At 38.1% G+C, this 106,426-nt stretch overlaps 3 pseudogenes; all 3 read right to left on the bottom strand.

Moving 5' to 3' along the window:
- Window positions 1-16,204: 16,204 nt before the first annotated feature.
- On the bottom strand, window positions 16,205-34,054 carry LOC102408678 (annotated as a pseudogene).
- Window positions 34,055-34,705: 651 nt separating this feature from the next.
- LOC112586115 lies at window positions 34,706-70,017 on the bottom strand (annotated as a pseudogene).
- A 2,868-nt stretch (window positions 70,018-72,885) lies between these two features.
- LOC102408338 lies at window positions 72,886-98,403 on the bottom strand (annotated as a pseudogene).
- Between the last annotated feature and the right edge of the window lie 8,023 nt (window positions 98,404-106,426).

Here is a 106,426-nt window from a genome sequence, read left to right as displayed (position 1 = left end):
GAGCCAATGCTTGCTGCCAAGTTTTCACATCCCCTGTATTGTATCCTTGAATGTGTATTAATTAATATAGTTGGTATGTAGAAAAAAAGTAGTGGCCTTGGTGTTAGTAACTTTAGACCCTTAAGGTAATAAATTCTTTCCTTTGTTGTAAACCCATTACACATCCGCCCTATAGGAATGTAATTTTATCTTCGAAAGATGGCGCCAAACCTTAAAATAATTACTCTTAGAGAAAATAAGTCTTACGGTTGATAAGTCTTTGTCAAGAGTCATAAAATGTTAATAGGCCTTCTGGCCAGAAGATGATGTAAATCACCTAAACCATTTGTATACGATAAATTTGCAGGAAAGAAACCCTGGTTTTTGATAAAGATCAAAGACTGCTGACTTTGCATCCCCTATTATCCTCTATGTGTAACTTAGGGTATATAAACCCCTGTTGAAAATAAAGCTACGGGCCTTGCTCACCAACGCTTGGTTTCCCCATGTCATTCTTCTCCTTAACTTCCAGCTGAGTCTCCATCTGGAGCGCGGATATCCTCTGTGACCATTTATTTGCCTGGGCTTCTAAGACCCACTCGAGAAGGTGTCTAAGGTGGGGCACCTTCCGCTATTCGAGAGGGCGCCTGCAGCTTCCGTGGTCAGAGCTAACCTGGTGTCACAGGTTATATTGATTTTCCGCGTAAATCAAGCTACTCAGCTTCTTTTCTCCACTGAATTTTCCTACTGAGCTATCCTCATTCTATTACTCTTTATATCTCTAATTAACATTGAATAGGTCACCTACGCCATCTCTCCTCCGAATATCCTGCATCAGCCGGGGCTGACCCCGGCAGTTTTCCCTACTTTCTTCAATTTCACTCTGAATTTGGCAATAAGGAGTTCATGATCTGAGCCACAGTCAGCTCCAACTCTTGTTTTTTTTCTGACTGTATAGAGCATCTCCATCTTTGGCGGCAAACAATATAATCAATCTGATTTTGTGTTGACCATCTTGTGATGTCCATGTGTAGAGTCTTCTCTTGTCTTGTGGGAAGAGGGTGTTTGCTATGACAAATGCGTTCTCTTGGCAAAACTCTATTAGCCTTTGCTGTGCTTCATTCCGTATTCCAAGCCCAAATTTGCCTGTTACTCCAGGTGTTTCTTAACTTCCTACTTTTGCATTCCAGTCCTCTATAATGAAAAGGACATCTTTTTTGGGTGTTAGTTCTAAAAGGTCTTGTAGGTCTTCATAGAACCGTTCAGCTTCTTCAGCGTTACTGGTTGGGACTAGACTTGGATTACTGTGATATTGAATGGTTTGCCTTGGAAACGAACAGAGATCATTCTGTTGTTTTTGAGATTGCATCCAAGTACTACATTTCCAACTCTTTTGTTGACCGTGATTGCTGCGCCATTTCTTCTAAGGGATTCCTGCCTGCGTAGTAGATATAATGGTCATCTGAGTTAAATTCACACATTCTAGTCCATTTTAGTTCGCTGATTCCTAGAATGTTGACGTTCACTCTTGCCATCTCCTGTTTGACCATTTCCAATTTGCCTTGACTCATGGACCTAACATTCCAGGTTCCTATGCAATATTGCTCTTTACAGCATCAGACATTGCTTCTATCACCAGTCACATCCACAGCTGGGTATTCTTTTTGCTTTGGCTCCATCCCTTCATTCTTTCTGGAGTTATTTCTCTACTGATCTCCAGTAGCATATTTGGCACCTACCAACCTGGGGAGTTCATTTTTCAGCATCGTATCATTTTGCCTTTTCATAGTGTTCATGGGGTTCCTAAGGCAAGAATACTGAAGTGGTTCTCCATTTCCATCTCCAGTGGACTACATTCTGTCAGACCTCTCCACCATGACCTGCCCATCTTGGGTGGCCCCACACGGCATGGGTTAGTTTCATTGAGTTAGACAAGGCTGTGGTGCGTGTGATTAGATTGACTAGTTTTCTGTGATTATGGTTTCAGTGTGTCTGCACTCTGATGCCCTCTCGCAGCACCTACCGTCTTACTTGGGTTTCTCTTACCTTGGACGTGGGGTATCTCTTCATTCTTCTGCCGCGTGGTCCATCGCAGCCGGATCCAGGGTCTGGCTGGAAGGAGCTACTCCATGTTCAACGTCAGGAGGGGTGGTGGTGAGGCGATACCCCTCGTCCAAGGTAGGTCTTCATAGAGCCATTCAATTTCAGCTTCTTCGGCATTACTGGTTGGGACATAGACTTGGATTACCATGATATTGAATTGTTTGCCTTGGAAACAAACAGAGATCATTCCGTCATTTTTGATATTGCATCTAAGTACTGCATTTCGGACTCTTTTGTTGACCATGATGGTTCCTTCATTTCTTCTAAGGGATTCCTGCCCACAGTAGTAGATATAATGGTCATCTGAGTTAAATTCACCCATTCCAGTCTATTTTAGTTCACTAATTCCTAGAATGTCAGTGTTCACTCTTGCCATCTCTTGTTTGACCACTTCCAATTTCCCTTGATTCATGGACCTAATATTCCAGGTTCCTATGCAATATTGCTCTTTGTAACAGTGGACTTTACTTTCATCACCAGTCCCTTCCACAACTGGGTGTTGTTTTTGCTTTGGCACCTTCCCTTCATTCTTTCTGGAGTATTTCTCCACTGATCTCCAGTAGCATATTGGGCACTTACTGACCTGGGGAGTTCATCTTTCTGTGCCCTATCTGTTTGCCTTTTCATAGTGTTCCTGGGGTTGTCAAGGCAAGAGTACTGAAGTGGTTTGCGATTTCCTTCTCCAGTGGACCATATTTGGCAGCTTCTGGTTACCAGCATATTACTCTCTGCTTTTACATTTTGACTATTTTAGATTGCACATATAAGTGATATCATGTGGAATATATCTTTCTCTGTCTTTTCAAAAAGATGTACAGAAATGAGAATCTCTAACTAGACTAACCAGGAAAAAATTACAATCTTGTTGTACTTGAAAACCAATTTTATTCAATTAATAATTAGGCACAGGTGGCTAGCTCACATTAGGTTTAGATAGTATCTAATAGTAAAAAAATTAATAGTAATAACAACAGTTAGTATTTCTTCTAGATCCTTGAATATGTGCCCATCACTATTCGGACGTTTCAAATGTACTAAAGAAATTTTCCCCACAACAACAATGGGAGGTTGGTTCTATGATTTTCAGAGTGAGTTGTTATACCTCTGTGAACACTGTAGTCTAGTTTTCCATCATTGTTGGTTATATCTCGTGAAAACCTGCTAAATGGTGTCCCTTTCTGCTCTTGGCCCTTTGCAATCCAACCCAGTGACTACATCCTGTGATTTAAAAAAAAAAAAAAATGTGATTCTATCTCTTCCTTTCTTAACTCTTTTAACTCTCACCCAATTCTTCTATTAGATCTTTCAAATTCCTCATGATGACCTCTCTTCAACTCATCTCTTCAACATCATCTGCCTCTTACTCAGCCACTTTCCATTTAGACTAAGCTTGAACTTCTTGGAAACTGTCATTACTATTCTACCTGCTTTTCTTTCATGTTTTCCTCCACCCCTACCCGATCCCTTTTACTTATCCCTGAACATCCTTCAGATTTCACCTGACTTATCAGTGCTTCAGAGATAATTTCCATAATTCCTACTGGATATTTCAATAGCATGTGTGAAAGTGAAAGTGTTAGTCGATCAGTGGTGTCCCACTCTTTGCGACCTCATGGACTTCAGCCTGCTAGACTCCTTAGTCCGTGGGATTCTGCAGGCAAGAATACTGGAGTGGGTTGCCATTCCATTCAGGTTCTTTACCATCTGAGCCACCAGGGTAGGAGTTTCCTTATTATGATACCGAGCATGAAATTTTCATGACTTTCTTGTATTCTGGCTTTCCAGGTAGAGTGCCAAGTGGCACAAGCTGGCTTTACGCCATTTCTTTATATTAGCACTTACTTCTGGAATATGCTAATCATTGAACGATTATTCTTTTAATGAATGTCTGATGTTTTATTATGTGTTGAATAATGAAGTCTTTCATTTTTTTCATATATTCTCAAAGTTTCCCAGGTATCCCATTTGATTCTGTAATGATAATTAAATTCAGACACTTGAGTTGGTATAGGAATTTCTTCGAGTTTCTAATTGGCTGGTAATTTTATCAAGCTTCTCGCATCCAACTCACTCTCATCAAACATTCTAAATTAAGAATTCAGAATTATTTCTATTGAAAATGCAAAGTAAACAAAGCAAAACCGGAATACCTTAGGCAGACATTTGGCAGGTTTGCAGGAGAGGCCTCCAACAAATTCAAAATTTGGTAGCACTGGGAGAGGAAATTCTAAATCCCAGTAGGTTTGAATGAGCCGTATTTCAGCTTTCCAATCATTGTCTCATGTTGTAGTGGGTCTTCCCACTCCTTTTGAAAGGAGAACAAAAACAAATCTGAGAGGAAGTGACAATATTGTCAAATGCATATATTAGGTAATTTTTGGAAAAGAGCTTGGAGTGTTTTAGCCAAAAATGTTTGGAAGTGTCTGTTTTTTGATAAAGCAAACATATATGTGCATGTATAATATATGATATGCACGTGCCTGGCAAGTTGCTTCTGTCATGTCTGATTCTTTATGACCCTGTGGACCATAGCCAGACAGGCTCCTCTAGGATTTTCCAGGCAAGAATACTGGAGTGGATTGCCATTGTCTCCACCAGAGGATTTTATGGACACAGGGGAGCCAGCGGGTGGTGGTGGTGGCAGGGGCTTGTGGGGTGGGATGGGCAAAGGACTATCTATTTTTTGCCCTCAGTTTTTAAAGATAGCTTTGTTTGACATAATATTTTTGGCTGACGGTTTTGCCTTTCAACACTTTGAATATATCATCTCACTGCCATGGAGCATCCACAGGTTCTGATGAGATATAAGTAGTATCTTATTGGAGTTTACTAGTATGGCTGTATTATCTTCTATTAGTGCTTTAAGCAATGGCACCCCACTCCAGTACTCTTGCCTGGAAAATCCCATGGACGGAGGAGCCTGGTAGGCTGCAGTCCATGGGGTCGCTAAGAGTCGGGCATGACTGAGCGACTTCATTTTCACTTTTCACTTTCATGCATTGGAGAAGGAAATGGCAGCCCACTGCAGTATTCTTGCCTGGAGAATCCCACGGACTGAGGAACATAGTGGGCTGCTGTCTATGGGGTCGCACAGAGTCGGATACGACTGAAGTGACTTAGCAGCAGCAGTGCTTTAAGATTTTCTATCTTTAGCTTTCAATATTTCACTAGTGTCTGTGTATGACTCTCCCATGTTTATTCTACCTGGAATTGATGGAAACCCTGGGATATGTATACTGATATCATTCATCATATTTAGGATGTTTTCTGCCATTATGTTTTGAATATTTTGTTTTGCCTATCTTTCTTACAGCACTCCTATTTTGTGTATGTTAGTGTGTTGGATTATGTCCCACAATTTGCTGCCCTTGTGTTCATTTCTCTTTATTCTTTTTTATCTCTGTTCTTTTGATTGTATTATCTTATTGATCTATATTGAATTTGCTGGCTTTTTCATCATGGCTTCAACTTGACTACTGACTCCCTCTAGTGAATTTTTTTTCCAGTATTGTAATTTTCAACTCTAAAATTTTCATTTGATACTTTTGAAAACAAGATTTCTATCCCCTACTTTGTATCTCTTACTTTCTTGGGCTCCAAAATCACTGTGGGTAGTGACTGCAGCCACGAAATTAAAAGAAGATTGCTCCTTGGAAGAAAAGCTATGACAAACCTAGACAGCACATTCAAAAGCAGAGACATTGCTTTGTTGACAAAGGTCCATATAGTCAAAGCTATGGTTTTTCCAGTAGTCATGTATGGATATGAGAGTTGGATGATGAAGAAGAAGGAAGGCTGAGTATCTAAGAATTGATGCTTTTCAACTGTGAGAAGGCTCTTTAGAGTAATTTGGACAGCAAGGAGATCGAACCAGGTAATCCTAAAGGGAAATCAACCCTGAATATTCATTGGAAGGACTGATGCTGAAGCTGAAGCTCCAATACTTTGGCCACCTGATGTGAAAAGCTGACTCATTGGAAAAGACCTTGTTGCTGAAAAAGATTGAGGGGAGGAGGAGTAGTGGGTGATAGAAGATGAGATGGTTGAATGGCATCACCGCCTTGATGGACATGAGTTTGAGCAAACTCTGGGAGATAGTGAAGAACAGGAAGCCTGGCATGCTGCAGTTCATGGGGTCACAAAGAGTCAGACACGACTGAATGACTGAAAAACAACAATCTCTGACTTATAGATTCAATTGAATGGGACATTAATTTATACTTCTCTTTACATCTTAAGAATGGCTTACTGAAGGTGGGTTGCATGCTTTTAGGAATCAGAGTCCTCCATTTTGGTGTAATATAAGGATTCACAAAGGTCTCATGGTCATTTGTTTGTGTGCCTCTTATGTTGCTTCAGTCATGCCTGACTCTTTGTGACCCCATGGACTGTAGCCTGCCAGGCTCCTCTGTCCATTGGATTCTCCAGGCAAGAATACTGGAGAGGGTTGAATGCCCTTACTGCATGGGATCTTCCCAACCTAGGGACTGAATGCACATCTCTCATGTCTTCTGAATTAGCAGTCCGGTTCTTTACCACTAGTGCCACATGGGAAGCCCGCAATTGTTTATACACACACACACACACACACACATTAATGTATATATTTAGTTTATCATTTCACTTATTTGAATGGTTTCCCATTCTCATAGTTCCCTTTAGGTCATTGAATACAATTTACAATAGCTAATTTGAAGTTTTTCCCTGTTTGAACAATTAGTCTATCTCATAGTCAGTTTGTATTGCATTTTTTCCCCCATATGGAGGTCACATTTCCATTTTTATTTATATGTATGGTGAAATTTTTGTTAAACTGTAATATTTAGATAATAAAGTATAGCACGTCTGAATACTGATCCTCTCCAGGTCCATGTATTTTTACTGCTATTTGTTCAGTAACTGAAGGGACTATTTTAGTGAAGTCTTTTTCTTCTACTATGTTAAAGCTATGATATGACTACTTGGAGAGTGCAGCCTTGGGCATACTCACATTCCCTGGGCTGACAGCGGTTATAGTGGGACACTCCTTTTGACTATCTCTTTTTTTTAACTGTTAGCCCTCACCAGTTGTTGTGTGATTGTGCTATAGTTTTGGATAATATCTTGGAAGTATAAATTTCTCCAGCATCTGACCCCCAAAAGTTCAGATTTTTTTGCAGGGATGCTTTGGAAGTCAGCGTCTGACTTCAGAAAGGGTCTTCTCAACTGTGTCTTTCATTGGTTTTCTAGGGTTTCTGGTATCTTCCCAGTGGTTTAGCTTGTATTTGTTGGCTGTGACCGGCTCTGTAAGCGCAGGCGGCTGCGACTGGCTAAGCGGGGCCGAGAGGAACTACCCCACGTCCGAGGTCAGGGGCAGAAGCTGGTAGGACCACATGTCCGAAGGGCAGCCGCCAAGAGGAGTTACTCCACGTCTGAGGTGAGGGGCAGCAGCTGAGAGTGCCAGGCTGCGATGGCGCAGGAACGGAGGAGAGGAGCTACCCCACGTCTGAGGTCCGGGGGTGGCGGTGGGGGCGGGGCCGGGGGCAGGGTGGGCAGGAGGTGTTATACCACCACGCCCCAAGCCCGAGGCTAGGGGCAGCGACCGGGAGGACCAACCCCACATTCAAGGAGCTGTGGCTGCGAGGGCGCAGGAGGGCCCAGAGGAGCTATCCCACATTGAAGGTCAGGAAGGGCGGTGGTTAGGAGATACCCCTCATCCAAGGTAAGGAGCAGTGGCTGCGCTTTGCTGGAGCAGCCGTGAAGAGATACCCCACGCCCAAGGTAAGAAAAACCCAAGTAAGATGGTTGGTGTTGCAAGAGGGCATCAGAGGCCAGACACACTGAAACTGTACTCACAGAAAACTAGTCAATCTAATCACACTAGGACCACAGCCTTGTCTAACTCTATGAGACTAAGCCATGCCCTTGGGACACCCAAGATGGGAGGGTCATGGTGGAGAGATCTGACAGAATGTGGTCCACTGGAGAACAGAATGGCAAACGACTTCAGTATTCTTGCCTTGAGAACACCATGAACAGTATAAAAAGACAAAATGATAGGATACTGCAAGAGGAACTCCCCAGGTCAGTAGGTGCCCAATATGCTACTGGAGATCAGTGGAGAAATAACTCCAGAAAGAATGAAGGCATGGCCCAAAGCAACAACAATACCCAGCTCTGGATGTGACTGGTGATAGAAGCAAGGGCCAATGCTGTAAAGAGCAATATTGCATAGGAACCTGGAATGTCAGGTCCATGAATCAAGGCAAACTGGAAGTGGTCAAACAAGAGATGGCAAGAGTGAATGTCGACATTCTAGGAATCAGCAAACTGAAATGGACTGGAATGGGTGAATTTAACTCAGATGAACATTATATCTACAACTGCGGGCAGGAATCCCTCAGAAGAAATGGAGTGGCCATCATGGTCAACAAAAGAGTCTGAAATGCAGTACTTGGATGCAATCTCAAAAACGACAGAATGATCTCTGTTTGTTTCCAAGGCAAACCATTCAATATCACAGTAATCCAAGTCTATGCCCCAACCAGTAACACTGAAGAAGCTGAAGTTAAACGGTTCTATGAAGACCTACAAGACCTTTTAGAACTAACACCCAAAAAAGATGTCCTTTTCATTATAGGGGACTGGAATGCAAAAGTAGGAAGTCAAGAAACACCTGGAGTAACAGGCAAATTTGGCCTTGGAATACGGGATGAAGCAGGGCAAAGACTAATAGAGTTTTGCCAAGAAAATGCACTGGTCATAACAAACAGCCTCTTCCAACAACACAAGAGAAGACTCTATACATGGACATCACCAGATGGTCAACACCGAAATCAGATTGATTATATTCTTTGCAGCCAAAGATGGAGAAGCTCTATACAGTCAGCAAAAACAAGACCAGGAGCTGACTGTGGCTCAGATCATGAACTCCTTATTGCCAAATTCAGACTTAAATTGAAGAAAGTAGGGAAAACCACTAGATCATTCAGTGATGAGCTAAATCAAATCCCTTATGATTATACAGTGGAAGTAAGAAATAGATTTAAGGGCCTAGATCTGATAGATAGAGTGCCTGATGAACTATGGAATGAGGTTTGTGACATTGTACAGGAGACAGGGATCAAGACCATCCCCATGGAAAAGAAATGCAAAAATGCAAAATGGCTGTCTTAGGAGGCCTTACAAATAGCTGTGAAAAGAAGAGAAACAAAGAGCAAAGGAGAAAAGGAAAGATATAAGCATCTGAATGCAGAGTTCCAAAGAATAGCAAGAAGAGATAAGAAAGCCTTCTTCAGTGATCAATGCAAAGAAATAGAGGAAAACAACAGAATGGGAAAGACTAGAGATCTCTTCAAGAAAATTAGAGATACCAAGGGAACATTTCATGCAAAGATGGGCTGTATAAAGGATGGAAATAGTGTGGACCTAACAGAAGCAGAAGATATTAAGAAGAGATGGCAAGAATACACAGAAGAACTGTACAAAAAGATGTTCACGGCCCAGATAATCATGATGGAGTGATCACTGACCTAGAGCCAGACATCCTGGAATGTGAAGTCAGGTGAGGCCTTAGAAAGCATCACTACCAAAAAAGCTAGTGGAGGTGATGGAATTCCAGTTGATCTATTTCAAATCCTGAAAAATGATGCTGTGAAAGTGCTGCACACAATATGCCAGCAAATTTGGAAAAGTCAGCAGTGGCCACAGGACTGGAAAAGGTCAGTTTTCATCCCAATCCCAAAGGAAGGCAATACCAAAGAATGCTCAAACTACCCCACAATTGCACTCATCTCACATGCTAGTAAAGTAATGCTCAAAATTCTCCAAGCCAGGCTTCAGCAATATGTGAACTGTGAAATTCCTGATGTTCAAGCTGGTTTTAGAAAAGGCAGAGGAACCAGAGATCAAATTGCCAACATCCGCTGGATCATGGTAAAAGCAAGAGAGTTCCAGAAAAACATCTATTTCTGCTTTATTGACTATGCCAAAGCCTTTGACTGTGTGGATCACAAAAAACTGTGGAAAATTCTGAAAGAGATAGGAATACCAGAACACCTGATCTGCCTCTTGAGAAATCTGTATGCAGGTCAGGAAGCAACAGTTAGAACTGGACATGGAACAACAGACTGGTTCCAAATAGAAAAAGGATTACATCAAGGCTGTATATTGTCACCCTGCTTATTTAACTTATATGCAGAGTATATCATGAGAAACGCTGGGCTGGAAGAAACACAAGCTGGAATCAAGATTTCCCGGAGAAATATCAATAGCCTCAGATATGCAGATGACACCACCCTTCTGGCAGAAAGTGAAGAGGAACTCAAAAGCCTCTTGATGAAAGTGAAAGTGGAGAGTGAAAAAGTTGGCTTAAAGCTCAACATTCAGACAACTACGATCATGGCATCCGGTCCCACCACTTCATGGGAAATAGATGGGGACACAGTGGAAACAGTGTCAGACTTCATTTTTCTGAGCTCCAAAATCACTGCAGATGGTGACTGCAGCCATGAAATTAAAAGACACTTACTCTTTAGAAGGAAAGTTATGACCAATCTAGATAGCATATTCAAAAGCAGAGACATTACTATGCCAACAAAGGTTCGTCTAGTCAAGGCTATGGTTTTTCCTGTGGTCATGTGTGGATGTGAGAGTTGGACTGTGAAGAAGGCTGAGCACCGAAGAATTGATGCTTTTGAACTGTGTTGTTGGAGAAGACTCTTGAGTCCCTTGGACTGCAAGGAGATCCAACCAGTCCATTCTGAAGGAGATCAGCCCTAGATTTCTTTGGAAGGAATGATGCTGAAGCTGAAACTCCAGTACTTTGGCCATCTAATGCGAAGAGTTGACACATTGGAAAAGACTCTGATGCTGGGAGGGATTGGGGGCAGGAGAGAAAGGGGACGACAGAGGATGAGATGGCTGAATGGCATCGCCGACTCGATGGACATGAGTCTCAGTGAACTCCAGGAGTTGGTGATGGACAGGGAGGCCTGGCGTGCTGCGATTCATGGGGTTGCAAAGACTCAGACACAACTGAGCGACTGATCTGATCTGATCTGATACTCAGTATATTGTACCTAAATAGAATCTTTGCGTTTTGAGTGTGGCTGAGTGGAAGAAGGGAGAACCTTGTTGCCCACTTTTGCCTGGAACTTATCCTCTGTAACACACAGCTGAGGTGTGTGTGTGTGTGTGTGTGTGTGTGTGTGTGTGGAATGCAAGTGGTTTGACCCTTATAAGAAAATACTATAGCACTCAAAAGGAACTGTGAGGAGTGAGAGCTCTGTTCTTCCTGACCCTACTTAGAGTGGAATCTATTTTTCCGATTAAAGACAGTGAGAGAGGGAGCAATTTGATGTTTAAATGGCACAGGATTTTGGTGGCTTTACTGTTGTGATGTTTTTCTGGAATAAATGTGTCTTTACCTTCTAGACACTTTAAATAGCTGTTTTATAACACAATTTCCACTAGTTATTCTTGTTTCATGTAAGAGCTGGTCCATGGAATATGTCATGCTGCCATTTAAGAAGAGGGACGTTCAAGGTGTTGTGAAATTTCTCTACATTCTGCTTCTTTAATATATTCAGTGGAATGTAGATGTCAATTTGCTAGGGCTGAGGAATGAGTGAATGGGAAGTAACTATCTAATGGGTACATAGTTGCTTTTTGGAGATGAAAAGATTCTGGATGTAGCTAGAGGTGATAGTTGTACATCATGTAATTCATTGACTGAATTATACAATTTATAATGGTTAAAAAGGTGAATTTTGTGTTATATAAATTTAGCCTCACTGGTAGAATAACAAATGTGTTCCACCAGGATTTGGCTCAGAGGCCATGGTTTAATAGCCCCTGGTTTGTAATGTAAACCTATCTATCTACCATGTCTCTATGTATCTCTAAGTGTAGTTTTACAACTTTGTCTGAGTTTTAGGTAAATAGCATCATGATTCAAGATTTTTTTGTAGATTATACTCATAATCATTTCTTACAACATATTGGGTATAATTCTCTGTGCTAGTCAATAGATTTTTATTGCTTATTTTATGTTTAATTGTTTATATTTGTAACACTATACTCCTAATTTGTTTTTCCCCTTCTCCAGTTTGGTAACCATAAATTTATTGTCTATGTCTGTGAATCTGATTCTGTTTTATATATAGATACATTTGTATTACTTTTTAGATTTCACATATAAGTGGTATAGTATTTTTATGAATGACATATTTCACCATGAATAATAGTCTCTAGGTTCATCCATGTTGCTACAAATGGCAAAATTTTATTCTTTCTATGGGTGAGTAATAGTCCTTTGATATACATCCCACATCTTAAGACAATTATCTGTTGTTGGGCACTTAGTTGGCTTCCATGTTTTGGCTATTGTAAATAGTGCTGCTATGAATATTGTGATTCATGTAGTAGTTTTTCAGTGACTTAAATCCACACTGTCTGTGTTCAGAGTGCAATCTCTTAACCATTAAGGTATGGTGACTCCCTTTTCTGGGTTACAGTTACTTTCAAAATGTAACATTAACAGTTTCCCATTATTAAGATATATCATCACTATGATATAATGATAAAAGCATGATTATTGTTTAGGTTATGTATTAGTGTAAAAAACTGCCCTTAGAAGAGCAATATTTATTTTATTTTTATCTCTCACAGTTCTGAGTGTTGGTGGGGCTCATTCAGGTTGTTCTTGTAATAGATTTCTCAGGTGGTTCCAGTCTTATGGTGACTGGGGCTATAAGCATGAGGACCTCTGGTGATTGCTTTTAAAAGGCTCAAATTCCTGGAGGGCTGGAACTACTGGGACTTCTTAGGCATGTGTATGTATCTTTCCACAAATGGTCACTTTTCATGGAAACTTTGAGTGTGTTACAGACCTCCATGGTGAGTAGGCAGACGGAGAGATGAAATGGAGATAGTGAGGTAGATAGATAGACAGATAGAGACATAGACAGGCTGAACGACCGAGACAGAGAGGCAGAGAGAGATTTGTGTTGTGTTCTGTAACTGAGCCTTGGAGGCTAGGCTGAAACATTTGTGAGACAGCATCTAGATTTACTAAAGTTCAAGAGAGAGGGAATTACTTGATGGGAGAGCTGGCAGAATATTTGTAGCCATGTCTCAAAAACACCATAATTATAAGTAAAGATGTAATCCAGCAGAGGTCCCTTAACTATTGTAAAATTCATATAATATTGAATTAAAACCACAGTAAAATCAGTAGACTATGTGAGTTAAGATTTTAATAAATGATTGGAATTATAAATATAAGGTGTTCTAAAAAAAAGAAAGAGTCCTTGTTTGACATATTGGATAGTATGCCAAATTTCCGGTAGCTTTCTTTTTTTTTTAATTTTATTTTACTTTTGGCCCCAGCATGTGGGATGGGGATCTTAATTCCCAGACCAGGGATTGAACATGTGCTTCCTGCAGTGGAAGCTGGAGTCTTAACCATTGGACCACCAGTGTAAGTACATGCTTAGTCACTCAGTTGTGTCCAAGCAGGCTTGTCTGTTAATGGGATTTCCCAGGCAAGAATATTGGAGTGGACTGTGATTTTTCCTCCAGGAGATCTCCCCAACTGAGGGATCGAACCTAGGTCTCCTGCATCTCCTGCATTGGCTGGCAAATTCTTTACCACTGAGCCGCCTGGGGAGCCCCTTAGACCAACAGGGAAGTCCTCAATTCAAGGATTCTGAGTGAAACTAACACACTGATAACATGATATGAAAATCTTATGATGTAATATCTTAAGATAATAAGAACTAATATTTTGAATCTATATGTTTATTTCACTAATTATTTAAAATCACATAATTAATAAATGAAAAGATTATTGTGAAAGGTCAAGTAATGAAGAAGTATATAGAATAAAAATTTAAATTGTCTTCATTGGAAATTCAGTGTATTCTAAAGATCATTTCATCTGTGGTCTATGCATTTACATATATTTACATAAAATATGTTTAATTTTATTTCAAAGACGAGTTTCATGCTTTTTTTTTTAGAATTTCTGGAACGTTTTATTTGTTTAGTAATGTGACATGGAGTATATTTAACAATATTGCGCATAATTTAACTGTTTTCTTTCATGGCTGTATAACTCATACCTATGTTGTAGGTAAGTGTGTTCACAAATTGATAGCCATTTAAGTGCTAGTGGGAATATTCAATATGCAATTATGAACATGTGCAACTCTTTCTTCATGATAACTAGATGATGAGTTGCAATATAAAAGTGTGCATAAATTTTATTTCAATGGTATTTCCAAATTATACTCCCTCAAAATTAGTCCTACCAGATTATTTGTTCTACAAATTATTTGTAGGAATATTACTTTTGACAATTTCAATGTCTCAGATTTTCCATGTCACCTTTTATATGTCATTCGCTATTTTGCCTCTGTGAATTTCCTGTTCATACTTTTCATTTATTTTCATATTAGACTGCTCGACTTTTCATTGGAGATTTTTAGTCTTTCTTATTGCACAGTGACTACCAACGCTTTGTCTATTACAAGTGCTGCCGTATTGATTTGAGGAAAATTTTGTAAGCCTATATGCTTGATTTAAAAACATTTTCTACTATGGAAACACATGGTTCTACTTTCTCACTTTTCTGCTAGTTCTATTTTTCTTTAAATATGTGTCAATTATCTAGGTGGGTTCTATGCGAAATTCTTGGTAAATTTTCCTATAATTCCCCAAACATCAATGTTTCATTTTTTAAATAAATTATCCCTAAGGCTGATGAATGTTCTGTTATTTGTTGTGGATGGTGGTCCCCTTGACCAATAAGACAAGATTCATTCCCTCACCTGGACATTTTGCTTATAAACTGCTTTTCTGATGTACAGTTTTCATCAGTACCTTCAGATTGTTTTCATTTGATTCACCAATATTTTACAAAATTTACGTGATTTTTGTATTGTGCTCATTGTTTCTGATTATTTCAGTCATAGTGGACCTAGGTTTAAAGAAAATATGTCTATAATATTTTCTGTCATGATAAAGGATTGAATGTTTACATGGAAGCGTGTATGGGAGGGACGACACAATAGCTTCCTGAGGAAAGAGACAAAAGAATGATAAATGCTGAACTAAAGTGTGGTTATGATATAATATAATATGAAAGTGAAAGTTGCTCAGTCATATCCAGCTCTTTGGGACCCCATGGACTGTAGCCTACCAGGCTTCTCGCCCATGGAATTCTCTAGGCCAGAGTACTGGAGTGGGTAGCTATTCCCTTCTCCAGGGGATCTTCCCAACCTGGTATCAAACCCAGGTCTCCCACATTGCAGGCAGATTCTTTACAGTCTGAGCCACCAGGGAAGCCTAAGAATACTGGAGTGGGTAGCCTATCCCTTCTCCAGGGGAATCTTCCCAACCCAGGAATCAAACTGGAGTCTCCTGCATTGCAGGCGGTTTCTTTCCCAGCTGAGCTACCAGGGAAGCCCATATTATAATATAATAGTAAATAATTCAGTCTGTGTTCAACAAACCCATTGAATTTTTCATCATATCTGCAAGTAGCTAAGTGGTGCTGTGTCCTGAATTGTAAAAATATACATAGATTTAGATATGTATATAGATATAGATATAGACAAGATCATAGATATATTCAGGTAGCTTTGGCAAGAATGAAAATTCAAAAACCCCTTTTAAATTTAGAGTTCAACCTGAATATAGAGTTCAGGTTATAATTTTCTTAACATACAGTTGAGAACTTATATCCATTAGCAAAGGCTGATTATGGGAGTGAAAATAATAGGTGAATAAAAGGTGGATGACAAAAAGAGAATTAGGTCATGAAATTAAAGGTTTTTGCAAATATCTCAATTTTATAAAAGGAAGCATGTAGCAGTTGCTATACTTCTAATTCCACAAACACTCCAAAAGCAAATCAGTTTAACTGGACAAAGGCAAGTGTCTTGCCATGGCTTTAGGTAAGAAGGGATGTTGAGGTGGGATGCACAGTAAAAATGAAGAACTATTAGTGGTCTCACAAATAAAATTAAAGGGTGAATCTTTCAAAAGAATTCCAGTTATTGAACAGTTTCTATAGCAAGGAAAAGCTATAAAATTCTGTACAAAAATGAAGGTAAAATTCTGAATATCTACAAAGTAATATGGATACTATGAATAGACTTTTATTGTTCTTGTTTCTACACCCAATATGTGAAAAACAGTTAAATTCAATCATATCTTTTTAGTATACTTTTGCATTAAAACAATAAATTTCAGTACATACCCACATAGTTTTACGGAGGAGTTCTACTTATGAGGCAGAACTGCTAGAGCAGCAGTACCCAACCTTTTAGGCCCCAGGAACCAGTTTCGTGGAAGACAATTTTTCCATGGACTGGGGTAGGAAGCAATGGGTTTGGGATGATTCAAGCACATCACATTTATTGCTCACTTTATTTCTATTATTGCATCAGCTCCACCTCAGATCATCAGCCATTAGATCTCAGAGGTTGGGGACACCTGCGCTGAGGTCTCAGATACAGCTAGTCTCTTTTCTCCTTCTTTCCTAATTTAGCAAACTTCAAGAAACAAAATAGACAACATTTTATGATGACAAATATGGTAGTTGCCACACAGGCCAGTAGGAACCCAATGACATCCAGAGAGTGGTACTGGAACCAGGTGAGGTCATGGATAGCTGGCCGCAAGTGCTTGGCTCCTTTGTGGCGCATGACAAACTCGATCCAGAAGACTGCTCTGTCCAAGGGCTTCATAGGCTGATCATGTTGAATGGCTGATAATCTCATCACATTCTCTTTGTAGCTGAAGGAAAATCAAACAGTTATCACTTATGGAATGAGCTATAATAGATAAATATGTGAAATTTTCTTGCAGATGGTAACAGAGTGCAACAAAGGGTCGAAGAAAAACAGATAATTTTCTCCGAGGTGATTATTGAGATATTAGCTTATGAGCTAGGATTTCTTAAGTGCATAGCGTTTCAAGCTACAAAGAAAAGAAAGAAAATGGGAGAGAACAAGATTGTGTATTCTAAAGAATGGAATGAGCTGTCCCAAAGGGAAAGAAAAGAAAAGAAATTCATGATATGTTTGTCCAAAGTTTGAATTATCTCATAAAGAATTGTTAATAGACCTGATAGATGTATTTCAAAATGTTATAATCTAGATATAGAAGGTAAATCAGTGATGAGGTTTGGAGACATGTCCAGACAAGGCTGATCTTACATTAGTGAAGTGGTGGTTGAAAGTGTGGAAGTAGATTGACTCAGTTTGATTCCTGACTCTTACTTTGTTGGCTGCTTTTTTATTTTTTCTGTTCTTCAGATTTATTTTTTTAATTAATTTTATCAACATTTTAAAACATTTTTATTTTTTAAACTTTTAATTTTACTTTGGAGGGCTCAATCATGATAGAATCTGTTTCTCAGTTTTTCATTGCACTATAAAATGTCTAGGAATAGTACCATATCTAATTATTTTGAGAATATTGTATTGATTCTTAGAGGCATTCCTAGCATGCAGTAGGCACTCAGTAAATGTTTACTAGTTTTGTTATTCTGGTTCTTGTTCTAAAATTCTGGAGAAGGCTCAGCATTTCACTCTCAGGCATTACAGACACACTTGTTTCTACTGCAGAAATGATGGCAGACTAACAGACAAGAAAGAAGAATAAAGAGATATAGCACATGAACTTTAAATCACAAAGTGCTATAACATGGCAATGTAGTAATAACAATGGAAGTAACTTTTCTCCCTTTACTGTCAAAAACACAGGAGGAGCACTGGGGTTTTGCAAAGACTGCAGTAATTCTGGAAATATATTTTTATAGACTACAATAAAGAAATTACTTAATATGTGTAAAGTAACACTGTTTTACTAAATACAACATGTAGCATATCATGAACATTCAGTATATCTTCATTTTTGACACTAACATTACATTATTAAAAATTAAAAAGACATATAAATATACTAGAGATATGTACATTTACATGAAAACAGCAAATGAAAGATTTGTTTCTTTAAAAAAAAAAGAGTGCTTTTTATGCTGCTCACTTAGGACAATAGCTGTGCTAAAATTAAATTTAAATAACACTGCTTATAAAACACAAAATGCTTTTTGCTGCTATTACCGACACATTCTCAAAATGTTTTCTTTACGAAGTCATTATGATAAAAAAGGGGGAATATATACATCATATTTGTGATATTAATATAATTGTGTCATTGAAATTCATGTATATCCTGAAGTGATTTGGAAATAAAGTATTTCCATTTTCAGAAAATGTGGCTTTTAAATAGGAATATCCCAACATAACTATCTATTCCAAATAAGACAAAAATGAGCACAAATAAAAGAACTCTGAATATACTTACATTTATAAGCTGTATCTACATAGTTGTAATTGAGTAAATTAGAAAATTCTAGTTGTTTACCATTTATCAATGATGGGATCAAAATATTATTGAAGACTAGCAGATACAGAAAAAAATCTATTGGTTACCAGATTTGGGGGAGTAGAAACACAGGTCGGAGAGTAGGAGGCAAAATTACTGGGAATAATATAAGCTCAAGGAGGTGTTGTACAACACTGGAAATTTAGTCACTATTTGGTAATTACTTTAAATGGAAAATAACCTTTAAAAATTGTGTAACATTTTTTAAAAAAGGAATATCCCAACATATGGGATTCCCTGATGGCTCAGATGTAAAGAATCTGCCTGCAATGCAGAGACCTGGTTTGATCCCTGGATCAGCAAGATCCTCTGGAGAAGAGAATGGCTACCTATTTCCATGTTCTTGCCTGGAAAATTCCATGGACCGAGGAGTGATGGGATACAGTCTATGGGGTCCCAAAGAGTCGAACACAACTGAGAAACCAACACTTTCACTTTTTCATATCAACATACTCCTCCCAAGTCAATTATGTTTAGATTTATAATTCTTCCAAACAAGACAAAATGACCACAGTAAAAAAAAAACCCAAGAATGCACCCACATTTATAAATAGTATATACATAGTTGAAACTGGGTAATTAGAAAGTTATAGCTGTTTATCATTTATCAGAGATGGAGTCAAAATATTAGCATAGAAAAGTTGGAAAATATTAAATGTAACGAATTTGAAATGGATGATGTCATGATGGTTTAGTGAAAGTAAACCATCTTTTAAGAGTTTAAAATATTTGAGAAGTTCACATGCTGAAAGAAAGTGGGCAGATGAGTATCCATAGCATTCATGGTTCCCTACAATAACTTTGTTCTCAATGCTTCTTAATCCTTCTATTACCATTTCAGTGGTTCTTCTCATTCTAATGATTAAGTTTTCAACATTTCTCCACTATCTTTAAAACACTGACAAACTTTTTCCATAAAACCATGAAAAAATCTTAATGTGACATTCACAACCCATTATTTTTGTCTGTTTTCAAAACATTGAGCAAATCATACACCTTTTGTGCTTATGTGAAGACTCATCACTGCCTCCCTGGCCTTCAGATGAGAACTTCTCTAGAAAGATTAGCTGGTAAAGAAAAAAAAAAAGAAAAAAAATTATATATACTCACGAAGGATTATTAATGACTTCCTTCAAGGCGTTGAGCAAATCTCTTGTTGACATTGTTTCCAAGTCCAATCTGACAGCCGTTCCCTTGGATTTCATTCGAGCGATGTTATCAGCTTGATCAGCAAACAAAGGAGTGCCCACCATAGGGATCCCGTGATAGATGGCCTCATAAACGCCATTGCTTCCACCGTGAGTTATAAAGGCTTTGGTTTTTGGATGGCCTAGGATTGAGTGATTTTCAGTAAGATTATTAATTATAACTCAGAATAAAATGAGAAATGGGTATTATAAGGCAGTGGATGGAGGAGTATCTTTTAGATAACAGATTATTATGCATATGAAAGTGCTTTTAACTTGCTTTCAGAACTCAGAGAAGAAACGGCTATGTCTGCTGAAGGGGTAAATGAAGACTTTGTGAAAAAAGTGCTGAGTCACTTGAACGTCACAAATGAATCCCGAATCAGCAGGGGAACAACTTGAAAGAGCATTCTGGGTAAAAGAAACCACATGTGCAAAAAAAGAGGAGGACATGCCAGAATTTATTCACCTAAAGATATAGTGAAGTCATTTAGTTTGATAGGAATGGTGTCAGGGGAAAAGAAAGATAATGGTAGTGGCACTGGAACCAGAGGAAGGAAAAGCTAAATTTTACCATGAAGTGTGTTATTGCTTCACAAAAATTATTGTGCCTTTTTTTTTTTTTTTTTTTTTTACAGAAAATTGAGAGTCATTGGTGGGAGAAGGCAATGGCAACCCACTCCAGTGCTCTTGACTGGAAAATCCCATGGACAGAGGAGCCTGGTAGGCTGCAGTCCATGGGTTCCATAAGAGTCAGACAAGACTGAGCAACTTCACTTTCACTTTTCACTTTCATGCATTGGAGAAGGAAATGGCAACCCACTCCAGTATTCTTGCCTGGAGAATCCCAGGGACGGCAGAGCCTGGTGGGCTGCCATCTATGGGGTCGCACAGAGTAGGACACGACTGAAGCGACTTAGCAGCAGCAGCAGCCCCAGCAGTGAGTCATTGGCAATGGCACAAGAGTTCTTATTTTTAGTAGCATTTAACATACCTCTACAGAATGGAAATGATAAGTATAACGAAAGAATTCAGAGACAGAACAACAATCCAGGAAGTTATTGAAAATTTCACTGTGAGATGTAATTACAGCTAAAGTAAAGATTCTGGCTGTAAGGGATGTGACTACGTAGAATAAACTGACAACTTTTATATGTTCTCCTTTTTTTCTCATAGCAAAGACAATTATAATAGACTAGTAAAGTTTTCTTTTCAGTGTTTCAATAATTGCTTTCTAAGTGTGTTTCCTGTTGAAGCACTCTCACTCTGCTCAGCTGTTACTCATATTTTCATTATTTGTTCTGACAAGTCTCACCAAGAAGGTCATTCTGGGGAAGCCATTTATACAACCGGGTGTTGGGTCCTAAGGTATCTGGTTTTTTGCCATCATATCTCCATAGCACCTGTTAAAAGCAAAGGAAATACCTTATTCTATGAGTTGAACTTCCAAGTTATACTAATAATTTCTAAATTGACCTAAGATACATATAATTACATGTCTTCCATATGACACGTAAGGAAATGAAGGCATATTAAGTAATGGTAACTAGTAATAGAAAGACATACATAGGAATACCTACATATGATGTATTAATTATGTACACATGATGGCAGAGACAGGTGAGATTTTCAATGACCAATTCAAATATTAAAAAAAAACAAAAAACTGTTTTGTTGTTGCTTTTCAGTCACTAAGTTGTGTTCAACTCTTTGCATCCCATGGACTGCAGCATGCTAGGCTTCCCTGTCCTTCACTATCTCTCAGAAGTTGCTCATGTTCATATCCATTGATTCAGTGTTGCTATCCAACCAACTCATCCTCTGTCTCTCCCTTTTCCTCCTGTCCTTAATCTTTCTCAGCATCAAGGTCTTTTTCAATGAGTCATCTCTTTGCATCAGGTGGCCAAGGTATTGGAGCTTCAGCTTCAGCATCAGTCCTTCCAATGAATATTCAAGGTTAATTAACTTAGGATTGACTGGTTTGATCCTGTAGTCCAGGGGACTCTCAAGAGTCTTCTCCAGAACCACAATTCAAAAGCATCAGTTCTTTGGCAATCAGCCTTCTTTATGGTCCAACTCTCACATCCATACACGACTACTGAAAAACCATAGCTTTGACTATATGGACTTTTCCGGGCAAGTGCTGTCTTTGCTTTTTAATACACTGTCTAAGTTTGTGATAGCTTTTCTTCCATGGATAATTGGTTTTGTTTCCAATACAACAAGCCAGTGGCAGATTACACATAACCTACACATTCATTTGCTTTCTTTATATGCTAGTGCTCATTTTCAAACTCAGTATTCAGTGATTTATTTATTTTTGACTTATAAAAGAGTTTATGTATATCAAGTAGTTAAAATGGGAAGTTATTTTATTAAATTTTACACATTTTGATTATAGAGAGGAAAAAGTATGCAGTCAATCACTTAAGAGAAATATTTTGGCTTATTTATAATTTATTAATCCCCTTCATAGATCAGAGCCTTGTCATGGTAAAGGGGCTTGTGTAACTCAATGAAGCTATGAGCCATGCTCTGCAGGGCTACCCAAGGGCAGATGGGTCATAGTGGAGTGTTCTGACAAGCTGTGGTCCACTGGAGGAGGGAATGGACAACCACTCCAGTATCTTTGCCGTGAGAACCACATGAACAGTATGAAAAGGCAAACATATATGACACTGGAAGATGAGTTCTCCAGGTCAGAATGTGCCCAATATCCTGCTGAGGAATAGTGGAGGGCAATTATTAATAGTTCCAAAAAGAGTGAAGTGATTGGGCCAATGAAGAAATGATGCTCAGTTGTGGATGTGTCTGGTGGTGAAAGTATGATGCTGTAAAGAACATAAGATCCTGGAATGTTAGGCCAATTAAATCAAGGTAATTGGACATGGTCAAGCAGGCGATGGCAAGAGTGAATATCAACATCTTAAGAATCCATGAACTAAAATGGACAAGTTCAATGAATTTAATTCAGATGACCATTATACCTATTACTGTGGTTACGAATTCCTTAGAAGAAATGGAGTAGCTCTCACAGTCAACAAAGAGTTCTGAAATGCAGTGCTTGGGTGCAATCTCAAAAACAACAGAATGATCTTGGTTCATTTCCAAGGCAAACCATTCAACATCACAGTAATCCAGGTCTATGCCCCAGCCACTAATGATGAAGAATGATTCAGCAAGACCCACAAGCCCTTCTAGAATTAACACTAAAAAAAAAAAAAAAATAAATAATGAAGAAGAAGAAGTCTTTTCATCATAGGGATTGGAATGTAAAAGTAAGAAGTCAAGAGATATCTAGGGTAACAGGCAAGTTTGGCCTTGTAGTACTAAAAGAAACAGGCAAAGGCTAACAGACTTTAGTCAAAAGAACACACTGGTCATAGTAAACATCCTTTTCCAACAACTGATGACTCTATACATGGACATCACCAGACGGTCAATACCGAAATCAGATTGATTATATTCTTTACAGCCGAGGATGGAGATGCTCTATACAGTCAGCAAAACAAGACCTGAAGTAGACTGTGGCTCAGATCATGAGCACCTGAGTGCAAAATTCAGATTTGAATTGAAGAGAGACTTAAATTGAAAGCGGGGAAAACTGCTAGGCCATTCAGGTATGACAGAAATCAAATCCCATATAATTACACAGTGGAGGTGATGAATAGATTCAAGGGATTATATCTGATATACAGAGTGCCTGAAGAACTGTGGATAGAGGTGTGTAACATTGTACAGGAGGCAGCGATCAAAACAGTCCCAAAGAAAAGGAAATGCCAGAAGGCAAAGTGGTTATCTGAAGATGCTTTATAAATAGTGGAGAAAAGAAGGGGAGTGAAGGCCAAGGGAGAAAGGGAAAGAAAGATATACTTAACTGAATGCAGAATTCCAGAGGATAGATAGGAGAGATAAGAAGGCCTTCTTAAGTGAACAATGCAAAGAAATAGGGAAATCAATAGGATGTGAAAGACTAGAGATCTCTTCAAGTAAATTAGAGATTCCATGGGATAATTTCATGCAAAGATGGGCAGAATAAAGGACAGAAATGGTATGGACCTACCAGAAGCAGAAGATATTAAGAAGAGGTGGCAAGAATACACAGAAGCACTATACAAAAGAGGTCTTAGTAACCTGGAAAACTATGATGGTGTGGTCACTCATAGAGCCACACATCTTGGAGCGTGAAAAAATGGGACCTTAGGAAATATTACTATGAAGAAAGCTAGTGGAATTTTAGCTGAGGCATTTCAAATCCTAAAAGATGATACTGTTAAAGTGCTGCACCCAATATGCCAGTGAATTTGGAAGACACAGCAGTGGCCACAGGACTGGAAAAGGTCAGTTTTCATTCCAAACCCAAAGATGGGTAATGCCAAAGAATGTTCAAACTACTGTAAAATTATGTTCTTTTCACATGCTAGCAAGGTAATACTCAAAAATCATTTAGCTCGGCCAGAGCAGTACATGAACCAGGAACTTCCAGATGTGCTATCTGGGTTTAGAAAAGGCAGAGGAACCAGAGATCAAATTGCCATCATTCATTAGATCATAGAAAAAGCAAAAGAATTCCAGAAAAAATATCTATTTCTGCTTCATTGACTATGCTAACCTATATGCGGGTCAGGAAGCAACAGTTAGAACTGGACATGGAAAAACAGGCTGGTTCCAAATAGGTAAAGGAGTACATCAAAGCTGTATACTATCACCATGCTTATTTAACTTATATACAGAGTACATCAGGAGAAGCACTACGCTGGAAGAAGCCCAAGCTGGAATCAAGATACTGGGAGATGCAGATGACACCACTCTTATGGCAGAAACTGAAGAGAAACTAAAAAGTCTCTTGATGAAAGTGAAAGTGGAGAGTGAAAAAGTAGTCTTAAAGCTCAATGTTCAGAATACGAAGATCATGGCATCTGGTTCCATCACTTCCTGGGAAATAGATGAGGAAACAGTGGAAACAATATCAGACTTTATTTTTTGGGGCTCCTAAATCACTGCAGATGGTGACTGCAGCCATGAAATTAAAAGACGCTTAGCCCTTGGAAGGAAAGTTATGACCAACCTAGATAGCATATTCAAAAGCAGAGATTACTTTGCCAACAAAGTTTCCTCTAGTCAAGGCTATGGTTTTTCCAGTGGTCATGTATGGATGTGAGAGTTGCACTGTGAAGAAAGCTAAGCACCGAAGAATTGATGCTTTTGAACTGTGGTGTTGGAGAAGGCTCTTGAGAGTCCCTTGGACTGCAAGGAGATCCAACCAGTCCATTCTAAAGGAAATCAGCCCTGGGATTTCTTTGGAAGGAATGATGCTAAAGCTGAAACTCCAGTACTTTGGCCACTTCACGCGAAGAGTTGACTTACTGGAAAAGACCCTAGTGCTGGGAAGGATTGGGGGCAGGAGGAGAAGGGGACGACAGAGGATGAGACAGCTGGATGGCATCACTGACTTGAGGAACGTGAGCTTTAGTGAACTCCGGGAATTGGTGATGGACAGGGAGGCCTGGCATGCTGCAATTCATGGGTTGCAAATAGTGGGATATGACTGAGTGACTGAACTGAATTGAAAGAGACTCTTGATGAGGGTGAAAAATGAAAGTGAAAAAGCTGTCTTAAAATCAACATTCAAAGCAATAAGTTCATGGCATCTGGTCCCATCACTTCATGGCAAATATATGGGGAAAATGTGGAAGCTGTGACATATTTTATCTTCTTGGGCTCCAAAATCATTGTGGATGGTGACTTCAGCCATGAAATGAAGAGACACTTGCTTCTTGGAAGAAAAGCTATGACAAATCTAGATAGAGTATTAAAAGCAGAGACATCACTCTGCCAATAGAGGTCCACATAGTCAAAGCTATATTTTTTTCTAGTAATCATGTATGGATATGTGCATTGGACAGTAAAGAATGTTAGGTAAGATAAAATAAGGTGAAGTCACTCAGTCCAACGGTTTGTATCTGACTCTTTGCGGCCCCATGGACTGGGGCTTACCAGGCTTCTGTATCCTTGGGATTTTCCAGGCAAGAGTACTAGAGTGGGTTGTGATTTCCTGCACCAGAGGATCTTCCCGACCCAGGGATCGAACCCAGGTCTCTTGCATTGTAGGCATACGCTTTACCATCTGAGCCACCTGGGAAGTCCTTAAAGAAGGTTAAGCGCTGAAGAGTTGATGCTTTTGAATTGTGGTGCTGGAGAAGATTCTTGAGACTCCCTTGGACTGCAAGGACATCAAACCAGTCAATCCTATGGAAAACAATCTTGACTATTCATTGGAAGTACTGATGCTGAAGTTCCAATACTCTGGCCTGATAACTCATTGGAAAGACCCTGATCTGGGAAAGGTTGAAGGCAAAAGGAGAAGGGCTGGCAGAGGATGACATGGTAAGATAGCATCAATAAATCGATGGACATGAATCTGGGCAAACCCTGGGTAATAAGATGGGCAGGGGAGCCTAGCATGCTGTAGTCCACGGGATTGCAATGATTCAGACGACTTAATGACTAAACAACAACAGCATTATTTTTTAATAATAAGTTAATCAGTGCTGCTGAAGAAGTATGTTCTCTTAAATTACAAATTATTAAGCCCTACTTCCAAAAACAATGAAAAGTGGAATTGTTTGACTTGAATCAATGTTGCATGACTACATTTATTGTTAAAATTTAACTCCCGAGAGCATCTATCTGTGTGTTGTGTCCTCAGAAGTCCTCCAAAGAAAAGGAACAAGTGACAAAGCAGAATTTACTGGTTAATCTTCTTGCCCATGCTACCATTGTATTAATAACACTAAAATTCACACTGTGTCTCTTAAATATCATTCTTTTTGATGACTATGTTGAGTAATTAAAATTATTATGGATCAAAGGCATTCCCTGTACTGCCATAGCACCTGCCGTGTATATTTTGGTTTATATATACATATATATATATATGTTATATATGAGATAAATTGCTGCTATCATATTATTTACCTTTCTGATAGAAAATGTCTAAGATCAGATCTTTACAGAGTTTAACAGACTTATTAAAGAGTTGTCCATGATTAAGTTATTGTATCTACCTTTTGTGGAATTTGAGCGAAGGCTGATGCAATCACCTTGGCTCTGTCTTCTGACATGTTACTGACCATTGACCCCAAAGAAAACACCACAATACCATTTTCTCCAGAGCTCTGCACAAACTCTTCCATTTCCTGTGAAAAAAGAATGTGCCCATCACAAAAGAGCAGCAGCATAGCATACATTATTGAAGGGATTGCTACAAGCAACTAAAGAGAGAAAATCAGAAATTGTCTTGAGATATCAGAGTAGTGATTTCTTACAAAAATATTGTGGTAAGATACACATGGCATAAAATTTACTCCTTAATTGTTCCTAAGTATATAGTATAGTAATGTTAAGTATACTCACATTGTGCAACCAATCTCCAGAACTTTTTCATCTGACAAAATTGGAAGTCTATGATCATTAAGAAACTCTACTTTCCTCTTTCTCTAGCCTTTGGCAAATTTCATTCTACTCTGTTTCTACAAATGAGATTAGTCTGGATACTTCTTATAAGTTGAATTGCACAGTATTTGTCTTTTTTTCTGACTAGTTATTTTCACTTAATGTAAGGTTCATTCATGTTGTGACATGTCAGAATTTCCTTTTAAAGGTGAGTAATATTCCACGGTTTTTATACATGACATTTTGTTGATTGCTTCCTCTGTTGATGGACATTTGGGTTGCTTCAACCTCTTGGCTCCTGTGAATAGAGCTTTCATACATATGTTGTACAGATATCTCATTGGGATCCTAATTTTAATTATTTTGGAAATAAACCCAGAAAAGGAATTGCTGAGCTATATGTGTAGACAGGTTTTATATTAGAAGGTGCACATTATTCTTTTCACATACTGTACAGTTAGCTAATAGAGTGATTTCCATCCCTCACCCACCCCACTCCCCCAATTCTCTTGAACATATTAACTTCACATCTTGGACTTTGGTCAGTTGTGCTAATAAATTTTCAACCTAAAAATCATTAAAGAAATTTTTTTGAGGGACTTTATATTATTTTTTATAATGATGATTTTTTTTTAGAAAACATTTTCATCCTTGAGATCCTGGGAAAAGAAAAGGTGATATGAAGTCAATTTCTTCCATTATATATATTTGTGCAATGTGTCTCTGTATAAGCAGGAAATAAGATATAGCCAGTACTCAGTACAAGGAGATACTATTAAACTATATTATCCTCAGACTCTTCGTTAATCTTGATGCTAATTACTAACATAGATTCTTGGAAGGAAGTTACTTGCCCGATTCAACTCCCTTTGGTTCTTTGTTATTATAATTATGCTAAATCATTTATTTATTCCAGACAGGCTTTTTGAGAATTATTTAGGTTATTAATTAATATTTCATTTCCTGACTATGAGCACTATGAAAAAAAACTATGATCTGAATCACTTTATGTCATTCGTTCAGCTCTGTAATCCTATTCTTCACCTTAAACTTTGTCATAATTTCCAAACTCTGTCTAAATTACTAACTACTGACTCGAGGAGTCAAGTATTATAGTTTTGAAGTTGTATGAATTAGTTCTGTGAGTTCTATTTATAATCCAAAGTTACACTTGTATAGTTGCTTATCTGAGCGACCATATGACTGTGTTTCTTTACATATGATGCCTTTGTCCTGAACTTGCATAATTAATGTCACAGATGGATGTGCTATGTCTAACTGTGGTGAAGAACCTTCAGCATGACTTCAGTGAGTCCCCCTGGGAGCACCTGCTCCACAGAGGGAAAAGTTCCCAGGGCTTTCTGCAAAACAGGTCTGGTCAGCTTTTGAGTAATTCACTTCTAACTAAATAAAGCTCCTGGTGAACCTGTATTTGCCTGGAATTGTTTCTGAATTATTTTGCTTTGTGGTCCTTGATCCTTTCTGATTAAAAAAAAGGTTACTTTCTATACTAGAATAATTCCAAATTTTAAATGGCAACCCACCCCAATATTCCTGCCTGGGAAATCCCATCGACAGAGGAGACTGGCTGGCTATAGTTCACAGGGTCACAAAGAGTCAGACATGACTGAACATGTATGCATAGTTACTACTCTATACCTTAGGTCTCTAGTATTTATTTACTAAGAAATGCAAATTTGTATCCTTAAACAACATTTCCCCTGTTCTTCCACCTCTCAGTCCTGGCAACCACCATATTCAGTTCAGTTCAGTCGTGTCCGACTCTTTGAGACCCCATGAATCGCAGCATACCAGGCCTCCCTGTCCATCACCAACTCCCGGAGTTCACTCAGACTCACGTCCATTGAGTCAGTGATGCCATCCAGCCATCTCATCCTCTGTCGTCCCCTTCTCCTCCCGCCCCCAATCCCTCTCAGCATCAGAGTCTTTTCCAATGAGTCAACTCTTCGCATGAGGTGGCCAAAGTACTGGAGTTTCAGCTTTAGTATCATTCCTTCCAAAGAAACCCCAGGGCTGATCTCCTTCAGAATGGACTGGTTGGATCTCCTTGCAGTCCAAGGGACTCTCAAGAGTCTTCTTCAACACCATAGTTCAAAAGCATCAATTCTTCGACGCTCAGCTTTCTTCGCAGTCCAACTCTCACATCCATACACGACCACAGGAAATCCCATAGCCTTGACTAGACGTAACTTTGTTGGCAAAATAATGTCTCTGCTTTTGAATATGCTATCTAGGTTGGTCATAACTTTCCTTCCAAGGGCTAAGCGTCTTTTAATTTCATGGCTGCAGTCACCATCTGCAGTGATTTTGGAGCCCCCCAAAATAAAGTCTGACACTGTTTCTACTGTTTCCCCATGTATTTCCCATGAAGGGATGGGACCGGATGCCATGATCTTCGTTTTCTGAACGTTGAGCTTTAAGCCAACTTTTTCACTCTTCACTTTCACTTTCATCAAGAGGCTTTTTAGTTCCTCCTCACTTTCTGCCATAAGAGTGGTATCATCTGCATATCTCAGGTTATTGATATTTCTTCCGGCAATCTTGATTCCAGCTTGTGCTTCTTCCAGCCCAGCGTTTCTCATGATGTACTCTGCATATAAGTTAAATAAGCAGGGTGACAATATACAGCCTTGATGTACTCCTTTTCTTATTTGGAACCAGTCTGTTGTTCCATGTCCAGTTCTAACTGTTGCTTCCTGACCTGTATACAGGTTTCTCAAGAGGCAGGTCAGGTGGTCTGGTATACCCCAAAAGCCAAAAGAATCACATCTTGAAATTTCATATTTACCACAAAGTTTCAGTATTTCAAATAATAGTGTACTGGCCCCCAAATAGACACAAAGACCATGGAACAGCATACAGGGTTCAACTAATATTCAACAAGGGAGCAAGGGAGACTAGAACACCAATTGTGGAAATGTTAGTCACTTATTTCTTTTCTGAGAAAACTGGATAAACATATGAAAAAAACAAAAAAGCAAAAAACAAGACCTCTATCTTATACCACTCACAAAAACAACTCAAAATGAGTCAATGACTTAAACATAAGACCAGATACCATAACATCCCTAAAAGAAAATATAAGGATGAAACCCCTTGGCACTGGTCTTGAAAATGATGTTTTTTTATATGACATCAAGACCACAAGAAAAGGAAAAAAATCACAAGTGGGACTACAACAAGCTTAAAAACTTCTGCACAGCAAAAGAAACAATTGACAAAATGAAAATGCGATCTACAGAATGGAAGAAAAGTTTTGTAACCACATATTGAATGTGGGGTTAAGATCCAGAATATATGCACAACTCATACAACAAAATTCAATTAAAGAATGGGCAGATGAACAAAATAGACACTTTACAAAGAAGATTTCCAGATGGTCACCAGGTATAGGAAAAGATACTCAACATCAGTAATCATCAGGGAAATGTATTTCAAAATCACAATCAGATATTACCTCACCCCTATTAGAAAGTCTATAACCAAGAAGAGAAAAGTGTTGTGAGAATGTGGAGAAAAGCGAATGCTTGTACACTCTCAGTGGGAATGTAAATTGGTTTAGCCCTTATGGAACATAAATTGAAGTTTCCTAAAACAATTAAAGATAGATCTATTGTATGATCCAGCAATTCTACTTCTGGGTATACAGTCAAAGGAAATAAAAACAGGATATTGAAGAGGTATATGTGCTCCATGTTGACTGCAGCATTATTCACAATTAGCTAAGGGAAAAAAACTTATGTGCCCACCAATGGATGAATTATTTAAAGATGTTTCATAGATACACACAGATACGAACACACACACACACAAACAGACACACGTGCTCAGAATGAAATGTCATTCACCCACAAGAAGGAAGGAAATCCTGCCATTTTCGACAATGTGGGTGGACCTTGAAGACATTATGCTAAAATGTGTGCTGTCATTTTAATCTTTATCCTATCATCAAATAATACACTATGATATATATCCTGAAAATTGTAATTCTAGCTTATGCTTTTTTAATCTTCAAGAAAACTGTGATCTTATTATATTTGTTATTTTCTAAGTAAATATTTTTTTGTATCTGATTTAGTATAATTTAGCATTGTTTGGGCTTTCCTAGCGGCTCAGATGATAAAAAATCTGCCTGGAGTGCAGGAAACCAGGATTTGATCCCTGGGTCAGGAAGATCCTCTGGAGAAGGAAATGGCAACCTGCTCCAGTATTCACACTTGGAGAATCCCATGGACAGAGGAGCCTGGCAGTCTACAGTCCATGTGATTGCAAGAGTCGGACGCAACTTAGAGACTAAACCACCGCCGTCATCTTTTTCTTTCTTAATCTTTTCAATATTCTTCCCAATGCCCCTACTAGATGTTTCAAATCTTTATAATTATCTGTTTCCAACTTACCTCTACAGCATCATCTTCTTCTTTATTCAGCGTTTTCCTATCTAGACTAAACTTGGACTTTGGGCAACTGTCATTACTACTACACCTAACTTTCTTTTATAAACTTCTTCCAACTGAGCTATGAGGGAAGCCCGTATCTTCTTCCACCCCTGCCCTATTCCTCTGTTTATTCCTGAGCATCCTTCAGATCTCATAATTATCTGGATCAGAGGTACTTTATATGATTCATGCTGAGTATTTCTTTAGCACTCTGGTCTTTCCATATTATAACATTTTTTACAACCTGATTGTGTTCTGCCATTTAGGAGGACTGTCAGGTGGTAGAAACTGTGCCTACACCATTTGCCTATATTAGCACTCACTTCTGGAATATGCTATATACAAAGTTATCCTATAATAATGATAATACAATTATAATGTAACTGATTATAGTGAGATAAGATGGTTGGATGGCATCACTAGGTGATAATATCACTATTATTCATATAAAATATATATTTTTATGTAAAAATATGTGCCCTTTAATGAATGATGCTTCTCTATGTGTTGAATAATGACATTGTAATTTAATTGATATATTTTCAAAGTATCCCATGTACTCTAGTTTATTCTGTAATGATAATGAAATTCAGATAATTGTGTTGATATAGAAATACATCACTTTCTAGGTGGAAGGTCACTTTATCCAGGTTTCCATATCTGACTACCTGTAATCAAACATTCTAAATAAAGAATACAGAATGTTTCTATCGAAAACACAAAGTCCACAAAGAACAACAAGGAGGAGTAGGTGACCTTAGGCAGGGGCTTGGCAGGTTTGCAGTGGAGCCCTCCAACAAATTCAACATTTGGTAGTCATGGACGAGGAAATGAAAAATCCCAGTAGGTTCGAATGAGCCACATTTCAGCTTTCCCCATTGTCTCTGATAAGGTAGTAGGTCTTCCTGAAAGTAAAAAGAAAACCAACAACAAATGTTTAATCAAATGAGACTATTGTCATGTGTGTATATTAGATAATTTTTGTAAAGGAACTTGGGATGTTGTGGCCAAGATGTTTGAATGTGTCTGTTGCTTGATAAATATATACCATAGCATAGTACAGGATAATAAAGTATATCTGGAATACATCTGTTTCTACATAAGCAGAAACAATTTCTAAAAGCTAACTGGATACTTATACTACAAATATGTGTATAACTCTCAATGTACATGTTTTCATTTGTCAAGACAGTTTATGAGATTCGTAATGACTTTACGTTAAACAAAGAAGCTTTGTAAGTTGTCACTTGCAGATGTCCTGGGTACTTCAGTCTGTGGTAAATGACTTCCTGGTACCTGATACTAGTAATGGGCTTTACCCTACCCTATAATTTAAGTGTTTGCATAATATTTATTAGATTGAGAGTCTTTTCATATTTTTATTTCACTGTTTCACTTACTTGAGATAAATTTTTGTGAATTTATATTTAGAAAAACTCAACTTCCAAGGCAATAGGAAAAATAGGACTTAATGCTACCAACTAAAAAAAAAAACATGACTTACCTAGTAGTTTGGTTGCTAAGTGGTAACTGACACTTTTCAACTCTGTGGACTGTAGCCCAACAGGCTTCTCTGTCCATGGGATTTCACAGGCAAAAACACTGGAATGGAATGCCATTTCCTTTTCCAAGGGATCTTCCTGACCAAAGGATAAAACCTGTGTCTCCTGCATTGGCAGGTAGATTCTTTACAACTGAGCTATCAGGAAGCCCAACTTACCTAGTACTTCACTGTAAAACTGATTCCACTTCTTCTCCTTGTACGTTGGGAAGAAAAGCTCAAAATAAAGTGTATATAACATATTTTTGATCCTCTCCATGAATGTCATGCGATCACTTAATTCTGCAAACATAACAGGTACATAAGATGGTGGGAATGGAAGTCTTCCACTTTTCTTCTCAATTATGTGGCCAGGTGAGGTGTAATGACTGTACACGAATGGTATTTTGAGTAATTCAGCCAGCAATTCACCACAGGGTCCAACAGCATCTGCAATAAGGATATCAAACCTTGATTCCTGCAGTTTTGTCATTAATTTCTTGTTGGAAACAGCGTCTTTACACATACTTAAAGCAGTTTCAAAAAATTCCCAAAATAAACTTTTCAGTGTTGAAAGATAGGACCAAAAGGAATCTTTCGCCACATACGTCAGTTCCTCAAGAAGATGTTCTATAAAATTCTCATAATCACTTGTTGTTAAAGATACAGGAAAAGTCTCAAATTTCATGGTAGATGGTTTGCTGGAATTAGGAATAGTGGAAGCTGAAGATATCAGAACAGTCACCTCATGACCCCTCGTGACAAGTTCGTCCAGAATTGTCTTTATATTCAGCCAGTGACTAAATTCCACTGGCCATACCAGCACCTTTCCACAACTCCCACCGCTAAAGTAGCAAGTCAGCTGTAGCAGCAGCAGAAGCGAGCCTTTTCATAGACATCTTGCTCACATGCAGTCCTTTTAAATTAATTACTGTAAACTTTGGCTACTGCTCGGGCTTATATCCAGAAGTAATCAACCAGAAGTTAAAGTATAACTCCTATTCCTTAAAAAAGTAGATTACATGAATAGTCAGCAGATGTGGAAATCAAGTGAAAAGGCAAAGGGCAGAACACTTTGAGATTATACAGCGTGTTTAGTATTGATTTGTCAGTGCTGTCACCCATTTGTACACACACATCAATTATATTCTGGGAGAAAGAAGACTAACTAGTGTAAAACAATAGCAGGTGAGAGGCTCTTGAGTCTGCAGTCGCTTTGACACAGAATTAGAGATAAGGTGACATCAACAAGATGGAGGGTTATGAGGTCACAACAATTGTGTCCCTCACAGAAACAGCAAAAACAATAAATGACCAAGTGCAAACCCATGTAAAGTATTTTGGGAAAGTTCTGGACTAACATTAAAAAGCAGCAGAAATCCTGCAGTTTGCAAGGACTGAAGATGTGTGTTCTGATTTTTTTAGTGTAATGTATTAATACTAAAGATATCAATTAAGTTTGGTCAATTGTATAATTTATGATCACTATTGCCATATTGATTTTTTTGTCTGAACGATCTGCCTACTGATGACAGTGGGGAGTTAAAGCAGAAGGAGACGACAGAGGATGAGATGGTTGGATAGCATCACTGGCTCAATGGACATGAATTTGAGCAAACTCTGGGAGATGGTGAAGGACAGGGAAGCCTGGTGTGCTGTGGTCCATCAGGCAATGTTATCAGGTTGATCAGCAAACATAGGAAAGCCCACCATAGGGATCTCATGGCAGTTGGCCTCTTAAGTGCCGCTGGTTCCACCATGAGTTATAAAACCTTTGGTTTTTGGATGACCTAGCGTTGAGTGACTTTCAGTAAAATTATTAATTATAATTCAGAATAAAATGAGAAATGGGCATTATAAGGCACTGTAAAAATCAATGTTTTAAGATAACAGATGGTTACACACAGGAAACTGCATTTAAATTGCTTTCAGAATACACAGCCAGAAACTCCTGTCTGCTGGAGAGATAAGTGAAGACTTCATGAAAGAAGTGCTTTGTCACTTGGACTTCACAAGTAAATTAAAGATTGGCAGATGAACAACTTAAAGAACACCCTGGGTAGAAGAAACCACATATGCATAAAAAGGGGCATTCAGAAATACATTCTCTAAAAGATTAAGGACGTCATTTAATCTGATAAGGATGGTGTCAAGATCACACAAAGGGTAATGGTAGTGACTGTGGAACCAAAGAAAAGAGAATCTTCATTTTATTAAGAAATATGCTACCTATTCATGGAAATGATTGTGGATTTTATTTCTGTAGAAGATGGAGAGTCACTGGTAATAAATAAGGAGCAGTTATTTATCAGTAGTATTTAGAATACTCCTACACAGGAGAACCAATAGGTGTAAGGCAAGCATTCAGAGGTAGAACAATAACCCATTAAACTATTCACTGTTAGAAACAATTACAGGCAAAATGAAGACATTTTAATTTTGGCCATAAGGGATATGACCATGTATAATACAGTGCCAACTATGATATGTTTTCCTTCTCCCCTCTAGAGTTGGGAGTAAAAACACAGAAGTAAAGTTTTCTTTCTGAATGTCTTAATAATAAACACTTGATAAGTTTATTTCCTATTGAAGTACTATCACTCTGCTCAGCTGTTAATCATGTTTTTAGGATTTGTCTGCCAATATTTACCAAGAAGGTCATTCTGGGGGAATTCAGTTATACAGACGAGTATTGGGTCCTAAGGTGTCTGGCTTTTTGTCATCATGTCTCCATAGACCCTGTTAGGATAACAAAAATACCTTATTCAATGAGTTTAAAGTTATAGCATTAGAATTCAAGAGATTGAAAGGTAACTAGTTAAACGTCTTCCATATGGCATGTAAGGAAGAAAGGATGTGTGATCTTAAGCAACGATAACTACTAATGCTCTGACATCAGTAGGAATACTCACATTTTACATACTTATTACTGTATTCAATCAACTATGGAATATAATCATGACCATTCACACATGATGGCATAGACAAATGATGTTTACATTTATAAAAGAAGACTTTTTTTTTTTTTGTAATTTAAAAGTATTAGTAAGGCTGTTGTAAAAGTTCCAACTTTCTGATAATAAAATTGATTCAGCTGACCACGAACACATTAACAATGAACCACAAAGGAGTGACAGTGGCAATCTGTAGTTTCTATGCCCAGCACAAAAGTAAGGTACGGATTTTGGAATTCCCAATCAATTCTCATACACTGGGTTATAATTTTTAGTGTTTAACCTCTATTTGCTCTGGGAATGTAAAGTAACTCTACTAGCAAAGAAACAGCATAGTTCATTAGGAGAAGATTACAATATCAGAAAACAAATTATAAAAGTAGTTCAAAATATCCAAAGACCCCAGGGGAATTTTATGTATTAGAAAATAAGGTACCACTCTATTTTATGGATAAAGAGGCTGCTGAATCTTTTCCATGCCACTTTCCTTATGCTTGATTCCTTCTTACAGTCCCTCTCCCTCCTCAATCAGGAGGAGCAATGTGACAGGTTAGAAGCAGAGTCCATCAAGGTCCAGACCTTACCATGCACAGAGTTTACTTAAGGGCAGGACCTTGTCTTCTCTTTGATCTTCCTGATTCAGACTTTGTCAGGACCAAGTCACCAGGAAGGCTGATGTTTCTCTGTCTCTAAGTCACTGTGCCTGGATGGGATCTGGAGGTCTCTTGGGGAGCCCTGACCATTCTTTCTCTGAATAGCACAGTGCAAAGCACACTGATAGGGCTACTTTAAAATTTAGGGGAAATGAAAGGGGCCAGGATTATCTGGCAAGTACAGTCTGCATGATGCCTTCCAGAGTCTTATCACTATTGCATAATGCCTTTGTGCTACTGCACTTACTGTTAAAATTTAACTCTTGAGAATATTTGTATGTTTACTGTGTCCTCAAGAGTCCGTCAATGAAAAGGAACAAATGACAAAGCGGAATTTGATCGTTTATCTTCCTGCCCACAATCCCATTATAATATCAAAATTCATACTGGATCTCTTAGATATTTTCCATTTTGATAATGTTAATCCAAAGTATTGTTAATAAAAGATGCTCTAAACTACTGTCAGTCAGTCAGTTCAGTCGCTCAGTCTTGTCCGGCTCTTCGTGACCCCATGAATCGCAGCACACCAGGACTCCCTGTCCATCACCAACAGCTGGAGTTTACTCAAACTCATGTGCATCAAGAAGGTGATGCCATCCCGCCATCTCATCCTCTGTAGTCCCCTTCTCCTCCTGCCCCCAATCCCTCCCAGCATTAAGGTCTTTTCCAATGAGTCATTCGCATGAGGTGGCCAAAATATTGGAGTTTCAGCTTCATCATCAGTCCTTCCAGTGAACACCCAGGACTGGTCTTCTTTAGGATGGACTGGTAGGATGTCCTTGCAGTCCAGGGGACTCTCTGCTGCTGCTGCTGCTGCTGCTTAGTCGAGTCAGTCATGTCTGACTCTGTGTGACCCCATAGATGGCAGCCCAACAGGCTCCTCTGTCCCTGGGATTCTCCAGGCAAGAATACTGGAGTGGGTTGCCATTTCCTTCTGTAATGCATGAAATGAAAAGTGAAAGTGAAGTCGCTCAGTCGTGTCTGACTCTTAGCGAGCCCATGGACTATAGCCTACCAAGGGACTCTAAAGAGTCTTCTAAAACACCACAGTTCAAAAGCATCAATTCTTCGGCACTCAATTTTCTTCACAATCCAACTCTCACATCCATAAATGACCACTGGAAAAACCATAGACTTGACTAATTGGACTTTTGTTGGCAAAGTAATGGCTCTGCTTTTTAATATGCTATCTACATTGGTCATAACTTTCCTTCCAAGGAGTAAGCGTCTTTTACTTTCATTGCTGCAGTCTCCATCTGCAGTGAATTTGGAGCCCCCCAAAATAAAGCCTGACTCTGTTTCCACTGTTTCCCCATCTATTTCCCATGAAGTGTTGGGACCAGATGCCATAATCTTAGTTTTCTGAATGTTGAGCTTTAAGCCAACTTTTTCACTCTCCACTTTCACTTTCATCAAGAGGCTTTTTAGTTCCTCCTCACTTTCTGCCATAAGAGTGGTGTCATCTGCATATCTGAGGTTATTGAGATTTCTCCCGGCAATCCTGATTCCAGCTTGTGCTTCATCCAGCCCAGCGTTTCTCATTATGTACTCTGTATATAAGTTAAATAAGCAGGGTGACAATATACAGCCTGATGTACTCCTTTTCCTATTTGGAACCAGTCTGTTGTTCCATGTCCAGTTCTAACTGTTGCTTCCTGACCTGCATACAGGTTTCTCAAGTGGCAGGTCAGGTGGTCTGGTATTCCCATCTCTTTCAGAATTTTCTGCAGTTTATTGTGATCCACACAGTCAAAGGCTTTGGCATAGTCAATAAAGCAGAAATAGATGTTTTTCTGGAACTCCCTTGCTTTTTCCATCATCTACAGATTTGGCAATTTGATCTCTGTTCCTCTGCCTTTTCTAAATCCAGCTTGAACATCTGGAAGTTCACAGTTCACATTTTGCTGAAACCTGGGTTGGAGAATTTTGAGCATTACTTTACTAGCGTGTGAGATGAGTGCAATTGTGTGGTAGTTTGAGCATTTTTTGGCATTGTCTTTCTTTTGGATTGGAATGCAAACTAACCTTTTCCAGTCCTGTGGCTACTGCTGACTTTTCCAAATTTGCTGGCATATTGAGTGCAGCACTTTCACAGCATCATCTTTCAGGATTTGAAATAGCTCAACTGGAGTTCTATCACCTCCACTAACTTTGTTCATAGTGATGCTTTCTAAGGCCACTTGACTTCAAGTCTGGCTCTAGGTGAGTTTTCACACCAGTGTGGCACTTGTCATATATATTTTGGTTTTTATAAATATCTGTGATAAGTTGAAACTATCATAGTAATTTACCTTTCTTGCAGAAATTGTCTGTAATCACACCTTTTATATTTTTTAAGTGACTCATTAAATATTTTACCACTATTAAATTACTTTACCTTCCTTTTGTGGAATCTGGTCAAGAGCTGATGCAATCATATTGGCCTTTTCTTCTGTTAATAACCATTGACTCCAAAGAAAACACCACAATATTTTTTTCTCCAGAGCTCTGGGCAAACTCTTTCACTTCTGTGGAAAAAAAATTTGCTTCATGTGAGGAAATAAACAAGATGACTCCAGTCAAGCCCTCTTGCCCCATGCTCTCATGCTCTCTCACCCATGTTCTGTAAACAATGAGTTTGTATGGTTATGTAGCAGATGAGATCTGTAACAGATGTAGGACTACATATGCATATCAGGAGGTACTTACTGGTCATGCACTGCTTTGTGCAGTAGCTCTGTAGGAGCTTCACCATGAAAGTCCTGGCTGCTGCTGCACTGGGGCTACATTGGCATGACCCATGGTTATGTTACATGAGGTAATGTTATGGCTAGGTTATGGTTATGTTGTGACTGCTGCTACAGGTGCTGCATAAGCTAGGAGAGAAGCTGTTTTATGGCTGCTGTGCCAGTCAGGAGACAGTGAACCTGTCTGCAGTTACTAGGGCTCCTTGAGTCTCCTTCCAGGCTCTTAGCTTGTGCCTTGCCTCCCCTGGGTTCAGTGAACAGTGTGAGCTATATGAATGGCGAGAAAACTGGCGTTACAAACAAGATCAGCAAGACAGTTCATCACAAAGGAGCAACAGCAGAGATAACATATTGAAAAGATTGCTCCAAACACCTAAAGAGAGAAAGTTGGATGTATTCTGCAATTATTAGAATAGTAGCTTTTTAAAAGATATTGCCATCTTCAGTTCAGTTCAGTTCAGTCGCTCAGTCATGTTCGACTCTTTGCGACCCCATGAATCGCAGCACGCCAGGCCTCCCTGTCCATCACCAACTTCCGGAGTTCACTCAGACTCATGTCCATTGAGTCAGTGATGCCATCCAGCCATCTCATCCTCTGTCATCCCCGTCTCCTCCTGCCCCCAATCCCACCCAGCATCAGTCTTTTCCAATGAGTCAACTCTTTGCATGAGGTGGCCAAAGTCCTGGAGTTTCAGCTTTAGCATCAGTCCTTCCAAAGAAATCCCAGGGCTGATCTCCTTCAGAATGGACTGTTTGGACCTCCTTGCAGTCCAAGGGACTCTCAGGAGTCTTCTCCAACAACACAGTTCAAAGGCATTAATTCTTCCGCACTCAGCCTTCTTCACAGTCCAACTCTCACATCCATACATGACCACAGGAAAAACCATAGCCTTGACTAGACAGACCTTTGTTGGTAAAGTAATGTCTCTGCTTTTGAATATGCTATCTAGGTTGGTCATAACTTTCCTTCCAAGGGCTAAGCGTCTTTTAATTTCATGGCTGCAGTCACCATCTGCAGTGATTTTGGAGCCCAGAAAAATAACGTCTGACACTGTTTCCACTGTTTCCCCATCTATTTGCCATGAAATGATGGGCCAGATGCCATGATCTTCGTTTTCTGAATGTTGAGCTTTAAGCCAAATTTTTCACTCTCCTCTTTCACTTTTATCAAGAGGCTTTTTAGTTCCTCCTCACTTTCTGCCATAAGGGTGGTGTCATCTGCATATCTGAGGTTATTGAGATTTCTCCTGGCAATCTTGATTCCAGCTTGTGCTTCTTCCAGACCAGCATTTCTCATGATGTACTCTGCATATAAGTTAAATAAGCAGGGTGACAATATACAGCCTTGACATACTCCTTTTCCTATTTGGAACCAGTCTGTTGTTCCATGTCCAGTTCTAACTGTTGCTTCCTGACCTGCATACAGATTTCTCAAGAGGCAGGTCAGGTGGTCTGGTATTCCCATCTCTTTCAGAATTTTCCACAGTTTATTGTGATCCACACAGTCAAAGGCTTTCTTAATCATTCCTAAAGGTATGGTTCAGTAGTGTTAAGTGTATTCATATAGTGAAACCAATCACCAGAACTTTTTCATCTGGCAAAAATTGAAGTCTATGTCATTAAGAAACTACATTTTCCTCTTTCCTCAGCCTCTGGCAGCCATCACTCTGCTTTATGTTTCTACAAATTTGACTAGGCTGGATACTCTGGTCTTCTCTAGTACTTGTCTTTCTGGACTAGCTTAATTCATTTAGAGTAAAAATCATCTCTGTTGTGTGGTGTGTCAGAATTTTCTTCTAAAAGCTAAGTAATACTTTATTACTTGTCTAATTCAATGAAACTATGAGCCATACTGTGTAGGACCACCCAAGACAGACGGATCATGGTGGAGAGGTCGGACAAAATGTGGCCCACTGGATAATGGAATGGCAAATCACTTCAGTATTCCTGCCTCGAGAACCCCATGAACAGTATGAAAAGGCAAAAAGATAGGACACTGAAAGATGATCTCTCCAGGTTTGTAGGTGCCCAATATGCTACTGGAGATCAGTGGAGAAATAAATCCAGAAAGGCAGTGATTTGGCAGGTTTGCAGAGGAGGCCTCCAATAAATTCAAAATTTCATAGCACTGAGAGAGGAAATTCTAAATTCCAATAAGTGCCATGATGAGTCATATTTCAGCTTTCCCCATTATCTCAAATGTTGTAGGGGGTCTTCCTGAAAGGAAAAACAAAAACAAATCTTTGATGAAATGACTATCTTTTCACATGCGTATATTAGATAATTTTTGGGAAAAGGCTTGGAATGTTTTGGCAAAAGATGTTTCAAAGTGTCTGTTTTTTGATAAAGCAAATACGTATGTTCATGTATCATATGCAATATGCATGCATGCATGCTAAATCGCTTGTGTCATGTCTGACTCTCTGTGAGCCTGTGGACTAGTCATTCTCTAGACTCCTCTGTCCATGGGATTCTCTAGGCAAGAATACTGGAGTATTAGTAAGGTAGATACTGAAGTTTAGTAAGGCAGATGTATAATTGCTTACAGAAGTCTTAATCCTTCAAATTGTGGTTTATGGCTTCCTGGAATGTTCTATACTAGTAATGGAACACAGAGTTCTACTTTCAATATTCCATAAATTTTTCCATAATATTTATGTTTGCTGAACCCTGTCATGCCCTCCTCCAAGGGATCTTCCTGACCTAAGGATTGAATTCATGTCCCTTAAGTCTCCTTCATTAAGGTTCTTTACCACTAGTACCACCTTGGGAGCCCATAATATATAATATAGTGTAATACAATAAGAAAACTGAGCTACAAGTAGGAACAAACAAGTAGGAACAGTTTCTAAGTGCTACCTAGATACTATTTCTACAAATATCTGTGTAACTCTTCAATATACATGTCTTCATTAATCAAAAATTTTACGAGGTTTCTAGTGACGCTTTCTAAATTAAAAAAGAAGGTTTAGTAAGGTAGATATATAATTTTTTGGAGAAGTCTTAATCCTTCAAATTGTGGTTTATGAGTTCCTGGAGTGTTCTATGCCAGTAACGGAACACAGGGTTCTATTTCCAGTATTCCATAAAAGTTTCCATAATATTTATGAGTTTGCTGAATCATTTTATATTTTAATTTCCTCATTTTACTTAGAGGAGACAAATTCCTGTGACTTTATGTGAATTCACCTTCAAATGAACTAGAAAAAATAAGATTTCATGCTACCAACTAAAAACATGACTTACCTAGTATTTCACTGTAAAACTTACTCCATGTGTTCTCATTAAACATTTGGAACCAAAAATCAAAATAAAGTACATATGTTTTTGACCCTCTCCCTGAATGTCATATGATGACTTAATTCAGACAACATAACAGGTACATAAGATGGTAAGAATGGAAGTTTTCCATTAATTTTTTCATTGAATCACTGGATGAGAAGCAGGGATTGTACAAATAAAAGTACTTTAGGTATCTCAGTGAGCAGCTCACCACAGGATCCAACGGCATCTGCAAGAACAACATCAAACCTGATTCCTGTGTTTTGTCCTCAGTCACTTGTTAGAAACAACATCTTTACAGAGATCCTTAAAAAACATCAAAAAATTCCCAGTATAAACTTCTTACTAACGAAAAATGTGTCCAAAACAAATCTTTTGCCAGATATGTCCACGTGCTGGCCACATGCTTGATAAAATTCTTACAATGTGCTGTGTGCTGTGCTTAGTTACTCAGTCATGTCTCAATCTTTGGGACTCCATAGACTGCAACCTGCCAGTCTCCTCTTGCCAAAGGAAAAGTCTTGTATTTAATAGGAGGTGATTCATTGGGATCAACAAGAATGGAAGTTGGAGGTGTCAGAACAGTCACCTCATGACCCCTCTGGACAAGTTCGTCCAGAACTGTTTTCATATTCATTCAATGACTGTATTCCATTGGCCACACCAGCTCCTTTCCACAACTTGTAGAGCTAAAGTAGCAAGTCATCTGTTGCAGTACCAGAAATGAGAGCCACTTCATAGACATTTTGCTCCTGCAAAATTACTGCATCCCTTCACCAGTGCTCATGCATATATAAAAGGAGAAATCAATCAGGAAGTTAAATTATAATTCCTGATTTATAATATGGGACTTTATATATTTATAATATAATACAACTCAAATAAGTACATTATATTAATTGCCAACAGCAGTGGAAAGCAAGTGAAAGGGCAAAGGGTAAAACACTTCTAGGTTATACAGTGTGTTCAGTATTGTCAGCACTGTCATTGATCTAAAAGTCAACGAGTTTACACATGCAAATCCACTATGTTATGCAAGAGATAAGACTAGCCTGAAAACTGTAGCAAGTGAATGTCTGCAGTCTCCTTCAAGCAGAGTTAAAGAGCTAAGGTGACATCAATAAGATAGATGGGTTACAGTCCGTAGGGTTGCAAAGAGTCAAACATGAGTGAAGCATGCACACACACAGCAAGATAGACAGATTGAAGGTTTCAACACTTGTATTTCCCACAGAGAAATAGCAAAAACTATAAATAGTGAAGTGAAGTCACTCAGTCATGTCCAACAGTGAACAATATGTTGGGAAAGCTCTGGACTATAATGAAAAAGCAACAGAAACCTGGCACGATTGAAAACTGAGAATGGTCATATAGAAAACATGGGGCTGATTTTACCTGCATTACCCCATCCTCCAGTTCAGAGATTCTGGGTCTTTTGGCTAAGATCAAGTGTAGTATTGGGACTTCCTAGGTGGCTCAGTAAAGAATCCACCTGCAGTGTGAGAGACCTGGGTTCAATCTCTGAGTTGCGAAGTTCCCTGGGAGAAGGAAACGGCCAGAATAAGGTTTTCTAGCCTGGAGAATTTCATGGACTGCATAGTACATGGGGTCGCAAACAGTTGGACATGACTGAGCTACTTTCACTTTCAGGTGGCTCAGTGGTATAAAGAACCCACCTGCCAATGCAGGAGATGCAAGAGATATGGGTTCAATCCCTGTTTGGGAAGATCCCCTGGAGTAGAAAATGACAAATCACTCCAGTATTTTTTTTTTTTAAACTTTACAAAATTGTATTAGTTTTGCCAAATATCAAAATGAATCCGCCACAGGTATACATGTGTTCCCCATCCTGAACCCTCCAGTATTTTGACTGGAAAATTCCATGGGCAGAGGAGCCCTGTGGGCTATAGTCCATGGGGTTGCACCAAGTTGGACATGACTGAGCTACTGAGCACACAGAGTTCAGGACAGCTTGGCACCAGCAGAGATTCTGTCAGAGTAAGTTCCCTCCATGGGGAAGAATAGTGTCAGAAAATACCAGCAAGCCTCACTATCATAGGTGTTTACAGCCTTTGTTACTGAGGACTTCCACAGTCTTATCCAGCTCTGAGTTCAGCCACAGAGCTGCCGAGTCTCTGCTGCTGTGTCTTTCCCGAAGCTGGAACTGTCCCTGTGGTGGAACCTGACTCTTGGGGCCCTGTCAGTCCTGTGCCTGGCTTTCTCTGTTTGGGATGCCACAAGCCTTGTGGTCTATGTGAGAGGAGCTGCTGAACTGCACCCTGCCCCCGGGTTCCAAGTCGGTTCTTTTCCTGCTGTAACTGTGGTTGGGCTTCCCGGGCAGCTCAGTTGGTAAAGAATCCACCTTAAAAAAAAAAAAAAAAAAAAAAAAAAAAAGAATCCACCTGCAAAGTGGGAGACGTGGTCAATCCCTGGGTTGGGAAGATCCCCTGGAGAAGGAAATGGCAAACCTTTCCACTATTCTTGCCTTGGAAATCCCATGGGCAGAGGAGCCTGGCAGGCTGTAGTCCATGGGGTCACAAGAGTCGGACACAACAGGGTGACTAAATCACCACCACGTAACCGGGGCCATGCTGCTACAGCTGTAGACCTCATCTTGTACTTGCAGTCATGTCTTTGGCCATTACCCAGGCTGTTCTAAACCCCCTTGTTGGGTTCTAAGTCAGAGTTTGACCGACTGTTACTGGGGCCACACCATTGCTTTTCTGTACCACATCCCCTGGGTCCTGACATTGGCTTTAACATGCCATCGCTGGATCGTGCTGCTTTGAGACTTCCCCTGGCATAAGTTTTGGAATTTTGGTGCACTATCCTCAGCCTGGGCTGCTATGGCATTCAGTCCCCTGGGCCTAAGCCACCTGTCACCTCATGCCCTTTACCACTGCTGCACCTACCCCTTCCCCTTGCAAGTCACTGAAGCAAACCAGCCACACACCTAAGTTCTATTACAAATCTGCACATGCTTGTACCTTAGACTCTGACACCACTGCTCCAGCATGTACTCTTGCACATCAGGGCCAAGGCAGTATAGTAGTTACACATGAACATAATTTCAGGATCTTTGCTTCACTGCCACTCTCAGTGCCACTACATTGTATCTGATGCCAAGAAGGATCTCCTCAGTTACAACTATGTGCCATGGACACAGGTGGAGATCCCCAGCAGTAGGATGCCAGCAGACTTCACTGCCAAGGACCCCAATAGCTCTAGTTACTGCTGCAACCATCAAGAACTATCTCTGTAGCCTTGGTCACTGAAGACCCATGCAGTCTTCACAGATACTGATCTGTGTGATAACCACACAGAGATTATGCAGCCATGCACTCTGAGGAACAGATATGACACCTCATTCATTCATTCATTTCTCTCACAGCCAACTTCAGGTGAAAGTCTTTTCCCGATAAAATGAGTCCAAAAAGGCTAGAAATGTGACAGTTCCCTCTGGGCAGAGACAATTATTGTGTTACCAAAGGAAGACAATAATTTTTTAGTAACTGACCCCCCAAAAATGAAAATCTATGAGTTACCAGGAAATAATTCAAAATAATTATTTTCAGAAAGTTCAGTGAGATTAAAGAGGACACACATAATTCAATGGTGTCAGGAAAAACAATGCCTGAACAAAACAAGTAGCTGATAAGTGAAAAAGAAATTATAAAAGCAATTGAACAGAAATTCTGTAACTGAAAAATAAATAAATGAAATTTAAAATGCAATTGATATTGAAATTCAACAATAGGCTCAATCAAGCACAAGAAAGAATCTTCAAACTTGAAAACAAATGTCTTGATATTATCCAGTTGATAGAGAGAAAGCTACCTGGTAGCGTAGCTGGTAAAGAATCCGCCTGCAATGCAGGAGACCTCGGTTCGATTCCTGGGTCAGGAAGATCCCCTGGAGAAGGGCATGGAGATCCACTCCAGTATTCTTGCCTGGAGAATTCCCATGGACAGAGGAGCCTGTGGGGGCTACAGTCCATGGGGTTGCAAAGAGTCAGACAGGATTGAACAACTAGGCACACACAGAGAGAAAAGAATGAAAAAAATCTCTGTGAATTGTTTCTTAGAAAGTCAAGAAATAAACTCGTGTACCCTATGTTCATCTAACCTATGACAAAGGAGGCAAGAATATACAATGGAGAAAAGACAGTCTCTTCAATAAGTGGTGCTGGAAAAACCAGACAGCTACATATGAAAAAAATGAAATAAGAACACTCTCTCACCATACACAAAAATAAACTCAAAATGAATTAAAAAGATCTAAATGTGAGACTGGACACTTAGACAAAAACAAGCAGAATACTCTTTGGCATAATTTATTCTTTGACATAACACCAACTTCAAAAAACATTCCTGCAAAAGAGTGTGAATTTTGCTGGGTCAGACTGTGTAGCAATTTATGCTCATAAACACCATCTTGAACTGGAACCTGTCTTTCTCCATACTCTGATTTTTTAAGGTATAAATTTAGGCTATTGATTTGAAATATTTATTTTTTAATGTAGATGTTTAGGGTTTAAATGACCCTCTGAACAGTGTATTCTCATAATTTTTGTTTTTCATTTTCTTTCTTAAATTATTTTCTAATTTTTCTTTTGCTTTCATTTGTGATGCTTTTTTTGAATATTATTTAATTTCCATATATTTGTGAATTTCTCAATTTCTTTGTAATTTTTTTTGTTATTGCATTGTGGCCAGAGGCCATTCATCTTGTGATTTGAATTTATAAAATTTATTGAGACTTAAAAAATTCACACTAGTGATAGTGTATCTTGGGAAATATTTATGTGCACTTGAGTAGATTGTGTATTTTACTCTTTTTGGAATGGGGTATTCTATAGATGTCTCTTAAAATCTAATTGGTTTATCGTGTTACGGAATTCTTCTGTTTCGTTTGTTGATCTTCTGCCTAGTTTTCTACCCATTATTAAATGTAAGTGAGTAAAGTGTTCCAGTATTAATGTCGGATTGTTTCTCCTTTAATTTCCACCTGCTTTTGATTCATGTGTTTTGGTCTTGATGTTAGGTACATGTATCTTTATAACTGACATATCTTCACACTGAGAGATTCACACTTTTATAATAAAATGTGTCTTTTCATCTATAGCAACATTTTTGGTTTTAAAGTTTATGTGGCTGATATTAATATAGTCATTCCAGTATTTTTATGGTTGCTGTTCATATGATATATATCTTACTCTATTCTTTTATTTCCACCTATTTGTATCTTTGAATTTATACTGTATCTTTAAGTAACATAGTTGAATATTTTTATTATAACCTTTACTTTATGTCTTTTGATTGAATTTTTAATTTATTTACATTTGGTGTTAATATTGCTACTGTTGGATTTATATCTATCATTTTACTTTTATCTGCATGTCATTTTATTTGCTTAAGTTTTTTTTTTTGATGTCTTTCTTTTGCATCAAATGAATACTTACTAGCACAACATCTCAATTCATTTAATGATTTTAAATTATTTTTGTATTGTTCTATGGTTTATTATATATACATGATAAATTATCAGAATTTTGTTAGTTTTATACTAACTTAATTCCTGTTCAATACAGAAAAAATATTCCTAAAAGCTCTATTCTATTGCAAACTTTTGTGCTGTCATTGTTATACATGCTATATTCATACATGTAATTACATAATAGTGTATGTATTGTATACTAGTATTTACATAATTTTGTCCTTTTTTTAAGGCAAAATGAGGCAAAAATGAGAATAAGTATATATTATTTCAGTGGTTATGATACCTTTTTAGTTACCTATTCTTATTTTCTTTTTGCTTCCATGTATTCATGTTATCATATAGCATCATTCCTTTCTTTAACACAGCTTGTTACCACCACCTACTTTATCTTGCTTTTGACAAATATATTAACTATATGTCATATGTCTAACAATACAACTATGTAGATGACTTACATGCTTATTTTTTGTACTTGTTAAGAGAAGAAAGAGAAAAAATATGTACTTGTACTGTCTTACAAAGTTACTTATCTTTACCAGTGCTCTTTGGTTTATCATGTGGATTAGAACTGCAGGCTGGTTTTACCACCTCAGGCTGAAGAACTTCTCCAGTTTTCCTGTAAGGCAGATTTCCCAGCAATGAAGTCTTTTTTATTTTTTGGCTGGAGGAGAGGAGGGGAAGGCATGAGGGGCAGAAGACTATCTATATTTTGTCCTCATTTTTGAAAGATAGCTTTGTTGACATAGAATTTTTGACTGACAGTTTTGTCTTTCAGCACTTTGAATATGTCATCCCATTGCCATAGAGCTTCCATCCTTTCTGATGAAATATAAGTAATATCTTATTGCAGTTCATTTGTATGGATGTAATATTTTCTCTTGGTGCCTTAAGATTTTCTGCCTTTAGCTTTCAACATTTTACTAGTGTTGATGTATGGCTCTCCTATGTTTATCCTACTTTGAACTGATTGAAATACTGGGCTGTATAGATTAGTATTTGCCATCATATTTAGGATATTTTCCAGCATTATATTTTTGAATATTTTGTTTTACTCATTTTTCTTATGGCACCCCTATTTTGCATATGTTAGTGTGTTTAATTGTATTCCACAATTTGCTATCTTTCTTTTCACTTTTCTATACATTTTTATCTCTGTTCTTTTGATTATATTATCTTACTGCTCTATCTTAACTTGGCTGGCTTTTTCATCCGCTGCTTCAAATCTGCTACTGACTACCTCTGGTGAATTTTTTCAATTATTGTAATTTTCAACTCAAATTTTCATTTGGTACTTTTGAAAAATATGATTTATATCTCTTACTTATAGACTCTGTCGATGGGACATTGTTTTTATACCTTTCTTTACTTCTTTAAGCTTGTTTTACAGAAGATGCATTGTATGTTTTTAGAAATTTATCTATTCCTTCTAAGTTCCCCAGTTTTTTAGAATATAATGATTCATAATATTCTCTTATGATCATTTATATATGTGTATGCATATATTTATACATACATATATATTTAGCTTCTCGTTTTATTTATTTGGCTTTTTTTTTTTTTTTTTTTTTGATAATCCCCTTTGGGTCATTGAACACAGTTTGTGATAGCTAGTATGAAGTTTTTACCTGTTAGAACTATTAGTCCCTCTCAGAGGCAGTTGCTATTGCTTTTTTTCCCCATGTAGGTTACATTTCCCTGTTTCTATGTACTGTGAAATTTTTGTTAAGCTCTGACATTTAGATAATGAGTATAGCAACTCTGGATACTGGTCTTTTCCAGTTCCATTAGTTATTACTATTATTTGTTCAATAACTAAATGGACTATTTTAGTGAAGTCTCTTTCCCCTACAGTGTGAAGCCTCTGTTGGGGGCTATTTGGAGGGTGCAGCCTTGGGCATATTCACATTCCCTGGGCTAACAGTAGTTTTAGTAGGGGCCTCCTTTTGACTGTCTCTTTTCTTACTGTTAACTTTCATCAACTGTTGACTGATTGTGCAATAGGTTATGTTAGTATCTTGGAAGCATAAATTGCTCCAGAATCTGACTTCCAGAAGTTCATTTTCATTTGCAAGGATGTTTTTGGAAGTCAATGTTTGAAGTCTGTTGTGATCTCAGAAGACTCTTCTTAGCTGTGTCTTTCTTTGTTTTTCTCTGATAAACTAGCTTGCCAATGGTTTAGCTTGTATCCGTCATGAAACAATTAGCTTCCTCTTAACTGTTTAACCAACAAATCTTTCATAACTTGTGGTCAGTCATAGGCTTGACCTTCCTTCCCACAGTCTGATTCAAATAAAGTGAGTGTCTTGAGAATAGCTTGGAGCTCTGAGTTTTATGTTTTATGTCCCCCCTCTGGTCAAACTCCCTGAACATTGACTTCAGAACTGGGGATATGCACAGTGGCACACCTCTCTGTGACATCCTTCTTTTAGATGTAAACAGTAGTATCTATTTTTAGTCTGCCTCTTTTGTCCTGGAACCTCCATTATATGAAAGAGCTGGGGAAATGACTATTTGGGATTCAGTATTCTCAATATGTTTTGTCTAAAGGGAACCTTTGCCCTATGAGTCTGGCTGGGTGGAAGATGGGAGAACCTTGTTGACCACACTTGTCTGGAACTTTGCCTCTGTAAGACACAGCTGAGAGGTGTGTGTGTGAGAAATTCAAGTGACTTGACCCTTTAGAAGAAGATACCATAGCAGTCAAAGGAACTGTGAGGAGTGAGAGCTCTGTGTTCTTTCTGAACCTACTTAGAGTGGAATCTATTTTTCTGATTAAGGACAGTGAAAGAGGGAGCAGTTTAAGGTTTAAATGGCATAGGCTTTCAGTTGATTTTACTGTTAGTATACTCTTCTGGAATAAATGTGTCTTTATTTACTGTATCTTCAGGAAAATCTCTAGATGTAGTATTATTATTGGTTCTTTTTTTCAAACTTTAAACTTTTTATTTTGTATTGGGGGTATAGCCATTAACAATGTTGTGGTAGTTTCAGATGAACAGCTAAAGGACTCAGCCATACATATACATGTATCCTTCCTCCCCCAAATCCCCATCCCATCTAGGTTGCCACATAACATTGAGTAGAGTTCCATGTGCTATCCAATAGGTCCTTGTCAGTTATTCACTCTGAATATACCAATGTGTACATGACCTTCCCAAACTCCCTAACTATCTCCTTCCCTCAGCAACCATAAGTTCATTTTCTGTTAGTCTTTTTCTATTTTGTAAGTTCATTTGTATAATTTTTTTTTAGATTGCACATATAAGAGATGCCATATGATATTTCTCCTTCTTGGTCTGACTTACTTCACTCAGTATGACTTTCTCTGTGTCCATTAATGTTGCTGCAAATCACATCATTTTCTTTTTAATGGCTGAGTATATTCCATTGAATATATATACGTCTTTTTTATCTATTCCTCTGTTGATGGACATTTAGGTTGCTTCCATGTCTTGACTATTGTAAACAGTGCTGCAGTGAACATTGGGGGTGCATGCATTTTTTTTGGATCATGTTTTTCTTTGGATATATACCCAGGAGTGGGATTGAAGAGTCATATGGTAAGTCTCTTTTTAGTTCTTTAAGGAATCTCCATACTGTTTTCCATAGTGGCTGTAGTAATTTACATTCCTATCAACAGTGTAGCAGGATTCCCTTCTTTCTATACCCTCTCCAGCATTTGTTATTTGTGAATTTTTTTGATGATAGTGATGAGTGTGAGGTGATATCTCACTGTGGTTTTAATTTGCATTTCTCTAATAACTAGCAATGTTGAGCATCTTTTCATATGCCTGTTGGCCATCTGTATGTCTTCTTTGGAGAAGTGTCTATTCAGATCTTCTGACCATTTTTTTGAGTCAGCTGTTTGTTTTGATGCTTAAGTGAATTTCTAGACACTTTAGTTGTTTTAAAGCATAATTTCACTAGTTATTCTTACTTCATGTAAGAGCTTCTCCATAAAATATGTCATGTTAGCATTTAAGAAATGGGAGATTCAAAGTGTTTTGAAATTTCTCAACATTCTGCTGCCTTAATACGTGCAGAAGGATGTAGATGGCAATTTGCTAGGGCTGAGGAATGAGTGAATGGGAAGTAACTATCTAATGGGTATATAGTTTCTTTTGGGAGATGAAAATACTCTTGATCTAACTAGAGGTGATAGTTGCATATCATGTAAACTTATTAACTGAACTATATAATTTATACTGGTTAAAAGAGCAAATTTTGTGTTATATACATTTAACCTCACCAGTAGAACCACAAATGGCTGCCGCCAAGATATGACCCAGAGGCCATGGTTTAAAAGCCCTTCGGTTTGTAACATAAGTATATCTATCTATCCTCTATCTATCTATCTATTGATCTATCAATCTTTAAGTGTAGTTGATTTACAATCATGCGTTAGTTTTAGGTGTATAATATAACAAATCAGGATTTTTGTAGGTTATATTTCATTATTGTTGTTGTCCAGTCATTAAGTTCAGTGAAGGCAATGGCACCCCATTCCAGTACTCTTGCCTGGAAAATCCCATGGATGGAGGAGCCTGGTAGGCTGCAGTCCATGAGGTCGCTAAGAGTAGGACAGGACTGAGCGACTTCACTTTCACTTTTCACTTTCATGCGTTGGAGAAGGAAATGGCAACCCACTCCAGTGTTCTTGCCTGGAGAATCCCAGGGACGGGGGAGCCTGGTGGGCTTCCATCTCTGGGGTTGCACAGAGTCGGACACGACTGAAGCGACTTAGCAGCAGCAGCAGCAGCAGTCACTAAGTTGTGTCCGCATCTTTGTAACACTGTGAGCTGCAGCACGGTTGGCTTCCCTGTCCTTCCGTATCTTCTGGAATTTGCTCAAACTCACATCCATTGAGTTGGTGATGCCATCCAACAATTTCATCCTCTGTCGTGCCCTTCTCCTGCCCTCAATCTTTTCCAGCATCAGTGTGTGTGTGTGTGCTCAGTCACTCAGTCGCGTCCGACTGTTTGTGACCCCATGGACTATAGCCCACAAAGCTCCTCGTCCATGGAATTTTCTAGGCAAGAATACCAGAGTGGGTTTCCATTTCCTTCTCCTGGCAATCTTCCGGACCCAGGGATCAAATTGGTGTCTCTTGGGTCTCCTGCCTTAGCAGGCGGATTCTTTACCACATTTCTCCCAAAAGGTCCCAGTATCAGGTTGTTTTTTTTTTTTTTTCCCAATGAGTCAGCTCTTGGCATCAAGTGGCTAAAGTATTGGAGCTTCAGCTTCAGGTCCCTGAATATTCAGGGTTGCTTTCATTTAGAATTGACTGATTTGATCTCCTTGCTGTCCAAAAGACTGTCAAGAGTCTTCTCAGCACCACAATTCAAAAGTATCAACTCTTTGCTGCTCAGCCTTCTTATGTGTGGTCCAACTCTCACATCCATACGTGACTACTGGAAAAGCCATAGCTTTGATTACACAAAGCTTTGTCTGCAAAGTGATGTCTCAGATTTTAATACACAGTGTAGGTTTGTCATAGCTTTTTTCCAACAAATAAGCATCTTTTAATTTCATGTCTGCAGTCACCATCCGTATTGATTTTGGAGCTGAAGAAAAGAAACTCTGTCATTGTTTCTACTTCCCCCCTGCCCGCCTTCTATTTGCCATTAAGTGATGGGACCAGATACCATGATCTTAGATTTTTGAATGCTGAGTTTTAAGCCAGCTTTTTCACTCTCCTCTTTCTCTTTCATCAAGATGCTCTTTAGCTTCTCTTTGCCTTCTGCCATTAAAGTGGTATTATTTGCATATCTGAGGTTGTTGATATTTCTAAATATCACCAGCCTCAGATATGCAGATGATCCTGGAAGAAACACTCTAATGGCATAATGTAAAGAGAAACTAAAAAGGCTCTTGATGAAGGTGAAAGAGAAGAGTGGAAAAAGCTGGCTTAAAACTCACCTTTTAAAAAACTAAGATCATGAGATCTGGTTCCATCAATTCATGGAAAATAGGAGAAAAAGAGGAAGCAGTGGCAGGTTTCTTTTCCCCCCTTGGGCTCCAAAACAACTGTGGTATGTTACTATAGCCATGAAATTAAAAGACACTTGCTCCTTGGAAGAAAAGCTATGAGAAACCTAGGAGTGTATTATAAAGCAGAGACATCACTTTGCCAACAAAGGTATGTATAGTCAAAGCTATGATTTTTCCAGTAATCATGTATGGATGTGAGAGTTGGACCATAATGAAGCCTGAGTACCAAAGAATTGATGCTTTTGAATTGTGGTTCTGGAGAAGAGTCTTGAGAGCTCCTTGGACAGCAAGGAGATCAAACCAATCAATCCTATAGGAAATCAACACTGAATATTCATTGGAAGGACTGATGCTGAAGTTCCAATACTTTGGCCTCCTGATTAAAAGAATTGATTCACTGAAAAAGACCCTGACGCTGGGAAAGATTGAGGGCAGGAGAAGAAAGGGGCAACAGAAGATGAGATGGTTGGATAGCATCATTGATGCAATGGACAGGAATTTTAGCAAATTTCAGGAGATAGTAAAGGACAGGAAAGCCTGGCATGTTGCTGTCCACAGTTTGGCAAAGAGTCAAAGACACAACTTGAGGACTAAACAGCAATAAAATATCAAGATAGTTTACTGAAAATAAATGCTCTTTGAAGAGTTTAAAACATCAGAGGAGTTCACACACTGAAAGAAAGAAAAGTGGGAAGATGAGTATCCATAACATTCATGGTTCCCTATTTTAACTGCTCTCAATGCTTCTTAATCCTTCTATTACCATTTCAGTGATTATTCTCTTTCCAATGATTAGACAAAATAGACTTTAAAATAAAGAATATCATAAGAGACAAAGAAAGACACTACATAATGATCAAAGGATCAATCCAGGAAGACATAACAATTATAAATGTCTATGCACTCAACGTAAGAGCACCTCAATACATAAGGCAAACACTAACAGGCATAAGAGGAGAAATCTACAGCAACAGAATAATAGTAGGGGACTTTAACATCTCACTTTCACCAATGGATAGATCATCAAAACAGAGAATCAATAAGGAAACACAAAGCTTAAATGAAACATTAAACCAAATGGACCTAATTGATATCTTCAGGACTTTCCATCCAAATGCAGAAGAATACAGTTTCTTCTCAAGTGCACATGGAGCATTCTCCAGGATAGACCACATCTTGGGCCACAAATCAAGCCTCAGTAAATTTAAGAAAGTTGAAATTGTATCAAGTATCTTCTCTGACCACAATGCTATGAGACTAGATATCAACTACAGGGGGGGAAAAAAAGCAAAAAACACCAACTCGTGGAGATTAAAAAATACATTACTAAATAACAAAGAGGTTACTGAAGAAATAAGAAATCAGAAGATTCCTTGAAGCAAATGGCACACATTTATACAATGTAACACTACTTAGCCATAAAAAGGAATACATTTGAATCTGTTCTAATGAGGTGGATGAAACTAGAGCCCATTATACAGAGTGAAGTAAGTTAGAGAGAGAAATACAAATATCATATACTGACACATATATATGGAATCTGAGAGATGGCACTGATGAATTTATTTTCAGGGCAGCAATGGAGAAACAGACATAGAGAACACACCTATGGAGAAGGTGGGAGGAGAGGAGGGAGAAGGGGAAATATATGGAGAGAGTAACATAGAAACTTAACAATATCCTGTGTAAAACAGATAGCCAATGGGAATTTGCTGTATGACTCAGGGAACTCAAACAGGAGCTCTGTGACAGGCTGAAGGGGAGGGTAGGGAGGGCCATGGGAGAGAGGTCTGGGAGGGAGGGGACATAGGTGTACCTATGGCTGATTCTTGTTGATGTATGACAGAACACCATAAAATTCTGTAAAGCAATTATCCTTCAATTGATTTTTTTTTTTTAAAAGAAGCTCTTCAAGGAAAAAGAACAAGTGACACAGCAGAATACAGTGGTTTATTTTCCTGCCCATGTTACCATTATAATTCCAAAATTCACACTGTTTCTTCAAATATCATTCTTTTTTATTACAATGTTAATCTAAAAGTATTATGGATCAAAGACACTCTTTGTAATGATATAACTAGCCTGTCATTTATATTTGGTTTATATATATATATATATATATATATATATATATATATATATCTGAGATAAGTGGTAACTATTATAATATTTCACCTTTCTGGTAGAAAATGTCTAAAGTCACATCTTTTATAGTTTAACAGACATTAAATAGGTGTCCAGTATTAAGTTACTGTGTGTACCTTTTGTGGAATCTGGGCAAGGGCTGATGCAATCACATTGGCACTTTCTTCTGACATGTTCCTGACCATTGACCCCAAAGAAAACACCACAATACTATCTTCTCCTGAGCTCTGCACAAACTTTTCCATTTCCTATGAAAAATTTTGTTCCATCACAAAAGAGCAGTAGTGTAGCAAACATTATTGAATGAATTTCTACAAGCAACTAAAGAGAGAAAATCAGATGGAATTCTTCAGTAAATCTGTAACTTACCAGCTGAGTCATGTCCAAATCTATAACTCCATTATTAGGATTACTGTATGGATTAGGTGGCTTAAGTAATATAAAGCATTAAAACATCAAATAGCAAGCACCTAATAAATGTCAATTCTTATAATAAAAAAAAAAAAAAAAAAAAGAATCCTGAAGTGGGTATCCATTCCCTTCTTCTGGGGATCTTACAAACCCAGGGATTGAATCTAGGTTTCCCTCATTGCAGGAAGATTCTTCACTGTCTGAGCCACCCAGGAAGCCTCTCTTTCTACTCTAAGTTTCTACAAATGTGACTAGACTGGGTATTTCTTATAAGGTGAATTGTATAGTATTTGTCTTTTTCTGACTGGGTTATTTCACTTAGCATAACATTCATTCATGTTGTGACATGTGTCAGAATTTCCCTTTATGGGTGAATAATATTTCATTGTTTGTGTATATGATATTTAGTTTATTGCTTTATCTGTTGATGTACACTCTTGTTGCTTCAACCTCTTAGCTCCTGTGAATAGAGCTTTTATGTAAGTGGTGTGCAAATATCTCACTGGGGTCCTAGATTCAATTCTTTTGGATACACACCTAGAAGAGGAATTACTAAGCCACATATGTAGACAGGCATTATATTAGAAAATGTGCACTATTCCTACAATGTGCTATATAGCTAGTTTATAGAGTGATTTCCCTCCCTAACCCCTCCAACACCCCCCCCCTCCAATCTCCCCCCTACAAAGCCATGTCTCTTGAACATGCTGCCTTCACACTTTGGACATTGGTTAGTGTGCTAATAAGTATTTAACACTAAAGAAGTTAAAATTTATCGAGGAAACTCCATATTAGAATCCATAATGGCTGTTTTTAACGTAAATCATCCTTGAGTTCCTTGGGAAGGAAATGGGTGATATGAGGTCAATTTCTTCTATTATGTATATTTGTGCAAATGTGTTTGTGTATAAGCAGGAAATGAAATAAAGCCAGTACACAGAGCTGACAAGGAGATACTGTTAAACAATATTATATTCAGGTTCTTCATCAATCATGTTGTTTGTTACTAATATAGATTCTTGGAAAGAAGTTACAATGCAGGATTCAACTCACCTTTAATTCTTTTTTATTATTGTTCTACTAAATCATTTATTTATTTGAGACCCTCCTTTGAGAATTATTTTAATTAGTCATTAATATTTCTTTTCCCTATTAGCACTATGAAAAAATATAATTTTAATCAGTTTATGTCTACCATTCTTATTCCTTATTCTTTACCTTAAAATTTTTAAAAATTTCCAAAACTCTCTGTCTATATTACTAGTCACTGATACTGAGGAGTCTGGTTTTATTGTTTAGAAGTTCTATGAAACAGTCCTATGACTTGCGTTTGTATCCCAGAGGTACACTTGTGTAGTTACTTATTTGAGTGACTGTATTGCTGGATTTGGCTTTCCCTGGTGGCTCAGATGGTAAAGAATCCACCTACAATTCAGGAGACCTGGGTTCGATCCCTGGGTTGGGAAGATCTCCTGGAGGAGGGAAAGGTAACCCACTCTAGTACTCCTGCCTGAAGAATTCCCATGGACAGAGGAGCCTGGTGGGCTAGAGTCCATGGGGTAGCAAAGAGTCTGGACACAACTGAATGACTCAGCACATGGCATTGCTCGGTTTTTTTACATACAGCACCCTTTGTCCTGAAATCCTATAATTGATGTCACAGTAGGATGTGCTATGTGTAACTGCCATGAGGGACAATCATCATCACCTGGGACCCAGGGAACACCTGCCCCACAGTGGGAGAGGTAACCCAGAGCTTTCTGCAGCAGAGATCTGGTCACCTTTTGAGTACTTCACTTCTAACTAAATAAAGCTCCTGGTGAATACTTATTTTCCTGGAACTGTTTTTGAATTATTTTGTCTTGTGATCCTTGATCCTTTCTAGTTTAAAAATATGTTATTTTCTATACAGGAATAATTCCATATTTCTCAAAGTTTTCTATTTAAGATTTAGAGGAGCAAAATTTATTTTCCTGAATATCTGATTAAAACCATGTTGTTGCTGTTGCTGCTGAGTCACTTCAGTCGTGTCCGACTCTGTGCGAACCCATAGACAGCAGCCCACCAGGCTCCTCTGTCCCTGGGATTCTCCAGGCAAGAACACTGGAGTGGGTTGCCATTTCCTTCTCCAGTGCATGAAAGTGAAAAGTGAAAGTGAAATCGCTCAGTCCTGTCCGACTCTTAGTGACCATGTACTCATCTTTTTAAAACTATTTTCTTCTGTTTAATCTCTGGAAAATAATGACCAAATTTGTATATCATAAGATATACACTTTTTGATTTTAATTATTGTGTAAAACTTCTTTGCAAAAATATATTTTAACAAAGAAAAGAAAATAAAACACTTTTTCAAACTTTAACCTTAAAGGCTGTTTTGATGCTGGTGCTGCTGCTGCTGCTGCTAACTCACTTCAGTCGTGTCCAACTCTGTGCGACCCCATAGATGGCAGCCCACCAGGCTCCCCCATCCTTGGGATTCTCCAGGCAAGAACACTGGAGTGGGCTGCCATTTCCTTCTCCAATGTGAGTGTTCTTCAAAAGTATAATTTCATCTGTTGATATCAGTTTTAATATTAATGTCACTGAACTTTCTTAATGCTCACATGATATATCCAGGTAATATTCTATTTCTAGTGATCTGTAGTAGAATTTAAAGTTACTTATCTTCAATGCTTTGTCATATTGCCTTGCTACCCAATGCTACTTCATCTATGCTGTGAAAAATGCATCCGTTTGGGATTATTATAGTACATACTGTCTATACAAATTAATTACTGATGTGGACTGATTCTCTTCATCCTCTGATATCTTTATGAAAAAAATATAAGCTCATGGCAAGAAAATATGCAAAGGTATGAAAATTTATATAAAGGGAAATAATATTTATTAAAGCTCTCCATACAGGGATAGTCTTAGTTTCAAATTATATACTTTTAGAAAAGGATGCAATATATTTATTAAGTTAAGATATATAACATGATGATGGATACATCTATATATTATAATATGATTGCCATTTTAATGATGGTTCAAACCTCTATCATAACATATAATTATAATTTCTACTTTGTGGCCAGATAAGTTAACACATATGTGAGCCTTGAACTTCGAGATGTTCAAGTTGGATTCAGAAAAGGCACAGGAACCAGAGATCAAGTTGTCAACATCCGTTGAATCAAAGGAAAAGCAAGGATATTTCAGAAAAACATCTACTTCTGCTTTATTGATTATGCCAAAGCCTTTGACTGTGTAGATCACAACAAACTGTGGAAAATTCTTAAAGAGATGGGAATACCAGACCACCTTACCTGCCTCTTGAGAAATCTGTATGCAGATAAAGAAGCAACACTTAGAACCGGACATGGAACAATAGACTTGTTCCAAATTGGGAAAGAAGTACATCAAGGCTGTATATTATCACGCTGCTTATTTAATTAATATGCAAAGTACATCATGAGAAATGCTGGGCTGGATGAAGCACAAGCTGGAATCAAGATTGCCAGGAGAAATATCAATAACCTCAGATACACAGATGATACCACCCTTATGGGAGAAAGTGAACTAAAGAGCCTCTTGATGAAAGTGAAAGAGGAGAGTGAAAAAGTTGGCTTAAAACTCAACATTCAAAAAACTAAGATCATGGCATTGGGTCCCATCGTGTCATGGCAACAGATGGGGAAATGATGGAAACAGTGACAGCCTTTATTTTCTTGGGCTCCAAAATCACTGCGGATGGTGACTGCAGCCATGATTAAAAGATACTTGCTCCTTGGAAGGAAAGTTATGACCAACCTAGACAGCATATTAAAAAGCAGAGACATTACTTTGCCAACAAAGGTCCATGTAGTCAAAACTATGGTTTCTCCAGTGGTTATGTATGGATGTGAGAGTTGGATTATAAAGAAAGCTGAGCACTGAAGAATTGATGTTTTTGGACTGTGGTGTTGGAGAAGACTTTTGAGAGTTCCTTGGACTGCAAGGAGATCCAACCTGTCCATCCTAAAGGAAATCAGTTCTGAATATTCTTTGCAAGGGCTGATGTTGAAGCTGAAACTCCAATACTTTGGCCACCCGATGCAAAGAACTGATTCATTGGAAAAGATCCTGATTTGGGAAAGATTGAAGGCAGGAGGAGAAGGGGACAACAGAGAATGAGATGGTTGGATGGCATCACTGACTCAATGGACATAAGTTTGAATAAACTCCAGGGGTTGGTGATGGACAGGAGGCTGGCATGCTGTAGTCCATGGGGTCACAAAGAGTCAGATATGACTGAGTGACTGAACTGAACTAAGCAAGTATGGACTTCTCTGGTGTTCAGTGTTGAAGAATCCACCTGGAGATGTGAGTTTGATCCCTAGGTCAGGGGGATACCCTGGAGAAGGAAATGGTAATCCATTCTAGTATTCTTTCCTGGAAAATCCCATAGGAAGAGAAGTCTGGTGGGCTACAGTCCATGGGGTGGCAAAAGTCATATAAGACTTAGTGACTAAAAAAACAAGCAACAACTAGGTAAGTCATGTTTTTAGTTTATAGCATTAAGTCCTATCTTTCCTAGTACCTAGGAGGGTGAGTTTGTATAAATATAAATTCACAGAAATTTGTTTTAAATAAGTGAAAGAGTGAAATAAAAATATAAAAATATTTTCTTGGGCTCCAAAATCAAGAATCTCAATAGTCTTCAACACCACAGTTCAAAAGCATCAATTCTTCAGAACTCAGCTTTCTTTATAGCCCAACTCTCACATCCATACATGACTACTGGAAAAACCATAGCCTTGACTATCTGGATCTTTGTTGACAAACTAATGTCTCTGTTTTTTAATATGCTGTCTAGTTTGGTCATAACTTTTCTTTCAAGGAGTAAGCATCTTTTAATTTAATGGCTTCAGTAACCATCTGCAGTGATTTTGGAGCCCCAAAAATAAAGGCTGCCACTGTTTCTACAGTTTCCCCATGTATTTGCCATGAAGTGATGGGACTGGATGCCATGATATTAGTTTTATGAATGTTCAGTTTTAAGCCAACTTTTTCACTCTCCTCTTTCACTTTCATCAAGAGGCTCTTTAGTTCTTCATTTTCTGCATAAGGGTGGTGTCATCTGCATATTGGAGGATATTTATATTTCTCCCAGCAATCTTGATTCCAGCTTGTGCTTCATCCAGCTCAGCCTTTCTTATGATGTACTCTGCTGCTGCTGCTGCTAAGTTGCTTCAGTCATGTCTGACTCTGTGTGACCCCAAAGGCAGCAATCCACCAGGCTACTCTGTCCCTGGGATTCTCCAGGCAAGAATACTGGAGTAGGTTGCCATTTCCTTCTCCAATGCATGCATGCATACTAAGTCACATCAGTCATGTCCGACTCTGTGTGACCCTATGGACAACAGCCCACCAGGTTCCTCTGTCCACGGGATTCTCTAGGCAAGAATATGTATGTAAGTTAAATAAGCAGGGTCAAATACAGCTTTGACCTACTCCTTTTCCTATTTGGAACCAATCTGTTGTTCCATGTCCAGTTCTAACTGTTGCTTCCTGACCCGCATACAGATTTCTCAAGAGGCAGGTCAGGTGGTCTGGTATTCTCATCTCTTTCAGAATTTCTCACAGTTTATTGAGATCCACACAGTCAAAGGCTTTGGTATAGTCAATAAAGCAGAAATAGATGTTTTTCTGGAACTCTCTTTCTTTTTTGATGTTCCAGTGAATGTTGGCAATTTGATCTCTGGTTCCTTTCCATTTTCTAAAACCAGCTTGAACACATCAAAGTTCATGGTTCACATATTGCTGAAGCCTAGCATGGAGAATTTTGAGCATTACTCTACTAGCGTGTGAGATGAGTGCAATTGATCATTCTTTGGCATTGCCTTTCTTTGGGAATGGAGTGCAAACTGACCTTTTTCAGTCCTGTGGCCACTGTTGTGTTTTCCAAACTTGCTGGCATATTGAGTGCAGCACTTTCACGACATCATCTTTTAGGGTTTGAAATAGCTCAACCAGAATTCCATCACCTCCACTAGCTTTGTTCATAGTGATGCTTCCTAAGGCCCACTTAAATTCACATTCCAGGATGTCTGGCTCTAGGTCAATGATCACACCATCGTGATTATCTGGGTTATGAAGATCTTTATTTTATTTTATTTTTTTCAGTTCTTCTGTGTATTCTTTCCGCCTCTTCTTAATATCTTCTGCTTCTGTTAGGTCCATACCATTTCTGCCCTTCACTGAGCCCATCTTTGCATGAAATGTTCCCTTGGTATCTCTAATTTTCTTGAAGAGATCTCTAGTGAAGTCCATGTGTAGAGTCTTCTCTTGTGTTTTCGAAAGAGGGTGTTTGCTATGAGCAGTGAATTCTCTTGGCAAAACTCTCTTAGCCTTTGCCCTGCTTCATTCTGTACTCCAAGGCAAAATTTGCCTGTTACTCCAGGTGTTTCTTGACTTCCTACTTTTGCATTCCAGTCCCCTATAATGAAAAGGACATCAATATTTTGGTCATCATTGTGGACATATTGCTCAACTTCCCTCACTTTCTTTGGGGCCAGAAGTGGGACTTTGAACCACCATTCTCAGTCGGTGCATTGCCAGGTACAGCATGCTACTGCAGTATTAAGCCACTGCAGGTCACTTTCACCTTGGCCCTGTACCACTGCTCCAGTATCTTGCCTGGAGAATGCCATGGACAGAGGAGCCTGGTAGGCTATTATTGTCCATGGGGTTGCAAAGAGTTGGGCATGACTGAGTGATTAACACTTTCACTTCACTTTTCACCACTGCTGCATTCCTCCCGCCTCTCAAATATATTATTAAATAACTATATGTCATATGCCTGGAAATGCAACTATATACATATTTTACATGCTTGCTTTTTTTATTTGTTAAGAGAAGAAAGGAAAAGATACATGCACTTCTACTGTTTTATAAATTACTTATGTTTATCACTGCTCTTTGGTCTATCATGGGGATTAGAATTGTAGTCTGGGTTTGCTTTCTTCAGCCATAGGACTTCTCTCAGTTTTTCCTGTAGAGCACATTTCCCAGCAATAAATTATCTTTTGGAGTTAGAGCACACAAGACTATATTTTTCACTCATATTTCAAAAATAGTTTTGCTTGATAATGAATTTTAGGCTGAAAGTTTTGACTCTCAGCAGTTTAAAAGGTCATCCCACTGCCATGGAACATTCCTTATTTCTTATGAGAAATAAGCAATATCTTCGCATTCACTTGTAAAAAGGAATTATTTCTCTTTTAGTTCTTCAAGACTTTTTGCTTTAGCTTTCAACATTTCACTAGTATCTGTGTATGGCTTGCCAATATTTATCCTACTTGGAATTAGTTGGACAATTGGGATGTGTAGTTGGGATTTTGCATCATAATTGGAATGTTTTCACACATTTAAAATAAAATATTTTGCTCTGCACCTTTTCTCTTCTGGCTCTCTCCTTCTGAGTATGTTAGTGTGGTTTATTATGTATCACCATTCTCTAAACTTCTATTCATTATTCTTTTTTTTTTCCATCTGTTCATTTGATTATGTTAACTTATTGATCTATAATATCTTTAAGTTTCCTGGCTTTTTCATCAGCTTCTTAAAATCTACTATTGACTCCCTCTGGTGAATTTTTCATTTCAGATATAGTAATTCTCAACTCCAAACTTTCCATTTGTTACTTTTGTAAAATATGATTTCTATCTTTTATTTATAGGCTCTATTAGATGGAATATTATTATAATACATTGTCATTATACTTTTCTTCTTTAAGTATAGTTGCCTGAAGATAGGTCATGCTTACAAGAATTTATCCATTTCTTCTAAGTTCTCCAGTTTGTAGGAATATCACAGTAGTAACCTATGGTCTATTATATTCTTTATTTTAGTTTCTCATTTTATTTATTTGTGTTCTTTGTCTTTTAGCTAGACCTCAGGAAGGCTCTCCTTAGCTGTTTCTTTCTCTGGTTTTCTTTGATCAACTAGCTTGCCAGTGGTTTAGCCTGTATCTGTCATGAAGCAATCAGCTTCCTCTTAACTGCTTACCAACATATCTTTCATAGTTTGTGAGTAATTATAGGCTTGAACTTCCCACAATTTGATAAAAAAATGAAGTGAGTGCTTTGAGAATGGCTTTTATGTCCTAGGGCTTACTTAATACCTCAATTAGTAAAGAATCCACCTGCAATGCTGGAGACTCCAGTTCGATTCCTGGGTCGGGAAGATCCCCTGGAGAAGGGAACAGCTACCCATTCCAGTGTTCTTGTGCTTCCCTTGTGGTTCAGGTGGTAAAGAATCCATCTTCAATGTGGGAGACTTGGGTTCTAGCCTGGGTTGGGAAGATCCTCTGGAGAAAGGAAAGGGTACCCACTCTAGTATTGTGGCCTGGAGAATTCCATGGACTATATAGTCCCTGGGTTGCAAAGAGTCAGACATGATTGAGCGACTTTCACTTTATGTCCTAAGTCTCCCTATCATGAAACTCTGCACCTTGGCTTCCAGATCTGGGGATAGGGATCAAGGCACACTTCTTTCTCTGTGACATCCCTCTTTTAATTGTAAACAGTAGGGTTTATTTTTAGCTTGCCTTTTTCATCACAGAGCCTGCATCTATGAATGAACTGAGCAAACAACTGCCCTATGACTGGGGTTGTGTGGAAGAAGGGGGAACTTTGTTGGTCATACTTGTCTGGAACTTACCTACTGTAACACACAGCTAGGGTGTGTGTGTGAGAGAGAAATTCAAGTGGCTTGATCCTTCTATGAAGATACAATAACACACAAATAGGAGCTGCAGGTAGTGAGAGCCAAGTGTTCTTTCTGAACCTACTTAGAGTGGAATCTATTTTTCTGCTAATGGATAGTATGAGAGGGAGCAGTTTGGGTTTAAACATCACAGGCTTTCAGCAACTTTACTGTTAGTGTATTTTTCTGGAACAAATGTGTCTTTATTTGCTGCATGTCTTTTTAGGGCATTTTCTAGACACTAAATAGTTGTTTTTAAATATCATTTTCAGTGGTTAATCTTTCTTTGTGTAAGAGCTTGTCCATAGAATATGTCATGTTGCCATTTAAGATGTGGGAGGTTTGGGGTTTCCCTGGTGGCCCAGTGGTAAAGAATCTGCCTGGCAACGTAGGAGACATGAAGTTTGATCCTTGATCCAGGAGGATCCCACATGTCATGGGATGAATTAAGCTGGTGCACCACAACTATTGAGCTTGTGCTCTAGAGCCTGGGAACCACAAATAGTGAGCCCATGCATTGCAACTACTATCCTAGAACCTGTGCTTCCCAACAAGAGAAGCCACATCAACGAGAAACTTGTGCATCGCAACTAGAGAGCAGCCCCCATGCCCTGCAGCTAGAGGAAAGGCTGCGCAGCAACAAAGCCACAGTACAGCCAAAAAAGAGTCACAGGTTCCAGGAGTAAAATTTTCTACCTACCTATCTGTTTCTATCTATCTATGTACCTTGAAGTGTAGTTTATTTATAATTTTGTGTTAGTTTCAGGGGTATAGCTTAATGATTCAGTGTTTCTGTAGGTTATATTCCATTACACATTATTATAAGACATTGGGTATAATTCCCTCTGCTATCCATTAGATTCTTTTGCTTATCAATTTTTGTAATTATTTGTTTACATCTCTTACTCCATACTCTTAATTGGTTGCTCCCTTCCTGCTGTTTGGTAAGCATGATTTTATTTATTGTCTATGTCTGTGAATCTGAGTCTATTTTGTATATAGATTCATTTGTATTATTTTTTAGATTCTACATATAAATGGTGTAGTATTTTTCCTCTGTGTGACATATTTCACTAAGAATAATGCTTTCTAGTTCCATCCATGTTGCTGCAAATTGAAAAATTTTATACTTTCTAAGGGTGAGTAATATTCTTTGTACATATATCCTACATCTTCTTAAGATTGTTATCTGTTGATGGGCACTATTCTATTTACCGGATGACTTATTTTTTCTTCTGTGTCATTTAGTTACCTAGTCATTGTTTATAAATTGCTTTTTATGTCAAATTTAATTCTTTTTCATTGGTTGATCTTTATAATTTCTAACTACATGTTATAATGATCAGTGTTTTTATCTATAACTTTTTCTTAATTTAATTAATACTTTTATTACCTCCTTTTAAAGTTCAGTACCTGGTAGACTGGTGATGGCTCTTTCATCATTTGCTATTTCAAGGGATTTCTCTTGCTCTTTTAATGGGCGTGTTTCTCTTCTTTTTCATTTCACTTAACTTTGCCTTCTCTGAATTTAGGAGAAACAGTTTTGTATTGTGGTCTTGAAAGGGTGTTTTAATGTGTGAGTATCCCTGTGTAGACTGCATGTTTTCAATGTCTTTGGTATGAAGGCTGATTTAGAAATGGATGCCCATCATGCCTTCCTTCAGGGTGTGTGTGCTGGGTGTTATCACCTTGATAGGGGGCATTGTTGCTGCTTAAGTGTCTAAAACCCAGAAGGATGTAGGGTGGGATTCCCTCTCTGCTCCAAGCTGTTGCCACCCTATCACAGGCAGGGTCTATTCACTGTTTGCTGGAGTAGAGGCCCTGAGAGTTAGGCTTGATCAGGCTATTTTCACAGTAATTATTTTCCTTTCACCATGGGTGGAGAGTGCTGAAGGCAGTGAGGTGTGTGTGCTCACAGAGGTCCTATACACCACCTGTGTAGGTATGCTCATGTGCAGCCTAAGCTTGTGTCCTCTCCCTTGTGTGGTTGTCCAGACATAATGTAAGTCTGTCATGTAGAGTAGGTGGGGCCAGAGTACTTGGCCAGCTGGGAGAGGCACTATGGCACACTCATCATGCTGACTTTTGAGACAAGGTCTAAGTGTCAACATTGGTGGTGGTCACCTCTTCCAGACCACACTCAAGGTCTCAAGCATTTCATCATAGCTATGGAGAAACCATAGCTTTGATTATACACAACTTTGTTAGCAAAGTGATGGTTCTGCTTTTCAATACACTGTAGGTTTCTCATAGCTTGCTTTCCAATTAGCAAGCATCTCTTAATTTCATGGCTATAGTCATCATCCAAAAGAAAATAAAGTCTGTCACTCCTTCCCCTTTTTCCCTTCTCTTTGCCATGAACTGATGGCACCAGATGCCGAGATCTTAGGTTTTTTTTTAATGTTGAGTTTCAAGCTACCTTTTTCACTTTCCTCTTTCACCCTCATCAAAAGGTTCTTTAATTCCTCTTCACTTTCTGCCATTAGAGTGGTATCATCTGCATCATTGAAGTTATTGATATTTCTCCCAGCTTGGGATTTATCCAGCCTGGTATTTCACATCTTGTACTCTGCTTATAAGTTAAATAAGCAGGCTGACACCATACAGCTTTGTTATACTTCTTTACCAAATTTTAATCAGTCAGTTGTTCCATGTCTGGTTCTAACTGTTGTTTCTTGACCTGCATGCAGGTTTCTCAGGAGGCAGGTAAGGTGGTCTGTTACTCCCATCTTTTTAATAATTTTACACAGTGTGTTGTGATTCACACAGTCAAAGTCTTTTGCATAGTCAATGAAGCAGAAATTTTTTTTTCTGGAATTCCCTTGCTTTGTCTATTATCCAATGAATGTTGGAAATTTTACCTCTGGTTTCTCTGCCTCTTCAAAACCCAGGTGTACATCTGGAAGTTCCTGGTTCATGTACTGCTGAATCTTAGCTTGAAGGATTTTTTAGCATAACCTTACTAGCATGTGAAATGAGTGCAATTGTGCAGTAGTTTGAACATTCTTTGGCATTGTCTTTCTTTGGGATTGGAATGAAAACTGACATTTTTCAGTGCTGTGGTCACTGTTGAGTTTTCCAAATTTGCTGATGTATTGAGTGCAACATTTTAACAGCATCATCTTTTAGGATTTTTAAGTAACTCAGCTGGAATTCTATCACCTCCACTAGCTTTGTTCACAGTAATGCTTCTTAAGGCCCACTTGACTTCTCACTCTAGGATGTCCAGCTCTAGGTGAGTGACCACACCATTGTGGTTACCTGGATGACTGTGACGTTTTTTGTATAGTCTTCTGTGTAATCTTGCCACTTCTTACTCTCTTCTGCTTCTGTTAGATCCTTTTCTGTTTTTTATCATGCCCATCCTGGCATGAAATATTCCCTTGATATCTCCAATTTTCTTGAAAAGCTTTCTAGTCTTTCCCATTCTATTGTTTTCCTCTATTTCTTTGCATTGTTAGACTAAGAAGGCCTTCTTTTCTCTCCTTGCTGTTCTCTGGCACTCTGCATTCAGTTAGGTTTATCTTTCCCTTTCTTCCTTTCCTTTTGCTTCTCTTGTTTCTTCAACTATTGGTAAAGCCTTCTCAGACAACACCTTGCCTTTTTGAATTTCTTCTTCTTTTTGCTGGCTCTACAGAGCTTATTCATCTTCAGCTGCAAAGAACATAATCAATTTGATTTCAGTATTGACCATCTGGCAATGTCCTTGTGTAGAGTTGTCTCTTGGGTTGTTGGAAAGGGGTGTTTACTATGATCAGCATGTTCTCTTGACAAAACTTTGTTAGCCTTTGCCTGCTTAATTTTCTACTCCAAGTTCAAACTTTTATGTTATTCCAGATTACTTTTTTGACTTTCTACTTTTGCATTCTAATCCCCTATGATAAAAAGGATATCTCTTTTTGGTGTTTGTTCTAGAATTGGTTGTAGGTCTTCATAGAACCAGCCAACTTCAGCTTCTTTGGCATCAGTGTTTGGGGCATAGACTTGGATTATTTGATGTTGAGTAGTTTGCCTTGGAAACAAATTAAAATTATTCTTCATTTTTGAGGTTGCATCCAAGTACTTCACTTTAAACTCTTGTTGATTATGAGGGCTACTCCATTTCTTCTAGGGAGGGATTTTTGCCCACAATAGTAGATATAATGGTCATCTGAATTAAATTCACCGAACCTGTTCATTTTAGCTCACTAATTCAGTCTTTCCATCTTTAGCTTGACCATGTCCCATTTACCTTGATTCATGGACCTAACTTTCTGGGTTCCCTTGCAATATTGTTCTTTAGAGCATCAGACTTTACTTTACCACCAGAAACATCCACAATTGAGTGTTGCTTCTGCTTTGGCCCAGCCACTTCATTCTTTCTGCAGCTGTTAGTTATAGCTCTCGTCTCTTCCCCAGCAGCATATTCGACACCCTCTGACCTGTGGGGCTCATCTTCTAGTCTCACATCTTTTTGCCTTTTCATACTGTTTATGGAATTCTTTTGGCAAGAATACTGGAGTGGGTTGCCATTTCCTCCTCCAGCGGACCTTATTTTGTCAGAACTCTTCACCATGAGCCATACATCTTGGGTGGTCCTGCATGGCACGGCTAATAGCTTCATTTAGTTATGTAAGTCCCTTTGTGGCAACAAGGCTGTGATCCAGGAAAGGGATATTACTTCTATTTTTCTTAAAAAATGTATCAATTATCTGAAGAGATTCTGTAAAAAATTCTACAGTAAATTTTTGTATAATTTTCCAAGTCTCAATGTTTCAATTTATTTTTAATATCAATTATGCCTTAGGCTGAAGAATATCATATAATGTGGATGATGGTCCTCTTGATTAATAAGATAATGCATTTCTGCACCTGCACCACTTTAATCATAAACTGTTTTCCTGGTACACATTTTTCATAAGTGCTCTCAGATTGCTTTCATTTGATTCACTAATTTGTCCTAAAATTTGTAATTTTTGTATTGTGCCCATTGTTTCTGATTAGGTCAGTCATAGTGGGCCTAGGTTTAAAGAAAATGATGTCTATATTATTTCCTGTCATGATAAAGGATTGAATACTTAGGTATAAGTGTTGTGGGAGGGACAAGGCAATAGCACCTTGATGAAAGAGACAAAAGAATGATAAATACTAATCTAAAGTGTGGTTCAAAATATATTATAATGCAATAGTATTTAATTCAATCTGTGTTCAACAAACCCAAGGAATATCACATCATATCTGCAAGCAGCTAAGTGGTGTTGTGTCCAGTTTCGTAAGAATATATATAGATTTAGATATGTATATAGATACAATCTGTAAATATAGTCAGGTTCATTAGGAGAGAATGAAAATTCAATAAGTCCCTTTATATAGTCCCTATATATAGTACAGGCTATATATTTTCTTAATATACACTTGAGAACTTACATTCATTATCAAAGGAGTGAAAATAATAGATGACTAAAAAGTGAATGAGAAAAGAGAATTAGGTCATGAAATTAAAATTTTTTGCAAATATCTCAGTCTTATAATAGGAAATAGGTAGTAGTTGCTGTATTTCTAATTCCACAAACACTGTTCTGGGAAATGAGTTAAATTGGATGAAGTCAAATGTCTTGCCATAACTTTAAGAAGTGATGCTGAGACTGGATGCACAGTGAAAATGAAGAACTGTTAATGACCTCTCAAATAAAATTAAAAGACATATCTTTTTACAGAATTCCAATTATTGAGCAATTTCTATAGCAAGGAGAAACTAAAAATTCTCATCAAAATGAAGTTACGAATTCTGAATATCTACAAAATAATGTGGATGCTATGAGTAGACTTGCTATTGTCCTTGTTTTTACTCTCAATATGTTAAATATAATTACATTTATTAATTTCTTTTTAGTATAACTTTAGAAGCTCAGTGGGTAAAGAATCTGCCTGCAGTGCAGGAGACCCGGGTTCGATACCTGGGTTGGGAAGATCCCCTGGAGAAGGAAATGGCAACCCACTCTGCCGGGAGCCAGCACAGGAGTTCCCAACCATGACAAGGTCATGCGGGAGAGCCCTGATGGGCAAGGCGAGTCAGGCTCGAGAGGCCCCCTGGACCTGCCTGAGCATCTACCCCAAAACCAAAATTTGTCTGTTTTACTATTTCACGACTTTCACCAACTCTTCTGACATTAACGAGGGGCTATCCCTGACCACCTTTCTCTGAAGAAAATCAATTTAGAGCTCTAGTTAATAAGTCTCCTGGGCATAATAGGAGTGTTTCAATTCAAACCCCTCTGATGACTTTCTAGTTTGCCTGACAGGTTTGTTCAGACTCCTGCAGCTATGCATGTGATTGTTCATAGCCTCCCAACCATGAAAGGCACAGGAAGCTTAAGATATTCTAATAATGCAGAGATTCTCAGAGAGTTAAAATTATTAGAATAGAACTAGTAGAGGATTTCTTTGTTGAGCTAATGCTTGCTGCCAAGTTTCCATATCCCTTACCTACTGTGTCCCTGGGAGTGTATTGATTAATATAGTTGGTATATAGAAATGTAAGTAGTAGCTTTAATGTTTGTAACCTTGGACCCTTGAGTTAATTCTTTTCTTGTTATAGCCCACCACACTTTTGCCCTATAGGAATGCAACTTTATCTAATGTTTTTGGAGGGTGGCACCTGACTTCAGAATAATAACCTTTAGAGAAAGATAAGTTTTCTGAAGAAAGGGTCATAAAATGTTAACAAGCCTCCTGGCCAGAAGATGATGTAAATCACCTAAAGCTTTTGCATATGATAAGTTTGCAGAAAGAAAGCCTGGCTTCAATAAGGATCAAGGGCTGCTGACCTTGCATGACTCTACCCCCCACCCCCCATTATCCTCTATGCACAACTTAAGGTATAAAAACTACTTTGGAAAATAAAGTGTGGGCCATGCTCATCAAGCTTGGTCTCCCCATGTTGTTCTTTCTATTTCCTTTTTCTTTTCAGGCTGATTCCCTGGAGCACAAGGGCCCTCTGCATTCACTTTCCTGCCTGGGCTTCTAAGACCCACTCGAGAAGGTGCCTAAGGTAGGGCACCTTCAGCTATTTGAGAGGGCGCCTGCAGCCTATGTGAACAGAGCAAGTCCCGTGCTGGGGCTTTATTGGCTTTCTGCATAAACCAAGGAATATCAGCCTCTTTTCTCTCCTCTATTTTCTTAACTGCAAAATTCTTTCCTTATCTCTTTCTCTATTTCTCTCAGTTGCCAACACTGTCCTCCTGAGGGAATCCCTGGATCCAACCGGGGCTGGACCCCGGTAAGTGGTGCCCGAACCAGGCTCCCAGTAAGAAAGAGATTAAACACAGAGATAACAAATATTTCGTGGGACATATTAGAGCCCATTCCGGCTTGCCTGGCCCTTTACATGAAGGAAATGCTTTGGCAGATGCATTGACTAAAGTAAGGAAAATCTCATGGACACAGGAGCCTGGTGGGCTGCAGTCCATGGGGTTGCCAAGAGTCGGGCATGACTGAGCGACTAACACTTACTTACTTACTTAGAATTAAAGTAATAAATTTCAATATATAAGCTTACAGTTTTATTTTCATTCAATTTTTTGCCAGTGTTTTTCCTTGGCAAGCCGTATTTCTAACTCAAGTAGAAAATCCCTTGAAAATGAAGTTTATATTTTGTCACAAGAGGATGGGAAACATCATAATTTTTGCAACTGGAATAAATTGGAGGAGTGCTATCTATGGGACAAACCTGCTTGAGGTCTCAGAAACAGCTAGTCTTTTTTCCCCTTCTTTCCTTTGCCAGCAAACTTCCGGTAATAAAACAGGCAACACTTTGTGATGACAAATGCACCAGTTGCCACACAGGCCAGCAGAAACCCAATCACGTCCAGAGAGTGGTACTGGAGCCAGGTGAGGTTGTGGACAGCTGGTCGCAGGTGCTTGGCTCCTTTGTGGCGCATGATGAACTCAATCCAGAAGACTGCTAGGTCTAGGGGCTTTACAGGCCGATCATGATGAATGGCTGATAACCTCATCACATTCTCTTTGTAGCTGAAGGAAAATCAAACAGACATCGATATATAGAATGAGCTATAATTGAAAATTTGTGAAATTTTCTTGCAGATGGAAACAAAGAATGCATCACAGACTTAAAGAAAAATAGATAATTTTCCTGTGAGGTGATTCTTGAGATCTTAGTTTAAGAGCTAGGACTTCTTAAATGTATAGCATTTCAAGCTACAAAGGAAAGAAAGAAAATGGGAGGGGTTTGTGCAGTCTAAAGAATGGAATGAATTAAATCCCAAAAGGAAAGAAAACAACAACAACAATCATGGTTTGTTGTTCAAAGTTTCAAGTATCTAGTAAAGACCTGATAGAAATGTGTTAAAGTGCGGTCATAATCCAGAGATAGCAGGAAAGTCTATGATGAGGTTCCAAGACATGTCCAGGCAGGGCTGATCTTACCTTAGTGAAACAGTGTTCCAAAGTGTTGAAGTGGATTGTCTGTGCTTGACTCCTGATTCTGACATTTATCTTGTTGGCTGCTTTTTTATTCTTTTTGGCCCACAGTTTTATTTGCTTTAAGTTTATTAAAATTTTAAAACATTTTTATTTTTATATTGGAGGGGCCATTCATGATATAATCTATTCCTCAGTTTTTAATTTTTCTATGGAATGGATAGGAATAGTACCTTATCTGATTATTTTGAGATAATTTTTTTGAGATATTTTGAGAATATTGTATTGATTCTTAGAGGCATTCCTAGCATGTTGTATAGTTGCAGTAAATATTTGCTAGCATTGTTGTGATTCTTGTTCTAAAAGACTCTGGAGAAGGTTCAACATTTTACTTCCAGGCATTGCAATTACATTCATTTCTACTGTTGAAATGATGATAGACTAATAGACAAGAAAGAAGGGAGAATAAAGAGATATAACTCAAGAACTCTAAATCACAAAGTGTTACAAGATGACACTGTAAGCAATAGCAATGGAGGCAACTTCCCTCCCTTTTCTGTCAAAATAGAGGAGGCGCACTGGGTTTTTGAGAGGACTGCAGTAATCTGGAAACAAATGGTCAGAGTAAAAACCATATTGATTATATTCTTTGCACCCAAAATGGAGAAGTTCTATATGCTCAACCGAAAAAAAAAAAAAAAAAAGAAGAAATACTAGAAGGCAAGGTGGTTGTCTGAGAAGTCTATATAAATAGCTGAGAAAAGAAGAAAAGCAAAAGGCAAGGAAGAAAGGGAAAGATTACCCAACTGAGTGCAGAGTTCCAAAGAATGCAAAGTGCCAGGCCATTTAAGTGAACAAAGAAAAGAATTAGAGGAAAACAATAGAATGGGAAAGACTAGAAATCTCTTTAAGAAAATTGGCAATATCAAGGGAACATTTCATGCAAGGATGGGCAAAATAAAGGATAGAAATGGTAAAGACCTAACAGAAGCAAGAATACACAAAAGAACCATACAAAAAAGGTGTTAATGACCTGGATAACCACAATGGTATAGTCACCTAGAGCTTAAAAATCAGCATTCAAAAAACTAAGATCGTGGAATCCTGTCCCATCACTTCATGGTAAATAGAAGGAGGAAAAGATGAAACAGAGACAGATTTTATTTTCTTAGGCTCCAAAATCACTGGGGATGGTGACTGCAGCCATGAAATTAAAAGATAGTTGTTCTTTGGAAGGAAAGCTATAGCAAACCTAGACAGCGTATTAAAAAGCAGAGACATCACTTTGCTGACAAAGACCCATATAGCCAAAGTACATTTTTTCAAGTACAGATGTGAGAGTTGGACAATGAAGAAAGCAGAGCACTGAAGAATTGATACTTTTGAATTGTGGTGCTGGAGAAGACTCTTGAGAATCACTTGAGGAGACCAAACTTGCAAGGAGATCAAACTTGCAAGGATATCAAACCAGTCAATCCTACAGGAAATCAACCATGAATATTCATTGGAAGGACTGATGCTGAAGCTCTGATACTTTGGCCACATGATGCAAAGAGCCGACTCATTAGAAAAGACCTTGATGCTGGGGAAGATTGACGGCAAAAGGAGGAGCGGGCAGCAGAGGATGGCATGGTTAGATAGCACCACCAACTCAATGGACATGAGTTTGACCAAACTCCAGGAGCTAGTGAAGGACAGGGAACCCTGGCATGCTGCAGTCCATCGGGTCACAAAGAGTTGGCTACAGCTTAGTGACTGAACAACTGCCACAGCAATGGTAACAACAGTATGTTACTAAACACAATAAGTAGCAGATCATGAATATTCAGTATATAGCAGGTAATAAACCATCTTCATTTTTTGACACCAGTTTTGCATTATTAAGTAAAAATCAATAAAGATACTAGAGAGATGTACATTTATATAAAATCAGCAAATGAAAGGTTTATTTCTTTAAAAAATAGAGAAAAATAATGTAATATTTCTGCTGTTTATTTAAACAGTGGAAACAGTGGCTGACTTTATTTTTGGGGGCTTCAAAATCACTGCAGATGGTGATTGCAGCCATTAAATTAAAAGACACTTACTCCTTGGAAGGAAAGTTATTACCAACCTAGACAGCATATTAAAAAGCAGAGACATTACTTTGTCAACAAAGGTCTGTCTAGTCAAAGCTATGGTTTTTCCAATAGCCATGTATGGATGTGAGAGCTGGACCATAAAGAAGGCTGAGTGCCAAAGAATTGATAGTTTTGAACTATGGTGTCAGAGAAGACTCTTGAGAGTCCCTTGGACTGCAAGACGATCCAACCAGTCCATCTGAAAGGAGATTAGTCCTATGTTCATTGGAAGGACTGATGTTGAAGCTGAAACTCCAATACTTTGGCCATCTGATGCAAAAAGCTGACACATTTGAGAAGACCCTGATGCTGGGAAAGATTGAGGGCAGGAGGAGAAGGGGACGACAGAGGATGAGATGGTTGGACGGCATCACCAACTCAGTGGACAGGAGTTTGGGTAAACTCCGGGAGTTTGTGAAGGACAGGAAGGCCTGGCATGCTGCAGTTCATGGGGTTGCAAAGAGTCAGACACGACTGAGTGACTGAACTGAACTGAACTGAATGTAGTATTTTTGCTGTTAATTTAGGACAATAGCTGTGCTAAGATTAAATTTACATAACACTGCTTATAAAACATAGATATACACTGTGCTACTATTACTGACAAATTCTCAAAATGTTTTCTTTATAAAGACATTATGAAGAAAAGGGGAAATATATACATCATATTTGTGATATTAATTTAATTGTTACTGAAATTCATGTATATTCTTTTTTATTTTTTAATTTTATTTTATTTTTAAACTTTACAAAATTGTATTAGTTTTGCCAAATATCAAAAGGAATCTGCCACAGGTATACATCAAATATTTTTGGTTTCATAAATTTGGCTTTTAAATAGTAATATCTCAAAATACCTATTCAAATAAGACAAAGACAAGGACAATGAAAGGAACTCAGATTGTACCTACCTTTGTAAATAGTATCTACATAGCTGTAATTGAATAAATTAGTATGTTCTAGTTGTTTACTATTTATCAGTGATGGAATCAAAATATTATTACAGACTTGCAGACATAGAGGACAATTTGTTGGTTACCATATTTGGGGGGGTAGAAATATATGGGTGGGGGAGTAGGAGGCAAAAACTACTGAGAAGTATATAAGCTCAAGGATGCATTGTACAACACTAGAAATAGAACCAATATTTTCTACTAGTTTTAAATGGAAAGTAATATTTAAAAATTGTGTAAATTTTTAAAAGAGAACTATCCCAACATATCACTTCCAAGTCGATTATGCTTAAATTTTATAATTCTTCCAAACAAGACAAACATGGTAACAATCAAAAAGCCTAAGAATACATCTACATTTATAAATAATATCTTCATAGTTGAAACTGGCTAATTAGAAAGTACTAGCTATTTACCATTTATCAGTGATTGGGTCTGAATATTAGCATAGAAAACTTGGAAGATATTGAATGTAATGGGAATTTCAGATTGATTATATCAAGGTTGTTTACTGAAAATAAATTGTTAGAAGAGGTTAAAACATTTTTGGAATTCACTTGCTGAAAGAAAGTAAAGTGGACATCTATGTTTCCCTACTTTAACTTCATTCTCAAACTTCTTAATTCTTCTATTACCATTTCAGTGATTCTTCTCATTCTAATGATTAGATCTTTCAAAATTTCTCCACTGCCTCTAAACCACTGACAAACCTTTCCCGTAAAACCATGAAAAAATATTAATGTGACACTCATGGACAGAGGAGCCTGGTAGGCTGCAGTCCATGGGGTCGCTAAGAGTCGGACACAACTGAACGACTTCACTTTCACTTTTCACTTTCCTGCATTGGAGGAGGAAATGGCAACCCACTCCAGTGTTCTTGCCTGGAGAATCCCAGGGACGGCGGGGCCTGGTGAGCTGCTGTCTATGGGGTCACACAGAGTCGGACATGACTGAAGTAACTTAGCAGCAGCAGCAGCAGCAGCAGCACAATAGGTTATTGATGGCTGAATTGTGTGAATCTTACTTATGTGAAGGCTAATGAGTCTTCATATGAGAACTTCTCCAGAAAGAGTATCTAGTAAAAAAAAAATATACTCACGAAGGATTATTAATGACTTCCTTCAATGCATTGAGCAAATCTCCTGCTGACATTGTTTCCAAGTCCAATCTGACAGCAGCTCCCTTGGCCTTCATGTGAACAATGTTATGAGGTTGATCAGCAAACAAAGGAAGGCCCACCATAGGGATCCCATGGTAGATGGCCTCATAAATGCCGTTGCTTCCACCATGAGTTACAAACGCTTTGGTTTTTGGATGACCTAACATTGAGTGAATTTCAATAAAATTATTAATTTTAAGTCTTAGAAATAAACTGAGAAAAGTGCATTATAAGGTAAATGAAGGAAACAGTGTCTTCAACAACAGGTTATTACACATATGAAAGTCCTTTTAAATTGCTTTGAGAACTCAGAGAAGTAGTGCTGAGTCACTTGGACTTCACAAATGAATCCAGGATTGGCAGGTGAACAATTTGAAAGAGCATTCTGCGTAAAAGAAACCATATGTGCAAAAAAAGAGGAGGGCATGTCAGAAATTATTCTCTTAAAGATATAGTGGAGTCATTTAGTCTGATTAGGAATGGTGTCAGGGGAAGAGAAGGGTAATGGTAGAGGCACTGGAACCAGAGGAAGGAAAAGTAACCTTTTTTCTTGGAGTGTTTTATCACCTCATAAAAATGATTATGAATTTTTTTTTCTTACAGAAAGTGAAGAGTCACTGGTAATAAAAGGAGAGTTCTTATTTTCAGTAGCATTTAGCATACCCCTACAGAAGGGGTATAAAGATATCTATAAAGATAGATGTAATGATAGAATTCAGAGACAGAACAACAATCCAACAAGTTATTGAAAAGTTCATGGTGAGAAATAATTACAGCTAAAATAAAGGTTCTGGTCATAAGGGATATGACTGTGTATAGTTAAATGCCAATTGTTATGGGTGTGTATGCTCAGTCGCTCAGTCTTCTCCGACTCTTTGTGACCCCATGAACAGAAGCACTCCAGGCTCCTTTGTTCAGGGGATTTTTCAGACAGAAATATTGAAGTGGGTGGCCATTTCCTTCTCCAGAGGATCTTGGGGACCCATGGATAGAACCCACTTCTCCTGTATCTCTTGCACTGGCAGGCAGATTCTTTACCACTGAGCAGATTGGGAAGCCCTGCCAACTGTCCCCATTTCCCCCCTAACATAAGAAATAGAAATGAAGCAGTAGTTTTCTTTTTGAGTGTTTCAATAATTCTCTATATATTTGTTTCCCTTTGAAGTACTATCCCTCTGCTCAGCTGTTATTCATGTTTTCAATATTTTTTTTTCTGCCAAGTCTTACCAAGAAGGTCGTTTTGGGGGATCCACTTATACAGCTGAGTATTGGGTCCTAGGGTGTCTGGTTTCTTGCCATCATATCTCCATAGAACCTGTTAAGGTAAAGGTAATAATTTAAAATTATTATCTATCAAAGACAGTCCCTGCATGGCTATAGTACCTGCCATATATATTCATATATATATATATATATATATGAGATAATTTGGAGCTATCATATTAGTTACCTTTCTGGCAGAAAAATCAGACCTTTTATAAAGTTTAACAGACTCATTAAATAGTTGTCCACTATTAAGTTACTGTGTGTACCTTTTGTGGAATCTGGGCAAGAGCTGATGCAATCACATTGGCTCTTTCTTTTGACATGTTACTGACCTTTGACCCCAGTGAAAACACCACAATGCCATTTTCTCCAGAGCTCTGCACAAACTCTTCCATTTCCTGTGAAAAAAAGAATTTGTTCCATCACAAAAGAGCAGCAGCATAGCAGACATTATTGAAGTGATTGATGCAAGCAACTAAAGGGAGAAAATAGGATATAGTCTGAAGAAACTAGGGTAGTGGCTTCTTAAAAAATATTGTGGAAGGATACACATAACAGAAAATTTACTTTCTTAATCATTCCTAAATGTATAGTATTGTAGTGTAAAGTATATTCACACCATGCAACCAGTCTCCAGAACTTTTTCTGGAGAAAAACTGGAAGTCTATGCTCATTAAGAAACTCAGTTTCCTCTTTCTCTAGCCTCTGGCAAGTTTCATACTACCCTGTGTTTCTACAAATGTAAGAAGTCTGGATACTTCTTATACATTAAATCCTACAGTATTTGTCTTTTTCTGATTGGTTTATTTCACTCAGCATAAGGTTCATTCGTGTTGTGACATGTCAGAATTTCCTTCTAAAGATAAGCAATATTTCATCATTGTGCATATGACATTTTGTTTATTGTTTTGTCTCTTGATGGACACTTGGGTTGCCCAACTTCTTGGGTCCTGCGAATACAGCTTTTACTTACTTGTTGTGCAAATATCTCACCCAGAGGAATTGCTAAGCTGTATAGATAGACAAGTTTTATACTAGAAAGTGTACATTATTCTTACTGCATGCTATATAGCTAGTTTATAGACTGATTCCCTTTCCCTGCACCCCACTATGTTCTTGAATATGCTAACTTCGCATCTTGGACTTTGGTCACATGTGCTAATAAGTATTTAACACTAAAAAATATTTTGAGTAAACTGTATATGATTTTCAGTAATGACTTTTTTTTTTTTTTAAACAGACTTCATCCCTTTGGAGGGAAATGGGTCATATGAGGTCATTTCTTTTATTACGTATAATTGTGCAAAGGTGTTTGCATATAAGCAGGAAATGAGATACAGCCAGTACATAGTAGTGACAAGGAGGTGCTGTTAAACAGTACTATACTCAGCCTCTGCATCAGTTATGTTGTTAATTACTAACAGATTTTTAGAAGCTACACTGCAGGATTTAATTCACCTATAGTTCCTTATTATTCTAGGTCTACTAAATATTTATTTATTCCAGGCAGAGTTTTTGAGAATTATTTTAGGTTCATCATTAGTACTTCATTTCCCTATTAGTACATGAAAAATTTATTATTTGAATTACTTTATGTTTATCATTTACTCAGCTCTGTAATCCTTATCCCTTACCTTCAACTTTGTCATAATTTCCCAAACTCTTTATCTAAATTTCTAATTAGAGACATGGAGGAGTCTGACATTGTATTTTGGAAATTCTGTGAAACAGTTCTGTAAGTCCTATTTATAACCCAGAGATGTACTTGCGTAGTTATTTATTTGAGCCACTATATTTCTGGGTTTGTTTACATATGGCACCCTTTGTCTAAACTATATTGTATAATTGATGTCATGGTAGGATGTGCTATGTCCAACTGTGTTGAAGGACCCTCAGTATCACCTACATTAGTCCCCCCAGGGTGCACCTACCCCACAGTGGGAAGGGTGCCCCAGGGCTTTCTGCAGCAGAGATCAGGTCACCTTTTGAGTAGTTCATTTCAAACTAAATAAAGTTCCTGTTGAATCTGAACTTGCCTGGAATTGTTTCTGAATTATTTTGTCTTGTGATCCTTGACCCTTTTAATTAAAAACTTACTTTCTATACTAGAGTAAGTCTACTGTGATCAATGTTCTCTAGTTTTAAAATGTAGAGGAGCAATTTTTTTTCTAGATATTTGATCAAAATCACATACTCATATTTTCTTAGTTCTTTCTTCTATTTTAGATTCATTATTCTTTTCTATCTGGAAAATAATGACCCAATACTTCCATCATAAAATGTATACTTAATGATACTAATTATTTTGTAAAACTTCTTTGCAAAACTATTTTATAATCTAAAAAAGAAAAGAAGGAATTTTTTAAACTTAACCTTGAAGACTGTATTTGATGAGCTTTTTCAAAAGTATAATTTCACCCTGGTGATATCAGTCTTAATATTAAGACACTGAACTCTCTTAAGATTCTCATAGTATATCCAGGTAATGATTGTATTTCCAGTGAGCTGTATTAGCGTTTAAAGTTACTCATTTTCAATGTTTTGTTTCATTGGCTTGCTACCCAAAATTTTTCATCTATTTTGTGAAAAATGCATCCAATTAGTGTTATTGTAATACATCTTATCTCTACAAATTAATTACCGAAAATGACTGGTTCATCTCATTCTCTGATATCTTAAAAAAAATATGTAAGTTCATGGCAAGAAAATATGCAAAAGTATGAAAAATTATTTAAAAGGGAGTAAGATTTACTAAAACTCTGTATCCAGAGATATTCTTAATTTCAAAGTCATATGTTTTTAGAAAATGTTGAAAATGTATTTGACATATTACATTATGTAAGCTGAGATGTAAAACATGATGATTGATTCATCTATTATTGTAATACGATTGCCATTTTAATGATGGTTCAAATTTTCATCATTATAATTTTTTTTTTTTTGTGGCTGGATAAATTAACATCTGGCCTCTTAGCAAGTATGATGATTATAATAAAATACTGTAGTCTATATTCACTATTTTGTACCTTATATCTCTAAGGCTTATTTACTAAGAAAACTTACAAGTTTGTATCCTTAAACAACATCTCTCCTATTTCCCACCTATCAGGCCCTGGAAGGAGAAGGAAATGGCAACCAGGGACGGGGGAGCCTGGTGGACTGCTGGCTACGGGATCACACAGAGTCGGACACGACTGAAGTGACTTAGCAGCAGCAGCAGCCCCTGGAAACCACCATATTACTCTCTATTATTATGAGTCAGCATTTTTGGATTCCACATATAAGTGATATCACACAATATTTGTCTTTCTCTGTCTTTTCAAAGAAGTAAACAAAATTAAAAACCTTAGCTAGACTTACCAAGAAAAAGAGGACTCAAATAAATACAATTATAAATGAAACAGGATACATTAAAGTTGATACTGCAAAAGTGTATAGGATCCAAAGGGACTACTATGAATAATTATATGCTAATAAACTATATACCTAAGAAGAATGGATAACTTTTTAAAAACACAATCTACCAGAACTGAGTAAGGAAGAAATAGAAAATCTGAATAGCCGTAATGAGTAAAGAAGTCAAGTCAGTAATCACAAACCTACCAACACATAAGATGGTTGGATGGCATCACTGACTCAATGGACATGAGTTTGAGCAAGCTCCAGGAACTGGTGATGGACAGGGAAGCCTGGTGTGCTGCAGTCCATGGGGTCACAAAGAGTCAGACATGACTGAGTGAATGAACTAACAACTAACCAACACATAAAACACCAGGACCAGATGGCTTCACTGAGGAATTCTATAAATCAGTATAGGATAATTAACCTAGTTCTTCAGAAAATCTTAAAAATTAAAAAAGAGTATACAAGGCCAGCATTACCCTTATACCAAATAGATAAGAACAGTACAAAAGTAAAAACTACAGGCCAATGTCCAGATTATAGTATAGGTGCAAAAATTATCAACAAAGTATCAGCAATTAAATTCAGATCAGATCAGTCGCTCAGTCATGTCCGACTCTCTGCGACCCCATGAATCACAGCAGGCCAGGCCTCCCTGTCCATCGCCAACTCCTGGAGTTCACTCAGACTGACGTCCATCGAGTCAGTGATGCCATCCAGCCATCTCATCCTCTGTCGTCCCCTTCTCCTCCTGCCCCCAATCCCTCCCAGCATCAGAGTCTTTTCCAATGAGTCAACTCTTAGCATGAGATGGCCAAAGTACTGGAGTTTCAGCTTTAGTATCATTCCTTCCAAAGAAATCCCAGAACTGATCTCCTTCAGAATGGACTGGTTGGATCTCCTTGCAGTCCAAGGGACTCTCAAGAGTCTTCTCCAGCACCACAGTTCAAAAGCATCAATTCTTTGGTGCTCAGCTTTCTTCACAGTCCAACTCTCACATCCATACATGACCACAGGAAAAACCATAGCCTTGACTAAATGAACCTTTGTTGGCAAAGTAATGTCTCTGCTTTTGAATATGCTATCTAGGTTGGTCATAACTTTCCTTCCACGGAGTAAGCGTCTTTTAATTTCATGGCTGCAGTCACCATCTGTAGTGATTTTGGAGCCCAGAAAAATAAAGTCTGACACTGTTTCCACTGTTTCCCCATCTATTTCCCATGAAGTGGTGGGACCGAGAACACATTAAAAGAATTATATACCAAGACCAAGTGAGAATTATCTCTAACATGTAAGGATGCTTCAGTGTATCCAAATAATAATTGTGATACACTGCATGAATAGATGGAGAAGGCAATGTCAACTCACTTCAGTACTCTTGCCTGGAAAATCCCATGGACAGAGGAGCCTGGTAGGCTTCAGTCCATGGGGTCACAAAGAGTTGGACATGACTGAGCAACTTCACTTTTACTTTTCATTTTCATGCATTGGAGAAGGAAATGGCAACCCACTCCAGTGTTCTTGCCTGGAGAATCCCAGGGATGGCAGAGCCTGGTGGGCTGCCATCCATGGGGTCGCAGAGAGTTGGACACGACTGAAGTGACTTAGCAGCAGCATGAATAGAATGAAATATAAAATAAGTTTATTATCTCAATAGATGTACAAAAAACATTTGATAAGATACGACATTCTCTTATGATAAAACCCCTCAACATAGGGAATAAAGAACATAATTCAATGTAATAAAGTTACATTGTAAAAATGTAATAAAAGAGTTACAATGTAATAAAAGAGATGTATGACAAACCCAGATCTAACATTATACTCAAGAGTGAAAGTTTGAAAGCTTTTTCTCAAAGATCAGGAACAAGATAAGGATGCTAAATGTCATATTGATTCAACATAGTCCTAGCTAGAGCAACTAGGCAAGGCAACGAAATGAAAGGCATTCTAAATAAGAAAGGAAGAAATAAAATTTTCATTTTCTTTGCAGAAGACATTTTTTTGTGTGCAAAAAATCTCATAGATTCAGCTAAAAACCTGAATTAATAAATTCAATAAAACTGCATTAAGGTTATATGCTGATAATATCAACATACAGAAATTAGTTCTGTTTTTATGTACTGACAATGCAACTTCTGAAAAAAGCTATCCCAATCACAACAGCATCAAAAGAAGAAAATAACTAGGAATAAATTTAATGAATGATGTGAAAAATCTATACAGTTATTACAAGCATTTTTTTTAGAAATACAAGAAAACACAGATAAATAGAAAGTTGTCCTGTGTTAATGGATCAGAAGAATTAGTATTGTTAAAATGTTCACATTGCTGCTGCTGCTGCTGCTAAGTTGCTTCAGTCGTGTCCGACTCTGTGCGACCCCATAGACGGCAGCCCACCAGGCTCCGCCGTCCATGGGATTCTCCAGGCAAAAACACTGGAGTGGGTTGCCATTGCCTTCTCCGAAAATGTTCACACTACCTAGAGCCAAAGGCAGTTTCAAAGGCACCTCCCAATTTTAAATTATATTACAAAGCTGCAATATTTCAAATCATATTGTACTGGCAAAAAATAGACACATTGACCAATGGAACAGCATTGAAGATTTAGAATCAAAATCCTGAGAATATAGTCAACCAATATTCAACATGGGAATCAAGAATATCTAATGGGTAAATAACAGTCACTTCTTTATTTTCTGAGGAAACTGAATAAACATAAGCAAAAAAATGAAATGAGGTCCTTATCTTACACCACTCACAAAAATAACTCAAAATGAATCAAAGATTTAAACATAAGACCAGATACTATGACACTCCTACCTACAAGAAAACATAGGCATGAATCTCCCTATGTTTGATTTTGAAAATGATTTTTTGATATGATATCACAATCACAATAAAAGAAAAAAATAAACAAATTGGACTGTGTCAAACTTAAAAGTTTCTTCATAACAAAAGAAACAAACAAGATGAAAATGCAACCTGCAGAATGGAACAAAAATGGTTTTGTAACCACATGTTGAGCAAGGAGGGTAATATCCATAATATATATAGAACTTATACTACAAAATTCAATTAAAGAATGCACAGATTATCAAATTGACATTTTCCAAACAAAATGTCCAAATGACCACCAGATATATGAAAAGATGCTCAATAACACTAATCATCAGGGAAATGTATTTCAAAACCACAATGAGATATTACCTCATACCTGTTAGAAAGTCTGAAACTAAGAAGAGATGTGTTGTGAGAAGGTAGAGAAAAGTGTCCCACTGTCAGTGGGGATGTAAACTGTTTAGCTCTTAGAGAACACAAAATGAAAGTTCCTAAAATAATTAAAAATAGATCTGCTGTATGACCCAGTTATCCCATTTCTGGGTATGCAGCCAAAAAACAAAAATAAAAACAGGATAGCAAAGAGATATATATGCTCCCATGTTTATTGTAGCATTATTCACAATAGCTAAGAAACAACTTATGTGCCCATCAATGGGTAAATCTTAAAAAAGATTTCACGCACACACACTCAGAATGGAATGTTATTCACCCACGAGAAAGAAGGAAATCCTGCCAATTTCAATACATAGACGGACCTTGAAGACGTGATGCTAAAATTTGTGCTTTAATTCTAATCTTTATCTACTTCTATAATGAAATATGAATTATGACATATATCATGAAAATTGTAATTCTAGCTTACATTATTTTTTAACCTTCAGGAAAATTGTGACCTTTTAATATTTCTTATTTTATAGCTGATTTAGTGTAATTAAGCATTTTTATGAAAACATAGATTTATACATACATTCATTTATATTGTTGAAGAAGGTTGTTCATTTTAGCTAGAGCTTTATAACTTACAAAAATATTTTAGTCATCTTGCTCACCTGATTGCCAAACCTTAAATATTCTTTTTTTTAAATTAAAAATTTTAACTTAAATATGTTAAATTAAATTTGCTTTAGTAAACTTTATTACATTTATTGAATTATTTGCATTAACAATTTTTTAATTTAGTAAACTTTTTAAATTTATTTTTTAAAAACTCCATAAGACTTCCCTGGTGGCTCAGTGTTACAAGAATTTGCCTGCAAAGCAGGAGATGCAAGTTTGATCCCTGGGTCTGGAAGGTCCCCTGGAGGAGGAAATGCCAACCCACTCCAGTATTCTTGCTTTGGAAATCTCATGGACAGAGGAGCCTGGTGGGCTACAGTCCACGGGATCGTAAAAGAGTTGGACACGACTTTGCAACTAGACAGCAACAGTGGGGTGTCTACTTTAGCAGCTTTCTGAGTAATATAATCTTGATTAGGAAAATCATCTCAATTTCAGTAAGATTCCTGGCAAACATTGGGCTAGTGATGTAACACTAGTAACAAAATAAGAATAATGAAGATAGTTCATATTTCTTCTGGATCATTAGATGCTACTGACATTTTGGATGTTTCACACGTACTTGCAATTTTTCCCTCAATGACAATATGAGGTTGTTACTATTATAAGATTTAGTGTTGTCCTATCTCTGAATATGTTGCCTGTATCTTGAACAACCTGCTGAATATTCTCCTTTCCCACTCTACCGTTTACAATCCAACCCAATGACTACATCCTGTTTTTTTTTTGAAGGATATGTGACCATATCTCTTTCTTATCCCTTTCAATGTTCTTGCAGGTGCTCCTGCTAGATGTTTCTCATGTTAATAATTATCTGTTTCCAATTCACCTCACCAGCATTATCAGCCTCTTTACTTAGTCTCTTCTTGTTTAGACTGAACTTGTACTTCTTGGGAACTGTCATTATCACTCTACCTGCTTTTCTTTTCTATCTTCTATCCCAGCCGTAGCCCTTCTGTTTATTCATGAACATCTTTCAGATTTTCCTATGATTCATGCTGGATGTTTCTTTAGCACAGTGGTCTTTTCTTTTATAATACTTTTACACACTTTTTATGACTTCCTTGTATTCTGTCTTTCTAGGTGGAGTGTCAGGTGGCAGAAACTGTCTACACCGTTTCTCTATATTAGCTCTCCCCAAATAAGTTATATATATAATTATCCTATAGTAGGATAATTATGCTACTATAATTGTAACTAACATTATGCTAATATTAAAATATGCATTATATATTTACTATATTTTTATACAATAATATAACTATAAATGTCTGATACTTCATTATGTGAGTAGTGAAGTCATAATTTAACATATTCTCAAAGTCTCTAGCATATTCTGTTTATTCTGTGATGTTAATAAATTTCAGATACTTGTGTTGACATAGAAATATATCAGTTTCTAACTGGAAGTTCACTGTATCCGGCTTCTCACATCTGACGCATTGTAATCAAACATTCTAAATAAAGAATGCAGGATGATTCCTATTGAAAACGCAAAGTTAACAAAGAATAACAACAAGGAGTAGGTGACCTTAGGCAGGGATTTGGCAGGTTTGCAGTGGAGCCCTCCAACAAATTCAAAATTTGGTAGCTGTGGGCGAGGAAATGAAAAATCCCAATAGTTTCGAATGAGCCACATTTCAGCTTTCCCCATTGTCTCAACTAATGTAGTGGGCCTTCCTGAAAGTGAAAATAAAAACAAAAACAACAACAAATGTTGGATCAAATGAGAATATTGCTGTGTGTGTATATATATATTATGCTTGGTCATTCAGTCGTGTCTGACTCTTTGTGACTCCATGGACTGCAGCCGTCCAGGCTCCTCTATCCATGGGGATTCTCCAGGCAAGACTACTGGAATGGGTTGCCATGACCTCCTTTAGGGGATCTTCCCAACTCAGGGATGGAACCCAGGTCTCCTGCATCGCAGGTGGATTCTTTACCATCTGAGCCACCAGGGAAGCCCATGTATATACATTTGGTAAGTTTTATAAAGGACCTTGGGGGGAGGAGCCAAGATGGCGGAGGAGTAGGACGGGGAGAACACTTTCTCCCCCACAAATTCATCAAAAGAGCATTTAAACGTCGAGTAAATTCCACAAAACAACTTCTGAATGCCGGCAGAGGACATCAGGCACCCAGAAAAGCAGCCCAACTCTTCGAAAGGAGGTAGGAAAAAATATAAAAGACAAAAAAAGAGACAAAAGAGGGAGGGACGGAGTTCCGTCCCGGGAAGGGAGTCTTAAAAAGAGAGAAGTTTCCAAACACCAGGAAACCCTCTCACTGCCGAATCTGTGCCGAGCTTTGGAAGCACAGAGGGCAACATAAAAGGGAGGGGAAAAAAAATAAACAATTAAAAATCGCGGATTGTGAGCCCTACGGGAACTCCCCCAGCGGAGAAGCAGCGCAGACGCCTGCACACGGCATTAGCAAGCGGGGGCTGGGCAGGGAAGTGCGGCGTGGGCTGTGTCCCTTAGAGTAAGAATCGGGCCGAATGTCCTGAGCGCTATCTGAGCGAAATAATTTGGGCTAGCAAACCAGACTGTGGGATATCTACCACGCGAAAAGCCAGCCCTAACCTAAGACACCGCCAGGCCCGCGCACGGAACAAAGGACTGAATAGAGATAGCCGGCTGCAGACCTTCCCCCTCCGGTGACAGGCAGCCAAAGCGGGAAGGGGGCAATCGCAGCCCCAGAGAGACACTATCTATAAAACTGTAAGCAGGCTTCTTTGCTAACTAAAACTTCTTGGGGGTCTGGACGGTCAACATCTGCCTGAGAAGGTGCGCCGGTTTTACACCCAGATAACCGAGTGGCGGGGAGGCGATAAGTCGCAGCATTGGCGCCCGCCAAACACATCACCTGAGCTTCTCGGATCTGGGAAGAGCACAAAACGCAGGCCCAACCGAGTCTGCGCCTCTGAGGACTACCCTAGTGCCTGAACCTGAGCGGCTTGGACCTGGGAGCTCAGCCCAGGGCCGGCCTCTGATTGTTCCCGGCGGAACAACCTAGAGCCCGAGCAGTGTGGGCAGGGAGGCTACACGCGCCGTGAGCGGGGGCAGACCCAGTGTGGCTGAGGCACTGCGAGTGCACGCCAGTGTTACCTGTTCGCAGCATCCCTCCCTCCCTCCCCACAGCGCGGCTGAACAAGTGAGCCTAAATTAAAAAAAAAAAAAAAAAAAAAATAGTGTCCTCAACCATCCCCTTTGTGTCAGGGCGGGAACCAGACACTGAAGAGACCAGCAAACAGAAGAAGCTATAACAGAGGGAAACGCCTTGGAAGCTACAGGCCATAGATTAAAACCCTGTGGTTAGTACGGATTACATAGGAAGGGGCCTATAGATCTTGAGAAATATAAGTCGGACTAAGGAACTGCCAAAAATGAACTGAACCCACAATACTCACAACAAAACCAGAGAAAGACCTAGATATATTTTTACTATTTTTACGATCAATCTTTCTTTCTTTTTTTTTTTAATTAAAAAAAAATTTTTTAAGTCCTCTATTGTCCTTTAATTTTCACTTTATAACTATTACTTTGCAAAAAAAAAAAAAAAAAAGACCCTATTTTTTTTTCTTCTTCAGCAAACTTCATATATATATTTTATAATTTTTTGACCGTGGTTTTTTTTTTTTTTTTTCTTTTTTCTTTTTCTTCTTTTCTTTAACATTGTATTTTTGAAATTCCAAACTCTACTCTAGATTTTTAATTTTAGCCTTTTGATATATGTTATCAATTTTGTACCTATAGTTTTTTTCATAATTTCTGTGACTTTTTTTTTCCTGTTTCTTTCTCTTCTTCTTTTATATAACATCGTATATCTGCAATTCCAAACTCTACTCAAGATTTTTAATTTATGCTTTTTGGTATTTGATATCAATTTTGTACCTGTATTTTCTTTATAATTTTTGCGACATTGTTTTTGTTGGTTTGTTTGTTTTCTCTCTTTATTTTTCTTCTTCTTCTTCTTTTTTTTTTTTTTAAACGTTGTATTTTTGAAATTCCAAACTCTACTCTAGATTTTTAATTTTTGCTTTTTGGTATTAGTTATCAATTTTGTACCTGTAGTTTCTTTATAATTTTCACGACCTTGTTTGTTTTTCTTTGTTCGTTTTTTCTCTCTTTCTTTTCCTTCTTCTTTTCATTAACATCGCATTTTTGAAATTTCAAACTCTACTCTAGATTTCTAATTTTTGTTTTTATGTATTTGTTACCAATTTTATACCTTTAAGAACCCAATCTTCAGGACCCATTTTTCACTAGTGTATGAGATTACTGGCTTGACTGCTCTCTCTCCCTTTGGACTCTCCATTTTCTCCACCAGGTCACCTGTATCTCCTCCCTAACCCCTCTCTACTCTACCCAACTCTGTGAATTTCTGTGTGTTCCAGACGGTGGAGAACACTTAAGGAACTGATTACTGGCTGGATCTGTCTCCCTCCTTTTCATTTCCCCCTTTTATCCTTCTGGCCACCTCTGTCTCCTGCCTCCTTCTTCTCTTCCCTGTATAACTCCGTGAACATCTCTGAGCGGTCCAGTTGTGGAGTGCACATAAGGAAGTGACTACTGGCTAGCCCACTCTCTCCACTATTGATTCCACCTCATCTCATTTGGGTCACCTCTAACTCCCTCCTCCCTCTTCTCTTCTCCATGTAACGCTGTGAACCTCTCTGAGTGACCCTCACAGTAGAGAAACTTTTCATCTTTAACGTAGATGTTTTATCAGTGGTGCTGTATAGAAGGAGAAGTTTTGAAACTACTGTAAAATTAAGACCAATAACTGGAAGTAGGAGGCTTAAGTCCAAACCCTGACTCCAGGGAACTCCTGACTCCAAGGAACATTAATTGACAGGAGCTCATCAAACGCCTCCATACCGACACTGAAACCAAGCACCACACAAGGGCCAACAAGTTCCAGGGAAAGACATACCAAGCAAATTCTCCAGCAACAAAGGAACACAGCCCTGAGCTTCAAGATACAGGCTGCCCAAAGTCACCCCAAAACCATAGACATCTCATAACTCATTACTGGACATTTCATTACACTCCAGAGAGAAGAAATACAGCTCCATCCACCAGAACATCGACACAAGCTTCCCTAACCAGGAAACCTTGACAAGCCACCTGTACAAACCCACACACAGCGAGGAAACGCCACAATAAAGAGAACTCCACAAACTGCCAGAATACAGAAAGGACACCCCAAACTCAGCAATTTAAACAAGATGAAGAGACAGAGGAATAGCCAGCAGATAAAGGAACAGGATAAATGCCCACCAAACCAAACAAAAGAGGAAGAGATAGGGAATCTACCTGATAAAGAATTCCGAATAATGATAGTGAAATTGATCCAAAATCTTGAAATTAAAATGGAATCACAGATAAATAGCCTGGAGGCAAGGATTGAGAAGATGCAAGAAAGGTTTAACAAGGACTTAGAAGAAATAAAAAAGAGTCAATATATAATGAATAATGCAGTAAGTGAAATTAAAAACACTCTGGAGGCAACAAATAGTAGAATAACAGAGGCAGAAGACAGGATTAGTGAATTAGAAGATAGAATGGTAGAAATAAATGAATCAGAGAGGATAAAAGAAAAACGAATTAAAAGAAATGAGGACAATCTCAGAGACCTCCAGGACAATATTAAATGCTACAACATTCGAATCATAGGGGTCCCAGAAGAAGAAGACAAAAAGAAAGACCATGAGAAAATACTTGAGGAGATAATAGTTGAAAACTTCCCTAAAATGGGGAAGGAAATAATCACCCAAGTCCAAGAAACCCAGAGAGTCCCAAACAGGATAAACCCAAGGCGAAACACCCCAAGACACATAGTAATCAAATTAACAAAGATCAAACACAAAGAACAAATATTAAAAGCAGCAAGGGAAAAACAACAAATAACACACAAGGGAATTCCCATAAGGATAACAGCTGATCTTTCAATAGAAACTCTTCAAGCCAGGAGGGAATGGCAAGACATACTTAAAATGATGAAAGAAAATAACCTACAGCCCAGATTATTGTACCCAGCAAGGATCTCATTCAAGTATGAAGGAGAAATCAAAAGCTTTTCAGACAAGCAAAAGCTGAGAGAATTCTGCACCACCAAACCAGCTCTCCAACAAATACTAAAGGATATTCTCTAGACAGGAAACACAAAAATAGTGTATAAATTCGAACCCAAAACAATAAAGTAAATGGCAACGGGGTCATACTTATCAGTAATTACCTTAAACGTAAATGGGTTGAATGCCCCAACCAAAAGACAAAGACTGGCTGAATGGATACAAAAACAAGACCCCTGCATATGTTGTCTACAAGAGACCCACCTCAAAACAGGGGACACATACAGACTGAAAGTGAAGGGCTGGAAAAAGATTTTCCATGCGAATAGGGACCAAAAGAAAGCAGGAGTAGCAATACTCATATCAGATAAAATAGACTTTAAAACAAAGACTGTGAAAAGAGACAAAGATGGTCACTACATAATGATCAAAGGATCAATCCAAGAAGAAGATATAACAATTATAAATATATATGCACCCAACACGGGAGCACCGCAGTATGTAAGACAAATGCTAACAAGTATGAAAGAAGAAATTAACAATAACACAATAATAGTGGGAGACTTTAATACCCCACTCACACCTATGGATAGATCAACTAAACAGAAAATTAACAAGGAAACACAAACTTTAAATGATACAATAGACCAGTTAGACCTAATTGATATCTATAGGACATTTCATCCCAAAACAATGAATTTCACCTTCTTCTCAAGCGCACATGGAACCTTCTCCAGGATAGATCACATCCTGGGCCATAAAGCTAGCCTTGGTAAATTCAAAAAAATAGAAATCATTCCAAGCATCTTTTCTGACCACAATGCAGTAAGATTAGATCTCAATTACAGGAGAAAAACTATTAAAAAATCCAACATATGGAGGCTGAACAACACGCTGCTGAATAACCAACAAATCACAGAAGAAATCAAAAAAGAAATCAAAATTTGCATAGAAACGAATGAAAATGAAAACACAACAACCCAAAACCTGTGGGACACGGTAAAAGCAGTCCTAAGGGGAAAGTTCATAGCAATACAGGCACACCTCAAGAAACAAGAAAAAAGTCAAATAAATAACCTAACTCTACACCTAAAGCAACTAGAAAAGGGAGAAATGAAGAACCCCAGGGTTAGTAGAAGGAAAGAAATCTTAAAAATTAGAGCAGAAATAAATGCAAAAGAAACAAAAGAGACCATAGCAAAAATCAACAAACCAAAAGCTGGTTCTTTGAGAGGATAAATAAAATTGACAAACCATTAGCCAGACTCATCAAGAAACAAAGGGAGAAAAATCAAATCAATAAAATTAGAAATGAAAATGGAGAGATCACAACAGACAACACAGAAATACAAGGATCATAAGAGACTACTATCAACAGTTATATGCCAATAAAATGGACAACGAGGAAGAAATGGACAAATTCTTAGAAAAGTACAACTTTCCAAAACTCGATCAGGAAGAAATAGAAAATCTTAACAGACCCATCACAAGCACGGAAATTGAAATTGTAATAAAATATCTTCCAGCAAACAAAAGCCCAGGTCCAGACGGCTTCACAGCTGAATTCTACCAAAAATTTAGAGAAGAGCTAACACCTATCCTGCTCAAACTCTTCCAGAAAATTGCAGAGGAAGGTAAACTTCCAAACTCATTCTATGAGGCCACCATCACCCTAATACCAAAACCTGACAAAGATCCCACAAAAAAAGAAAACTACAGGCCAATATCACTGATGAACATAGATGCAAAAATCCTTAACAAAATTCTAGCAATCAGAATCCAACAACACATTAAAAAGATCATACACCATGACCAAGTGGGCTTTATCCCAGGGATGCAAGGATTCTTCAATATCCGCAAATCAATCAGCGTAATACACCACATTAACAAATTGAAAAATAAAAACCATATGATTATCTCAATAGATGCAGAGAAAGCCTTTGACAAAATTCAACATCCATTTATGATCAAAACTCTCCAGAAAGCAGGAATAGAAGGAACATACCTCAACATAATCAAAGCTATATATGACAAACCCACAGCAAACATTATCCTCAATGGTGAAAAATTGAAAGCATTTCCTCTAAAGTCAGGAACAAGACAAGGGTGCCCACTTTCACCATTACTATTCAACATAGTTTTGGAAGTTTTGGCCACAGCAATCAGAACAGAAAAAGAAATAAAAGGAATCCAAATTGGAAAAGAAGAAGTAAAACTCTCACTGTTTGCAGATGACATGATCCTCTACATAGAAAACCCTAAAGACTCCACCAGAAAATTACTAGAACTAATCAATGACTATAGTAAAGTTGCAGGATATAAAATCAACACACAGAAATCCCTTGCATTCCTATACACTAATAATGAGAAAACAGAAAGAGAAATTAAGGAAACAATTCCATTCACCATTGCAACGGAAAGAATAAAATATTTAGGAATATATCTACCTAAAGAATCTAAAGACCTATATATAGAAAACTATAAAACACTGGTGAAAGAAATCAAAGAGGACACTAACAGATGGAGAAATATACCATGTTCATGGATTGGAAGAATCAATGTAGTGAAAATGAGTATACTACCCAAAGCAATCTATAGATTCAATGCAATCCCTATCAAGCTACCAACAGCATTCTTCACAGAGCTAGAACAAATAATTTCACAATTTGTATGGAAAAACAAAAAACCTCGAATAGCCAAAGCGATCTTGAGAAAGAAGAATGGAACTGGAGGAATCAACCTACCTGACTTCAGGCTCTACTACAAAGCCACAGTTATCACGACAGTATGGTACTGGCACAAAGACAGAAATATAGATCAATGGAACAAAATAGAAAGCTCAGAGATAAATCCACGCACATATGGACACCTTATCTTCGACAAAGGAGGCAAGAATATACAATGGATTAAAGACAATCTCTTTAACAAGTGGTGCTGGGAACTCTGGTCAACCACTTGTAAAAGAATGAAACTAGAACACTTTCTAACACCATACACAAAAATAAACTCAAAATGGATTAAAGATCTAAACGTAAGACCGGAAACTATAAAACTCCTAGAGGAGAACATAGGCAAAACACTCTCTGACATACATCACAGCAGGATCCTCTATGACCCACCTCCCAGAATATTGGAAATAAAAGCAAAAATAAACAAATGGGACCTAATTAACCTCAAAGGCTTCTGCACATCAAAGGAAACTATTAGCAAGGTGAAAGACAGCCTTCAGAATGGGAGAAGATAATAGCAAATGAAGCAACTGACAAGCAACTAATCTCGAGAATATACAAGCAACTCCTACAGCTCAACTCCAGAAAAATAAATGACCCAGTCAAAAAATGGGCCAAAGAACTAAATAGACATTTCTCCAAAGAAGACATACAGATGGCTAACAAACACATGAAAAGATGCTCAACATCACTCATTATCAGAGAAATGCAAATCAAAACCACTATGAGGTACCATTTCACACCAGTCAGAATGGCTGCGATCCAAAAGTCTACAAGTAATAAATGCTGGAGAGGGTGTGGAGAAAAGGGAACCCTCTTACACTGTTGGTGGGAATGCAAACTAGTACAGCCACTATGGAGAACAGTGTGGAGATTCCTTAAAAAACTGGAAATAGACATGCCTTATGATCCAGCAATCCCACTGCTGGGCATACACACTGAGGAAACCAGAAGGGAAAGAGACACGAGTACCCCAATGTTCATCGCAGCACTGTTTATAATAGCCAGGACATGGAAGCAGCCTAGATGTCCATCAGCAGATGAATGGATAAGAAAGCAGTGGTACATATACACAATGGAGTATTATTCAGCCATTAAAAAGAATACATTTGAAGCAGTTCTAATGAGGTGGATGAAACTGGAGCCTATTATACAGAGTGAAGTAAGCCAGAAAGAAAAACACCAATACAGTATACTAACGCATATATATGGAATTTAGAAAGATGGTAACAATAACCCTGTGTACGAGACAGCAAAAGAGACACTGATGTATAGAACAGTCTTATGGACTCTGTGGGAGAGGGAGAGGGTGGGAAGATTTGGGAGAATGGCATTGAAACATGTAAAATATCATGTATGAAACGAGTTGCCAGTCCAGGTTCGATGCACGATACTGGATGCTTGGGGCTGGTGCACTGGGATGACCCAGAGGGATGGAATGGGGAGGGAGGAGGGAGGAGGGTTCCGGATGGGGAACACATGTATACCTGTGGCGGATTCATTTTGATATTTGGCAAATCTAATACAGTTATGTTAAGTTTAAAAATAAAATAAAATTAAAAAAAAAAAATAAAGGACCTTGGGATGATGTGACCAAATATGTTTCAGTGTAACTGTTCTTTGACAAATATACAACATTAGATAGGATAATATGATATAATATAACACTATTTGGAAACTGAACTTCACAAGTAGAAACAATTTCTAAATGCTACCTAGATACTTGAGCTACAAATATGTGTTTAATTCTCAGTGTACATGTCTTCATTTGCCAAGACATTTTATGAGATTTTTAGTGACTTACATTTTTAAGTTAAAAAGAAAGACATTTGTAAGTTGATAGATAGTCACTTGCAAAAGTTCTACGTGCTTCAAATTGTGGTTAATGACTTCCTGGTATTCAGTACTAGTAAAGGACTACAAGGTTGTACCTCACCCTATAATTTAAGTGTTTTCATTTCATGATATTTATAAGATTGATGGGTATTTTATATTTTTATTTGAATGTTTCACTTATTTGAGACAAATTTCAGTGAATTTATATTTATATAAACACACTCCAAGGCTCTATAAAGATAGGACTTAATGCTACCAACTAAACACATGACTTACCTAGTACTTCACTGTAAAACTGATTCCAGTTCTTCTCATTGTATGCCTGGAACCAGAAGTCAAAATACAGTACATATATCATATTTTTGACCCTCTCCATGAATGTCATGTGATCACTTAATTCTGAATACATAACAGGTACATAGGATGGTGGGAATGGAAGCCTTCCACTCTTCTTTTCAACTGAAGATCCAGGTGTGGAGTAGAGACTGTACATGAATGGTATTTTAAGTATCTCAGCCAGCAGCTCACCACAGGGTCCAATAGCATCTGCAAAAATAACATTGAACCTTTCTTCATGCAGGTTTGTCATAAGTTTCTTATTTGAAACAACTTCTTTACATGTCTTCATTAACATATCAGAATATTCCCAAAATAAACTTTGCACTGTTGAAAGATGGTTCCAAAAGGAGTCTCACCGCATGCATCCATGTCTCAATACAAAGTTTGACAAAATTCTCATTTTCTTCTTTAGTTAAAGATAGAGGGAAAGTCTCCAATTTGAGAGAAGATGGTTTTTTGGGATCAATGAAAGTGGTAACTGAAGGTGTCAAAACAGTCACCTCATGACCCCTTGTCACAAGTTCATCCAGAATTGTCTTCATATTCATCCAATGACTATATTCCATTGGCCACACCAGTACCTTTCCACAACTTCCAGAATTAAAGTAGCAAGTCAGTTGTAGCAGCAGCAGAAGTGAGAGCCGTTGCATAGACATCTTGTGCATATGCAGTACTTTAAGCAATTACTGAAGACTTTTTCTATTGCTCAGGCTTATATCCAGAAGACATCAATCAGAAGCTAAATTATAACTCCTATGCGTAAAGTAAATAGATTACACATATAGTCAGCAGATGTGGAAATCAGGTGAAAGGGAAAAGTATAGAACACTTCGAGATTATAGTGTGTTTATTACTGTTTTGTCACCGCCGTCACCAATCTAAAAGTCGATGAACTTTTACACACAAATCAATTATATTATGTAAGAAAGAAGATTAGTGTAAATCACTGCAAATGAGAGGCTCTTGTGTCTGCTGTTTCCTTGACACAGAATTAGAGAAAGGTGACATCAACAAGATGCATGGTTAGGAGGTCCCAACGCTTATATCTTTCACGAAAATAGCAAAACCAATAAATGAACAACTACTTTGGGAAATTGTTTGGAAATTACTTTGGGAAATTTCTGGACTACAATGAAGAAGCAGCAGAAACCCTGCATATTGCAAAGTCTGAGGATCACCATGTAGAAAAGTGTGAGAAAGAGTTTACCTCTCCCACCCCTTCCTGTAGCTCAGAGGAGCTTGGCACTGGCAGACATCCCCTCAGAGGGATTTCAGCCCAAGGGGAAAAATAGTGCAGGGGAACTCCAGCAACCTCATCATCATGACCTTTGCAGTCTTGCTCTTGAGCACTTCCACAGTGTGCACCTACACTGATTCAAGACAGAGCTGCCCAGGGTCCCTGCTGTTGTGTCCTTCCTGAGGCTGAAATTTTGCTGTGGTGAGACCTGATCTTGGGGTCAAGGTGTTTCCCCATCACTCTGTACCCTGCTTTCCCTGATTGAGGTGTCACAGTGCCTTACCTTCTGTGCAACTGGAGTTTCTGATCTGCGCCTTGCTCCCTGGTTTGTCTTATAACAACTGTGGTCATGCTGCTGTTTATTTGGGTCTCACCCTGTTAATCCTAGTCTTGGTTTTGAGTGGCCATTACCTAGGCTGAGCTGCTGCTCTTTCACACACCATTCCTGGGTCCTGAGTCATGGCTTTAGCCTACCATTGCTGGGGCAACAGTGCAGACACTCTGTGCCTCACCATGGGTCCTAGTCAGGGTTCTGATCCACAATTACCATGTTCACACCACTGCTTCTCTGTAACCCAGCCATGGGTTCCAAGCGGTAGCTCTGATAGGTCATTACTAGGAACATACTGCTGATGGTCTCTGACTTCCTCTGTGGCCAGAAGTCGAACTTTGACTCATCATCCCCAGGCTGTGTATCCCAGGTACAGCACCTCCCCTGGGCCTAAGCCACTGCACAACCCTGTCATCTCAGGGCCTTTACCTCTGCTGCATTCCCCTTACCTCTAAAATATATTAACAATGTGTCATATGTCTAGAAATACAACTATATACATGTTTTACATGCCTGCTTTTTATATTTGTTAAGAAAGAAAAGGAGAATATAAATGCACTTGTGTGTGTGTTTGTGTGTGTGTTAATTTGCTTCTGTAGTGTCCAACTCATTGTGGCCCTATGGACTGTAGTCTGCCAGGCACTTCTGTCCATGGGATTCTTTAGGCAAGAATACTGAGTAGATTGCTGTGCCCTTCTCTAGGGGACTCTTTTTGATCTAGGGATCAAACTCATGTCTCTTATGTCTCCTCCGTTGGCAGCTGGGTTCTTTATCACTAGCGCCATCTGGGAAGCCTATATGCACTTATACTGTCTTATATAATTTCTTACCTTTATCAGTGCTCTGTGGTTTACCATGGTGATTAGAATTGTAGCCTGGGTTTACTTTCTTAAGCCATAGGTTTTCCTTCAGTTTTTTTCTGTAAGGTAGATTTCCCAGCAATGCATTCTTTTTGGGTGGATAAGGGTAGAGGACTATCTGTATTTTGCCCTCAGTTTTGAAAGAGTGTTTCATTTGATTTCATGAGAAATGCTGCACTGGATAACTTAAAAGCTAGAATCAAGATAGGCAGGAGAAACATCAACAACCTCAGATATACAGATGATACCACTCTAATGGCAGAAGCAAAGAGGAACTAAAGAGCCTCTTGATGAGGGTGAAGGAGGAGAGTGAAAAAGCTAGCTTAAAACTAAGTATTAAAAAGCTAAGATCATGGCATCTGGCCCCATTACTTCATGGCAAGTAGAAGGGGAAAATATGGAAGTAGTGACAGGTTTCTTCTTCTTGGGCTCTAAAATCACTGCAGATGGTGACTGCAGCCATGAAATCAGAAGATGTTTGCTTTTTGGCAGGAAAGCTATGATAAACCTAGAGACTGGGTTAAAAAGCAGAGACATTATTCTGTTGACAAAGTCTGTATAGTCAGGGCAATGATCTTCCCAGTGGCCACGTAAGGGTGTGAGAGTTGGACTGTAAAGAAGGCAGAGTGCTGAAGAATTGATGCCTTTGAACTGTGATTGCTGGAGAAGACTCCTGAGAGTCCCTTGAACAGCAAGGAGATCAAACCATCAATTTTAAGGGAAATCAATCCTGAATATTTGGTGGAAGGACTGATGCTGAAGTTGAAATTCCAGTATTTTGGTCATCTGATGCAAACAGCTGATTCATTGAAAAAGTCCCTGATGCTGGAAAGATTGAGGGAAGAAGAAGAGGGTGTCAGAGGATGAGATGGATGGATGGCATGAAAGATGCAATGAATATGAACTTGGGCAAACTTCAGGAGACGGTAAGGGTCAGAGAGGCCTGGTGTGCTGCAGTCCATGGCATCGCAAGGGTTGGACATGACTGGGCAACTGAACAACAATGACTTTGTTTGATATAGAATTTTTGATTGACAGTTTTGACTATCTAGATTTTGACTATATCATCTCACTGCCAGAGGGCATCCACTGTTTCTCATAAGATATAAGCAGTATCTTGATATTCCCTTGTAAGGCTGAATTATTTTTCTTTAGTGCTTTAAGGTTTTCTGGCTTTAGCTTTCTTTTGTGTATGTTAGTGTGCTTTATTATGTACCAATATTCTCTAACCCTCTTTTCATTTTTTGTCTCTGTTCTTTGGATTATATTATGTTGTTGATATATCTTCAAATTCACTTGCTTTTTCATCAGCTTCTTATTTGTTCCCACTAGTGAATTTTTCATTTCAAATACAAATACTCCAAAATTTCCATTTGTTATTTTTGTAAAATATGATTTTTATTTCTTATTTTTATGCTCTATTAGATGTACATTTTTATTATACCTTTCTTCTTTCATCATAGTTTCATGAAGATAGGTTGTATGCTTCCAACAATTTATACATTTCTCCTAAGTTCTCCAATTTGAAGGAATATAATGATACTGAATAGTCTCTTATGATCACTTATATTTTTATTTTAGTTTCTCATTTTATTTATTTCAGTGTTTCGTCTTTTTGGTAGTTTCCTTTGGGTCACTGAATCCACTGACATTAGCTAATTTGAAGTTTTTCCTTATTAGAGCCAACCATTAGTCCCTTTCATAAGCAGTTTCTATTGACTGTTTTTTCACCATTTAGGTCACGTATTTATATTTCTTTATATGTCTTGTGAAATTATTGTTAAGGTATTACATTTAGACAATGGAGTGTAGCAACTCTAATTCCATGTCTTGTTGCTGATATATGTTTACTGACTACATGGACTATTTTAATAAAGTCTCTTTCCCTTACAGGGTAAAGCATCTGATGCAGCTACTTGGAGGGTGCAACTGTCGCAATATTCACATTACCTGGGCAGACAGTGCTTTTAGTAGCACTCTTCTTTTAACTGTCTCCTTTCATCTCACACACCACTAAAGTAATACTTGAAATTCTCCAAGCCAGGCTTCAGCAGTACGTGAACCGTGAGCTCCCAGATGTTCAAGCTGGTTTTAAAAAAGGCAGAGGAACTAGAGATCAAATTGCCAACATCTTGTGGATCATTGAAGAAGCAAGAGAGTTCCAGAAAAACATCTATTTCTGCTTTATTGACTATGCCAAAGCCTTTGACTGTGTGGATCACAATAACCTGTGGAAAATTCTGAAAGATATAGGAATACCAGACCACCTGACCTGCCTCTCGAGAAACCTGTATGCAGGTCAGGAAGCAACAGTTAGAACTGGACATGGAACAAGGGACTGCTTCCAAATAGGAGAAGAAGTACATCAAGGCTGTATATTGTCACCCTGCTTATTTAACTTACATGCAGAACACATCATGAGAAATGCTGGGCTGGATGAAGCACAAGCTGAAATCAAGATTGCTGGGAGAAATATCAACAACCTCAGATATGCAGATGACACCACCCTTATAGCAGAAAGTGAAGAAGAACTAAAGAGCCCCTTGATGAAAGTGAAAGAGGAGAGTGAAAAAGTTGGCTTAAAACTCAACATTAAGAAAATTAAGATCATAGCATGCATCACTTCATGGCAAATAGAAGGGGAAATAGTGGAAACAGTGGCTGACTTTATGTTTTGGGACTCCAAAATCACTGCAGATGGTGACTATAGCTATGAAATTAAAAGACACTTACTCCTCAGAAGGAAAGTTATGATCAACCTAGTGTATTAAAAAGCAGAGACATTACTTTGTCAACAAAGATCCGTCTAGTCAAGGCTATTGTTTTTCCAGTAGTCATGTATGGATGTGAGAGTTGGACTATAAAGAAAGCTGAACACCGAAGAATTGATGCTTTTGAACTGTGGTGTTGGAGAAGACTGGTGTTGAGAGTCCCTTGGACTGCAAAGAGATCCAACCAGTCCATCCTAAAGGACATCAGTCCTGGATGTTCATTGGAAGGACTGATGTTGAAGCTGAAACTCCAATACTTTGGCCACCTGATGGGAAGAGCTGACTCATTTGAGAAGACCCTGATGCTGGGAAAGATAGAGGGCAAGAGAAGAAGCAGACGATAAAAGATGAGATGGTTGGATGGCATAACCGACTCAATGAACATGAGTTTGGGTAGGCTCCAGGAATTGGTGATGGACAGGGAGGCCTGGCATGCTGCAGTTCACGGGGTCGCAAAGAGTCGGACACAACTGAGTAACTGAACTGAACTCAACTGAGCTTCATACTGTTAGATTTCACCAGTTGTTGAGTGATTGTATTCTAGCTGTTGATCACTTCTTGGGGGCATAAATTGCTCCAAAATCTGACCCCTTGCCAGATAGTTTTAAAAGTCAATGTTTGATTTGTGTTCTGACCTCAGGAATGCTCTTCACAGCTGTGTCTTTCTCTGATTTTCTCTGATAAACTAGCTTGTCAATGTTTAGCTTGTATCTGTCATTAAACAATTACCTTCCTTTTAACTGTTTACCAACAGATCTTTCATAGTTTGTGGGTGCTCATAGGCTTGACCTTTTCACAGTCTTATTCTATTAAGTGAGCCCCTTAAGAATAGCTTTTTTATCCTAAGCCTCCCTCTGGTCAAGCTTTCTGAACTTTCTCTTCAGAGCTGGAAATAGGAACAGTGTGGCACATGTCTTTCTCTGTGAAATCCCTCTTTTGTATGTAAACACTAGTGTCAATTTTTAGTTTTCCTTTTCATCATGGAACTTACAGTCAATGAATGAGCTGGGAGAACACCTTTTGGGATTCAGTATTCTCAATATTCTGTGCCTGAATAGAACCTCGGCCCTATTAGTGGCGCTGGTGGAAGAAGGGGGAACTTTGATGGCCATACTTATCTGGAAATTAGCCACTGTAACTCATAACTAGGGGGTATGTGTGTGTATGTGTGAGAAAGTCAAGTGGCTAAACCCTTCTAAGATGATACAATAACACTCAAAAGGGAGCTGTGGATAGTGAGAGCCTAGTGTTCTTTCTGAACCTACCCAAAGTGGAGTCTAGTTTTCTTAATAAGAATGATGAGAGAGGGAGATGTTTTGGGTTTAAGTGGCAAAAGCTTTCAATGATTTTTCTGTTAATGTATTTTTCTGAAATAAATGTCTTTACTTGCTGTATATCTTTAGGACACTTTCTAGAAACTAAATGGTTGTTTTAAAATATAAATTTCAGTAGTTATTCTTACTTCATGTAAGAATTTGTTCATGGAATATATCATGTTGCCATTTCAGAAATGAGAGTGTTGGGGCTTCAACTATGGCTCAGTGGTATGGAATCAGTCTGCCAGTGCAGGAGACACAGGTTTGATCCCTGGTTCAGGAAGATACTATATATTGCAGGGCAACTAAGTCAGTGCATCACAGCTATTCAGCCTGCACTCTAGTGCTGGGGAACTGCAACTACTGAGCCCATGCATTAAGGCCAGTGCTCTGCAACAAGTAAAGCCACCTCAGTGAGGATCCTGTGTACCACAACTAGAGAGTAGCCCTCACTCTCTGCAACTAGAAGAAAGCCTGTGCAGCAAGACCCAGCACAGCTACAAATTAAAAGAAAAAGAAGTGGGAAGTCAAGGTGCAAAATTTTCTATCTATGTTTATCTATCTACATTGATGTGTAGTTGATTTACAATTTTGTGTTATTTCAGGGGTATAGTATAATTAATTAGTATTTTTTTAAATTACATCCCATTATACTTATTACAATATATTGGGTAATAATTCCCTGTGTTGTCTGGTAGATTCTTGTTGCTTATTTTATGTATTGTAGTCTGCATCTCTTATTCCATACTCTTAATTGGTTGCTGTCTCCCCTGCTGTTTGGTAAGCATAAGTTTATTGTCTATGTCAATCTGTTGTATATAGATTCATTTGTATTATTTTTTTTAGTTTCTATATTAAGTGACATAGTATTTTTCTCTTTGTGACATATTTCACTAAGAATAGTGATCTTTAGTTCCAACCAAGTTATTACAGATGGCAGTATTTTATTCTTTCCAAGAATGAGTAATATTCCTTAGTACACATATGCCACACCTTCTTAAAATAATTGTCTGTCAATGGGAATTAGGTGGCTTCCATGCTTTGTGTGTGTTAGTTGCTTAGTCATGTATGACTCTGCAACCCCATGGACTGTAGCCTGCCAGGCTTGTCTGTCCATGGAATTCTCCAAGCAAGAATACTGGAGTGGGTTGCCATTTCCTTCTCAAGGGGATATTCCTGACCCAGGGATTGAACCTGGGTCTCCTGCATTGCAGGCAGATTCTTTACCATTTAGGTTATAGGGAAGTCCTATCCATGTTTTAGTTATTATAAATGGTGCTGCTATGAACATTGGGGTGCATGTATCTTTTGAAACTAGAGTTTTTCATTTTTCAGCTATATACCTAAAGTGGGATTGCTGGATCATGTGGTAGTTTTATATTTGGTATTTAAGTAATTTGCATAATGTTTTTCATAGCAATTGCACAATTTACATTCCCAGCAACACTGTATGAGGGTTCCCTTTTCTTCACATTTTCTTTGGCATTTAGTATTTTGATATTTCAGTATTAGTGTATAGAAATACAACAGATTTCTGTGTATTAATCTTGTGTCCTTCAACTTTGCTAAATTAATTTATTTTTATAATGTTTATGAAGATAATTAGGGTTTTCTTCATAGAGTATCCTGTCATCTGCAAGTGGTGGCGGTTTTACCTCTTCCTTTCCAATTTGGATAATTTTATTCTATTTTTCCTTGTCTGATTGCTGTGTATATGAATTCTCATACTGTATTAAACAGGCAGTGAGGGTGGGCATCCTTTCCTTGATTCTGATCAAGTTTTCAATTTTGACTATTATATTGACTGTGTTTTTATAATAAATGGCCTTTATTATGTTGAGATATATTCCTTCTATATTCAGTTTGATGAGAGTTTTTTTTTTAATGAATGGATGTTGGATTATATAAAATACTATTTTGTGCCTATTGAAATGATTATGTGATCTTTGCTGTGTTTCTAATCCCACACTCTTCTGGGAAATTGTTTAATTGGATGAAAGTGAATGTCTTGCCATGGCTTTAGGTAAGAAGTTCTGTTGAGGCTGGATGCACAGTGAAAACAAAGAACTATTAATAGTCTCAGAAATAAAATTAAGGATTGATTCTTTTTACAGAATTCCAATTATTGAACAATTTCTATAGTTAGGAAAAACTATACAATTCT

This window comes from Bubalus bubalis, chromosome 7 (assembly GCF_019923935.1).
Source record: "Bubalus bubalis isolate 160015118507 breed Murrah chromosome 7, NDDB_SH_1, whole genome shotgun sequence".
In the NCBI taxonomy this organism is placed as follows: domain Eukaryota; kingdom Metazoa; phylum Chordata; class Mammalia; order Artiodactyla; family Bovidae; genus Bubalus; species Bubalus bubalis.
This window is presented reverse-complemented; position numbering and strand designations above follow the sequence as displayed.